At 37.2% G+C, this 144179-nt stretch overlaps 2 protein-coding genes across 2 annotated transcripts; both read right to left on the bottom strand.

Moving 5' to 3' along the window:
• Positions 1–4486: 4486 nt before the first annotated feature.
• Positions 4487–30476, bottom strand: GFRAL (GDNF family receptor alpha like; the record flags this gene model as incomplete). The annotated part of the gene is made up of 10 exons (XM_084284462.1): positions 4487–4574; positions 5549–5630; positions 12105–12203; positions 14624–14883; positions 18067–18394; positions 19171–19227; positions 19956–20378; positions 20857–21015; positions 27161–27295; positions 30455–30476. The coding sequence occupies 10 exons, from the start codon at positions 30474–30476 to the stop codon at positions 4487–4489; spliced, it is 1653 nt and encodes a 550-aa protein (XP_084140588.1).
• Positions 30477–34959: 4483 nt separating this feature from the next.
• On the bottom strand, positions 34960–75940 carry HCRTR2 (hypocretin receptor 2; the record flags this gene model as incomplete). Its single annotated transcript, XM_084284370.1, has 8 exons — positions 34960–35153; positions 37859–38059; positions 39152–39273; positions 40699–40919; positions 51318–51433; positions 58924–59167; positions 60849–61027; positions 75712–75940. 8 exons carry the CDS (start codon positions 75938–75940, stop codon positions 34960–34962), a joined length of 1506 nt encoding a protein of 501 aa, XP_084140496.1.
• Between the last annotated feature and the right edge of the window lie 68239 nt (positions 75941–144179).

Consider the following 144179-nt stretch of genomic DNA (forward strand, 5'->3'; position numbering starts at 1 on the left):
TTTCATCTATAACCAGAGTTTATGGGAATAAGAAGTGAATATTCTGGTCTTGTGAATAAGTCCAGAGAAGCGTTGGCTAATTTTCCTTTCTTAATAGCATCATTTGGGTCCATAAAACTTTTATTATAGTAAAAAGGAGTCACAGAATGAAGAGTATGAGCCTGTGAGGTAAAATTCCTATGTTTAGGATCTGTGCTGTTGAAATGAAAAAAATGTTTGTCCAAAGGGTTAATGTGAATGTATAAGATCTGCCTATTTTTTCACAGAGGTATTTTTAAAGGGTAGAAATACTGTTCGGTTGCTATACTAAATATTTGAAAATTAGTATTCTGTGCCATAGATTTTTTGTATGATTTCTCAGACTGCCTTAAGTTCTTTTTAAAAATTAAAAAAAATAAAGTCCTGTTAATATGACAGGATACTGAAAAATTTCTTTAGATCTGAAATGTCTAGAGAACTGCATAAATGTAAAAATTAGTCTGGAGAACTGAATGAAAAACACATTTCCATTCCAGTTCTTCATGATAATTCTTTGGTTGGTTGGTTGGTTGGTTTGTTGTTGTTGATGATATTAAGCTATGGTTTGAGCATTATTTTTCTCTATGGTCCTGCTCTAACACAGTGTTGATCTTCAGCGCTACCATAAACAGCAGGCAGAAGGACCACAGCCAAAGTCAATTTAGTCCTTTGAAACTGATGTCAAAAAGATATGTTTGCTAAGGAATTGACATGTACCCTCCTCGTTAAATCTATTTGTGATTTTGCAATTTGTGATGTTGAAGATGAAACAAAATCTATCTCAGTGTTTATTGAAACTGATATGCTCATCTATTACACCAGATTCAGTGGCTCTGACTAACCAGCTCTCACATACGGCATTAGTAAATATAAGGTGTCACTCTGACATGTACGCCTGTGTTGACTTTGTTACCTCGTAATCTGTTTGGAGTGCGTTTTCTTAGAATTACCTTTCTATCATTTGTTCCCATGTGCTTTTATAGTTGACAAATCTCTTCTAAGTAACTAGGAAAACATTTCTTCCCTCCATTAACTAAACATTAAAAGCTACAGCCAGTAATGGAGGTAGGAGTTGAAAAATTCAATGAGGCATCATCTAGCTTTAGATATTCAAAGTAGAAATCTGTGCCCTGTACATGATGTCAAGAACCCCTGCACAGTTCATGGGAGACTGAACAGCTCTGTTTCAGCTGTGGTCTGAAATGTCAGTGTGTCAGCTGGAGAACTTTCTTGGAAAAGTCAGCAGTAATAATCCTACTGAGCTGCAGACAGTTGCCTTCACCTGCTTGAATAAAATGGTTAAAGTTTTCCCTCATGGAAAGACACCCAAGAACTCGATATTCACTCTTTTAAGGCAATATCTTGTGGATAGTGATGGTCCTGCCTTCCATCCATCTACTGTGTTACTAGCTTGATCTGACACCTAGCCCAGAGTACAGATCATAATTCCCACAACAACCTGAGAAAGCTGTCTGTCCAAGAAGCACATTCTCTCACCTCACAAAAAGGTGACGTGGCTAAGGAATATCTTCCTTTTGAAGAATTCAAGACTCACTCTGGCAAGACAAGGGAAGTATACATGTAGGCTTGAATTTAAAGCTTTGCATCTTCAGTGCTGCGTAAGGAAGAGATAGTCCTGTGTATGTCTCAAAAACTACACATTTAATTTGAAACAATCTTTAGATAAACTGCATAAACAATATTAAAAGCAAACACTGCAATCCGGTATTTCTTGTTTCAAATGAGAATGTTATAAGACTAAAATTTATGCTTCCTCCCTCTAGCACAATTGTTCTTTTTTTTTTTTTTTTTTCCCGAACAAAAGGAGGACAAATCATGTCCTTACCCAAAATGACCAGGGAATCCCAAGTCATCAGTGAGACATCAGTGTTTCTCAGCCGGGAATTAGGTGCAGATGCCTCACTTCAGAGGAAAAGATTTTAGTTGTGAGTCTGTTACAAAAGATTCTTCATCTGTCATGAAATCGTTTTGCAGGATGTATGATATTGTTGGGTCTTAAGCATGCCTAGGACTGAAATTGCAAAACAGGGGGATACTGCTCTTTGTTAAAATGCTACTGACTGATTTTTTTCTGTGTCCATGTAGTTGGAATATGGCACTCCTTATTCTTTGTTTCAGAAATAGAGTCTAATCATGATCACCTGAATACAGATCATCACAGCAGAGATTCCTTTATTTAATAATTAATGACTGGATACAATTGACAGAATACAGTGACACTATGAAATATAAATCAAAAGAATTGTGATACAGGTACATTTTACATATGTAATGGAGGAACTTTACTTTTCCATTGAGCACTAAAGTTAGCCCTAATGAAAAGAGCCTGTAAAGTTGCACAAGTAATACAATTTCAGCTAAATATTTTGCTGTCTTTAAAATAACTCACACACATAACCCCAGTTTCAAATACATCTTTTGTGTGTCTAAATGGGTGTTTTTAAGCACACATATGAAGAGAGTTCCTAACATCCAGATACAAGCTAATTAGAAAATGAAAGGTTTATAAGACAGAAAGTTACAGGAGACGTTTTTGTGACTGAAAGTTACAGGAGACGTTTTTGTGACTGTTTTTGTGACGTTTTTGTTAAACCTGAATATAAATGGATTTCTTCAAATTTTGAGACACAGATGGTTGAGCAGTGCATCATTGGTTTTTAAAATAAGACTGAACAACACAGGGTTCACTTCATGTTTCCTGTATAAAGAAATTATTTTATCCAACACTGATAAATGGATTCTCATTGCTAATCTCAGAAATTTGAACTTTTTCCTCTTAACAGTTTGAAGATTAAGAATATTAATACACTACTCTCAAAATACCTACATAGATATACTAAACTCTTCAAATTGCTCTACTGATACAGGAGATCCTTCTGATCAGCGAACTACCCAAATTTCCACTTTTTGTTTCTGTTGTATTTTGTCCAAGGGCTGATTTAGTAATGAAATAGCATTTAATTGCAAAATAAGAAGGATTTATTTTTATTTTTATTTTTATTTTTATTTTTGTTTTTGTTTTTGTTTTTATTTTTATTTTGGCTTTGTGCAAATCCTAAAGAAAGAGAAAATGTCTAGTGTAATAATTGCTTAAAATCTCTAAAACTCTATCCAATATAACTGCACACCAAAAATTCTTGCTCTTCTGATCATGTCAGAAATTTGAATTTCTAAATTTTGTGCCTTTGTTCTCAATCAATCGTGGTCAAAACTGGAACTGAGTTCAGTGTAACCAGTATTTCATTCCTGATACTATTTGTAATGTGAGTTACATTTAGCAGGAAGTCAGAAAAAAATCAAACTAATCAAATTCAAAATCAAATTAATTAATCAGGTGCTATCATAACTGGTTAATACATACGCTGCTTATGGTAATAGTAGTACAACAAATACCAGTCCATTACTTTGTGCTGACCAGAACCTGATCATTACAAAGATTGAACAAAGACAACCAATCACTAATAAATAGAAGCTTAAATCTAGAAAAGCAACTCAGCTATAGGGAGAAATCCAGAACTCATTGCCACAAAGTGGGATCCAGAGTGGTGGGTTAGCGCCCGTGACTCCCAGTACAGTGCATGGGGAGAATAGGGCACTTCAGGTATTGCCTAGAGACAATGAATAGGAAACAGAGATGATGAGAGGGGTTGTATGTTCTCTCTTGAGAACTTTGCTTCAGCCCCAAACAAGTTTTTTTTTTTCTCCACTGGGCATTCATACCACAGAACATTGTCTAAAATGGTGGTTTTCACATTGACAAGGCTCACTCGTTTCTTTCAGAAGCATCTCAGAGGAGAAAGAATAACCAGTTTCAACAACAACATACTGGTCAAGACAAAAGCCTGGGTAGTCAGAGTTTAATTCCCCTACATACTGAGAGTGGCTGTAATCATGAACTCTCCCTCTACCCCACAAAGTGCTCTGACATCAAACTACAGGCAGCCTACCTGTACATACTACCTCACAAATACCCCATTAGGTACTTGTAGAGCAACCTTGTGTACAAAACTCCCACATATGTGCTTTCTTTCATCACAACTCTCTGAATGTATCCAAGTGGATTCCTTTTTTTCCTTTCTGTCAGATGAATCCAGATCCCCAGGATGGCTTTCAAAGTTTGCCACTGCTAGGCATGTTGAAAGGCCAGATTCATGCCAATACAGCATTTATACCCGTCATGTGAGTCTACAGATATAGTAAATGTGCAGCTCAGGACAGATCTGTGAATCTACACAAATGAAAGAGAGTAGAGAGTACTTTTTTTTTTTTTTTTTTTTAATGCTTGTGAAAGTTTTAATATGTGTTAATAAATATAAAAATCTTTTGTATGCTCAACTACAAAATTCCATAATTTATTGTAGGTTTTCTGATATATATTTTATTATCGCATATGTACAACAGGCTGGCTTTCAAGAATAGCCTTAAAAAGCATGAGCAATGGAGTAGTTCATCTGTGACTTTTATAATGGACCATAAATGTTTCAGAAGAATGGTCTGGCGAGGGACTTCTTGACTCATGTTTTGTTCTGCAGGGTCTGAAAATAAAGAATGTGCATGTATTTAACAATAAACTATACAGCTTTGTTTTGAACTTTGGTTTAATTGAAATCAGTGGCAAAATTCCCCTCCTTTTATGATGAACACTGTGGTATAAAGTAATTCCCTTCACCATTATTAATGTGCTGTTCTTTCTTCCATCCCCTGTATTCTTTAAATCTGAGTTTTATTTATATGCTGATATTCCTGTAACTGCAAGCCTAAAGAGAAATCCTCTGTGCCCATATATCCTTGACTTGCCTTTTGCATTTTTCTGCATGATTCGTCTTTGATCTGCCTCTAAATTTAATAATGAAATTCGACTCAATATCCCTCCCACTATATATGGCTCCTGCTACATCATGTTCTGTTACCTATCATCTGACAGTGTAATTCTTGAATTCTGGCCATTTAATTTGGTCCAAGAAAATGTATCATTTAAGAAAAGGCCACGTTCATTTGACTAAGTGAATGCACATTTCTGTTTTCTTACTGAGCACTGGCATATGGGCAGTTTTTTATACTGTGTGTGGGAATGTTTACAGAATCCTATCAGCAAAAATGGTATTTGGCAAGAATATTAACTTCAATAGCAGCATTCACTGTTTGGTTTTTAAATATGTTATAATACTGAATATTCTCATTTCCTTTCTGCATTACCTCTGCCTGCTACAGAGCTAGAAAGGTAGCCTTGCAGAATTTTTGAATTCAGATTTCACCTTCTCCTGCCTTGGGACAGGAAATGAAACCTCCTAAAGCCTGGGATCTCTGTATGAATGGAGGGCATTGTAGATATGCATCATATTTCACTTCTTCCTGCTGACACCCACAATGTCAGTTCTTTCCATCACTGGGACATGCTGAACTGTTTTTAAAGACAATCACAGTGCCAACCTTTCAACTAAATCAAAACATTTTATTTTCTGCTTTTCCAGTTTCCTAGAACCAAAGATTAATACTCCTATCAAATTACCTGATCTTTAGGAGAGTCAACAGGACTATTCCTAGGATGAGAACTATGCAGGAGGAATAGGCAATAATGTAGACTGTTTCACCTATAAGCCAAAACCAGAAAGCAGACAAGAAACATTTACTTCTGTGACAAGAATCAGGTTTGAGATCTGAATTGGAATACATACATGTACATATGCACACTAAATTAGCAATCAATTCTGATGCCAATAATTAAAAGGAGGAAAAAAGCCTAGGTGGTATGCCGAAGGTAAGAATTACTCTTCCTTCATCAGCTGGTGCAAAATCATTTTCAGACTCCTCTTAGTAAATACCAGCTCCATGTGTAGTGATACACTTCATATGTGTACCACTACCTTTTACTGTACCCCAGGGAAACTGCAACAGCTTGTTACTCTGATTTATGTTTTGGAGTATTTTCCCTGTTGATTTTGAGGTGTTAATTTTATTCGATGTATTGAAAGAAATCTGGCTCTTACATATCTGCTAGGTTTCTTTTTCTTTTCCACATATTACCATAATTGCAGTGTGAAGCAATAGTCAATCTAGAATCAAATTAATGTGAAATGGGATCTAGCATTGTGTTTCTGGGCCTCGTGCCCATGGAGTTTCCTCTTTCTCTTAGGCTGCTCACCAAGAAGTCACTTAGGCAGTTTACATGCTAAAAATTCCAGCTGTTGAACAACTGGGAATTGTTTCAACTTTTGTTTCCCAAATGAGGGAAAACTTGTTTTTGCTGGTGGAAGAAATGTAGGAGTTTTGATCAAATATTCTGAAGAAAAAAAAATGGTCTTGGTACAAAACATCAGCCCAGAACTTGGCATCAAAGGGTACAGAAATTAGACGAAAAGAGGACTCAAAATCAGAGCCACAAGAATAAAGAATGAAAATTTTTACTTACTTACTTTTACTTTACTTACTAAGTAAGGTTTTCCACCTTACTTAGTCAGGGAAACACCCACCAAGGAAGAGGCAGAGTCTCAGCCCCATCACTTACCTGAGGTGGGAGAAGGTCAAATTCTGGTCTCTGAATCAATTGTGATTATTATGTAGTACGTGTGTGTTTGTGCATACACACACACAAGCTATTGAAAAATGCTTAATGTGGTGAATATTTGATGGAAGAGGGTGTATTTTGGTCCCAGTGCAGGACTGCTAATACCATATGTTCAAAGATGGTGTCCCTCCTCTCAAGTTATGACAGCTCTTTAAAGTGATAACTTTTAGGAAAAGAATAATTTTTAGTATTTCTTTGCAATTTTTGATCTTCATTGTGCACTGAAGTCAATTTTTAAAACTTCCTATAACTGCAGGGGCTGTTATATATATATATATATATATATATATATATATATGCATGTATATATATATATATATATATATATATATGCATGTATATATATATACATGCATATATATATATATTTAAGTGGAAAGACACTTCAGACAAATAGAAGTTTTCACAGTACCTCCCTTACCATGAGGATTGATAAATTATTCTGAAGAACAGTCATGGATGGTAAAAATGGAATAATCAAATTTTACCAAAATATTTTTTAAGAATTTTGAAAAAATATTGCATTCTGATTAAATAAAACAATCTAAAATGATCAAATGAAATCCAAATGTTCTTTTTTGTGTGTAATTTTTACAAAAAAGATATATTTTTGGTGAACTACTTTCTTGTAAAAGAGATGTTGATTATATTTTCAGTTCTGTGGGGAACACGTGAAAGTTGTTAATAATGAGATCATGCTAGAAGCCATATATTTTCTCCTGCCTTCTGAGAAATTAGAGAATTTGCAAGGCTGTGAGAGGGCACAGTTTGGTGACTGAAGGGCTAATTCTTCATTTCATATTTTCATTTTATATATTCTTTGTGGCTAAAGTACTTGAATGTGCCTATTTACGTTTCCTTAAAAAGTTGGGGTGTCTGTTTCTTGATCATAGAATCATAGAATCATAGAATCATAGAATCATAGAATCATAGAATGGCCTGGATTGAAAGATCATCTAGTTTCAACTCCCCTACTCCGGGCAGGGTTGCCAACCACTAGAACAGGCTGCCCAGAGCCGCATCCAGAAAGAAGAGCTCATCCTGACCTTTTTTAAAAATTCGAGAAACAGTTATATTAATTTTCACTATTAATCTATATCCATCCAGTTGTTGAAATGTGAAATACTGATAGTGATGTTAATAAATATAAATACAAAATTTTGTCTCTGTTCATCCCAAGTCCCAACCATGAAAACCAGAATACACATGTAAATTCTTATATGACATAACAGTCTCTTATGTCTGACCCCATTTTGATCACTGTATACAAGTTATTGATCAGCTGAGTATGATCTAAAAAAGAATGTTTTAAGGCTTAAAAAGCAGTACCTTAAACAAGCAATAAAAACTGAAATTAAGCACATTTGTAGTTATGGGTTTGTAAACAACTTAAGCTCTCATACTGTGCTCCCATTCACATTTAGCAGGCATCACAATGATTGAATACATGATTAAAAATTAGAATATTTTCCCACTCTTAGCAGAACTGGTTTAAAAAAAAAAAAAAAAAAAAAAAGCATACCTAGGTACTTATATCATTACTCTTGAGAAGCAGCCGTCTCTGTTTTTTGGTTCTTCTCTTCTGCACTGAGGTGCCAATGAGCAAACCTCTTTTGGGTTCTCTGACCAGGTGGAGAAAAGGATACAAATATCTGTGTGCCTTGTGAGGAGTGAAAGGCACAAATAATGTGTAAAGACTTCCAGTAGAACCAGATAAAATGCGAGATGTTTCTATCTCCGTATACCAAAGAGTGAATTGACACCAGTGGAGAGCAGACATTTCCATTGCAAAGGTGCAAGGCTGTACTGGGCTGTACTGTCCTGTGGAGGTGTTTCATGCTCATGAGAAGCTAGGGGACCAACCTAGGGACAAGTCTATGGCAAAGCCAACATGACTGTGTGACAAATGTCTAACCCTTTCTTGGATAGGCTGTGAACCTCAGGGACACAACCAATGGAGCAGTAGGTACCAGTGAAACACTAGATGAAGCAGTGTATATAGACATACAAACATTTCCAATGACAAAGTTTTGATAAAGGATAGCTGTGCGCCCAGCAACTGGAACAATTAGTGGTATCAGTCTTGTGGAAATCTACCTGTATATGTAGTGAGATGGCTGTGAATATTGATCAGATAGATGAATTTTGGATTGTGCTCAAAAGTTTCTTGGCTACCTGCAGCTTCTCACAGGCTTTTTCTACATTTATAAAACAATGAGATCGACAATGTTTCATACTTTACAAATTAAAGTTGCTGGAGCTGAACTAATCTCAGTTCCCACAGAAGCTGGTATAATTATAGATAAACCTTGCCAATTACTTGTTTATCTAGATTCTCAGCACAGCAAAACTGCTCAGTAGAAAATATATGATAACTCTATAATTTAAGAGGAAAATAACATGAATTCCAAGAGTTTTGGGTCAAGCCCAATTTTATTGTATCTCACAAGAACCAGATAAGAGTGCTGTATACCTAACTTCTTCCAGCCAAAAAATACTTTAGCTCCAAAGCTCTACACTGATGAAAGTAAGTGCTTATCTTCACACATGATTCATTTTTCAAATTAAAGTGTAAGAAGCAATCTTTTCAATTATATGAATCTGTAAAATCATAGCAATGATTTGCATAGAATGAAGTCAAAACTAGGCTGGAAGTGCATAACTAGGTAGGCAATAAAAATATTTTCTGAAATTTGGAGAACATTTTTAGTTTATCACATTATTATTATTATTATTATTATTTATTATATTTTATAAAATGACAAAAAATTCTGGCCCCATCTGAACTTCCAGAAAAAGTCTCATTAACTTTTGTATGATCAGGATTCTGCCCACATCACACCTTGTTAACCAGGCCATATCAATTGACAGACATCTATGTTGTGTTGTTATGTACCCTCCTGGGTATGTGAACAAGAATAAATCCAGTTAAGACTGTTAATCAGCCCTCTTTTTATATTGCAAGCCAAAGGCCAAGGGCAGAGGACTTTATCTTTTACATCTTCTTTTCAGGATAGCCTGTGGTTCAATATTACTGGCATGAACCAGTTACTTGTGTGGTTGATTTCACTGAGTCAAATGGAGCCCCTTTACAATGGTAAAGCAGAAATGATACCTCTCCTCTCTCCATGTGCCAGCTGCGCCAATGCTTCCCAAAGCAATTAAGTGCTTTTGTTACCTAATCTTGTATTTGAACATCACAAATGTATTTAGGAGGCTAAGGTCTTTGAGATACATCATGCCATGATGTAAAAAGTTAGCAGGCATCAGATGCTCTGCAGCAACACTTTATGCATACTCAATGAGTCCACAACAAGTGGTTATCTCTTGTGTACAGAGTTGGGCATTTGAACTACTTTTGACCCAAGGTATTTGGCTACTACATTCACATCAAAATGTCTGTGTTTACACCAGAAGCTGGAATAATATTTCCCTGCTGAAAAGGATTATATTTATTAGCATATATATTTGAATATGTTTATATTTATTATTTATTATGAAACACTCCTTTTATAAAAACAATCCTATTCAGTGATTTGCAGTACTTTCTTCAAAGTTTTTGAACTTTTTAGGAACCCTGTTTTTTGAATTAAAAAATTTAGAGACTGATGACTCATCTGTAGATGGTCATTAATATGAATTTGTGAAAAAAACTTTTATTTTAGGCAAACTAAGCAAAGGATTCTTCTGAGATTTTAAGGTAGGGACAGCACATCAGCAAATGTTATCTCCAGCTTTCCAAGTTCAGCAAATATCCTTAAACATCTCTAGACACACAAAAGGCCATATTTGACAACTTAACCATTTTGCCTCTGCACCACGGGATTCTTCTTGGGATTTGATTTCAGTAAAAATAAATATTTTGTGAAGATGATAACTCCCTTTGCAGCCAGAGTAATGCACATTTGCTAGCATATGAATCCAGGATTCTGGGTTAGATTTTTGGCAGTGGTATTTATGAAACAATTTGCAATATGGTTTTTATCATCAGGTAAATATCCTGAATCAGATTCTTCTCCTTGACCTGACTTCCTATGAGACATTAATGGGTTAGAGAGTTCCCAGCTAGAGTACATGACAGGTCCAATAGGATGAATATTTTATTGTATGGTTTAGGCTGGTCAGCATTCTTTGTGTTTTTCTAAGACCATCCAAAATTCTGTTAGAGTTCAAGGATGGGTTCTTGGAAAGCATTCAGATTTCAGTGGGAGCAGAATTAACTGGGTGCAGACTGCTTTTTGCAAGCATTTATCCAAATATTTGAGAGAAATGCATACTGCATTTTACCTAATGAAAGGTTCTGCAGTTAGAACTAGTCACTGAGGTGAAATAGCTCCCATTTTACTTTTTCCCACTTAGAGCAGAATTTCTTCCATTATAACTTGTATTATTTAACCACTAAAGTCTAGTTCCAACTACAAATTCAGGCTTCCCTTTAGTTGGCAAAGAGACTCCAACACTTCTAGCATACAGCAAAGATGCTAAAATTAATGCTAAAATTACATTTGAATGCTCAATTATTCATGATATACGTCTCAGGAATCCTATTCCTACCAATCTATATTTATATGTCCTATGTTGCCTACTTCAGCAATAGCTGAAGGATGGTGACAGAATATCCTTCTTTTTGTACTGCATGCAGAACTTGAATTACTTTTTAACTGTTGAAGGTGTTCAGTATTAACATTACTGAGAACTACAGAACTATTTTGTGGTAATATCTGAAGTATCGGTGCTCTGCCCTGTACAATGTAGAGAACGTCACTCTCATTAGAGTCAATATTTGTGCATTAAGCTTTTTAGTGTTCTCGCTCTGTAATGAGGTCCTTCAAAAGAAAATATAAAACTCATATTCTTTCAACCATGAGACAATTTGTATATTAATTCAATATCCTTCAACTTTATGTCACTTACTTGCTCACTGTAAATGCATGCAAATAAAACCAGATGCAGCTCTTCAACCCTTGGGATATCACAATCCACAATTGCATGCCCTTCTGTTGCATGAGAAAGTAATATCTGATGGAGTGTAACACAAGATGCTTCTCAGATCACTTACTGTGTCTCCCTAATTTTGTTGTTTTAACTAGTATGGCACATATAGGCAAGAGAATCACGAGAGAAGTAGGTGTGACATCAAAGATAATCATTTATACTACACATTATGACTACTACTCTCTAATGACTGTATGGAGAATCAGACGCTGGCGGGCTTAATAGCTTAATTTTCCACAATTATAATATAGTGATTGTGAGCCATCTATTTCAAAACCACTTATCATAGAAATTGGTTCAGTCTCATTATCTTTATTTTGTGGTTACATAAGCTAAGGCAAGCAACTAGAGGTTTTTCCACATTATGCTGAATGGGGGAACAACAGGTAAGGCTCACTTTCCTGAACCCACCCAAGAGACCCAACCTTTTGTCTTCTCTATCACACACGTGGGAAATTTCAAGAGTACTTTTATTAAAATCATGAAGTGATTTGCCCAGACTCACCATTCATTGAAGAAGAATGTAGCTGTGCTCTGGAAAGCTTTTCTCCTGGTACTTCTGTATTCACCCAATGAAAACCTTTCTTCTTAATTGAAATTTGACCTGTATATTGGCAAAACATCCATTTTAAATATTATTTTAAAAAAATAATTTATGTGAATATTATTGCTTGACATTTTGATAAGAATTTATAAAGGCAGCTATGTAAAAAATTTACTTATTGATACTCAGTAAACCAGGTGAATGAATGAACGTTAATTCTTCCTTTTTAATCTCAAGTATATTTCCCCTGTAGTTTATTTTATGGGGGAAAAGTGCACTTCAAAGAAACATATTCTTTGCCTCAAACCAACTTAAATTATCTTTCACAGAAACAAATTTAGAAATTTCTCACCAGTTCTAGATCCCTATTGCTAGTTCTCGGTATTTGCCCATTCAAATTTCAGTGTTAAAAATCCTTATCACCAGAACAGTAAAAAGTATCTAAAGTTCATTTCCAGGCCAAACAAATAGGTTTGTAGAAGGGGTTGGATGAGGTCTGGAATAGACTCAATATCTCATAGCTACCATAAAGACAACCAAATTTAACACAGCAAATTACAATCAAAACCGTAATCATATCTCTCTTCAGTTTAGTTGCATTACTACTATGCATCTAAAAAAGAAAAAAAGGACCAAAACAAGCAAGTTTCAAATCACTGTGCAACTGTTCTGTATAGTAGATGCCAATCTTTTATTTAGCCAAAGGCTCTGGATCCCCAGTCTGTTTTTGATTGACTAGCAGGAACTTCATTGCACCACAGGAGCAAACAAGCTTCTGTTCTTCAATCCCAATTAGGTTAGGGAAGTTTCCATCACAAAAAACCCTTTTATCCTGAGACTGCTTCAGGGAATGGCAAAAGCTGATGAGCAATTATTTGATTATTATAATGTGAGGGTCATCTTTTTGCTTTATAGGTAAAGAATAACTAACAGAGTGATGTGATCAGTCATTTGGACTATTAGATACAGCTGTAAAGCAAACAAACAAATAAATAACATTCATCAGCAAACTCACTGCCAGTACAGTCTCAAATCTAACAGTGTTATGGTATTGCTTTGTCAGGGAAGCTAGTACTTAATTTTAATTTTTTTCTCAGGCTGAATTTTAGTACTGATTATCTAACCTTAAGGGCAATGTTTCTGCAACATGATTTTAATTTCTGGGTAGACTTTGAGTGACAAGAAAAAATTATACCATTATCAGTGGCAATTTTTTGACCACTAAAACTCAAGAATTAGCTAATTCATTCAATGAAATGCGTGCATGCAATTAATATGTTTTTAAAAGACATCCCATCAGACAGAACTATGAAATAATTAATCCTTTTCATTGAAATCTTTGGGAATAATTACTTCTCCCTAGGTAGCTTGCAAATATATAATTACAAGAAGATGACTGGCATAGGGTGCACTGTTCAATTGAGTTAATCCTAGTGTTTTTACTTAAGGCTAGATCCTGAAGCCTCCATTCACAGTCTTAGCAGCTTTGAGAGTCCAAGTCTTGGTTGTGGATGTGGCCTCACAGTTCTTTCCCAGATAGCTAGTTTGCAATTATTTCCGTGGTGCCGGGAATACAGCTAGAGATAGTATATACATGTACATGTATTTAAATTCAAGGTGAATGAAATTAAAAGATTCCAACAGTATTTTGGATATAAGAAGTTTAAACTGTTTCCTCTTAACTGTGTAGGTCTACATGATCCTCTACCAACATATACAAAGAAAAACAAATGAATTCCTCTCCTGGAAAATGGAAATTAATGCATTGCCTTCCATGGCTTGTTTTCTAACACAAGCAAGACCTGTGCTCAGAAGTAAAAGCTAGAAAACTCTTGGTTCAATTTTTTATTCTTTCTCATTACTGTTAAGAAACTGTGAAAATAGAAGACTACTAATTTCAATGATTTTTATGATTTTTCACAACACAGCTAACCTGTGCCTAAAATGCCAATCATTTTTAAGGTTAGCATTTATTAGATAGCTTCCTAAATATATGTCAGCCAGCTTACAGTTTAAGAAATACTAATATTTATACTCCAAGGAAGAAAAGAAAGAGAAGAAAAGGAAGAGAAAATAACATAATATATATCATATGTACCAATATGTACCATGTTATTGATACAGACACTACACAAAGGTACAACATTAAGCAAATGGCAGAAAGGCCTTGAAACTTTTCTGATCTGCATAATATTATACACCCCATAAATTATTCTTTTATTGTTATTCCAGCCAGAAAATTAATGTAGTCAGATATGTAGCCAATTTATTGATTTACTGCTAGTATAAAGTATCTCTCAAAATCAGTGAAAAAACTGCACATGCAATTTGTGTTTCCGTTTGGATTAAAACCCCACAGATATCAATCTTGGTGATATCAATGGACTTATAGTAAATATATGCTAAAGATTTGCTGCAAACCAGCAATTTAATTTAAACTTTTAAACTGATTATACTTCAATGTGTCATGTGTTACTCACGTAGCTCACTGAAGCAGGTTGTGCTGTGAAGCATATGATGGAAGAGCTTGCACAGTGGCTGTTCTGCTGGAGGTGAATTCTGGCAGGTGCACTCCACATGCAGCATTGTGCCCCAGTTGCTAATGTAGGCTGCTTTGCACTCAGCATTTGCAGAACAGGGCATGTCATCCTTAATTAAAGTTTCAAGACAAGCTTCATCATCATAGCATTTTTTGGTCACATGTCTCCAACATTTTGACTGAAAAGTTTTATATTTTTTCCTGGCAGAAGAAAAGGAAGTATACAAACAAAAAAAGATTTCACAAAAAGGCAGTTAAAAATGATCATAAAAAGACAGTTTATTCTCAAGGTATCATTTCAGTCTTAAAAATCACAATATTTGGTAATAGCTGGCATAATTTGGCTCTGATTTGCACCTAATCAGTTTCAGTGAAACTGCAAATTTGTAATTTGAGAAAACAGTTGGCTTTAGTCAAAAAGTTTTTGAGAAAAAACAACTGTACCCCAAATCAGCACCTGTATACACTTCCCCAGGGTCCAGCAAAAATTATTGTGAATACCAACAGTCTCAGATTGTCAGAGAAGAGATGTGGACAGAGGAATAAGTCCAGTCATCATCATGAAAAAAAAAGAGGCACCTTTCTAGTGGGTAAGCTTGTTGGATAGCATGGTAGGAAGAGTGGATATTCAATGTAATTAAAATAAAAAAATCCACATCCGGTGCTAAAAAACAACTTACCAGCCAAACAAAAACCCCAGACAGAATGCTAACAAAATATGGCCAATGATGTAGAAGAATTTCATTGCATATATTAAACTTTAAAAATTAATTTACAATAGAGATAAGTTATGTGAAGAATTAATTTGTTTCCCAGCTCAATAATCTTAAATGATTTCAGTTTGTTTGCTATTAGGTGGAATAAAATTAGCCTTTAATGTACTAGGTATGACAATAGAAAGGATCTATTAAAGGCTAACTAAAAAATCTGTAGATATTGATTGGAAACCAGTTTATCACTTGCATTAAAGATTAGCGGACAAGAGTAGTAAATTGTTGTTGCATATTGTACAGTAATATATTAAGATAATTTTTCTTAATCATAGGTTATCATTAGGCTGCTAATCAATTGTTCATATTGTATAGTTCTTACAAGCAAGTGACATGGAAAAATGTGGAGTGTTACAATGCCAGATAGGACCTTATTGTAAATATTTTCATTATACAAAGAAAGGCTTCAAAGCAGATGCCACCTCTGTACTAATGGAATTATTTTTGTTCACCTCCTGATTTATAGATATGTCTAGCCATAATTCACAGAATAATTTTGCTAATTATGTTCACTTATTGTCAATGCCAGGAAACATTAATGCTCTGAAAATAATGGGTAATTCAGCAAGTTTCCATTATGATATTACATGTGTACACATGCACATGCACAGACTTACATTTGTAGCCCAATTCTTCTTGACATAAAAGGGGCAATTCCCACTGACGTCAATCTGAATAGCCTGCACAGAACTGAAAGCATCTCTTGGTCTCCTGCTTTGTTTACTGAAAGTTAATTTGAGCACAGCTTTGAGGTAAAAATCAGGTCTAAACCACAAGGGAACCAGGGACTACACTGAAAATCAAAGTGAGCCAATTGACTATCCCCAAATGGTGGCAATTAAGAAGTGTGAGCATAGGCTAATCCTTTCGTATATTTTCTAAAACAAAATTAAATCTGAAACTGTGTTACTCTTCATTACTTTGGTAGTCTGTGAATGTTTCATGGCAGCTTTTTTCACATTTCAGCATGTCTGAGAAGAAAAGAATAAGATGAAAGTTTTGTGAAGGGGCAAGTGGCACAGTGCTTTAATACAAAGGGTCAGAAGGTGGAAGAGGTAATTACTTTAACCAAACAAACTTCTCCCAGCCTGCTGCATAATTTGTGTAAACAGCTAGAGGGCAAATGTGCAGACTGGCAGGTGTTATCTGAAGAAAGTGCTAATGAAAATACCTCACAGCACAGTTTGTCCAGTTGAAATGGACAAATGAAATGTTAAGAGTCATGGAACTGGCAGAAGAAAAGGCTGCACTAGGTCCCAGACCTATCAGAAAATGAATGTTTTAGTTTACTTGTGGAATTAATGAATTTGACGCACCAGACATCTATGATAGATAGCCAGGTGGAACCTTGTAGTCACTTTTCAGACCGGATTTCAAAGAATTGCTGTCTGCATCATAACCTAACTTTCTGCCTGGGAAAATTGGGTAAAATGACCTAATAAAACCTAATAATGTGTTATATAAACCTAGTAATATGTTCTCTACCCACATTTGGTTCATCTACATATTTTAAATATTCTGTGTGGTTTTTGTATGTGGTTGTTTGCCCAGAGAGGTTGTAGGTGTCCCATCCCAGGGGGTGTTCAAGACCAGATTAGGTCTTGATGAGGCCCTGAGCAGACTGATCTAGTGGGTGGCATCCCTGCCCAGGGCAGGGGGGTTGGAACTAGATGATCTTTGAGGTCCCTTCCAACCTAAGCCATTCTTTGATTATATCTCTTTCATGAGATGTTTTAAAGGCCCCTTTTGGGTGAGTTCGTGTGAAGAGGTTCTCTAGATACCCATGTGTTTGAATGGAAAAATGGTTATGATGCAAGAGTAAGCCATAGGGAGAAAAAGCACTTGCTGAAAAGGTGGAGTATGAAGGTTTTCTAAGTGCTGATAAGCTCTAGAGAGCTGTTCAACTTGCAAGAATCAGCAGTGCATGCTGGCAAAGAGTCTCTGCTATACTACCCAAAGACTGGCTTATAAGTCAGTGCAATATTACTTTTATAAGCCTACAGCTGAAGTTGGCCATGAGCATACAGTTGAAGTTGCACTAACCACTATGAGGGAAGGTGTGAGTGTGTGAACAAACTCTGTGAGGGAACAAACGAATGTGTGGTGTAAATGCCTTCTGCTGTTGATAACATTTGGAGTTAATCAAAAATAACAGCATAAAGAACAGAAGATGTTCTAAGAAGTACTGACTGTGACCTCTGTCCTCTTAATTTTATCCCATATCAAAGAAAAGGGACTTTGCAACAAACCCTTATCTTAGAACATTCCTTTTGCACCTGAATAGTTTGGAGTAGTGCTATAAGGTGATTATCAGATCTTGTGCAAAAAAATAAATAAAAAAATGACCACACCAAAAATTGTGTTCTAAAACTGACATCTAACTAACATGTCATGATCAAAGATTAAAGATGGTAAACTTTCTGCTGTTTCTATCCATGAAATATGGCTTTTTTAAATGTTAAACACAAAAGATGATATAGAATGGATACAGTGCAGAAAATAATTTTGCTATAGATGAGAAATATGGCACATGTAAAAAAATATTTGATCAAAAAATTATTCTCAGTCGTATGGCTAGGCAAAACTTAGGAAAAGTAACATTTTTTCTACTTACCAGCAGAATTCATTTTCCTCACACATGTGAATTACATTTAGGCATGATGGGTGAGGAACTGCAGTAACTGCACAGAGCTTGCCATGAAGAAGTTCTTTGGCTCTGTGGCAGGATTCATCAGGCTGGATACAATCACAAAATATCATCATTTGGGCAACTTCCAAAGGCATGTTGTGATAGAAGAACCTGATGGCTGCTTGACATTCTTCCGTGTTGCACTTCTTACTTACTGAGCAGACCTTAAGGTACAGGGACAACTGTTTGTTACATACTTCATCTTCAACACAGTCCTTGTTCACATCCAAACAGGTTCTGTTTGCTGTGTGTGCTAAAAAGAATAATGATTTTTAAAATGAAATCACAAGAAAACTTTCCTCAAGTGACAACTGGTGATCAAGTGAATTGATTATCCTGCCTGTTATATTCCCATTAAAAACAAGTTTGACTCCCAAAAGCTCTGAGACAGCTCTTCCAGCACTGCCTCTTTTAAGTCCATTCTTTAGCCTTCATATTCCTCCCTTCTACTGCTTGGCCCTCATAGGTAACCCCCCTGCAAGTTTCTGCCCTTGCCAGATGGTGAGGAAGAAGAAAGTGAGAAATGGAGAAATGGAAATTTCTTCATAGAAAGTAAGGTTTCTGGGAGCTAGTGGTTAGTGGATACTTGAACTACTTGAAAATGCTGACATCTCCCACTGGGCTACAAAACAACCAGTGGAAAAGAGAATACTCTGTTTTTTAAAGCTAGTTCAGTGTTTTTTTATTTTTTTTTTTTTGTGTGTGTGATTTTTTTTTTGTGATTTTTTTTTTTTTTTTCTCCCAGCCTATGCTATACACCTTCCAAAAAGATCTAGATATTTCTGACCTTATAATGTGGTTACCTTTTGGAGTAAGTTTTCCCTCTATATCAGAAATGGTATTTTTACCTATCATTTTTGGATTTTTTTCTATAGAGTAGTTTAACTAAGAATACATAGGGTTCTATTGTTTCCCTTCTGTTCAGTAGCTTAAATGAAACTATTCATTTTAATCTGGAGATACAGTGTACATTATGTGAACAGAGAACTGAAACTAGTTACTAGGATATATAAATAAATTCAGAATTACCTTTTTTGGAGAGAGCAGATAAACTCCACTGTAATTTTGTTTCCATACTAATATTTTCTAGAACAAAAAATATGTGGATATAAGCATGTGCAATGATAAATCATGTCTCAGCTTAGTTCTCAACTTTAAATTATTGACTGTGTTGCTGGCCTAGTGCTGGTAGTAAAAATAAACAAGATAAAACAAATCTGCTTGATCAAATAGGAACTGTCAGCTTGTTAAACTCTAAAAGCACTGTTAAATATATTCACAGATTTTGGGGTGAAAACGCAGTTTCTCAATTGCTGTTGATAACATTCTCTACATAATTATACATCCTTTGAACAGAAGAAGAGTTTTAGAGCTGCTCAGCACAGAGTAAAATCAGGGTTACTGTAAATAAATAAAGGCCAGAGGCCTTAACATGTTCATCAGTACGTACAGTTTTTAAAACTCAAAAGGTTTGTCAAGTGTTAAAGTAAATGCAGGCAGAGAATTCTTATTATTAGAAAACTGTTCTTTTTTATTATTATTTTTGTTTTTAGTTATAGTGAAGTACTGAAAGGGACTGATTAAGATCAGGTTTTGAAAGATTAACACATTGAAGGAAAATAGAATTTGCACTTAGGCTATTGTTTTGCTATCAGATTATTCATTTGCATCTAAATAACCTCTTAAAACTATCTTGTTTCTAAGGTTAAACTGCAAACAATTAAGAGATTTATTTATTTATTTATTTATTTTTCACAGATGTGCTCATAATAATGCACATATGAAAGGACTCAGATTCTTGGAATAGCACTAACCTGTGTCAGTGTCCTGACTTTTATCATCATCATCATCTTCAACATCATTTTCATTAACTGCTGAAACTTGGTTCTCTTGAGAGTATTGTAAACAAGGGTTGTTAAATATTCCCTTCCATATTTTAAGGCATCTTATTTGAAGTGGCTCTGAGCACTTGCACTCTCCTAGCACTGTTTTCTTCAGTTCTTTCCATGCCGACAAGCATTCCTGGCCACCTGTTGGGAGCCTGCATTCTTCTGCCTCTGCCTGGCATGCTCGCTGGAAACTCTTATACACTAAAAAACAGTATGGGTCTTCTTGACAGCGTTGTTTTGCAATGCTGCAGTCATTCCCTATTTCATCTGTGTATCTTTGGTTTTGGTGGTTTCTGTCTTGCCTAAAATTCAGCTCAGCATCAGATTTTGAGGAAGTTTTCAAATACTCTGTCCAAATAGGTAAAAAAAAAAAGAAAAAAGAAAAAAAAAAAAGAAAAAAAAAAAGAGAGAGACAGGTATCATAAGGAAGTTGGAAATTCATCGCTGGTCAGCTCATAAAAACCTGCAGGAAAATGAGTTAAATGTCCCTAGTCATGACATAACTAAATTCAGCTGTATGTATATATACACAATTTTAGCCACCAAGATTGGACATAAAATGGATTATCATTTCAATTCACTGCATAATCTCTGAGGAGAGAATAGCAGTTCCAGAGCATGGTTCATTCATTGCCTAAACTAGTTATTCAAGACAGGAAGTATTACTCCTGAAAGGATCTACCAACACCATGAGCTGTCCTTTGTATGTAAAACCCATACTACTGTAACTCCATTCAAGCTTTTTGCTATACCAGTAAGAAATGTAACCTCATTTAATGGAAAATTTTTCTTTTTCATAATTAAAACTTTATGTTTAATTAGTTACCTTTGTCAGTACTGCATTGTTTCCCAAGCAAAGCTGTGACGCTACAGGAATCATCTGTAGTGCAGACACAGTTCTTAAATTCTGGGTATTCGTCAGCCAGGACCTGGATGATTCTATTACAGCCACTAGTGTCTTCTGCCTTGCATCTATTACCTAGAACTCACATTTAAAATTATAATGTTGTTAATGTTTATGAACGCTTAAGGGATGTGGTTACATAAAACAATTCAATTGAAGCACAAAAATAATGTGTTTTGCCAAGAGAAGATGGTTCGAGCCTAGTTTTGTTTGAAAACCAATCATAATTTACAAATTTTAAATAATATTCTGGGTGATGTAATAAAGTTGTGGGTACAATATTCCCTTGTATTCAGTCTGAACTATTACCAGAATATCTGTTCATGTTCATGTTTCCAAAGCACATAAAATGTTAAAATGATTACTTCTGTCAGGAATTAAACAGAATTAGTGTACTTTTGGCTTATAGGAGAGTTCATTTAAGGGACCATATTCACCGGAGTCCACAGAGAGGTAAGCCAGGAGACACCATTGTGCTGGATTGCAATGACAGCAATACCTGCAAGGAAGGGGAATAGAGGAGCAGAATAGTTGGGATCTGAGACCACTTCTACAGAGCATGTGAGACAAAATATATCAATCACCCCTCTGCTTATGGACTAAATGGTTTTCATTATTGTTTAAGATTGTTACACATTTCTTAAGAAAGTTACATAAGAAGCAGTTTATTACCATTTAAGTAAGTTTTATAATGTGAAAGTCATGGTCTACTTTGTCAAAGTAGGTACACAGTTCCCCAGACCAACACATTTTCCTCTCATGAATATTAATCATCTCACAACATGGAAGATAAGAAATATGTGGCTCACAAGAGGCACGTACGTATTCAGGCAAGTCATGGGGTGGCACAAGGATTTGTTTTAATCTATTAAATGCATATGCTACTGTCTCTGCCCTGTCAACAGTGATGCCTTGGTTCCTGCCTTGCTGCTTCCCAGGTGGGCAGTGTGGAGTACCAGCGCTCCAGGAAAACTGCAACACTCACAGCCATGTGTCACCACTGCCACTGACAAGTTTTAATGGGATTACAGCTTTAATGTCATTTATATATCGTTGACAGGAATATCAGTGGAAGGCAGTCAAGATGAAGGCCTGCAAGAGGAAAGAGTGCACTTTGCCTGTGCCTGAAGGAATGAGGATAAACTACGCCATAGTGCACATCCCCATCCTACTACTCCCAAATCCTTTTACAAACAGTGCCTCTGTTGCCCTTTTTCCAGTTGGTGTTGCTGACTAAGGAGACTTTGGGTTTGAAAATATGCACTGCTCCAGGGGCATGTCACAGTTCAGCAAGGAATCACAACTCCCAGTCTCTGCTCCAACTTCACCTCCTGCTTCAGTAAGGGAGGAAGTCATAGTGCCTGGGATTGCTTGTATATGTCCATCCCATCTCATTGTTTCTTCTGAATTTTTAGGAATATGACCCTCACCTTTACTCTCACATTTCCTTCTCTTCCTAGTAGCCAAGAAGCTCAGAAGGTCTAATAAGAGCTATTGAAGGTCATGGACATAGGATACTCCCTGACAGTAAAGATAGGATGGAAAATATGTAGTGACATGGAGACTATGGATGCCCATGAATGTAGGTGGAGGAATATTCTACTGTGTATTTTATCCAATGACTAAAGAATAATAAGAGAATTTCAGGAAACAATTTCAGGAGGAAAAGTTTCAGGGGTAGGAAAAACAGTGATGATGAGGAGGGGCTTGTGTAAAAATTAGCTAATTTACAAAATTTATGACTGTCTTCTTCATGGTCTTAGGGACACTTCAAGGTTAGAGGTGGGCAGAGATGAGAAAATAAGAAACATAAATCCCAGTATATTTTATGCAGGTACCCCAGTCTTACTTAGCTTATCTACCTTTATGGTACCAACCACACTACCAGTGTATTGTCCTATGAACATACTGATCAGTTACAGCAGCTGACAACCAGGGGGTGGGATGTAGGTAGTGGGACTATGAATTTACGAAGGGCATAGACAGAATCAGGAAGCTCATCAGATATATAGGGTTCCCTTGCCTGGCCTCTTGAAAGCTGTGTAGAAATAACCTATTATCAGTATTGGTCTGTTTGTACACTGTGTTGATTCAGCTGTGATGAAGAGTAGAAAATATTTTATTGCTGGTTTTCAATTATTTTGCTTTATTATTCATTAGTTCTAGGTAATATATTTTAGCTTATACATATGCTACCAAGGTATTTACAAAAAATGTTCTCTGACCTAATGCTTAGCAGCCATTCTTCATTATTTGATTTATTTATATGTACACAATTTAGGTACATGTGACCACATAGAGAAGCGTACACAGAGTAGAAGCTGACACATCCACAGTGATAATGTCTCTTCTTGCACAGTCAGCTCTGAAGTCATCTCAGTAGGAACTGCATCTGAAGAATGCAAAGGAAAATACAGTGTTTTCCCTTCTAGCACTGGTGAGACTGCATCTGGAGTGCTGTGTGGAATACTGAACTCCTGAGTACCAGACAGACATGGGCATACTGGAGCGGGCCCTACGAAGTGCCACAAATATGATGAAGAGACTGGAACACCTGCCTTATGCACAGAGACTGAGAGAGCTGGGATTATTCATCCTGAAGGAAAGAAAATGATACACATATTCATGTGTATAAATACCTGATGGGAGGGTAATAAAGAAGGAAGGACCAGACTCCTTAGTGGTGTCCTCTGACAGAACAAGAGGTACAAACACAAGTACATAAAAGCTGCCCAGAAAGATAGTGGAGCAACATCTTTGGAAATATTCAAAATCCGTCTGGAAACAGTCCTGTAAGATCTCCTGTAGTTGACCCTGCTTGAGTAGGGGGGATAGGACTAGATCTCCAGTGGTCCCTTCCAACCTCTGTAATTCTGTTACTCTAAGAAAAGTAAACCAGTAAACCTACTTCCAAATCTAATTCAAAATGTGGTACCTTACTTGATTTTTTTCTTTTGAACCCAGATGTTTCCAATTCTGAAACATTAACTACTGGTTAAATCAGGGCTCAAAAGTTTATATTTTTTTTCAGTGAAATAAAAGAATAAAAACCACAAACACGACAAACTCCAAACCTTAAAAATCTTCATTCTGCTATGCTGAAATATTTTTGACATTTTCAAAGCAAAAAATATTGATTCCATAAAAATTAAATATTTTAACCTTTTTCAATCTGACATGTCAACTGACTTGTAGACATTTTGAACTTTTTTTTTTTTTTTCTTCACTGTATATCATGGCATAGAAAAGGAAATGGCAGAAGGGCAGATCTCAGAAGGCCATAAACTGAGATTCTGAAAAGGCTGCTGTAGTAGAGGAGCAGTGATGGACAGTTTGACTGAGAAAGGAGTCACTTAGGCAATTGTCTAGAGTGTCCCCTGTCCTGTTCTGAAGAGCAAAAGATGTAGACCATGATAATGCACACATTTAACTTGGAGTTTACTGCCTGAGAGTCTGAACTATTGAACTTGTACCACAGAGCAGGAGCATTATTATCATTTGTAGTTAGATTTTGATAAAGAAACTAGCAAAAAAGAACTTTTATCTTGTCACCTCCAAATACTACGTTTATGCTCAACTCTAAAGGGGCCTTTTCCACACACATAACTCACTCCATGAAATTTTTTATTTTGCATATGTAGAGTACATTTGACTGATAACATAATGTTGTTCTTAGTAATAATGCTGCTGGTAGGTTTTCTATTATTGTTCCAGTGAACTTTCATAGAGGTACCATCAGCTGTCTGACTGTGGGTCCACACCCTTTGGTACATAATAACCACATTTAGAAAAATTTGCCCTAGACATAACAGGCTATTTGAGTGCTCTGCAATGCTGGAGAGTCTTTGCTAAATGCTATTGTCATAACAAAATATACAGATGCAAAACCAAACAAAGAATCACAGGAGAGTTTATTTTCAGAAGGTTTCCGTGATCCAGTTATATGTCATTAGTATTAGTGAATAAGAAATGTGCTTTAGTGAGAGAAATAGCATACTATGGGACAATGCAACAAATCTAAAGGGGAATCCACAGAACTTATTATACTGGCTCACTTCACCAGGGTATGATGAAGGCTACAGTAGAAATCCTGAACTTTATGTCAAGTAGTCTTTGCACTAATGCTTTTGTGCATGATGTGAGAGATAAAAATTCAGCTTCTAATTTGTGGAGAGGTTTGGGGCTAGACAGTTTATCTTTAGCTCACTGTGTTGAGCCTGGAAGTACTGCATATTCCAATATTTTTCTTCAAATACCAATTTTTGAAACTGCTCCACTTCATATAAAATATTTAAAAACTCAATAGAGCATGAGCTGAAACCCAGTTCCTTTGGGAACTGTTGTAACCATTAGGATATCATGTATTTTTCATTTACTCTGTCTGTTCTTAAAAGTATTAAGCCATTCTATGCAAAGCAGATACGTATCTGGAACAGGACACACTAAGAAGGAACCTCAGATAATTTTCTGCTCTAATTATTTTAAATATTGCCTTGTGACCTGGGACACCTGGGTTCAAATCTCTGCAACAAATCAGATAGCCAGAGCCATTCAGGCAGCTCCTACTGCAGGTGAATATTCCAGCAATGGGCTGTTGAGTGTGAAGCCAGGCAGTGCTTTCTGCTGCCTGGCTTCACACACAGACCAAATGTGAGACTGTGCTCTTAACTCCTGACAGGGTGACATTCACTTCACGAATCCTGCTGAAATTCAGAACAGAGTATGGTGTCAGGACATGGCTGGTTTTGTTCAAGCAATGTCAATATAAGGAGAAGGAGGGTTTTCATGGAGATTTAAATACCTCAGTAATTCCCAGTGACTGAGAATGTGCCTTACAGAATTAAGTTGATAGAAATAGCAGTTACGTACCTAAATCTCTTTGGTTGCATTTATGAATAGGGCCAAGGCACTGACTAGGCTAATGGCAAGTGACTGTGTATAGATTGCTGCACTTTAGTGTGGTAAAGTCCAGTCTGTGAAGATAGCATGGGCCTGGAATTGCTACCAAGGGGCAGTTTTGTGCAGCCAACCTAGGGGTAAGAAAATTAGCTGTATGTGCACATGCTGTCACATGGCAGTTGGAATTAAGGCCAGAAAATAGTCCCTGACCCATTTTATTTACTTATACTGATGTAACCTTGGCAGATCTAGGCCCTTGACATTTATAAGTTAACAGAGGAGTCATCCTAGTGACATTACCATGTTGTACTGCCACTCTTTTTCTCTCTTCCATATTTACATTATATAACAAATGAATACTTAACATTTAATTGCACGGTCTTTGGAACTTTATATTTAAATCTAAATTTAAAGAAGGGAAGACGTTGTGACTGATACCCAATGACTTTTATGTGGTTTGTTCAAGAAGACTCTAGGCCTTTGGAGAAATGAACATTTTCATCTGAAGTACAACAAAGATTAAGATGAGTTTCAGGTCAAACATAATACCTGGTCTTCCCCAACTTAGAACATAATTATACTTTACTTGGAAATGATGCACCAGTCATTGGAAGTACAACAAACAGAGACAGAGACTATTTTTCTGCTTCGTTTTCTTTTTAAGGATCTGTTTAACAATTCAAGGAGGATTAGTCACATTCATAACCTGCAGTTTATTGTATCATCACTCCTTGGAAATGACTCTGATATGTAGGTACTATTCACTGAAAAAATGCAGTATGCCCCCCTACAACACAACTTTCTTTGACGAATGCTTTATTTGATCTGTTTCTTATCATAATATAGCATTAAAAGAAATTATTCTAAGTAAATACTATTTTTCTTTTTTTTTTTCTTTTTTCTTTTTTTCTTTTTTTTTTTGGGCTATTGTATTAAATGAACTCCGAATTACAGAAAGCAAGATTGGAACCTTTTTCCAGTTAAATTCTGGAAAATGATTAACATAAACCCACAAGAACATAATTTCTGCTGAATTCAGGCTTGCTGAATTGGTTCAAACTCTGACCTTGCTTATAGTCCAGAAATTTCATTTACCACCTTATTTAAGGGACAGTGTCACTGTTACTGAGAATAGAAATGGCCACAGTCAAGGATTTCAGACATTTGTTTCTAATACTGTCCTTTGTTTTTTGAAATCTCACTGACTTCATTCAGTTACCACTGTAATATTATGACATAACACGAACGTGCAACAATTCAGCAGTTCAAATAAAATATATATTAAAAAAAAAAAAACAAAAACACGGTGTACACCAAAAAGAATTACCTGAAATATTGCAGACATCTTCAACAATACTCCAGACACTCTCACATCCATTTGCAATATTTATACATTGCTTACTGAAGTGCAGACAGTCAGTAGTTTGGGCAGTAGCTGTATTTATGAAGTACATTAATAACACTGTAAAAATGGAATACAATGACTATTTAACACAACAGATACCTTTAAAATTTACATTTAGACAATAACAATATAATTTAGCGTAGTTTAGTATAGTTTTTTAGATTAAAACTATATAGCCACTCACTTTTTGATAGAATAAAACTTTTCCTGTTTTACACCTGAAAACATAAACTTTTAAGTTTTTAAAGTTTCAGTGTGGCAAATTTTATATTGTTTTTACTCCAGAGTTGTGATATCAGCCATAGCTACATATACCATCCATTCATAGATACAGAATAGAATAGAAATAGAATAGAAATGACTGTAGTTCTGAGATCCCCAATAAATTATAGAGGGAAGACTGAGTATACAATTCAGAGGAAACATGATTTTATTTGGATTGCAATTTCATGAAGCTAGAGGCTACACAGGAGTTCCTATGAATAGAAGACATGAAAGAAATTTGAAAGCTATACAGCTGTTAGATAATAAATAGAATTTTATTTCATAATGCAGTACTATTCACCCTCTTTATTTTTATTTTGCATTTCTTGAAAGCGATCTTCACATTTATGTCTCTGTCTTCCCTGCATGCACTGAACCTAAGGGCCATGTTAATTGCATAAAAAAAAAAAAAAAGGTTCTAAACCTGAAGATTGATGCAGAGTTTTCAAGATAAAGAACTTTTAATCAGCACCACCTCTGGCTTAGGTGTAGAAAATTAGATTGCTTTGCTAAGGAAAGACAAATCAGTTGGGGTTTAGCTTTTTCATCAACATTCCCCCGGTAACACAACCTCTAATTTGTAACCATGTAACCATGTATTTTAATTTGCTGTAAAATCAAGCTTCAGACACAGATTTAAGGCTTTATCAAACTAGCTGCTGAACACCTGCTGGGAGCATTTTCTTTGGATATTGAATGACACTACATCTCCCTACCAATGCTCATTTTTTATGATATTCAGGCAACTTCATTCAAAATTTGAAGAGTTTCCATCTCTATTTAATTCCTTAAATATGATCTCTGAATACAAGGCGTGAAATATTGTCTCAGTACTTGTCCAGACCCTATCCAGAGGAATGATACATTTGAGAAACAAGAAATGAAATACCAAATATGTCTCTTAATGATCTCAAAGAACTGCTACTATTTAGAGTAGATACCATCCCTTCTGGAAATGATGCTTAACATGATGTAATAATGCTGCTGTAGGGAACTCTTTCTGGAGACACATTGATAAGGATGCAGTAACATTTAATACTTTATAACTGATAGGTGCAATAGCATTTAGTGTGCTTCTGAGACATATAAGAGGCCACGTGTGCTTATCATAAGAGGGTGAAGTTGCTGCTAATCCTTTCTCATTTGTGCATATCTCTTCTATTTCTCAGATCTATGCGGGGTAAATTGTGAAAGCAATCATCTTGAGCCTGTGACACTCTTTTAGTCTGCTTCTGCCAGTCCGTCTGGAAGACTGATTGATAGACATGACTCCTGCCAGTCAACAGTGAGGAATATCCAGCTGGCCCATCCAAAGGAATAATTTTGGCTCATTATCATAAAATGTTATTCCTGGGACTGCCTGTAAAAGTTCTAACTGCAAAGTTACTTACTATTTACTTAAATTACAGAGAAAAAATTGCTTATACCTTACAGGTGAGAATGACCTGTATACATGAGGCAGTACAATATTACATATCCAGAAACTTTTAAAGTTTATACTTTTTAAAGTATATTTTGCTGGATGGCCATTTCAATATGCTTTAGGTACTAATGCAGTGGAAGACGTATACCTCCAATTGGGATCCATAGCACAAAGACTCTGTTAAGAGTCCCTGCTGTTAAGAAAGCTTTTCATTACCTTTGGCTGAAAATGAATAGTCAAACTAGGGACTAATTAAAAACCCAATTAGCAGCTCCTTTGTTAGGATTATTTCAGACTGTGTGCATTTTAAACCTGACTGGAAACTGTGCCACAAAAAGAAAGAAATGCTTTTGCAAAATGAAGAGGTAAGTAGCATAATCTGTGATTGAAGCTAATTCAGTCATAAGAAAGGGCTTCTCCAGATCTAATGATGTATTATGGATAGGTCTTTTGTTTCCTCAGTAGTACACTGGTCATACTCTGGCAAGCCTACACAAAGCAGTTTGGCCTATATGATTTTAGAATGAAATGCAATCTAGTTATCTAGCAATCACTTGCTTAAATTGACAACCATTATTTTAGTCATTCACTTTAGTTATTTTGGAGTGTTTGGAATACTCAGAGGCTTGTTTGCACTTAGGAAAGTTCAGGGCATCTAAAAGTTACTTTGCAACTAAAACTTTTAGAGGGATCTAGTTTGATGTGAGGACACGTACATTTAGATTCCAGATGTCTATTTTTGTACAGATGTCAATTCATTTTTTGGAAGAATTTGGTATCTAAATGATGAGGGGGTAAAAAGGACATTGTAACACCTTCATTTTGCAGATTGGGAATTGAGACACAGAGGAATTACAGTGTCTCACCTAAGAATAAAAAATTATCTGGCAGATAATAAAGAATAATAGGAAACTCTGATTTCTCAAGCTGTGGTTTCCTGTGCAACAAGAGCAGCAAGATAGCTAGCTCCAAAGGAGAAAAGCAAACAGTAGTTGATATCAGGGGTTACAATTGTGATAAAAGACAGCTTTATTCTAAGAAAACCTGGAGCAGAACTACCTACAGAATATTTTTAACAGTGGAGTAGAAGTTTAGAATAGTGGGATGGTAAAGAGAGAAGCAGCACATATATAAAATGTAGAGAGGGGAAAAAGAGGAGAGAAGAAATAAAGAATGGGTTGTTTCATGCTCACTTCTACTAATTATTTCTGTACCAGCTTTGTTGTCTTCCACTCCCTCCCTCCCCAACTTTTATTTTTTTTCCCCCTCGATTCAAACAGAAGGGGAAATGTCAATAACCCTCCGTGCAGCACTGAACGCTTTCCACTTAGCAAACATGTGGCTGTTTATTCAGACAAGGCATCCCATCTGCATGTCTCCTCTCCTGCTCAACTTCTTATCCGTTCTGGTTCCGCCGGCTGTGCTACCCATGTTCAGACACACCACCCGGGCCGAGCCTGGATGAAAAAGGGTCAGAGGGACCGGTGGGGAGGAAGCGAGGGGTCCCGGCGAGGATGAGCAGCACTTACCGCGGCGGAGGAGCGCGGCCATGGCTGCAGCTCGGCGCCGGGGCTCGGAGCCGCCCGTTCAGCACCTGCGGAGCGGACAGCGCCCGGACGGCCCCGAGCGGGCACCCTCCCGGTGCCAGCGCCGGGCTTCTTCCACCTCCTTCGGCAGGAGCAGGTGGAATGACCCCCCGCCCGCCCCTCCCTCGATCCCTCCGCCCACAGAGCTTCCTTTGATGCTGTTGTTATACCCTGTGCTTACGTTCTCTCTCTCTCTCTTTTTTTTTTTTTTCTTTTTTTTCTTTTTTTTTCTTTTTTTTTTTTATTTTTCCAACTGCACTGCATCTAGAAGAGAAGTGGTTCTTGGGTTCATTTTTCATGCAATTTGGCACTCCCTCCTTATTCAGCTGCCACTTGATTTCAGGAAGAACTAACAGAGTAAGGCTTTGGCTGATGCTTATAATGTCTCCGGAAAATGTGCTTTCAAGCACTCAGTCTTGTTTAACTGTTGCTGTGTGTGATCGCTTTTTTGTAATGTTTTAGAAGTGAGTTTGATTGTTTTCATCTCAGATGTGGGGCAGGCTCATGGTCTATTAAGTAGAAACAATAGCTGTGGAGCATGTTGGACAGCAGACCAGATGAACAGTCTTACACTTTTCCATAATACTTAGTGTATAGACTTGAGGAACAGTCAGACAGAGGAACAGTCTTGCAAGTTCCATAGTACTTACTTAGGCATCTAACTTCAGGCATTTCATTAAGATACATCAAAAAACAAACAAGCAAACAAACAAAAAAAACACCACCATCAACAAAAAACAAACAATTTGCCATACTAGAGTCAGAAACTGGCCAACCCTAAATTGTACAATCAGTGACATGTCAGCTGAATTTGTTTCTCTGTAGATAGATGCAGGAAATTATTAAAAAAAAAAAAAGTGTTTTCCCTTTTCCAATTTATTTCTGCAAGGAATAAGCCAAGAGAAACAGATGTATACATAGATGCATAATTTGCTTGAACAACCCTCAGACAACCTGAGAGCTCAGAATATGAGTAAAGCCATGTACTTAAAAACCCAGATACAGCTGAAGCAAGAGTAGATAGCATGGACTATAACACTAGCCATGCTGTAAGAGTTCAGATGGGCTTTCCATCTGAACTCTTGTTCACCTAGCTACCTGTCCACCTACTAGACAAAATGAAAAAAGCATGACTACAACCAGTATAAGGTGGCTGAATACTCAAACAACAGTCATTTGTCAGTAAAGAACTTTTTCAGCTGGAGGACCATTCCACTCCCTTTGCTCCTGTAAACAACTCCTGTAGCTCATGCAATGAGCTCATGCAAAAATTTAGCATACACACTAAGTGGTATCACCTTCTAGCTTGACTGTATGCTCTTTGATTCTTGCACTGGAAGGAGGAGCAGCAGCAGATCTTTATTGATCTCATCATTCCACTCATGAGACTTGTTTTTGCAAGTTGCTTATACCATAGAGAACATTTTTAATTGCATTTGGTCTTTGAAAGATTTAAACAAAAAGGAACCATAAAACATCCAGCATAAAAAGCAGATATATATGGTAGGTGAAATTCTATCTCTATTGGCAGAACCAGAGCTTGAGAGGAGTCTGGATTTTACTTTTTCTCTGTTTAGCTGAGGAAAATACAATCTTGCATGTAATTTTTTTTTTATTATTATTTTTTTTATAACTGATTTTAACATAGTAAATTTATTATTTTTAAAGTGCATTCAATAAAATAAAATACTTTTTCTTCAACATATCCAACAGCAAGAAAAAAAAAAAAAAAGAGGACTTATTTTCAAGTGAAAGGAATAGACTGACAGCTATTTAGCTGTGAGACAAATTTTAGTTTGCTAAACTTGCTTTGGCTGATTGCATCAGTAGGTTGTGATGCATCTTACAGTGAGAGCTGAGTTAAGGTAAAGTTTAATGTGGGCTCCTTCCCATGATGCACTCTCCAGTTTAATGACATGCATCAATTTTGCTCATATCCTACAACGACATTGTGCCCTCTATGCACTCCAGAAGAAAAGGGAGGGAAAAATTACCTTTTTGGAGGAGGAGGGAGAAATAAATTATTTTGCAGTCATTGCGACTGCAGGCCATCAGCTTAGCAGTACAGTGACAACAAAAAGCAGCAGAAGGTCAGGATATCAGTTCTCCAAGACTGTGAAATATGTTGAGAAACAATGTACCAGAAAGATGGTGTCACAAACACCAATTATATACACGGGAACAAATATGTTGTGATTCAAACTCCATGTCTAATGATGCTATGACTAAATAGGAACAATGGCACTAGAACACTAGAACTCGATTTCTATTCTCCTAAATTGCTAGTGAAAATATTGGAAAACCAAAGCAGCTAGAGGTAACAAAACCCAATTTAAGCTTGGCTTTCAGATCTTTTTCAATATTTAAAGGCTAGAGAAGAAATGCTCTTTCCTCAAGTGATCTTTCTGATGGATAAGATGGAGTAGAGCTGTTTTGCCATCCTATTCTTACTGAAGACAGGAACAGCTATACATCAAAATAGCCGTGTTGGTAAAGTTTTGTAGATATGACAGTCAGCCAACCACTCTTCTAACTCACCCCAAACTTAATTTTAAGTATTACTTCATATGTCAAAAGAAGCCCAGAAGTCACACACAAAAGACATAAAATTCTGTATTGCTCTTAAAATCTTTCCCTGTCTTCTTGCAGTTGTTTCTATCTTTATTTATATCTGCTCTCCTCTCCTCTCCTCTCCTGTATGTTCCAGCTTCACTATTGGGTTTATCTTTACAGATAACTTTCAGAAGATAATGTCTCAGGTTTTCTCAAATTTTGTAAAATAAAAGGAATGAATAACATAAATAAATAAATAAATAAGAATATTTGTATTAAAACATTTATTTTAGAAAACCCAATTTTATTTTTCATAAAAATAACTAAATCTTTACGTGGATAACCATATTTGATGCTCAGGCAAGAATTAATTAACACTTTGTACCCATCCTTATAATTAAAAACTTAGATAAGCGCTAATCGTATCATTTGTGTCTGGAAGATTTGCTATTTGCTCTGGCCAGGAAATAAATAAATAAATAAATAAATGTTTAAGTGGCTATGTCTCATCTTTTACTTATATTCTAAAAAAAAAAAAAAAAAAAGGTATTGTTACATTTAAGTTGTGACTAACAAAAATCCCTAGTAATGTTGTAATATTTTAAATTGGGAGATCTGAATGAAAAGAGAACTAAGAAAACAATAGAGAAAAAATTATCTCACTAAAGGGAAAATTAAGGTCAGAAACTCCATATCCAGCATGTTAAAAGAGAGTTGCAGGAGTCAAAAACTGACAGTGAACTTTAACCCCCGTAAACTAAGTCACCAGGGATGCATTATCTTCATTCATAAAGGGAAAAAAAAAAAAATATATATATATCTATATATATATATATATATAATGTGTGGTAGGAAGCCCCACGCCAGGGAGCTTCTCCCATAAATAGAAAATGGATGTGTGAATACTTTATCTACCAGACCAATGACATATCTCCTCTAAATTTCCAGAGAGAAATACTTTATTTTAGTTTTTCAAAACTTGACATTTTCTTGGCACATAAATCTGTTGTTTGCATCATTAGTATTAAATGGCAGTTGAGAGAAAACAATTGTGAAAACAAGCAAGATAACCAATGTTTTCTATTTTAAGTATCTTCAGAGATCTTCTGGAGTAACACTTGCAGACATTATGGACTAAAATGAGCTACCAAAGTTAAAATGTCCAGTTCTTCAGGGGTGCTGACAGTTGTTATTCCTATTGGCCTGAGTAGGAATTTTGAGCTTATAGCACCTTTGAGCACCAAGTAAGTTTTATTTAAGTAGTTGCTTTCTAGGCACTCATCTGAAGGAAAAAAAAAAAAAAAGAAAAAAAAAAAAAAAGAAAAAAAAGACTGACTATTTAGTGTAATTTTATGAAAATGAGTGTGACTTGCACTTTGCATTCACATCTTAGAAGCATGTCTGTGCTTAGAAAAGCACCCTGGAATCTCCCAAAATCAATCTGAAGTGAAAATTCCTTAATGAACATAGAATTTACTACAAGGGGTGTCCTAAAAGTGCAAAGTAATTCCAGAATACCACCAGTGCATAAGTAAGCATTCCTTGTAAATAAGTAATTCATTAATAGAAAGAGGATATAAATAAATGATGTTTGAGACTTCTTTCAAATACTTAGAGTTCTTTATATGATACATTTTGGAACATTCCACAGCATCTAAAATATATAAAAATAAATATCTACAGTATTTACAAAGTATGATACAATCCAATCTTTAAAAAGACTTCTAAAGACATGTTCTTTTAGCTCATACTGAGGTAAGTAGGTTTCCATAAGACTGAGAAGAAATAGAAGAGGCAGTCGTTTTGCAGGAATCCCTTTGTCCAGTTGTTCTAGTCTGTAACACAGCTAAAAAACTGTGGCATTCTCAGGTGATAGTACATGTATTAAGCCAAAGTCATCCTTGCTGTAATTCCATCGAGGTAAATTTAGTTATGCTAGGGACAAATTTATCCCACTCTGCATTCTCTGTGTTGCCAGTGCATTCTGCAGAAATTCTCACTGCTTCGTCTAAATTTGAAGTCATGTTCATCCCTGGTATGTGGAGATGCAGTTCCACTGACTTCAGCGGGCTGAGTGTAGATGTGATACCTGTAAGATAAAGATTTTAAGATGAACTTACTGCTTGTAGCTGGTTCACCAGCTGACTGGCTCACCCTGTGATTGGTACTTTCTCTGAACAGTATAGAGAGATGGTGATCTATTAACAAAACGGCCTGCCAAAAAAATCATTCAAATTGCACTTCAAATTTTAAGCAAATACTTCTTGACTGAAGCTTAAGGGCATTTCTGATGCATAAACTTTATTTTTTTTAAAACTTTTAAACATTTTAAATGTGTTCTACTACTTATTTAACATGTGCTACTTGGTAAATTGCCCTGTCTTCCTTATCCAGGTGCTATTGTGATCAGTGGAGTACTACAGGTTCAGTTGTCAATACAGGACAGGAAGGAAAAGGAGAATTAGTGTATAGATCACTGCAATCCTATTGTTGGTTAGTCTTTGCTAGATTTAGAAGAGCTTTACTGCACATACAGACTGTGACTTTGCAAGACTAATACTTGTATAGCTGAAACACAGCTCAAGGGTGAAGAAGATGTATACCTCTTCCTAACACTCTGCCAGAAGTTCCATGCCTAGAACCCTTTTCCTTGCCAGCCTTGTCTCCTTTATTTGAAATTTATTCTTAAATATGCAACTTTATTTCTCAGTCTGGGAAAGGCATCTTTTAATCAAAGCAATCACAGAGTCTTAGGATAGTTGGAGCATTTCATAAGGACTTCAGTTAAGAACAGGTTTATAGGAAAGCTCCACTGGTTACAGGAGTGTCTTCACTGATCAGGAGCAGACGACAATCTGTACCTGATTCCAAAACAAGACTTCTTTTTTTTTTTTTTTTGTAATCTGTTTTTCAAAGGACTGGGTCTCTCCACTACCCAGTGGAGAGTATATGATCACCAGAAAAAGAGGAATACCATGCTTGCCATTAAGACTGCACATAAGATTCAGTTCAAGATTAAGAAACCTGATTTTAGGCATCAACACATAAGACAATTTAGGTGTCTAAATTTGTGCTCAGTGGAAAGCTGGCCAACATGGTTACAACGTGGAGAGTAGACAGTGGTTAATGGCCAGGTACCTACTCTGGAGTGTGTCAAAAGGCTTTTTTACCATTGTTGACTGTGTTTATAGGGGCTCAGTACAGCTAGCAAAGCATTAGTGTCCTTTTTAAACACTTGGGCATAGGAGTGTGCCCATCTGCCCATTAGAGATGGCAAGTGTAACAGAGGATCTATGTGCTCCTGGACCAGCAACTGTAGGACAAAAAGAGTACCATAAACCTGTAGGGTAAAAAGAGTACCATAAGGAGTCTCAGATACCTGTGTTTATGTAACCTAATCAATACTATATCTCTTTTGGGTGCTTATACACATAGAGCACCTATTTGTACCTACATTTATGTATTTTCATCTTGAATTTAAATCCCACTCTGAAGTCCTAAAGGAAAAAGCTCCTCTTCTTAATACAGAAGAAATTTGTATCTGGGTTTGGTTTCCAACATGTTAGTATCTATTGCTTTAGACATTGTGGAGTGTCCAATCCAGACTTCAGTTTTTACTCTAGAAAGGTACCTACTAGAATCCTCTGTTTGGGCAAGTAACCTTAACAGTTTGAAACAGAAGTGTCTAAGTGAGTCACCCTGTGAATATTCTACAGTAAGTGGAGGGAACATATGTCTTCAGAGTTAATTTATTTCTTCCTTTTTAGATATTACTTTCAGGAATAGACTGGCTGTCCTTGGACATACCAATTTCTTTTCTCTGGTATATATATAGCTATATAGTCCTAGCCTGAGATAATTTCTAGACAGCTAACGTTCACACCCTTAGGAGAAGAAGGATGAATCCCATTCCTTGTAAAGTCCAACTGAGATATAATGTATAATGTACTGAGAAATATCAAATAATAAATTATATGTCATTTTCCATTTTTTTTTTTCACAAAGCTACGGAATTGCACAATAATTTCAATGTCTACCTGGAATTGTGAAAACTTGAAGAATGTCTGCCTTTCATTTTAGACTATAATCATCTGTTTATCAATCTGTATTAGAGAAAAATCAAGACTGGTCTCCCAGCTGATCCTCAATACATACAATATCTAAACAACAGGAAAAGGATTAAAAAATAAAAATAAAAATATGAGAACAAAAATTCGTGTGACTTTCTTATTGGATCAGCCCAATCCACATCAGAATGTCTGGTGAGCAGATATTTGCCTGGTGAAAAAGTAAAGGATATTCAGGTAGTACAGTCTGCACATCCAATTTTGGCTAAAAGAGGTATCTGCTATAAAATATTCCACAACTTCAGAGAATTAGCTCTGAGTAGAATATACCTCTTCATAAACACATTGCAACTCTGTGGAAAATTATTTTCACTCTTTTAGGTACCTGTTCTTTATATACTTAGGAGACTAGAGAATGCAAAGATACAAAGAAAATATTTAAATAAAATACTTTTACCCTACTCTCTCCCCAACTGCAACTCAATTTTTTAAAGAAATTATATGAGAATTTGATTCACAATATAATCAATAATATAAGTTGTAGCATACTCTGTAAAATATACTTTATAAGTTACTTTTCTTACTGTCAGTTCTTAATTGTGAACACCTTTCTCTCATCGTGTTCTGCTTAGATTCAAAGATTGTTCTATGGACAATTACATTTTAATTTCACGGCATCAAAAAACATAGGGACAAGTATACTACCAGTGGGTAATAGGTGCAGTACCGTTTGCTGGAATTGTGTTTATGTTGGTCAATACAACGTGTTCTGAAAGTTTTGAAACATTATCAAAATTGCTGATCTGGGTGGTCAAGGATTTCCGACTCTCTGTACTGGCACGACCTCTGGTAAGCCGTTCATCTTGGTGACTGTGAATGCCAAAGATGCAACAAGAAAATGCTGCTTTAAATTCTTCTCTAAATTTCCCTGTTACACACAAAAGAAAGATTCATGAAAATTTTTACTGTAAACCATTTTTCAACCAACTTTATAGATTAGAAAGAAACAGCTATCTAATGCAAATTTAATCTAGAACATTCAGATGTTTTTCTAATGCCACTAAAGTAGGAAATTACAACTTCGACAACTTAGAGAATGACAGAAAAAATATAACCTTTGTAAGAAGATATGTTAGGTGTGGTATGAAGCCTAAATTATTCTTGGCTAGACAGGACGGACAAAGTAGAATGACTTATGAAATTATGGTGTTGATAGTTTGTTGATTCACAACCCATTTAACAAAAACAACCAATTGAGCAATAGTAGGCTTAAATAACTGGATCATTGCTTGACATGTGAAATGAGAAGCATAGTTAATCCATATTTAAACTTCAATACATTTTAAAAGAAAATTCAGTGTTCAACAGCCCATTAGTCTGCTTTCAGAGCTCAGGGTAAATTGTTCAAATCATCCTCACATTACACACCACAAAAAACACAGAGGGCAAACGTGTAGTGAGGATTAAAAAACTTTTGCCTCCCTGCATTTGGCTCTAATACTACCAGTTTAGGTCCTGCTTCTGCCATTCATAGCCAAATAAGGCAAATACAAACTAAGATAGTCTATTCAGTGAGTAATATCCTGATTGGTTCTTTGGCCTTGAATCTAGTTGGTACAGTCTGGCCATGCAGGTGTTACTAAACACTCACAGCTTCCAAAATCTGATAGCTGCATATAAAATGCCAACTGGGGACAGCTCTTGGCCTGTGATAACTCTCAGAGAGTATCCAGAGATTTAGGGAAACAGTAATTGTTTCAGATCAAAGTAATGTCAGTGACTTCTCTAAAAAATTAATGGCATGGGCAGTCAAATTCAAGCACTTGGACTCAGGCCCTGACACTAGGTTAGTTATAGGTAGATAGTCTGAAGGTAATGGGATACATTAGGCAACTTGTTCCAAGAAGAGGATCTAGCTCCCACTGGAGGAGCTCTACTGATGTTACACAGTCATTAATTTTATTTGCTATGGCTCATTACATATAAACTACACATTAAACTTGAGTTCTAGGTAACTTACCACTGAGGAAGTTATAAATAATAGGATTGGCTGCACTGTTTGCGTATACAAGCCAGTGTGAGAATGTGAACCAGGCATATACAGTTTCTCTGTCATCAGCATGATTAAACATCCCAAAAACCCTAAAGAAAAAGAAAAGCAAATCTGAAAGATGCCAAATCATATAAAAAGAGGTCATCACAAGTTCTAGCCTAATATTCTCTCTGATTACTTATTTGTCACAGAAAAGCTGATTCAACACTTCTTGTTCTCTTGAGAGAACAAATTTTTCTCCCTATACCTCAAAATTTTTTCTTGGTGTTTTTGCACAATAGAGAGACTATAGACACATAAGTACGTTACTTTGCAACAGTGCAGATATAGGACTTGTCTGATAAGTAGACAAAGTTAGTGGCTGTTAGATAAAACAAAAAAACATGGGAAAAGTTGCTTTTGACCAGTTAATGTCATTGACGTTTCCAGCTCTAGGCCCATTCTCCAACAAACAGGGTCTCTGGAATTAGAAAAGCACTGAACTGGTCCAGAACTGAGGTATTGAGGCTACAATAACAGCTTCTGTCCTAGAGAAATCTGCTTTACACAGGTTCCTTACACCTAATTTAGCTATTTAAACAGAAATCTAACTTTAGGCCTTCTCTGCTACTGTAGTTGAAACTGTCTTTGTAGTTACTCTGTGTAACTACATAGAGTTCAGATCAGAGGTAGCCTGAGCTGCTGTATGGAAATAATTATTTCTCTCTGCATTATCTACCAAGGGACCCAAGGATGAAAAGTACTTAAATTAGACCTCAGGAAAGTGCCAGAATTGAGTGGGATGTATTGTAGCTTTTGTATACAACTTGAAACTACTCCTTAAAAAATTAAATATTCCTCAAGCACCAACAGAAGTGTTTCTTTTTTTAGGATGCTTTGCCTCTTGAAATCAGCTAATGGCTTCCAGATAAAATCTGCTATATGTCATTACTTATTGGCATGCTAGAGGTCTCAAGAGATGTAACTATATCAAAACCTGTCAAGAACTGTACAAAAAGAAGAGTGTAAACAATTACATCTTAAATGAGCTGGAGAGAAAAGGGTAAAAAAGTGAAAAGGAGATTCCTGGAGAACTAAAGAATTAGCCTAAAATTAGGCTGAGAATTGGATCTCAAAACTGTGTATGATGAAGCTTGGGTACAGTCCCTGGGGCCAAACCACAACGCTATTCTTTCTTGATAACCTTCAGCTTCTGCTTTAGGGAAATGAACTTCCAGGGTTCATTTACAGCAAACATGCTGTAATCCCATCTAAATGACAGGTTTTAATGAGGAGGTAGGTTAGATAATTTTCATGAGGAAGAGCTTATTAATAAGGCTTGTACTGTCTGGCCTACAGTTTCAATACTGCAGATAAGTTAGATACATCTTTTTCTTGCAACTGTATGCTTATTTTCAGTTTCATTATCATGAAATAGGTAGGTTTCTTCAAAAGTATCTGTCAGAACAAGTGGAATCTCATAACATTGGGTTGTATTTAGACAGGAAGTGTTTACATTTTGGGATAAACTTTACCTTTTCAAGACATTCAGGATGCTAATTGGTAGATAGCAAAGTGCAAAAACCAGGAGGACAACCATTAACATACGTGCTGTTTTCCTTCTTGCACGAATCTGTTTTATTTCAGCTGCCACAGCACTGATCTTTGACTTTGTTGACTGTCCCAGCCCTCGCTGCTGTGCTGAGGGCTGCAGAGACTTCCATTTTTTCTGAACTACTGAAGAAGTTCCTGGGATCTAAAAAAGACAAAACAAGGGACATCCTCAAAATCAGCACTTTGAAAAAATAGCACTGTGGTATCTATAACAAAGAAAATAGACATGTATATATAGACATGTATATATAGACATGTATATACGGACATGTATAAGATTGACATATGTTGACATATACAAGGTAAGCTTGTATGGAAAAGTTTTTTTTTTGTTTGTTTGTTGTTTTTGTTTTTTGATAAACAAATTAACTGATGTAGATGGAAGAATCAAAACAGATTTCAGACACACTTGAAGGAGTGCACAAAAAATTGTTTTGTCCAAATATACGAACTGCTGCATTAAAAATATCCTCACTTCCCACTTAATTTGCCTTGCTTATATCTTCAGACTATCATACCTACGAACATCTTTTGACTACATACTTACTACTACTATAGTTATGTTGCTGTGAAAGTCCATCTATCTATGTTTGCTGTATGACAATGGATTATCCTATTACTTTGTTGCTACTTTAAGATATTAAACAACTTCTCAACATTGAAAAGCTAGGATTGAATGCCCACATAAGTTTAAGAGCTATAAAAATATCAAATATACAACCTGAAAGACAATGCAACAGCTAAAGAGGCCACAGCTAAAATGTGGATCTCCATGCAATGCTCTTCAAAACTGAATGAATACATAGTGAGGTATGGGAGCATCACAAAAGAGTTCCAAGACAGGAAGAGTTAAGTTAGCCAAAGACACCATGCAATGGGTAGGTGTAGCACCAAGCTATTAAAAAAAATAAATACCGTAGTCTTTGCTTTGTGTGCACTCATACAAGACAGGCCAAATAAAGAATTTTGCTTCATTATATCAAAATTATTTCCTGCCTTCAGACTCATTCTTAAGACTACAAATGGCAAGGACTTTCTCAGAGAAATCAATGACATTTATAATGTTTTCAACATTGCACATTGTGAAAACCTTTTGGGTAGAAATTTCATTTTATTCATAAGTAGTGCAATTGTCTGCAGGGTGACAAGTCCCATGAGTGCAAAAATGTTCATATTTAAAATTATCTGCAAAATTCACATCCTCTATTGTAGAATTTCAAAAAGTAGGGCTAATCCTCAAGAAGTGCCCAGAACAGAATGAGATTTTTGATATATTTTTTATTTTTTCAGAAACAAACAAACAAACAAAAACGAGTTAAAGTGTTTTTAAACACTTTTTAAACACATTTATTCTAACCACATTGTTTTTAAACACATTTATTCTAAAATTAAAGTATGCACATGCAGAATTGTTCTATAATAGCTATTATGCATTTTTTCATGAATAGTTTCCTTGCACAGACAAGCCCTTAATTTAGCATTTATGTGCACCATCAGATCTGATTTACAACTATTGGAATCCTTTGGCAAAGTTGTTTTATAATGAACAGTAAATCAATGAAGCAGAACAGGAAGATATATTAACTTTATTATAATTATTATTATTATTTATTTAATTTTAACTTTTTAATTTTAATTTTTTAGAAAATAAAAAAAAACAAAACCAAAACAAACAAAATAAAACAAACAAACAAAAAGTGCATGTTTTCTGAGGATTCGCACTCATTCAGCTAAATAAGTAAGACAGTTTTATACCTGGACATGTTTTGTCCTATTCCAAGGGATTTAACATACTTTGCTGTAGCACTGCAATGTGTCTTTGCCATGCTCTACAGGGATCATAAGCTAAGATTCTGATTCTGTCTTATCAGTGGTGTTTTATTTTCCTGTTCTAACTTAGAAATGGAAACTTTTTACTCCTCTTCACTCATACCTCAAGTACTCTGTTCAGTTTTGGGCCCCTTGCTACAGGAAGGACATTTAGGTGCTTGAAAGAGCATAGAGAAGGGCGACCAGGCTGGTGAGGGGTCTGGAGAATAAGTCTTACGAGGAGCGGCTGAGGGACCTGGGTTTGTTCAGCCTCAAGAAAAGGAGGCTCAGGGGCGACCTTATCACTCTATAAGTACATTAAAGGAGGCTGTAGCGAGGTGGGGGTTGGTCTGTTCTCCCATGTGCCTGGTGACAAGATGAGGGGGAATCGGCTAAAGTTGAGCCAGGGGTGTTTTAGGTTGGATATTAGGAAGAACTTCTTTACCGAAAGGGTTGTTAGACATTGGAACAGGCTGCCCAGGGAAGTGGTGGAGTCACCATCCCTGGAGTTCTTTAAAAGATGTTTGGATGTTGAACTTAGTGATATGGTTTAGTGGAGGACTTTAGAGGCTGGACTCGATCTCGAGGTCTTTTCCAACCTAGACAATTCTGTGATTCTGTGATACCAGATTACCATTTATCTGAATTACCATTCAGATAATGGAAACGGAAGCAGAGAAACTCAGCCAAATCTCTCCTGACCTATCCCTCCTGATTATGCCAAAGATTCACTAGAAGAATACTGTGACCAGCTTAGTAGCTAGATGCAACTTCAGTGAAGTTTCTCAAAACAGCTATTTCTACAGAAATGTTAGACATGACAGTGTACATGTCTTCTACATGTCTGTGTAGGTAGAAGAGTCTTTTCTGCTATTTCAGCAGTATTCTATAGCTTATCAATCGGGTGATCAAAGGTAGGGACTCTGAGAAACTTTCTACTGAACATTTTTTCCTTTGCCTTTACCTGGCAAATAACTGGGCTTTGCTACTGGTAGTACACTAACCAATAATACAGTAAGAATTTTATCAGGAAAAAAAAAAAAGTGCTATATACTCACAGATGCATAGCTGAATGAGTACCTTCTAAGGGACATAACATTTTGTAAGTGTTTGTGTACAGAGAGACATTTACGAATAGGCATTTATGTAAACCAACAAACACGCATTATGCATGTACAAGTATACAAATGCAATACATAGTACATAATCATGTAATATGTAATAAATATGTAATAATACATAATGAATGTATTTGTTTTGGTTGTTGAATCAGTTATAGAGATAGTTATGTAGAATTTGTATAATCCCACAATTTCAGTAAGAGGCCTCTAGCTGTGTTGAAGCAAATACTAAGATTTGCAGAGTTACTTTCTGAGGCACCTTTCCTCTACCTCCTCAAATTATTATCAATTATTATTATAAATTATTATTATCAATTATTATAAGCAGACAAAATCTTTCCAAATGCAAAAACTGTTTGCAAAGATTAGAAGGGAATATTTCAGCTGCCAAAATAAAAATGGGCAGGGATCCTAGTTATTAATATAAATAGACTTTAGTGTCAATGCATTTGGACATCAATAAAAATGGGTATACAAGACTTGATAATATGAATTATGTATCAACACTTTTACCATAAGTCCATTCAGTCCTATTTATTTGTTCAGATGGCGTTTTTAATCCACTCAAAAACCACAAGAGAACACTGTCTTCTAAGTCACTATTTCCTTTCTAATAATTAAAATAAATTACTCAAAATCTTAATGTTTGTGGCATGATTGTGTTTGCCTTTGCACAGATGAATCACTAAATCAAAGATTGCAAATCTTGTATGTAAAGATGTGCTTGAAGACATAATCAGTAATATTAAGAGCTCTTGCACAAAGTATCATGTGGATACCTTGTAAATTTTTCTTTAGTCATCTGAAACTTAGCAAGCACAGCACACTCCATTAAAAAAAAAGAAAAAAAAGAAAAAAAAAGAGAATTCTTAGAAAACTGTAACACAGAAAACATTTAGTTTTTGAGCTTTTTTTTGGTCACATACACCTGGAAGGCTCTTTGCACCTTGCAATAGGATCACTACATTTAACTGAAGTTCTCATAAACAACATGGTTTCTTAATTGAAGGCATTATCAAATAATATACTTACAGCACTGTGTTCATTTGCTCTACATGACTGATTATGGCACACCTGCTGCACTTAGACAAATGCCTGATGTCTGCAGCCAAGTCAGAGTTGTTAATAGCTCTGTTCTGCAGTGGAGCGGGAGATCGGACAGGCAGGGTTAATTTTTCCATCACCAAGCCCACTCGCGGGAGCTAGGGCAGCCCTCACGAGGGAGGTGAACGAGGCGAGAACGAGGTGTAGGTGGAGCCAGCAGCGCCTCCTCCCCGGCCGTTCAAAAGCTGCCCCTAGGGAGTGCAGTGACCAGGACGGGCAAACAGGGTGTGGCACGTCAGGAGGGAGTGGCGCGGCAGTTTGCGCAGGCAGGGCGAGCAGGAAGGGCAGAGCGTTCCCCCCCCCCCCCGCCCATACAAACACCTCCTCTAACAGCGTTTGTTGGGTCTCCTCTTGGAGGAGAGGGGGAGTGAGAGAGCAGTTGTGGTGGAGCTCGGCAGCCCACCTGAGTAAAAACACCACACAGCAGTCTACCACTAGCTCAGCTGCAATGGTGTACACCAGGCACGGTGTGCTCTCCAGAAAGTCTGTACACACCCAGACCGACTGCCCACTCAAAACTGCAGCAGTTCAGATCTCCAGGTGCAGGGAGTGCCTGAGCCTGTTGCTACAACCTGCGGGTGGCAGAGAGACTGTGTGCGTGAGGTGCGAGCAGGTGGATGACCTGGTCCACCTTGGGGCAGAACTCAAGGAGGAGGTCAAGAAGTTGAGGGATATCAGGGAGTATGAGCGGGAGATAGACTTGTGGAACAACTCCCTGTGGCTTCTGAAGGACAGGTACCGGGGTGAGACACCCCAGATGGGAGTGGACCCCCTGCCCTGTTGCTGTGGGGCAGAGGGAGGGGACCTAGGAGTTGAGGAGGAATGGAGACAGGTCCCTGCTCAACATTGCAAGTGATGCCCCCACCTTCCAGCCCCACTTTCCCAGATGCCCTTACGCAACAGGTTTGAGGCCCTGGAGCTTGAGAGATCGGTAGCTGAGGAAGAGGTAGAAAGTCTACCCAGGATGATGCCTAGGGCAAGGAAGTTGACTCCTCACCTCAGGACTGCCTCCACCAGGACAGAAAGAAGGGTGATTGTTGTGGGCAACTCCCTTCTCAGGGGAACAGAGGGACCTATTTGTCAGCCTGACCCTACCCATAGGGAAGTCTGCTGCCTCCCTGGGGCCAGGGCCAGGGACATTGCCAGAAAGCTTCCCAACCTGGTTCGCCCCTCTGACTATTATCCCCTTTTAATAGTCCAGGTGGGCAGTGATGACGTTGAAGAGAGAAAGCTGAAGACCATCAAACGGGACTTTAGGGGACTGGGACAGTTAGTGGATGGAGCGGGAGTACAGGTGGTGTTTTTGTCCATGCCTACAGTGGCAGGGAGGGGTACAGAGAGGACACGGAAAGCCCACCTGATAAACACATGGCTCAGAGGCTGGTGCCAACACAGATTTTTTTTTTTTTTTTTTTTTTTTTTTTACCATGGGGCTCTTTACTTGGCACCCGGCCTGATGGCCGCAAACGGGTCCCTATCTCTAAGGGGAAAATGGATCCTAGGCCAGGAGCTGGCGGGGCTCATTGAGAGGGCTTTAAACTAGGTAAGAAGGGGGATGGGGCTGAAATAAGGCTTGTTAGAGCTGTGCCGGGGAAACAATGGCAAGGCTGGGAGAGAAGGCAGTGTCCCAACTGAAGTGCATCTACACTAATGCATGCAGCATGGGTAACAAACAGGAGGAGCTGGAAGCCATCGTGCGGCAGGCAGGCTACAGCTTGATTGCTATCACAGAAACGTGGTGGGACCACTCTCATGACTGGAGTGCTGCAATGTCTGGCTATAGGATCTTCATAAGGGACAGGCAGCATGGAAGGGGTGGTGGTGTGGCTCTCTATATCAGAGAGAGTTTTGATGTCATGGAACTTGAGGCTGGGAAAGATAAGGTTGAGACCCTATGGGTTAGGATCAGCAGGAAGGCCAACAAGGGAAGCACCCTGGTGGGGGTCTGTTATAGAATGCTGAACCAGGATGAGGAGATGGATGAGGAGATGTTCTACAGGCAGCTGACAAAAGTTGCGAAATCGTCAGCGCTTGTTCTTGTGGGGTACTTCAACTTCCCAGATATATCCTGGAAGCACAACACAGCCCAGAAAAAGCAGTCTAGGAGGTTTCTGGAGAGCATGGAAAATAGCTTCCTGTCACAGCTGGTTAGTGAGCCTACCAGGGGAGGTGCCACGCTAGACCTTCTCTTCACAAACAGAGAAGGACTGGTGGGAGATGTGGTGGTCGGAAGCTGTCTTGGGCAGAGTGACCATGAAATGGTAGAGTTCTCCATTCTTGGAGAAGCCAGGAAAGGGACCAGTAAAACCTCTGTATTGGACTTCTGGAGGGCCAACTTTGAACTGTTCAGGACACTGGTTGGTAGAGTCCCTTGGGAGGCAGTTCTGAAGGGCAGAGGAGTCCAGGAAGGCTGGGCACTCTTCAAGAAGGAAATCTTAATGGCGCAGGAGCAGTCTGTCCCCACACGCCCAAAGGCGAGCCAGAGTGAAAGAAGACCAGCCTGGATGAACAGAGAGTTGTGGCTTGAGCTTAGCAGGAGAAAGAGGGTTTACACTCTTTGGAAAAGAGGGCGGGCCACTCGGGAGGACTATAAGGATGTTGTGAGGCAGTGCAGGGACAAAATTAGAAAGGCCAAAGCTCATCTGGAGCTCAATCTGGCGACTGCCATCAAAGACAACAAAAAATGTTTTTACAAATACATCAATGCAAAACGGAGGACTAAGGAGAATTTCCAGCCTTTACTGGATGCGGGAGGGGAACTTAGTTACAAAAGATGAGGAAAAGGTGGAGGTGCTTAATGCCTTCTTTGCCTCAGTCTTTAGCAGCAAAATCAGTTGCTCTCTGGATACCCAGTACCCTGAACTGGTGGAAGGAGATGGAGAGCAGAATGTGGCCCTCACTATCCATGAGGAAATGCTTGGCGACCTGCTATGGCACTTGGATGTATGCAAGTCAATGGGGCCGGATGGGATCCACCCAAGGGTACTGAGAGAACTGGCAGTGGAGCTGGCCAAGCCTCTTACCATCATTTATCAACAGTCCTGGCTATTGGGGGAGGTCCCAGTCAACTGGCAAATGTGACGCCCATCTACAAGGAGGGCTGGGGGGCAGACCTGGGAAACTATACGCCTGTCAGTTTGACCTCAGTGCCAGGGAAACTCATGGAGCAGATTATCTTGAGTGTCATCACATGGCACTTTCAGGGCAGCCAGGTGATCAGGCCCAGTCAGCATGGGTTTATGAAAGGCAGGTCCTGCTTGATGAACCTGATCTCCTACTATGACAAAGTGACGCGCTGGGTGGATGAGGGAAAGGCTGTGGATGTGGTCTACCTTGACTTCAGCAAGGCTTTGGACACCATTTCCCACAACATTCTCCTCAAGAAACTGTCTGCTCGTGGCTTGGACTGGCATACGCTTTGTTGGGTTAAAAACTGGCTGGATAGCCAGGCCCAAAGAGTTGTGGTGAATGGAATCAAATCCAGTTGGAGGCTGGTCACTAGTGGCGTTCACCAGGGCTTGGTACTGGGGCTGGTCCTCTTTAATATCTTTATCGATGATCTGAATGAGGGGATTGAGCGCACCCTCAGTAAGTTCGCAGATGACACCAAGTTAGGTGCATATGTTGATCTGCTCGAGGGTAGGAAGGCTGTGCAGGAGGATCTGGATAGGCTGCACCGATGGGCTGAGGTCAACTGCATGAAGTTCAACAAGGCCAAGTGCTGGGTCCTGCACCTGGGGCGCAATAACCCCAAGCAGAGCTACAGGCTGGGAGATGAGTGGTTGGAAAGCTGCCAGGCGGAGAAGGACCTGGGAATGATGGTGGATAGTCGGCTGAATATGAGCCAGCAGTGTGCTCAGGTGGCCAAGAAGGCCAGCAGCATCCTGGCTCATATAAGAAACAGTGTGGCCAGCAGGTCTAGGGAAGTGATTCTCCCCCTGTACTCTCTCTCCCCCTGTACTTGGCTCTCATGAGGCTGCACCTTGAGTACTGTGTTCAGTTTTGGGCTCCTCGCTACAAGAAGGACATTGAGGTGCTCGAAAGAGCACAGAGAAGGGCGACAAAACTGGTGAGGGGTCTGGAGAACAAGTCCTACGAGGAGCAACTGAGAGACCTGGGTTTGTTCAGCCTCAAGAAAAGGAGGCTCAGGGGCGACCTTATTGCTCTTTATAAATACATTATAGGAGGCTGTAGAGAGGTTGGGGTTGGTCTGTTCTCCCACGTGCCTGGTGACAGGATGAGGGGGAACAGGCTAAAGTTACACCAGGGGTGTTTTAGGTTGGATATTAGGAAGAACTTCTTTACTGAGAGGGTTGTGAGGCATTGGAACAGGCTGCCCAGGGAAGTGGTGGAGTCACCATCCCTGGAGTTCTTTAAAAGATGTTTGGATGTTGAACTTAGTGATATGGTTTAGTGGAGGACTTGTTAGTGTTAGGTCAGATGTTGGACTCGATAATCTCAAGGTCTTTTCCAACCTAGACAATTCTGTGATTCTGTAATAGATGTGGTTTTAATTTCACTTACTACAGCCCCTTATACAGAGTGCTATCATCTAAGCTAGGAAACAAGACATCTGTATTTTTATATCACTGACAGCACTAAGAAGTATTTGTCTTTTTTTCCATAAAAAATAAAAATAAAAATAAAAATAAATTACCCTGAACTTGTTAGTGTACAACATATATAAGGAAAAGAAATATAGTGAAGATGAAACAGAAAACACAACTGAAAACAAACACTCAGACTCAAAACTGTTTAATTTTTAGCCACTCAACTTCTGCTTTGAACCTTAGCAAGCATTTTCAAGCTACATAAAGGTTAAGAACAATTACCCACATTAAATAAATTAATGGGCAATTTGAGATAACTGGAGGATTGTAAAGAAAGTAAAAAACAGAAAGTTAAGGAATACAGTGATAAGAGCATTGGCCACTACAGGACAGAGTCACAGATAATTATTCAGCAACACACAGGATCTTAGAGCTATGTTAGACTGAACTTAATTTCAAAAGAAACTCAGCAAAGCCTTTTTTTTTTTTTTTTTTTTTTTTTTCCTCATGATGAGTCCCCTCAAATTGTAAAGGTTAAATTTTGTCTTGAAACTGTCTTCTTATTTTGTCTTATAAATGTAAGAAGATAAAAGCAAAAATGATAATTTGAAGTTTAAATGATAGATTTTTACTTTAGAAGTGAGAATAATTGCTACTCTGAAGATCAAATATCAAAATATCATAAAGTCATTTTTCCACATGTTTTAATTATTCATGAGATATTTTTTGTCAATATAAGGTTTGATTTTTATTATTTAACATAGTTGGGACTTCCACAGTGGTTTAATTTGAACCATGTAGAACATGTTCCTGATGTGGCAGATAATATACACTGGCCAGGACAGCCTCAAATTCAGATGATATGAGACATAATGGCAGAAGAAAAATGATTCATGCCCATATCCTGAAAGAAATGTCAGCCACTGTTAGAGCCATTTGAGAGGAATAAAATTTGAGATGACAAGGAATATGTTGCATAATCTCTTCAACAGGATGAGTTTATTGTCCTTTATAGAATGACAGGACAGGATGGTGGAGGCCTACAGCTATAGATAAAACCCAGACAAAGTGGAAGACATCGGAGAGGACCATAGACATAGACATAGATTCACAGTAGATTATGGCACTGCTAACACCCCGAATATGATTCTCAAACAAGCTGACACCAGTTCATATGTTGGAGGGGTAAAACATTCATAAAAAATTTCAAATCATTTTTGCCACTTCAGTTCTCATGTTGTGTGTTTGCTCGATTGTCTATTGTTTACTATTTTCATTTTCTTTCATATATTGTTAATGTCAAACTTGAACAACTAGATGTTCGTGTTATAAATTACAGAATCACAGAATGGTTGATGTTGGAAGGGATCTCATTACTGAAAAGAGCCAGGTTCACATGGTTCCCATCAGACAATTCCAATCTTTCAGTTCTGATAGTTGGACTTTCTATTCCAACTTTTGTTCAGACTGGACCTGTTATGAAACAGAGACTTTACAGAATGAAAAATAAATTTAAAAAATCAATTGTACAAACTACTAACAAAATGAGAAAGACAATCTTAACTTTTGATTGCTGCAGAAGACTTGAGCAGTACACAGTCACCAAATATGATCACCTAAGGTCTTTCAGTAAGCATTTCAGACGTAATGTCTTTCCTCTCTCTACAATCAATTTTTCTGTTGCCTTTTCCTCTCCTTCTCTCCCTGTTAGGAGCCTTTCATAGATATGAGCAAGGAGTTTTACATTGAGCTTGGCTGCCTTCATTTCTGAATGCATCTCCCTTCCCATCCAAGGTGATGGTAAGTCATCAGTGTCACTAGACCTGTTGACATGGCTGAACGTAAAAATTCATGTAAATCCAATCTTAAGTGACCACATAGAGCATATAGGTAAAGGTGCATATGGGAATCAACACCTAGCCAGAACAACAAAGAGAGCTAGTATAAGTGACTTACCTGGCGACACCACAACTTTCGAAATATTTGTAAATAAGCCAACACCATAAGACACAGTGGTGCCATGTATGTCACCAGGAAAAAACACGTGTGGTACATTTTGGGGTAAACCTCAGCTGGAAAGAGAATTAAAAAAAAAAAAAAAAAGTATTTAAATATACATACATTTCAAAATCACTTTAAGCCATTATTCATATAGATATGCATGAGTATTTCAAACATAAGTAATAATGGAAGATGCATCCAGTAACCTCATGTCCAGGACTGATTTTTTAATCACCTCCATACACATTTTGTTCCTATTATAAACATGTTCTTATCTCATGCATCTTTTATCTCTTTTATTACATTATTGCTTTCATACAACATTTTTGCTTTAAGGTATTAAGTCTTAAGAAGTCTTAAGAAGTTTTGTTTTTATTAAATCAGTGAAAGATGGAACACTGCATTACCTAACAGTAGCTAACCAGTTAATTAAACTACCTCATCTTTGACACATTTAAGAGGTTGTAGAAAAGTCTTTAGTTTTAATTCTGCAAAGACAGAATTGTATGCCTGTGTAACTTGTACAGTCTCTCATCTATAAACATAGAATAGATATAGAATAAGCATAGAAATATAGACTACATATTAGAAATACTCTACACTCTTCTCCCATGCGCACAGGGCAGGATCTCTTTTAATCACTTTTTGGTGGCAGAAGAAAAGTATCTTCTAGCTATACTCAATTTATTACTGTGATCGCATGAACAAAACCAGAATTAATTCAGTCAAATGTGCTAAACAGGATATTCACAAGTTATTTTGACACAGCTTTAACAATATTGAGTTTGCTACTACTGTGCTCTAATGCCCTATGTATCTCTTTACAAAAGACAATTTATGAATGTTAGAGACTAATATAAGTGTTGTGAATGTGCTGTGTTTTTAAGAATATTGTATCACAAGCTTCATCGTTAGATTATGGACAAATGTGCAGTTGGTGCTTGGAAAACTTAGTTTCGCTTTGTAACAACAAATGTAGTTTGGTATTATCAGATGTTGATATTAATTACAACTTAACATTCATGGACAGCCTCAGAAAAGGAATTAACATTATGTAGAGTGACAAAATGTAGCAGAAAAGAAACTGCACTACATGAGCAGTTAGACTACATGGTAAATCTAAACATTGCATTTTGGGCTACAGTAAAGAGGAAATATTTACATTAATTTCTGAAATTTCTCAGTGTTTCAGGATGGTGAGATCTACAACTGAAACACTGTGCTGACTGTACTTTTAATAAAAAGAAAGGAAGAAAAACGGAGTTACATGAAATGAGGTCTTTGGTGAATAAAATGTATTTTCTGCCTCTTAAAGTGAGTAAGACTTTTCACCATATCAAACAAGAAGTCCAATTGCATGTCAGGAGAATCCCTAAGAGGTTGAACAATCAAGGAGATACGCAGACCTGGCCCATAACTCTCATAGTAGAGAGGACTGTACCATCATGTTAACTCAAGGCTCACCCTCAAACACTGACTCCTATAATGTCACACCATGTTGATCCTGAAAGAGCTGGTCAGAAAACTTCAGTATCGGGAAAACAGACACTTGCTATACAGATGTTACCAAGTACATCACATATACATACAATAGGCAACATCTAGCCCGTGTTCACTGCTGGCAAAGGCAATAGAAACACTGATTTCACAGCTTTGATGGATAAGAGTTCAAACAATTTAGATGAGCAGCATTGAGCCCTAAGATTCTGTAGCAAATCAGGTTATCAACTCTTAACTGAACAACCATAGCCAGTGGCTCATGTGAATATCCCTGGGAGAGGCAGGCTATTTAGGCCTTTTTTTTTTTTTTTTTTTTTTTTAATAACTGGCAATGATTTGGGTTTGTATGGTTACTGATGATCTGAAAATTGGTTTTACACTTCAAAAATGCAGCATCACAACAGTCCAGTAAGACAGGGAAACAGTGGCATTCAGGCTTCATACGTGGCGTAATGTTAACTTACTGGGATCATGGGAGGTCAGAGCTGAAAGTACATTCCTTCTATTCAGAAGGAGGTGCCACCTGCCTCATCAACGCTCTGCAGGCAGCCAGGCCCCTTTCAGGTGGAAGGACAGTACATGTTTAAAAGGCCATCTGGAGTTTATGGCTTCCAATTTATCATTCCAAGTAAAGTGAAACATTAAATGAGTCTAGCTATCTACAAAGAACTGATGAACCAGGTTGGAGAAAAATCCTAAGACTTGCCTTTGAAGTTTAGCCACCTGGAAAGTGCCAGCTGCTAAACATCAAAGGAAACCTGTCCCTCCTCCACCCAGGGTAAAGCCTTTCGTAGAACTTTTCTCTAAGAAGCATGACTCTGTTTAGCTTCTCAAGGCAGAGAAAAGATTTAAAGCTGTTTGGCAATCACAACAATGAGGAGTAGAAAGGGCTGTTTGGGATACTGTTCATTTATCAAGCAGGCAAGTTGCAGGCTCCTTGAATGAGAGCATCAGTCAGTCTATAGGACTTGGTGATATATCAATTCTATGACTGGGACCAATGATCCTCTTACTCTCCAGCAGAAGAGGTGAAAACTGTACTTTCCATCAGTGGGTGACTTAATGGGCTGTGGGATGGGGAAGATCATTTTTAGATTTTCTCACAACACTGGCTACTGTTTTGCTGAAAAGAGGGGAGGTGAGTAAAGAAAACAAGCGGGCACAAGGATTGGAGTGGGGTGGGATTGATGTTCCAACTCAGTACCAGCCATATGGTAAGATTACTCCACCCGATAAATTATCAGTATGCTAACATAAACCTTCTTTTGTCTGCTGTAAAGTTTCCTTCTCAGCACTGTGTTGCAGTCCCAGACTGTCGTTCAGTGAAACAAGGAGGCAGAAGTTTGAAATTACAGCTTCTGGATTTTGCCAGAATTTTTCTATATATGTTTATATACACATATATACAAACTGAAAACAACCCAGACTCTGAAGTTTTTGATAAGTCTAGCAAACAAGATATCCCCTTAAGCACAATGAAACTGGTACTCCTGACAGCTTCTATAAGAATAGGGAAAAATAAACAGACTATCAAGTTTTTTAGCATGGAGAGTTCCCAGGTTCCCTAGTCTCAGGAAGATGCTTATGAGGTTTTGGACTTATTGATATGCAGAAGCAAAACAGCTTAAAAAATATATTTTAGAATAAACCTTAATAGGTAGGGATGTTAGATAGTGCATGCCCATAGCAGAGAAAATTATTTTACACAAGACAGTCCCTTCCAAAATATTTTCCTATGTCAGAGTACTTACAACTAGTTAAATAGTAGAATAACATTTTTCAGACATGATATATCATGCTTTGTGCTATCAATTCATAATAAAGTGTGATTTTAGTATTAACAATATTTTAACTTCCTTCTGTATTAAAGTGTCCAACACATTTTGCCTTAACTTCTGAATTTTAAATCACAATATAGTTCAAATATTTTCATTCCTTGCATTTATTTTGGACATAAGAATATATATATATATATGTTTCTATTACTAAGATTGGCCTGTTCCAGGTCATGTCTGAACACATGTAGCTTCTAACACTATGCAGTACAGTTGTGTCTGTTCAATAGCTGTACAGTACTCTTATAGCATGGATCAACATTTAGAGTCTGTTGTTTTCTACACTCCAGGTAGCAATTAACATTATGGAATTGAGTGCTGAACACTCCGATAAAAGGGATGTATAAACCTTCATGTAACAATGCAAATTCCAGCTATGTTATTTTCCAGAATTAAGACAATATGTTTTTGTACTATTTTATGAGTAATCTAGGAGGAAATGGAACACAAAGTCTTCCTGTTGTTTCCATTCAGCCATGTAGTATGGGGAAAGGATTAACTCCATATTCTTTTTTATCATATGCAAACGGGTTGGCTAATGCACTTTGGCTAACACCCTTTTCATGAACAGCTCTAAGAGAATGTATTTAGCTGGCTTGAACACATAGTGAACTCATTTTAATATATGTTTCTTTTATTTTGGCACTTTATCATCAAATTCAGCACATAGCAATTACAGACTATTATAGAACTGTGGCCAACACTGGCTCCTTCAGTGAGTCTGCATAGGTCACATGCTGGATCCTTCTGCATTCCCAAATAAAATATTGTTATTAGACAGTACTCAAAATGAAAAACCCTCAGCCTAGAATTGGCAATGAATTTTATATTCTGTAATGCCAGAAGCAATTAAAAAGAAATTGAGTCTTGTTTTAGGCTGAACTATTGCTCCATTTGCAGTCCCTGGCAGTTCTCCAACCACATGCTTGAAATCTTATTATTAGTCAGGGTGGCCACTATTTGTTCACCATTTAGGATCCCAAGTGTCACAGTGTTGATCAGACCTTCCTTCCAGACGCTCACCAGACTTGTATGGATTTCAGCAGCTGGACCTAAGTCTGGGTAGGGTACAGTTCTCTCTCCTGCTTTGGCATCCCTGACATTTTCCCAAACTGTTCCAGACATCTTCCTGTCTGTTAGTACTCCATAGCACCTCACTTTTCGATGGCTCTGAGTTCCCAGAATTAGTACAGACTTCTGAAATACTTTGGAAAATATCAGTAAGCACCCCCTCTTAAAGTTCCAAACTTGACAATTCTCACTTTAACATCCTTGGGACATAAGGTGCATGTGATACTCTGCAAAGATTTCATTAGACAATATAAAATATATGCAGTTCTAAATAAAGCAGTAAACACTCAAATATAATCCCTTTACTCTTCAGACAAATTGACACTCCTATAGGATTTGCTCAGCGTCTCTTGAACGTGTACAGTATCTAACATCTCCACTATCTTTGCAAATGTATTTTTTTTCCTCAGGAAAACAAATTTCTTTCTCCTTCAAAATCCTCCTAGTTGGTTTTCTTTGACCAGATATTACAATAGCTAAACAAGGAGAAAAACAAACAAACAAACAAAAAACCTCGAAAATATTAGCTCTTTAGTCCTTCATCTGGCTTTAAAGCTCATCAGTCTTTTAAAACTGTTGTCTGCACTCTTTTGTTTTTCTGTTTGGGAGCCTCTGTGATTTTAAACCCAGGTTCTCAGTAGAAAAACTGCATCTTCTATACTTTAGCCCAACTCATTGTCCTTAGACAATTCTAATTGAAACAAAATGATTTCTGGCTAATGACACTCCACTCTCCATGGCCTGAGAGGGATATGTTTTATTTTGTCCTCATGGATAATGTATGGTTAGCTCTACACTTACTAAGACATCCAAAAATTTGAGCAACCTATTAACCTATGTTAATGCACAGAAAGGTTCCTCTCTTGAGTTACTTTGATAGGCTATTATTACAAAGCAATGAGAGGATTATTTTTAATTGACAGATGGAACATACTAGCAGAATAACTAACAATGATAGTGCATTACCATTAGAAGAATAATTTATTTAAAAGATAGCAAGATAAAAAAAAAGATTGTTATCTTTAATTAGAATGAAAAGCTTTCCCATTTCAGGAATCTTTCATAGACATTTAATGTAAAATTATTTTCATTTTATGTTCAATATCAATTAAAAATAGAGAAATAGAAAAAAAAAAAAACAAAAGCAGATATATCATTTTGGAGTGTTGGTGTTCCATTTCTGGAAAAAACAACAACAACAACAAAAAACAAACACAAAAATAACTTAATTTTATGCGCAAGTACTTGCCTTTATTATGCCCCTTTCTGCCTCTCCAAACATCTGAATAAAGGCTCACAGAAAAACCTGTAGATCAATAGACTTCATTTTGGATAAATACACTCTATGTGAGTCTTGCAAACAATCTGGGAGCTTCTCTTCTTTTATACAATGGGTGCTTCAGCTCAGGCATATCTGTGGGCTGGAACTATTCTAGTCCAGTATCGAATGAGCTGGTCTTTAAAATAGTTCTGCAGCTATTACAGACTCTAGTCTGAAAGTGACATTTTCCTGTTCAAGATCAAGATGACCAATGGAGATCTGGAAGTTTTGAGATTGTGTTCCCTGATGAAATACTCTCCTGACCCCCTAATTAATTAACTGCAGTGTTTTGCATCATTTTCATTTCCTAGGTTGATTAAAACAATCTTTGCTTCAGATCTAACCTTGAAGTGATGAAGGCGTGGATAATTAACTCTGCAGTCAAAGTGAATGGACACAAATTGTACTCGGAGTGAGTGCTGTGAAAGAAAATAGTCACATAAATACTGCAGCATCCAGCAGCAGAATGGGATACAAAATTGTTCACAGATGAAAAGAGAACACTAGAAGTAAAGAACAGATGTGTCCTCTCCAACAAAACAGCAACTACAATACTTCCAGCTTAATGGGGGTTCCTGAAACCTACAAATTTTCAGCACATCTTTGTCTGGAATCAGTGCCAGCCAGCTAATGGACATCTCTGCCCCCATTCATTGCCTTGTCCCAGGGGACTAAGCAGGATGAGGGAATATGATAGCCAACATCTTCTCATTAATCCCTCAGTGGCCCTGCAGAGGGAGGAACTTCCAGAACAGCACATGGAAGAACCCTCAGCAGTTCAAGCTGCTTGAACTAATTTATCATAATAATTAAGTACAGGTGATCCAATTGTATTTTATCTTAATTGTTCACAGCACTAGAATCTTCTACAGACACAGAACTGATGGAGAATCTGATTGTATTTTAGAATGACTTGAGGCTATTAAACAACCACCTTTTCGTTATATGTTTTGGCAAACTTGGCTTTATTTTTCTGTGTTTGAATAATGGTATTACTGATGGTCATTATATCCAGTGTCAGAGTCACAGCATGTAACTCATATGCTCTATTAGCACTGGAGTTATGCCAAGGCCCACCAGAGTTGAATCTTAACCATTCACGTGAGTGGCTAACATGACTTGCTGTGTGAACTCAGTCAAAATAGAAACAGTTACTCATGGCAACCCTTATGACTTCTTACAGTGGAATTCAAATACAGAAAAAGTTAGATTCAGAGTTAATCTGGAAAGGCAGAATTATACTTCTTGGATAGAATCATTTGTAACCAATTACAATTTTAAAGTTATCTAAATGATCTCGTCCATGACAAATTTCAAATTGTAGACTAACTTGCTACCCTGTATCCATGACACCTCTGTAAATTCTGTAATGACATGCAAATTGCACTGAAGTCCCAGGAGATACAAATAAGGACCTAATCAAATACCACCAATTAGCAAAATCAGTGTAGCAGGTAAATAGAAGTTCTGTTCCTGTGTAGTTATTTCTGAAGACTAAATACTGTAAACCTGCAATATCCATCAATCACTGAGAATTATATAACCATAAGCATTTAAGGATGGGAACATTTTCATCCTCTGGGAAACATTAACATGACTAAGACATAAGTCAGGCTCATTCTTTTAAACTTGGTTTTAAATGCACTTTTAGTCTTAGCTGTATAAAAGAAAATATAAATTCGTAGTGTTTGAAAAACAGTAGTTCTATGAAAGGTTATGTAATTAAGAACATTCTTGATATGTTTATACACTTGACTGCATATTAAAATGTCCTGATATTTTTATTACATAACAGCAGGAAAAATTCAGTCTTTATGATCAATGACACACTCACCTCCCCAGTGCTCATCACACACTGTGAACAAGGTGGTTTTATTGGCTAATCCTGGGAACACACTGCTGCACTCCATAACAATAGCCTGAGGAATCATTATGATGCAGGACACAATCCAGATAATTATAATGCTGTTCCTTGCTCTCTTGGCTGTGCTTTTAAACATCAAAGGGTGACAAATTGCATACCATCGATCCAAAGCAATGCAGCTAAGTGTTAGTACAGACACAGAGACTGAAACTGTCTAAAGAGAAGGAAATATTATGTCAATGTAAATGTAATTTTTCTGTTTCAAAAGTGATTTCTTGTAATTTTTGAGATTTAAAAATTCTTTATATTTTCAGCATAGTTTATTATTTGAAATTATGAAATAGAAATTATTTTCAGAAAAAGTCTCAGTTTTAATTGCTTCCTATGGAATTACAACAGATATCATCTGCTGTAGAATTGAATGAAATAATAGAATAAAATAGTTCAGTTGGAAGGGACCTACAAAGATCATCAGGTCTAACTTGCTGACCACTTCAGGTAACTTTGCTAACCAAAATTCAAAGTATATAATTATTATTCAAGTATCTCTTGAACATTGACAGGCATGGGGCGACAATAACCTCTATAGAAAGCTTGTTCCAGTGTTTGACCACCCTCATGGTGAAGATTTTTTTTCCTTATATCTAGTCTGAACCAATTCACAGACTAGGGTGCTACTGAATGTGAGTAGGAGTAACAGAATCAGATTCTTAATGAACAAACTTATGCATCTTAGAATTTGCATAACTTTATCTGAAAGGTTACTTCTAAAACAGTCAACAAATCAGATTTTTTTTTCTTTGTAGAGCAAGTTAAAAAAAAAAAAGTTTTTCTCTACTATATTTGGATATCAGCACCAACATTTTGCCTTTTCAGTTTTCAAAGGAACAACAGAAAATCAGAATCTCATGGAAAAAAAAAAAAAAAAAAGCAATCAATTTAAATTAGACTATGTCATTTTAATGTCTTATTCATTGTAGGAAATAGCATCACTTTTGTTTTATTGTTCGGTTATCATTTCAATTTCTCTTCAGAATTTCTAGCACTAGAATGGAGGCTTTGAAACAAGTTTTGTGATTTTGATACTATCCAACCGAAGACATGTGCTGAAGGACTGTTGCTCTTGACAATGTAGCTTTTCAGCCTGAATGCATAGATCTCTGCTGAAAATACGGGTTGTGCTGGGTGCACAAAGATGGTCACCTGCATACTTTCAGAGTTTTCCACTTAATTCTTTTGATTTATAATGACTGAAAGACCAAGCAAATTGTCATGATAGCATGCCCAGTGAGTTCAAGTGAACTGCTATACCTACAAAAGGTATCTGTAAAATGTTTTTTATGCAAATGATCTCATAACTAATTAAGTCCACTGGTAAGGAGTGGTGGCAATTATAATAAGGCAGAAAATCTGATCAGCTCCCATTATACCAGGACAAGATGACTATTTTTAAAGAGTGCAAAATAAGTCACTAAACACATATGAAGGCATGGACTCCACTCAGAGTTCTTCAAAAGTTCAGATTCTCCATCCTGGACATCTGAGTAGCTGTTTAGGTACACATACAGAGAGAATACTTCTGTATGTAATTCTATGTCCAGACATATTTCTTGTTTTGTGTATCTTCTGAATTATTAAAAAAGATCACACAACGTGAACGGCATAAGACAAATTTTTCTTATAAAGTGCAACAAGTCTAACAAGAACAACATTTCTTAAGCACAAGCATATTCATAAGTGGAACAGTCCTTCAATCCTCTATAGGTAACCTGAGGTATCTACATAAGTATAGCAGTGATGAATTTTTGTCACATAATCACCATTAGGAAGATGATATTGCTCTTTCTGTTTTTCATAACATGGATAGTGTATACACAAACACAATAAAATAATACCTGTAAGTATGGAATCACTTTGCAGAGGGGCTGCCCAAAGAACCAAGTTTCTGTGATGTCCACTACTAAGGTTGCTGGAAGACAAGTAATTGTGACCAGAATGTCAGCCAGAGATAGATTCACTATGAAATAGTTGGTGACTGTCCGCATGTGATGATTCTTCCACACTGCAATGCAAACTGAATTTGGAAAGAAAAATTAGTGAGCTGGAAATGACTTAGGGGATGCTTCAACACAAAACCACTTCTCTTTGCAGAAATAAGGAAATGTTTGCATCCTTTGTTTAATAAAGAGTATTTGAATATGCAGTTTATTGTAGAGACCATGTGTTTTCTTTTAGAGTGGAAACAAAATGGTACATATAGAAAGATTCTCAGTAAACAAAGAGTAGTTTTCCGCAGACCACAACATAGGAAATAATCTGACATATTATGCAGTTTACAGTACTTCAAGTACTATCTTCACTAACTATTCACACATCTTTCTGCTATTTTAACCCATTGGCTCTGTTCTATGGAAATACACATCTACATTTGTGAAAGCTTTATTTATTTATTTATTTATTTATTTATTTATTTATTTATTTATTATGACAGTGTGATGCTTAATTCAAATTACTACCATGTGGAGTCTTGTAAACTGTGTCAAAAAAACAACCATTTTATAAAATATGTTGCTGGGAATGCTATATCTATTGCATCTGCAGAGAATGTGTAACATTTGCCTGGGAAAGAGGTATCTGTGATTTGAGGGAAGCAAATGAATGTAATTTTTGCAGTATTAAGCTCAACCTATTTTAAATGTAGTGTATTTTTGACCATGATTGTTGTGACCAAAACCAGTATGTAGCAGGCACTCTAAAGGATGCACCTTAAAGCTTTTATATATTTTCTTTCCCCCTCTTTATTTATTTATTTATTATTTGACAGGCTTTTACAAATGAAGTAAATCATAGAATCATAGAATGGCTTGGGTTGAAAGGGACCTCTAAGAGCTCCTAGAGTTGGAACCTCTTGTTCCAACCCTCCTGCCATGGACAAATTACTTCTTTAACATGGATGCAATAAATTCATAAGTTAAAAATGCAAAAATTGAGTCTGAGAAACTAGACTAAAAACATTTTTTTAAAGAACTTTGGAAGTAAAACCCAGAGAGATTGTAGCAATCAATTGCCTTTCACCAAAAACTCTAAAAAATCATGCTCAATACTTTCCTGAAATAGCACAGTAATTCCTGTAAGAAAACACTACAATTCATTTTACACCAAAGATTCTTTTGCTGTAAAAAATATTTCATTCGTCATACCAATCTGGATGAAGATTCAAAGTCTCCTTACTGTGCCAAAATATAGCACTATGCTTAGTTTAGATATATTAAATAGATCACAAAATGCTGCAGAAAAGAATTAGAAAGGACCTCAAGAGTTTGTCCAAATCTAAAAAGGAATTGCCTAGAGTTAAGCCATTCTCTTATTAAACTAACATTTCTGGCACATAAGTTTTTGAGATCAGATGTTTTTTCAGATCCTAAGAAGGATGGTGTGCTTGAAAGTTTGTGTCCATCTCCCAGCTACATTTGTTAAAGAATATTACTTCATAAATTTTGTCTTGCTTGTCTTTATACCAACCCAGTTACAGAAAAACTATAAGTAAGTCATTGTTTACATTTTAAAATCTGTTAAAGGTGAAAACATCATGCTTCTCTTAAATATACCACAGTGTTGAATAATCTTGGAAGGGAAGGGATAGGAAGGGAAGGGAGTTTGAATGTCTGATCTACTTCCATTTTGCTATTTTCTCTCTCTTTTTAAATTTTATTTATTTATTTACTTATTTATTTATTTATTTTTTCCTGGAACACAGGCAACAATGAAGAACAGGCTTTCCCAGTGGAAATACTTCAAATATGTAAAGATTGTTATTACATCTCTACTCTGTTTTCTTTTCAGACTGTAGAACTTCACAGGTTGGTATCTTTTGCTGTCATTTTTAGAACTTCTGTAAGCACCCTTCTTTCTGTTCTCTGGATGCTCTTCAGAATGGATCACACCTTTGTTGTCAGACTGTAGTGATCCAAATTAACACAATACCCACTCATGACTTTCCTAAAGCTTTAGTAGGAACTAAGTTTGGATCATGACGGCTTCATGAGGGCTAGGTTTAGACATCTGGGGGCAATTTAGGGCAAAGGGAGAGGGAAGAGTGAGGTGGCCTTCAATTCCTCTAAGAGAAGGTGATTTTATCAACAAACTTGTTTCGGATATGGGCTTACAAATTTATTCTAAAACACATGCTGTACCAACATAGATGTTCTTCTAATGTATGCAGACACAAATGTAAATACTATAGCTTGTAGAAATTTAATCTTTTATATATATATATATATACATATAAACCTCTCTCTATATATGTAGATATCTATCAGGAGCTTGTAAATGCAAGTTAAATTCCCCCTGCAAAGCTCTTTGCTGCCCTTGGAGAACATCTCCCATGGTATTCATTTCTTTTATTTTCACCCTGAATACAGAATTTCATGTTTTCTTAGCTGTGAACTTAGATATCTGAAAGGCAAGGCTTGTAAATCAAAAGCTTAAAGGAAACATATTATTTATATTTACAGTCCGTTTGGGTGATAAAACTTACATGCTCAAGTAATTATTTATCTAGCACTGCAAGATAATAACTGTCCAGATCTTTATCATTTCAAATTTCTGCATGGGATTACTACAGTTGTAACTAAAATTACAACAATGTGAGGCAGGACAAAACAGGGGAGATACTACATTGCTGCCCCACTGGAATGCTGTTTGCTGCTGGAAATGCAATGCTGGGAAGAAAAGTTGCAAACATCACTTCATTCACAGTAATGTTAACACTTTGGGCTGCTGTGGCCTGTTCTTTGTCTTCAGTATAATTCATATTTAATTGAAGTGGCAATGTTTTTCTGTACTGTTTACTTCTTTGATGAACAGATTTAAAAAAAAAAAAAAAAAGTTGTTTTGAAAATTCAGATTTCAACTACTTCATTCTCGTGTTGTGGTTCATCAGTCCTACATTCTATCTGATTCAGGCAAATGCGTCTTTTTCATCAAAGGATGTCAGTGCCCAAAGGTGCCAGATTTAAGCAGACATGTCAAAGAGCACATGCTCTTTGATGAGGTCTCTTGTGCTGACAAGTTTGGGAAAAACACCTGAATGCGAACATTATTTCTTGTAAAACAAATCCACAAAGTTATAAAATATGAGTTCAATCTCATTGGCAACAGAGAGTGCCAGAAATCAATTCACAGCGTTTTGCATTTTGTGTTCAAAGGCTTCTATAAGTATCAGCAAATGAAACCTCACAATACCTCAGAGAGCTAAGAAAATATCATTTTCATCTCTGAAACAAGGGAAGTGAAGCACAGAACAGAAGTTGCCAAACGCCACACAGTAAATCAGACTCAGAATAAGAAGCATGGACTCCTAATTCCCAGCTCTGTACTAAGCCTTCCAGATCACACTGGCTTAACAAGGATGGAATTTAGATGAACTTTGATACTTGCTGTTCCTCAGAGAAATAAAAAAGACTGTGCCCCTTGCTACTCAGGGAATGACAAATGCAAAAGGCAAAGCCAATGTACAGAGAGTAGTTCTAAATTCCTCTGAATTCTAATCTAAAGGAGCAAGAGGCACCTGAAAGGTAGAAAAATGATTATTTGCAAGCATAGAAATAAAAGATAATTTGTTACTTTAGATTTCTTTATGCTTGTGTGGTTCCCCTTTTGATCTCATGCATTCTTTGAAGCATAGACCATTTTCCATTTTTTGTATGACACATAGCACAAAAGCATCTTAATTAACATATTTACATACTAACTTAATAATTAATGTCTCCCAGAAATTTATTCTCTGACTATATACAAAAAAGTGAGTATGTATAAGAAAGACTGTTGCAAAAGCCTCTGAAAAGAAATTATTTTAAAAATGAGTCAGTTTCCACTCCCCCTCTCCTCCCCCCATTGCCCTCTGCTGGTTGAAGTATTGCATTCAACACACGCATTTACAATTTATTTCAGTGCAAGGATAAACAGAGCTGTGAAGCTTTGCTGCAAGTTATTTAAGCAGGGTAGAATGGTATAAATGACAGAAAGTTACTTCAATATATTCCATGTAGACCAGATGTCTTTCTGAGTCTACTGCCTACTGCTTAGAACAAGCTTGTTCAGTAGTCCTGGGTATCAGCTTTGTTGACACACCAGTGATCTAGCAGATCAGTGAGAAAAGCTCTCCTTATGGTGTTCAAACACTATTTTGTGGGAGTGCAAAGCAATCTGACTATGCCACTGACTACTTTAGAACTAACAAAATAATTTTGCATACTCTCCACTCTCACCCTTTTCAACATGCATTTTCATTTGAGGCAGCTCTATAAAGAACTGGAGGCATGCAGATCACATGTAAACTCTCCAGAAACATGTGTAAGGGAGGAAGCTCCCTGGACTGCAAAATGCTGTCTGCCTACCCAAAAGGAAAAGACAGACAGCAGCAGCTTTCTGCTCACCCTGGAGAAGAGAAGCAATGATGCAAACAGTAGTAGAGATTCTCAACTGGAAGTACTCTGAAATCATGAAACAGGAGATAAGGCCAGCAGCAGTCTTCCTGTATATATATATATATATATAGATAGATAGATAGATATAAAGGGAGACACCACAGACTAAGAGGATGTCTGTTTGGTTATGGAACCTTGTGGTGGCCCAAACTGAGCTCTTCGGCTCTTCGGACCTCAGAAGATCTATGAACTAGTATGAACTAGTAAAGAGTTCTGAGCAAAACCAAATATTTTATGCAACCTCTGCTGAACATGAGTGACGAAGAAAGTGGGAGAAATTGTATTAGCACAGGCAGTGAAGATAGGATCACCAGTTCAAGAAAAAATGTGTGTATAACCTTCCCAAACTGTGAGAACTCTGTACTGGAACCAAAATACCTGCCAATTTTTTTTATTATTATTTTTTTTTTTACTATGTTCTGTATTACAGAATTTATTTTATAAAAACCCTCATGATTCCAGTTAATAACTTCTGCAAACAAAAACATGCAGGCCAGTTTACACAAAGAACAGCTATTTGTAGTGGTTATGATTTAATCAGACTAATCTAATTCCTTCATCATACTGAAGTTTCTCACTGCCGATGCTTCTGTTTCCTTCCACCACAATCAAAAGGAGAACTTTAACGAAAACTGTTGCTATTCTTAACTCTGCCACACAGTGTCAGTGAAAGCTTGAAAACTAGCTTGAGTTGTCAGACCGACAGTGTTTGGGAAAACTTGTGGAGGCTTTTCTCAAAGACAGTTCTGCTATGATGAAACTCGCCCACCTTCCAAATACCAAAACAAACAAACAAACAAACAAAAAATCAAGCCAAACCAACACAAAAAAGCTCACCGGACTAAAAAGAACAATTTCAAATCAGAATTCAAGTTTAAGATACTGTTTGAACTCCATCAAGAAAACTTCATATATCTCATTGCAGTCCTGAAGAAAGCAACCCTCTTAAATACAACAGTACAGTGAGGGGTTTAGATTGGTATTTTTCATGTACAAATCTAATCCCTGTTGGTTTAGTGTTCTGGGGCATTTTAATTAGAGGCTGTAATGCCATCTATTCAATTAGCATAGCTCATTGTACCTAAAGATGAATATGAAAACAATACAAAGGCTCCAGCTGGTATAAATGCAGCTGCTTGCCTCCTGGAAGATTTATGCTGTCTTGAGCATACTAAACATTGTGCTGGAATCCTTCCGTTGGTGAACAGTTGGTTCAGCTGTCAATTTGTTTCCTACATCAGTCCTAAATTATTTCCCTAACACTCCAGAAATCTTGCCAACCTCTCATTTAATGGGTTATCTTCCAACTAGACTTCTTGGCCAAAATAAAAACGTAATTTCCATAACAAGCAATACATGACATTTCCTTAAATAAATTAATTACTCTATGTCTTACCTCATTTTTTGGTAATAAATCCCAAATAAGTACAAAGTATTATATTTTTTTCTCCATTATGCTATGCTTCAATACCTTTATTTTGCTTTAGTAATTCATTACCAAAATTGTATGACTAAAATACGACCACACAAATTGTATGGAAGTAATGCTGTGAATATAAGCACTACTTATCAACATCTTCAAATGCATAAGGCAGGAGGCTTCTAAAGAGCTTTCCTCCTTCACAGTGTTTTACAGTGATAAAAAAAAAAGGTGTTTAATAGACTTGAGTTACACATTATTGCCCATCCACTCACCCTCAAATGTAAAAAAAAATTTAAAAAAATGTTTCCAGCTGGCAAAGATTTGGTCCTTTATATGGCAATCTCCCCGTTGTTCTTTTTTGACATTGCCTACTGTGAATGAAAGCCTCAGTGGTGGGGAGTCTATCAACATTGTCATGCTGAAAGGAAGTCTGAATAGATAAAATACCAAATGGGATTCTGCTAGGTCTCCTGTTGAAACATTGAAGCAATGCATACTGTTAGACGGAAAAATGCTATCACTGAAATTATTTTATGTTCTATTCCTGATTAAGAATTCTGCTTTAACATAGCAATCTAAAAATTAGGTGTTTAAGCCTGGGCTTATTTTATTTATTTTAGGAAGGCTTTCTATGAGTTTTCAGTAACTTTATTGATGATCTTGATCACTTTAACTAAATTGTAGAGGATATTTAATTTAATTTAATTTAATTTAATTTTTAAGCTATCAGTGAGAACAAAAGATCTAAAACAGAGAGATCTCTTCTGTGAATAAAAAGATGATATCTGCTTCCTAGGCTGTCCATCTGAGCTCTACCACTTTACCCACTACTGAGCTCTAAACTCAAACATTACTTCATTTTTTACATCATTACTCTTAACTAAAAAAAAAAAAAGAAACTAACAGTTGATCAAGTTTACATTGAAAAAGCAATAGAAAGACTGACACAAAGAACAGACACTTTTGACACAATGTTTATTGCAATGAAAATATTGAAAAAATCCTACATCTGGTAATAATGCCCAGCAGATAAGAGCTGTCCTTGAATATATAAAGTAACAGCTGAAGAGATGGATTATGTTCTGGGCTGCACATACAAAGGAATTACATAGCTTGGAAGTGAAGTGCCACCTCCTCCTCCCAAGACACACTAAACACACGTCAACAAAAATCATGGAAGCATGACAAAAGGAATGGGACATTAGTTCGTGCTCCCTGTGTATAACACATAGACACATCTGCATGGTGCAGGTTCCATCAAAATTTTTTTTCTTTCATCAGCCTGAAATGTACTATGGAACTGTTTCCGACAGAAGACAATGAGAGCCTACATAAATAAAACATACATATAACATCTAGTTTGCTTGCAGCCATATAATTTCTGAGGAGCTTTATAGCTACCAAGTGTTATCTTATGATGCTAGAGAAGAACATAAGAAGTAAATTCTGCTTTCTGAAAGCTTATCTCTACAAAGTACAATTGGGAGTAATAGCACAATCATCTAGTTGGCACAGGATTCATTTTCTAATTCAGTCACATTACATAATCTTAGGCAATTAACAACCTAATGGGAATGGGAGTTATTACTAAAAGATTGGCTATGGTATACAGCCTACCAAAAATGCCAGTTTTGGTCAGTTCTGGATGAAGTGAAAGATATCATCACATATTTTTCTGAGCTTTCTATACTGATTAACACAGACTGGGCAGTTTTAAATTATTCCACTACATACACAGAGTTGCATATACTTATTTGTCTATCCATCGTAACAATAAAAAACCTACAAAATCCTTACGCACATTTCATGTTAGAGATGGAAGGACGCTTAATGTAGCTGTCATACTGCACATGACACTACAATAAAAAGATTTCACACTTCATTGTGACTCAAATTCAAACCTGTGTGACTCATTAAAACCAAGGTGAGCTTCATAGCTGAAATGCTGGGCAAATCTGAAACCATATGCTTCAAAATGCATATCAGCATAAAATAGAATTGCATTAGGAAAAACCCATCTATTTCCACGTCCATTTCTAATGAAGATGTATGAATGCTTTTGCTTTAGACTATAGGAAAAAAATAAGCTCTGACGTGGCACAGCTGTGTAAGCAGAGAGCAGGCTGCTGAGTAAAGACCTCTGAGCTGATATACCTCTTCTTGGGGTCTCTGCTTTGCTTGGGAGCTGCATTCAAGCCCAGGCTCTCACATTTAGCTCAGGCAAGACAAATGTTCTAAGTGTGCATGTGCTTGGCCATGTGTCTGTCCAATATTGATTGTGGCCCTGACCTATAGACTTGACTTCCTGGCCTAACCTCGGACAAGCTTCATCCCTATGAATTTTTTTGGTAACTGCTGGGTTTTCTGGTAACTGTCTGACCATCACCAGACCTGTCCAGCTCCCCTTGCTTGGGCACAGTGGAACTGGGCTGCTGGTCTTGCTGCTGCCCTCAGCTCCTGTCTTCTTCCACTGGGGACCAGTGTGTTCTAGCTCTTCTCTGACAAATTTCAGCTGGAAGATATACTGTACTGAAAGCATAAATCAGATGGTAGCTAATACCCACCCCACATAAAAAAAAAAAAAAAAAAAAAAAAAAAAAAAAGTTTTACCAGATACTTAGCACAGAAAGTAAGCAATAAAAAATGTTTCAAAAAAAAAGAAGCATTCCAAAACTTTTTTTTTTTTTTTTTTTTTTGAAAGATGATGAGCTAAGGTAGAAAGTGGCAACAGCTTTTATAATGCCCCAAAGGCACATCAGTCTGAAGAATACTTCACTGACTTAAGGGAAAGGCATGTTAGTCCCTGTTCAGCTCCGGGTAGACTGGTCTTTACTGTTTTCAGTGGTCTTGCTAGACTTGGGCAGTGGCTGAAGAGTCAGGATGAGTTATTTTCCTTCTCCCATACAAAGATGGTTCTTTCAAAACATCACTTATAATACAAAATCAAATCAGTCCTCACCAAACTACCACACCCAAGGCTGCACCTGTTTTGGGAGTAAATAGCCGAGCTAGTCTTCAGAACTATCATTCCAACAGCTTCGAGAATGTACAAAATTAAATCGGATAAGTATTTAAAAAGAGTTTCACTTGTTTCTTAAGAAGGCTTCATAAAAGTTTGTTCTTCTGTAAGAACTGCTGAATAGCTAGCACTTAAGTCATGGTTTATGATACATCAGATAAGAGATATCTCATCAATAGTGCTGCGGAGAACAGAAAGGAAGAAAACTGGATGGAAGATCAGTCCTAAATTTTCTGTTTCCAAAACGTGCGTGGAGTTCCAGAAGTAAGAACAATAACATTATGAAAAACAGCTATGAATTAAACACGGCATGGGAGTCCATATGATAATGTATGATAAAGGAATATGCTTGTTTCTCTTTCAGTACCTTATAATGGTTTTTGACCCTTGAGATTGGGCATTTTTGCACTTGTTCAGATTCCAGCCCTCCTCCTTTGTCACCAAATCAGTTTAAAGCAAGACTGTTGTCTTTTGGAATGAGGTTGGAATACAAGTAGCCAAACTGCTTATTCTTTCATTCTGACTGAAAAAAAAAAAAAAACACAAAACAAAACACTAAAAAAGGACAGTCCTTTGTATCCAAATATAAAGGCATCTTCCAGACAGATGCAACTGTTAGCAGAACTCAAATGAAAGTCAACAAAATTTGTATTAACATTCAAGGCATTAGGTATCTCTTGCAGCTTGTCTTCCTTCAGTCCTGGGCATTGCCCTTTTTCAGAGCTCAACTGCACTATTCATAGGAGACAGACTTGCCTTTTGACATGAAAAATGCTAAAAGGAAAGAGAGTTGTCTGCCCTCTGGACTTTGATCAGAAAGCATATGCAGTAGAACAAGTTATGCTTCTGGATGTAACAGCCTATAAAGAAGAAGACATAATAACAATTCAGCTTCATCTTTCAATGTATTTCTACTGTTTGGGTATCTCACAAGGGTGTGCATGTCTCATTCTTGCCAGTGATCACTATATTATGCAAATGCCAATGTATTGCAGCTGATACCCTAACCCTTCTATAAAACTGAGCTCATATATTATCTACCTTAGGTAGATGAAATGTATAAATATTACATCACATCCTGCATTGTATCTTTTCAAAAAATGATTAAGCAACTCTTGTTAATATCAATCCAAGATATAAAGGTGACTTACATGTAGCTGGTGCTACAAACATAAAGTGCTTGATTCTGTGACCAAGGTGCTGGAGCAGGTCCAAAGATAGATAATGAAGCTGGTGAAGGGTCTAGAGCACAAGTCGTATGAAGAGTGGCTGAGGGAGCTGGGGATGTTTAGCCTGGAGAAAAGGAAGCTCAGCAGACACCTTATCATGCTCTACAATTACCTTAAAGGAGGCTATAGTGAAGTGGGGATTGGTCTCTTCTCCCACACACCAAGTGATAAGACAAGAAGACCTTAAATTGTGCAAGGAGAGGTTTAGGCTGGATATTATGAAAAAAATCTTAACTGGGTTGAAATTCTTCAAGGGTTGAAATGTATTGAAACAGATTGTTCAGGCAAGTAGTTGAGTCACCATCCCTGTAGGTCTTCAAAAAACATGTAGATTTAGAGCTTAGTGACATGGTTTAATGGTGGACTTGTCAGTGCTAGGTTAAAGGTTGGACTAGAAAATCTTAGAGGTTGTTTCCAACCTAGATGATTCTATGATTCTATATTCAGTGCCAGAGTCCCCAGATAATCTGGACAAAATAAAATGCATTACCTTAAAATAGAGGTAGGTGAAATATGCCTCATCTAAGGCAATCAGAAGGATTTGTGTAGATTAGAGAAGAGACCCATATAAGAGAATACATGACCTTCATGTAGATTCCAACTCTGTGTTTATATTAACCTGCGGATAACAATCCAATTCTACCAACATATGCATGCATGCATAGACCTCAATATTCACCGGTTGCTTTTAAAATGATGGCATAGATATATTTGAGACATTACAGTTGCCTATTGATCATCATTGACTAGAGCTCTGGTGTTAGAATTATACCCAAAACTTTCATTGTACACCCATAAAGAAAGAAGCCCTAAAAATCAAGCTATAGGAAGCAAAAATCAGATGAATGCTGTTGAGTTGTATGAGTGAGACTGTGAACTCCTTGAAGAAAGGACTACAGATGGGTGCTGTACAGATCTCAGCATAACATGGTGCTAACAGAATTACAGAATAGGTGGGCTTGGAAGGGACCTCTGAAGATCATCCAGTCCAACCCACCTGCTGAGTAGGAACCCTTACAGCATGTTGAGCAGGATGGCATCCAGGTGGGTTTTGAATATCTCCAGAGGAGACTGCACAACTTCTCTGGGCCACCTGTTCCAGTGCTCTGCCACCCTCACAGCAAAGAAGTGCCCCCTCACATTGAGCCAGAACTTTCTATGCTTCAGATTGTGCCCATCGCCTCACATCCTGGGTCACCATAAAATAGATAGCAAATAATAGAATTATCCAGAGAAGACTAATTCTCTGTCAATTAGGCTTGATTTCATTCTAAGCTGGAAAGAGAAACATCACCAAATTCTGTGAGTAAAAAAAGTCTCTGAGATCTCTTGCAGACATTCTGCATGGTTTCCAAACCATGGCATCCAGCATGAGCTTCAAGCTGGGCACTGGCAGGATCAGTGTGCTCCTTCTCCCAGCTCCTGCCAGCTCTTTGGAGTGCTGCCAGAGTCCCAGCATCTTGGCTAATGGGACACCAGAAGGCTGCTTGCTCTGTGGTCAGTCTTTGACCCTATCAAGGTCTTCCCTGTACCATTTGATTTTCAAGACTGCATGTTTTCTGAGGGAAAACATTTCAATAGGAAAGTTCTGACCCCTTCGAATGAATAACTTAAACAAGAACCATCCCCATTCTGAAGTGTTAACTGTGTGGAATTGTTAATCCCTTATGGTTTTATCCTTATCTTAGGGTTTAACCTTAATTTAGGGTTTAACAGCTGAAACTGATTAGTGTGGAATCATTGTGTCAGTAACTAGAGGACTCCATGCATCCTAAATGTATCTTTACTTCTTTTATTTTTCTTCATTTCTATTTCAGGCACTTTTTAAATAAAGAAAAAACAGATAATTAGTCCAAAGTCAAAGTACATACCCTGTTAAGAAGTTTTGCTCTAGTTTCACGAAGTTGAAGGGGCTCTACTTCTGTGCAGTGGTAATGGAATGATTTGGTCTTGTGTGAAAAACAGAAAGTCCTTACCCTCAGTATCTATTCTGCCTCTAGCGATAAATAGTGACTAAATGAAAGAGAAAATAGGACAAAATATACTGATGATATCACCCTAATTTCAGATTCTCTAAATGTTCATGTAACTATGTCTTAAAACCTTCTTAAGACCTGCTTCTTCTCAGTGAAGAAGCAATGAAACCTCTGGTGAGCAGCTAGTGTGGGCACACACGAGAATCGTTGCTATGAAGAACCTGAATGCAATAATCAAACCTGCATTCAGATGCAGAGGCTTGCAAATGTTTTCATTGTAGCTGGTTTGTGCAGCGGTTTGGACAGGGTATGTCAACCCTCCTAATTGAACTAAAAGCTAAATAGCAATGCAGACCTTGTTATACACTACTATTAGCAGGACAATTCCTGCAGTGCAGATCAGCCAAAAGCCCAGTAGATGTCAATCAAAGTTCAAGCTTTCTACCCTTGGCTGTTAATTAACTGTCAGAATGCTTTAATCTCGTTTATTACTAATATGTGAGGGATGTGCTGTGCCCTCCACTTGCACAGATGTTATTATGGGAACACAGTGAGTTGCCTCATTCCATGTGAATGCATAATTGAAAATAGACAGAAATTAGTTTTTTTTTTTTTTGAGACAACATAGGGAAGGGAAAGGTATTTCATGGTTTCTTAAGTGCTAACTTAATAAGACATGGAAAAAGCAGAACTAGAGCATTGACTTCCCACACTAGTCCAGCAGCACTGCTCAAACGTAAGCAGAGGAACACACTGCATCATTAAGGGTGAAACTATAAAGCGCTGTGAGCCACTAAAACTCTCTTTAGAACCGCTTCTGCTTTGCTTTGAGAAGGTACAAGACTAAATTGCAGATTGACTGTGAGTAAGGGTTTTTACAGATTGACTGTGAGCAGGAAACTTAACTTTCTGGGGATTTCAAAATGTACACTCTTATGTATCAGATTTTCACTGCCAGCCAAATAAACAAGGTTTCACAAAAGATGTCTTTGGAAAGACCACATCAATCTCTCCCCTCAAAATCACTTGAGCCTGCAATCAGTGCAGTGTGAGCTTTCTTGCATAAAGATGAGACAGTGTTCAGCTAACGAGCACCTGCACCTGCCGATCCCACAAACAACTTGCCCATCAACAGGAGCAGCAGTTTGGGTGGGTGAGGTCTGTACAACGCACAAAGGCAGTTTAAAAAAGCAAAAGGCTCGGGCAGAAGCAGCCCAGTAAAAGGACAGGTGGGCGGATAGCTAAATGCCAGCCTCCATCCCAAGATACGGTACAGGCACATCAGGGAGGAGCAGCTGCGCATCAGCACTGATATCGTCTCTGTCTTCGAGTGCAAAGCCAGGAAACCTTTTCATCTGGTGGCTTCAGGGAGGGAAAAAAAGAAAAAGGAAAAAAAAAAAAAAAAAGTGTAAGCAGGGTGAGAGCTGCTGTAACCGAAGGTTTGACCTTGAATCTTTAAAGGTGAGAGGACAGCCTGCTTACAAAACGGGTGGAGGTGAATAGGCAAACACAGACAGTTCTCCTGAAGCTGTCTTCTCTCAGGATCAGAAGAAAAGACACTTTTCGTCGTGGTTTAAAGCACAGGCTCTTTGGGAAGGCTACTATCTTTACCCTGAGAAGCTGGCTGCCGAGCCATGGACCGAGCAAGCACACCCGCGCTTGTGAATAGCCCTCTCGTAGCCTCTTTGGCTGAAGGCTCACTGGTTTCGCCAACGTGCGTACTCGGTGTTTACCGGCAGCTTGCGTGCCATTCCAGACAAAAACAGCATCATCAGTCCGTCGAAAGAAAAAAAAAAAAAAAAAAGCCTCGCAAAACGTTGCCTGTAGCTGCAGTCGTATTTGCAACGCGTCTAGGGAAGCCTTGAGCGCTCGCCGATGGCAGCGCTGGTGTGCATAAATCCTGCAGAAAATCATGAATGGAAGCCCCGTATGGCTGGGCTGGGCGCTAGTGAGCCGCTCCGTTCATGAAAATGTCAGTGCTGTAAATACGGGACGCAAATGGCCGGGGCTTCGGGGGAGAGGCTGCTCCACGGCGGCGTGCGCGGGGGAGAGATGGGGAAAGGCGGCGAGGCGGAGATAATGGGGAGAGGGGGAGATGGAGAGATTGGAAGATGAGGAGACGGGGAGATGATGGGGCGAGAGGGAAAAGGGGAGATGGGGAGACGGGGAAAGGGGGCAAGAGGGAGATGGGGAGATGACGGGGAGATGAGGCGAGGGGGCGAAGAGAGGTGGGCGCCCTCACGGCCGGGGCGAGGTCACCCCTGTCCCCCTCGCCCCGTCCCCCTCTCCTCGTCCCCCGTTATCTCTGCCAGCCCGATAAGACGCCCGTTTTGGGGTTCCCAGCTCAGCGGGGCGCAGGAGGGAGCAGCATCCCTCCGGGCGGGCGGAGAGGCGGGGCCGCTGCCCGTGGAGGGCAGGGCGGGCGGTTTCGGCACCTGTGCCCGGTGGATGGGGACGGGAGCCTGGCTCGGCTGTCCCCGAACCCCCGGTGTCCGGCGGTCCCTTCCCTTCCCGTAGCCCGGCTACTGGGGATGCAGCGTGTCCAGCCGGGGGGAGAGGCGAAACCCACCCGCGGGTCAAAAAAAAAAGGGGCTGGGAAGCAACTTCGGGGCGCCACACTCACCCAGGACGTTCCCGACGAGCGCCACGATGAAGACGACGATGTAGCCGGCGATCAGCGCCCATTCGTACTCCTTGGGGTGCAAATACTCCTTCCAGAGGTAGCGCAGGAACTCGTCGTCGTCGTAGTCGGCGGACGGGCTTAAAAAAGGCTCCCGGGTCTCGTTCAGCTCCGGGGAGGATGTCCAGTTCCTGCGCGGATGAGAAGCATCCTCGGGCTGCGTCCCGGACATCCCTGGCGGTGGTCCGGGGGCTGGCTGAACCCTCTCAGCGCTCCAGCACTCTCTCACGCCCCTCCATTGAGACTTGCGATCGCCGGTGCCGAGCTGGGTGTGGGGAGAAAATGACGCGGAAACTTCGGGAGCCAATGCGGGACCGGGCTGGGGCTTCGAGCCGGCCCCAGCCGCCCGGCAGCCTTCCCCCGACCCTTTTTCCTCTCCGCGGGAGCGGAGGATGCACGCCCTGCCCTGCCCGGTGTGTGTGTGGGGACATCTGTCGGGGGAATCGATGGTTGAAGGATGGGGGTTCGACGGATGGCTCTTGCGGAGGAGGCAGAGGATGAAGGGAGTAATTAAAACTGAGCGGTCGATGTGTCTTCCGGGGGCCCCTTTGAAAAGTTCGGCTGTGTGTTATTGGTGTGTGGCTCTACCTCCAACGCACGGGCTTAATACACAGCCAAATATTCATAAACAGTGTGGTGCTTAGCTCTAGACAGCGCTGGCTAAAACAGAACAAACCTCAGAACAAATCTATAAGCACAGTGAACAGACAAGCGAGTGGTTTCATCACATTTTAGGACCATGAAGGCTCACTGTAGGCTTGAGTGTAGTTACAAACCTCCAGTTTGGGATCTCAGCTGCCCCTTGGCTACTCTGGATTGAGCTGAGCTGGCAGAAAGCAATTCAAGAAAGCCCAGAAGTGCTAGTTAAACAGCGTGATAGGATTCCCAGATTCTAGTCATTGCTTCCTGAATTGTTTTCATACTCTGCCCAATGTTCAGTTCCTGAGAGAGAAGGGACAGGGCTGGACTTGTCCTTCCCTGACTGAAAAAAAGTCCCGTTTTTCAGGTAATCTCTTCATTTACTTGCTGAATAACTTAATGAGTTTAATGAGAATTATAAGCACCACTTCCATTGTGAAAGGGTACACCTTGCTCATTTAAGCAGTTATGTGCAGGGTCTACACCACCACAGAGTGGAGAAACTATTATGTGACTCTACTTCCAACACATAACTTTAGCAGAGAGGCAGATACTCATGAACACTGTAGTGCTTAGCTTCCTGAATTGTTCTTCATAAGCATGGAGCATTCCCTCATGCCTTCAAAGTCCGGTCCAGCATCTCCACCTAACCACCCAACCTGGTGTTGCCTTTAGGCACCTGTTTTTATAGACCTGCTCTCTTTGTTTTAGTTTTGTTTCTGTAAAATAAAAATAAATAAATAAAATTAATAATAATAATAATAAAAAACATTCATATTCTACTGGAAAGTTGAATAGACCTTTCAGGATAAAGACATCAAAGAGTGAGATATACTTGGATATACAGGTAAGATCAGCACCTTACATAAATTAGAAAGGTAGACGTCACAAACCTCATAAATAAAGATTAGATACTCCTCAACTAAGGAAAACAGCTAAGATTCTGTTAGTAAAGGTATGAGTTTGGGGAAGTGATTTAAGCTCTCCTGAGGACCTTAGAATACTGATGTACTTAGTACACAAAAAGAGATGTGTTTAAGGAGTTTGTCATGGTCCTCACTAGTGTAGATGTAGAGCATGACCATTTGGTGGTCAGTATCAGACAACGATCATTCTCCAGTTTGTTTCATATGTTAAAATGTTGATCCATAAATGCCACATCTGCTTCCAAGTTGCCATAAAATCTGAAACAGGTAACACTTTTTTTTGACATAGAATACTCCTTTCTTCCTCCCTCCCCAGTAGTAAGGAATTGAATTAAAAAGACATACATGTAAGTATTAAGAAACGATGTGGTTTTATGAAAAATAGATCTTAGAGCTCTTTTTTTTTTTTTTTTTTTTTTTTTCTTTCAACCAGATAATAAATTTGATTGATAAAGGCATAAATGATTGATCATGCAGATTGATAAAATGCATGATTTTTCTATTCCTAGAGTGCTGTAATACATTTGCTTTTATTGGTACAGCACATTCTTATTAGGTAGACTGTATAGTAGAAAATCAATGTGGCACACATTATAATGATTAGAAATTGTCTAACTAACAGATCTCAGAATAAAATGGTAAAAAAACAAACAAACAAAAAAAGACTTGTCACTGAGCTCATGTCTTTCTACTGTCAGATCTTGGTTCTGTTGCACTCATCATTCAATGACCTTGAAGAAGCTGGCAGGTGATCCAAAAATCAGAGATAATCAGCTACACACTAACTCCCATCATGAATCTGTAGCCAGAGAGCTTCATGTGATAATTGCCAGTACAAATAAGTATACCTGTGAAAACACATTAAGTATGAGAAACTTGACTGAGCTAAAATAGTCATCATGCATAAATATCTGCTATTGAGGAAATACTTTTCAAATAGAGTCATTTTAGCTGTATATTTTAAAATCAAGATCAGATGCTTTCTTAAAAGATAAGTGCTATCTGTAATGGGAATTAATTCAGAAAAGTCATCTGACCTGTAGCATGCAAGAGGTCAAACTAGATAATTACAGGAGCCCCTTCTGCTTTCTAATTTGTGAAAGCATGTTAGAAAAATAGATTAATTTGATGAATTTTACTGCTGATTTATGTCTTAATTATACAATTTACATCAAGACTAGTGCAAGAGTCTAAATGTGTTCTTCCATATGCAAGTGAACAGTAAATGCTCAAATGTATGTAATTCTCATTTTATTAACCTTCCTCCCCTCTCTCCCCCCCCCCCCCCCCTTTTTTTTATTTTTCAATTTAAAACCTGTTTAACATGTGGTTTTAGAAACTCCTACAAAGAATACACTGGCTACACAACACTTAAAAGGAGGATAAATTCAGGCTTATATCTATTAACATTTTCATCTCACAAGAATACCACCTAGTACTTTATTTAGCTAAAGAGTTCACATACATTGATATCTTTCTAATTCGCAACTTTCTATCACTAATCCCAAAATACTGAAATTAAATTTCAGTCATAAAAAATATGCCTTGTGGCTTTCAGTGTCACTTAATTTATGATATTAAACCATGTGAATATAAATCAAACACAAATTTATGCTTTATTGCATCTGATAGCTCAAAGGAACTGACATTCATAGGGAACAAACCAACCCTACTTCAGCATCCAAGTTTATTGCTTTGTCAAGCACATTTTCCCCCTCCATAATAATCGTTCTATTGCAGACTGGAATTAGATGATCTTTAAGGTCCCTTCCAACCCAAACCATTCTTTGATTCAGACTCACATTTTTATAAATCACACAAATAGACAGCAGTTTTTCATGTTAGAGTCTAGCACTTTAATTTTAAAAACTATTTGATTCAGAGGATTAGGTCTATACATGTCTAATAGTATATTAAATTCAGAACCTTTTATCAAAGCAGAATGAATTATAAAGTTTTTGCAAACTTGGGGTAAGAGGTAGCTGAGCCTTAGGGTTTCTGTTCAGCCTTGGCTGAACATTTGACACGTGCTTTCATTCTTGGGAAGCAAACTGCATAAATACGGCTTTTAAAGAGAAATAGATTGTTGTATTGGCAGTAGAAATGAATTGTTTGAATATGTCCTTCCTTCCCATTTTCCTTTCACTGTTTTGATTTAACAGCTTTTCTCTGTTCCCTTTCTCTGTTATGAAATATGTCACATGATGGTTCAATAGAAAAACAGCATTACTGCTTATTTGCTTGAGCAATCCTGCTCAGTCATGTACCAGCTTTTGTCTGCGAAGCCCCTCTGGTATCTTTCCTCCTATAATGGTATTTCAAGGTGGAACCGCTGCTTCCCTGGCAGCAGCACTAAGTAGTTTCTGAGGAGCACTTGGGCTATCATCAGCTAAATAGATTGTGAAGAAGGGAGGACGTTAAATGTGTAAGTAGAGAGAAGCTGAGAGCAAGAGAGAAAGACTGATCGAGAAGACAAGATTTGGATATCTCTACAGCCATAAAATTTAGTTGGATTATAAAGATAATATCTACGAAGTGGTGAGGTGCAAAGAGCCACAAAAGGAAAATGAACACTGTATTGTTTGTGAAAAGAATGAATTAATCAGCAAACCTTATAAATGAATGTAATGATGCTCCATCACACAAAACTTCTGCAGCACCACATTTTCTTTAGGCCCCCCCTCTTGTCTTAGAATTAATTCACTCATAAACTGTAGGCTGAAAAAGCAAAACTAGTTTTAACATAACAGATATTGCTGATAACATAACAGATATTGCCTTCTGCTGATTTTTTGGAACCACTGGTGATATAAGAAGCCTCCAGCAATTAACCTTTTTTAGCTAACCTCAGGCATTTTTATCTTTATTCTAAAGCAGAATAGGATCCTGTTTTAAGCAATACAACAGTGAGCAAAGGTACTGTTACCTTTACTAACTATAGTACCTAAATGTACTATAGTTAGACTATCAGCTAAACTCCATTGATTAATTAGCTCACTAACACCATTACAATGAAGCAAAGCCAGGGTGATTTGCTCTATTTATAGCAACAATCAGATAAGAAAGTTCAGCAGTTGGTTAAATCATGCCATCATCATTATTAATATTCACCAATGTAGAACATTTGAAGTGAAAAGGTCTTATTTTAGTTTTCCAACTTGGTGCAATTCATATAAAAAAAAATAAATCAGTGCAAGCACACTATTCCTCCGTGCTTTTCTTGGGCTTCTTTCTTACAGCTAAGCACTAAGAAGAGTTCACAAAAACATTTATTTTGATTAGGAAAATGAACGTGTTCCATCTGCAATATTCACTTCTTCATGATGTCTACAAATATCTAAAAACAAACACATTTAATGATGAGGGCACAGATCCAACCTTGACAGAGCAAATTACAATACACCTTTCCTAAATAGGTCTCTGAACTGTATTCAGAAGCTGGAAGAGGGATGACTATTTAACCTTTTTCATAAGACATGCCCAATTATAATTTCAGTCAGCAACTTTAAATAAGCAAAAAAGAAAAAGCTCTTTTTCACTTCATGTTTATGTAAACGCTGAAACTCATTGCAGAGGCCAAGGCAAAGTTGCTTCAAGTCCATCAGAAGCTGTTACATGAAGCAGTTTGGATGTAACATTGCACTTGAGAGCTCTGAAACCAAAAAAAAAAAAAAAAAACCAACAACAAAAAAACACAAAACAAAACAAAACTCTAAATTTAAACTGTTTCTTAAAATTCATTTCCCTAACATCTACTCCTATCCCACTTGAATACAGCACAGTGTCTTCAGTGTGATCTGAGAAAAGATGGACATATTCATACTGAGTGTTTTGAGGAATTAGAAGGTAGAGGCTCAAAGCTGTTTTGAGATAAAGCGTTTGGTGATTTTGGTGATTTTAAAGGAAATAACTTTTCAAATGAATCTACCATTTATTTATAAAATTACTTATAGTAAAGGTTTTAATGACAGTTAGAACCCTGGATCTACCCTTTACAAAATGCAGGAAGGGACAATATTCTTCAGAATGAAAATTTTAAGTAGACATTGTAGATTAACAGCAGGAATCAAACCAGTGACAAAAGAATTTTTTAAGTGATGTATCACTTACAGTCATATGAAGACTAATTGACAGTAGCATTATAGGCTATGACCTGTATTTTCTGTACTCGGGTTCAATGGGCTACTAGCCCACAGTGACATAACATCAGACCAAAAGTACTACATTGTCCTTATCCTTTTATGAGCATTATTAGGCTTTTTTCTTTGATCTCTGATCCCTCAGAAAAACAGATCATATTCCAGGGGGTCAAAGATCCCTCTAATCAGTGTCATATCTCTGACAATGGCCAGGTAACAGGTGTTTAAAGGAGAAAACAAGGATAAGGCAAGTTTGTAATGATACTTTCCAGCATTACTACTTCCCATCTTTGAGCGATCTGCATATTAGCAGATTCCCGAGGTAAACCATTAGCAGTCTGGTTAATAGGTCTTCACATGTTTTTATTCTGATAATTTTGCTTAATTCTCTTCTGAAGCCATCTAAACCTCTGGCTTCCACAGTAGCTAGAAGCAATGCTTCCCACAGTTTTTTTTTTGCAGTGTTCTTTCTTTGCTACCTTTAAAACTATTGTTGGATAATTCTATTTGGGTTGTTCATATAAAAGAGTATATTTCCCTTTCCACTTTTTTCCCTACCACTTGCAATATTATTTTCCTCAGTAAAATCTTAAGGAGTTCTAATATGTTTAGTCACTCCTTGAATGGATCTCACTTTCAGCAATCATTTTATTTTTGTTACTCAACTTAGTATTACCAGAAAATTTTATTACCTTCTATATTCATGTCCTTGCCTGAATACTGCATGACCATGGTGATCGGTACAGGTCCAGTGTAGGTCCATGGATCTAGTATCAAATTTCTATAGGCAAATTTTCCCATTTTCATAAATAGTTCTTTGTTTCTACTGTTGACTTTTTTTTTTTTTTTTTCTCCTCCAGTCTTGAGCACATCAAGAGAACAAAGGAACCAATCAGATGGTAATGGAGCTTCATGAAGGTCATTTAAAAGATCCCCAAAGTAGATTTTTGAAAAAAACAACACAAGTATACTTCATGAAATTCATGAGTGATGACTTTTTAAGGGAAATGTAAGATATGTAATGTATACTTTCCCTCTTCAAAAAGCATGATGATTCTTTCCTATCATGTATATTCATGACTACTACTTCTATAACATGAAACTGCAGAATATAGAAATCAGACTCACCAATCCAGTGTTTCAGAATCCTTGGCAGTCCTTGTAAAAGTCTGGTTACATACATGTATCTGGCTCCTATATTGTTTTCAACTAGACATTACTTATTATAGTTCCCAGGCTAAAAATCTAATGCTTGAATTCCTTTAGTACTCATTCTGATTGTCATCGGATCATAAGAAGTGAAAAAATCTTTCAGGACCGTTTGTTTTTTCTAAGACGACAGATACTGGAATAGTCATTCCTATATCATATTTACTTAGGAACTACTGTCTATGGGACAGGCTAGGTATGACCTGGCTTATGTCTCTGGTTTTAACCTTTTTCCTTCTTTCCCCCAGAACATCACAATCATGTTGGTTGGTCATGTTGGATCTGGAGTGATCTCCAGCTTCTGCTAGCTCCAAATTGCTCCAGTGAACTACCTGAGCTAGTGTTGAATCCTGTGTCAGTGTCACATATAATGTAGACATTTTTGCACCCTACTGAATATTCTCCTTCCTTTTGAATGTTTGTCTGTTCATAACTTCATTTAAAACACCTATTTCAGGTTATCTAGCTTATATTTTAGTTTTCCAGCCTTTGCACTGTTTCATGCATGTGATCTTGTTCTTTTTCTTCTTCCTTTTTCATTTTATTTTATTATTTTCATTTTTTTTTTTTCATGTTTTTCTTGGTGACCTGTTAAAATGAAAATACACATTTACTCTTTATTTGTTGTCACTTATTTGAATTTTGTTGACTTTTTCCATCTGCTTCATCTGAGTACAGTGTTCTGTAACTTCACTACCAGATGAATCATCTCAAACTGTGTACTTTTTAGTACATTGGTTTTCAGATCATTAGTTTAAACACTTCCCCATAATTATTTCTGTTTCAAGTCTCATCAATAGATTCCACTGGCCTTGGGTGGACTACCTCCATCATGTGTACATTCCATTATTATTATTTATTTACTTATTTATTTTTATTTCACCAGTTCCTCATTGATTGACTGCTCTTCTTTAGGCCACTTCTCAGTCATAAATTGACATTGCACTTTGTCTATCCCTGTTCATGGTACTGAGAACATTTCTCAGTACATCTTTTCCCGAACTGTGTATATCATCTGCTGCTAATATACTCTAATATGACCTCTTGAGATTTCCAGTTGTCCAATAAGTCATCAGAAAACAAGACAGAAGTATTTGGGCATTAGAATAGTACATGAAGCATCACAACCATGTGTATCCATATCTTTGTTCTTGCTATTTTGCTTCCTAAGAAGTGATTATATAAAATAAAATAAAATTAAATTAAATATTTCAGGTATGTAACGAAACTTATTTTCCTTCTGTTTTTAATGAAACACTGCATTAATATTTTTCTTAATCATTCAACAAAATACTAACAAGAGTTTTAAGTGGCTATATACTACATAGCACAGAAACATGCAGAACTTTGCACTAATTTCTGTAATTGATTGTCCTGGTTTCAGTTAGAACAGAGTTAATTTTCTTCCTAGTAGCTGGTAGAATGCTATGTTTTGGCTTAGGATGAGAAGAGTGCTGATAACACCCCAATGTTTAATTGTTGCAGAGCAGTGCTTACATCAAGCCAAGAACGTCTCAGCTTCTTGCTCTGTCCTGCAACGGGCAGGCTGGGGGTGCAGCAAGAGCTGGGAGGGGACAGACCCAGGACAGGTTCCCAAACTAGCCAAAGGGGTATTCCATACCATCTGATGTCATGCTAAACAATATATAGGGGTGGCTAGCCGGGGGAGCGGGGACGGACTGCTTGGGGTTAGGCTGGGCATTGGTCAGCGGGTGGTGAGCAATTGCATTGTGCATCACTTGTTTGTGCACATTATCAGTAGTAGTACTATTATCATCATTGTTATTATTATTATTATTGTTGTTGTTGTTGTTGTTATTGTTATTGTTATTATTATTTTTCCTGTCGTATCAAACTGTCTTTATCTCAACTTACGGGCCTCACTTTCCGTTTCTCTCCCAGAGAGGGAGGGGGGAGGGTGAGCGAACGGCTGTGTGGTGTTTAGCTGCCGGCCAGGTTAAACCACGACATTGATCTAAGGCTTTTGTGATTTAAGAGAGTGTTTTCTGCATTAACAATTGAAGATGTAATTAAGTACAAGTCATACAAAAAAAAAAAAATTAAAAATAGAATTTGTTACAGGTTTTGATATGACCTCTCTTGGACAGGATGCTAACATGTCAATGTATGGCGTGAAAGGTGAAAGTACACTGTGGGGCCAGTAGGAGTTGTTTTCCTTCCTTCCTTCCTTCCTTCCTTCCTTCCTTCCTTCCTTCCTTCCTTCCTTCCTTCCTTCCTTCCTTCCTTCCTTCCTTCCTTCCTTCCTTCCTTCCTTCCTTCCTTCCTTCCTTCCTTCCTTCCTTCCTTCCTTCCTTCCTTCCATTTCTTTCTCCTCTCCTCTCCTCTCCTCTCCTCTCCTCTCCTCTCCTCTCCTCTCCTCTCCTCTCCTCTCCTCTCCTCTCCTCTCCTCTCCTCTCCTCTCCTCTCCTCTCCTCTCCTCTCCTCTCCTCTCCTCTCCTCTCCTCTCCTCTCCTCTCCTCTCCTCTCCTCTCCTCTCCTCTCCTCTCCGCCCTGGGTGATGCTGGGCCAAAAAGAAAAGAGGGACTCAAAAAAACCACAACCCCACCCAAAAAAAAACAACACAAAACAAAACAAAAAAACCTCAACCCTTCTTCTGTTATAGAATCATCAAAACTAGAGACTTTAGTGGTATTCTTCAGCTCCCCAAGTATTGAATTGATGAACAAGATGAATACATTCTGTATTCATCTGTTACTGTTGGTTACATGTTTCACTAAGTTTTACCTTGCCTGGCTGTGCATCAAAGAATACTGTCATTATTATTCATTATCCAATTTCCTATCAGACAGCTGCTGGCTCAGATATTTATTATGCTAAATACAGAGTAACTAAGAAGTTACTCTGCAAAAACAAGAAAGCATAAACAAAATAAAAAAGAGAAAAAAACACACACCTATGCCAGGTTGATGAAAAGAAGTCCAAATGTTAAAAAGCCTAAATACAGATTAATCTTGTACTACAGAATTTAGCCCAGCTTGAATATCAGATGTGTCTTTTAGTGAATTAAACCCATATTTTTCTATTAGTCAAGTCACCTTGCATTTTATGAGTCAAATCTAGCTTCAGTTCTCATGCCTGAATACCAGACCTTATGATTAGTGACAGATTTTTCTCTTTCCCCTTTACCACTTGACAGCTTTTGAGCCTCAGATAATTATATTTCTCTCTATTATTAAAATCTTTTTGTATCTATGATTTAAAGGAAAGATATGTATGTACTTTGCAGAATGAGCCTATTAGAGAGTGGAGGAGGAGGATGTCATTTAAGGACTGTCTCTGCAACCAGCAAAGGAAATTGCGAAAGGATCAGTCCTGTGACCTGGCTTATGCAAATTTACCCACCTACTGTGCAGTGCCCCAGTGGGGCTGGCAGGAACCTGAGTGGGCTCAACTATGTGCAAATACAGACATGACTGCTGATTTGGACCAAGGGACTGGAAACTCTTCAGCATAGGAACCTTGCCTTTTCCTGTATTTATAAGTAAGCTGCAAGCTGTCAGAGTAATCTGTGTAGAAAAAATATTATAATGTCTCACATCATTGTTACATTTTTGGGCACCAATACTGAAGAGGACAAACATATTTTTTGTGAAGTTGAAACTGAGATGCATCACTTAGCATGCATTGAGTGATCAGTACAAAACTGGAGCAGACTTAAAACCTTAAGAGTGTTCCAGGAACACTTTTGGGGAAATATCCAGATCTGTACAATACTTCCAGTGATTCTTGAAGACAAATAATCCACTTTATTATTATTATTATTATTATTATTATTATTATTATTATTATTATTATTATTATTAGGATCTTTGGCTCCTGGCTAGAAAACACTTTCACTTCATGGTAGTTTTAATTCTTTCCTCTTCTAAAGAAAACAGACTAGGGTTTTCAAAAGTAATTGAAGATACATATATAGTCTTATAAAAATGACCTCTAGATTGCTTTGTTATATTGGGAACTAAAACAACACACTATCAATAAACATGTTGGTTGTGTATAATTGTCCTTTGAATTATTTTCACATTTAGGACCTATAAGCATTTCATTTAAGATAATTAAAGGAGCAATTAGATATTGCTTGTTTGTGGCATTCATTTCTTGTATGCATAATTTCATGTTCACAGGCAACCTTTCTTCTAATCTGTGCACGAAGCATAGTCTTTATAGATTATTACCTGGTATCTAAATGTACATTGATACATATAGGGCCCTGAAGAACATATTGCAAGCATACCTGTTTCCAAAAGCTTGGTATGTTTAGGTATTTCTCTCTAGTTGCTTTTAAAGGGTGGTAAAATTAGCCATACAAAGAAGCATAAATACTAGGGAGTCGAAGAGCCACATAACAAAGACAATAGTGATACCAATGTTTTTATAAAATCAAGGTCATGTTTCTTGTAAATAAACCAAATTTTAGACAAAATACCGAGAGTTACTCAGATGCATTTCAGTGTTAGCAATGTAAACATTTAATTTACTAAGCATTTTGCTTTGAAGAATGTAATTATGTTGGCTGCTTATTTTTCATTTGCTGTTACAGAACAGCTTGCAAACAAGGCATCCATGTCTCAGTTTAAGATCAGTTGGATCATGAGTAGCCAAGATCTACAATGAAAGATCTAAAGAACTCATGGTGGAACATGAGCAGAGCTTGGGAAAGTATTATTTAAGAAAGCATTATTCACTTCAGTTTTCTGGTTTTAAAATTATTCACCCTTGTCCGATGTTCCTCAGAATTCTTTCAGTGGCTTTTTCTTCTGGATTTCATAACTCTGTGCGCTCTAGGTGTAAAAGATATTTATTGGGATATGCAGCTGAGCTCCTCACATTTTCACTGCAAACAAGATATTTACATATATTTATATATTTAATTAATTTCATGAGGATTCTGTATGTTTATATAAGTCATAGTAAGTTGGTTCCAACCACTTATAGAAAACTGTCATCACCTAACCCCCGTTCTTCATCTGGAAATTGAGTTCACAGAACTTCCTTACCATGAATGTCTCTGAAAATATAAAAACAAAGTGCTGTATGTGAAGGAGGTGAAGGATGGCAAGCTGAACACCTAAATTTGCATGAGTTGCAGAACTCCTGGCACTAGTGCACTGACTGAAGTTCAGACTAAGTCCACTAAATCCAAACTAAATTCTGTGATTTTAAAAGACTGTTTCTTCCTTTAAGATTTTTTTTCTTCTGTAAGTTGTTTAAATAATTAATTTTGCATCAAAATAATCACAAATGAGTCTGGCTTCAGAATATCTACAAATACATAAATGGAATTGGTTCATAACCTTTGTAAGGATATATGTATTCTGTTACAGGACATATAAATTGCTTTTTTATTTCCATTCCCCTTGACAGATAATAAGAGTGAGCTGGATCATAAGATGGAGAATCTACACTGAATAAAGAGCTCTTATGTATGTGCCCCAAATTATTAGTAGCATTGTTACAGTTCACTGAAGGTCTTTAATTAGTATGCATCCACAGTGAGAAAGGACAGTGTAGAGCATTTTACAAGAATACGATATCATTAAATAAACCAGTGGTGTTGTCTCATCAGTAATACTGTTGGATATGCTAGTAAATCTACCATTCAAATAGCACACTGCAGATTTTGAAGATCTTTGTAAAAGGGTAGTGAGAGTGATAAAGACAATGAGAATGTCTTTGAAAATATGTTGATTAATGGGGCTGCTTTACCACAGGACAAAAAAAATCAGAAAGGATATCAGTGAATGCATGAGAAATAATGAAGAGCAAGAGGAAAGCAGACTGTGTATTTTTGTCCTTTTTAAGTCATGGCAGAAGAAGGAAAAACTGAATTAAATTAGTAGTAGAAAATACAGCATAGATCCAACACCTTTCCTTTCAATAAGGTAATACCATAGAACTCATTAAGGCTAAAAATGTTGCTACCATATAGAATCATAGAAACATTCAGGTTGGAAAAGACCTCTAAAATCGTATAATCCAACCTTTAATCTAGTACTAAAGTCCACCATTAAACCATGTTATTAAGTTTTACATTTACGTGTTTCTTGAAGACTTCCAGGGATGGTGACTCAACCACTTCCCTGGGCAGACTATTCCAATGCTCCACAACCCTGATAAATGCTAAATGCTGCTAAACAAGTAAAGAAATTTCTCTTAATATCCAACCTAAACCTCCACTGGCACAACTTGAGGCCATTTCCCCTTGTCTTATCACTTGGTACTTGAGAGACAACCACCTTGCTACAACTTCTTTAAGGCAATTGTAAAGTGTGATAAGGCCTCCCCTGAGCTTTCTTTTCCCTAGACTAAAAAACCCCATCTCCTTCAGGTGCTCCTCATAAGACTTATTTTCTAGACCCTTCACCAACTTCATTGCCCTTCTTGGATATGTTCCAGTACCTCAATGGCCTTCTTGTATTGAGAGTCCCAAAATATATATAGTATATATATTTTATTCATATATAAAACTATATATATGTACATATATATACATAAGAAAAGCTTTGACTTAGCCCTAATCTTTAGCTTTTCAGACATTCTTGTGTTAGAAATTAGGTGAAGTTTCTGAAGATTCCCATTGACAATTAAGATACCTGGGATCCTCTTTCTCATGGGTTAATGCACTGTGAAATCTATTCAATAGATGTGCTGAGCTGCATCTTAAAACCAGCTAAATTTCTCATCTCCACAAAACCTACTTACTGTGAGTGCACAAAACAGCCACAGATAAATTATATGCCTACTGTTGTCACAAAGTAACAGGAAAGATAGATGATTGTTGCTGAACCAAATATGTTTTCCAAATTACATTCAGTCCAAAATAAAATTATTTAAAGGAAAAAAATTCAAGAATATTATGTCACTTCTTGAATATAGCACTGTAACATTCTTCTTGGATAATTAAGAAAAGAATTAGGTTTCACCCTCTGTTGAGGTATCAGTGCAAAAGCTGCAGAGGTGTACACCTCAGAACATAGAAATTATAGCTCAGGTATGCAGATCAAGCCACAAAAAGTTGTACCTGTGTGATGTGTGTAGGCAAGATCTAGTAACACAGTTGTTCATAAATGCTTTGCTTGTTCCTCGCTGCTATAGAGAAAATAAGAGGTTAGCATAAATAACCAGGAAACTGTCTAAATTACTCTTGAGTAATTCAAGACATTTACACACATACAGGTTTCATACTCCCAAATCCATTAACAGAACTTAATACAGTAGATTGAGAGCACACTGGATAGCAAGCAATGCTCCAGAGTAGAGGACTGATGCTGCCTCCTGTGCATCAATCTGTCTCCTAGGCAACTAGTATTTAATTAATTATCCAAATATGATGCCCTCCCTCTACTAGAGACAACTTAGATCATGTTTTTGCACTTAGGTGGAATACAGTTAAGAGGGAATGCACTGTATCTTGCATCTGAATCCTACCTTTAGCTATCGATACTTTTCCAAGTAATATTATAGCACAGTGTCAATTATACCCTGGACTGTGTTGTAGTGTTTTGCTGCAATACTGTACTGTATTATCTGGTCATTTTCAAAACTTTTCTTTTGTTGTATCCTGTAGTGGAAGATGGGTATATCCTACATAAATACTTTGCTGCTCACTCACTTTCTTCAAACCTTGTCATCCCATGTACCCAAAGAAACACAGCTTCTTTGTTGCGCTGTAGCATTTCCTATTATTATATACCATATTATTATTTTAACACCCTCCTAGTTTTAAACCTAGGCTTTAGATTTGCTCTATGAATATTTTTTTTTTCTGTGCTTTCATTCATAGGCAATTAAAAGAAGAAAGAAAATTAAATTATTTTCATTTAAGTAACAATGTTGAAATTGAATGCTGAGAAACTTTCACTTTGTATCAGAATTTATAATATTGTTTCAAAATAACAGTTATCTCTATTGACTTCTGTGTGTATTTTTACTGTAAGACAAAAATATAGATATAACCTTAGTAAATAAAATAAATGATAAATAAATAAATAAAAAAGCACGAATCACTGAGGATTAACAAAGTACTCAAAACTGCAATACTCCCCACATCATTTTGTTTCTTGCATAAATTTCTGTCTGAACAGATATCTGGAAAAAGTATCACACATTTAAAGATGCTACCAGAAAGCAATGAGTAGCACCCTTTCAGTTGCTCACTTCTGCTCTACCACATGTTCTGCTAACATTGACCAGTTTCAGAAAAGATCTACTATTTAGAGAGGAAGTGAACTTCAGATGAGCAAAGTATTCACTTGTCTACTTGCTTGTCACTTGAGGTGCTTGTGCATGTGTTTAACTGATATTTGGTGTAGTGTATACATCTAAAGATGTATGGCATGGTCTCTGGTCCTGAGTCAACATGCCACTGGCTAGCTACAACTACATTACTTTGCGCTTGGCTTTGAGCCTCTTTGACTACAACTCTGCTGCTACTGGCTACTTCTATGCAGTACACTAAACAAAGCCTAAGCAATATTTGAGTATGATTTGGAGGTTAAAATAGGGCAGGAAGCACTTCCAACACACAGGTCTCAGAATGTCACCCATTTCCTAACAAAAGAGTTTATCTGTGCTGACATGAGACATTCCATGACAACTAGTGTCATCAGAAGAAGTATCCTGGCTTGTTTTAGGGTACCCTGGGTCCTCCTTCTTTCCCTTCATGAAGATGGATGCGACATTTTTGTTTTTGCAGTCAGCAGAAATCTTATCATGACATTTTACAGAAACCCTATCATGACATTTTAAAGATGACAGAGAAAGGCCTCTCAAAGAAATTATCCAGCTCCTGCATCAATGGATTCATCCCATCCCACTTGATTCCATAGTCTTGTGTATGTTGAATTTGCTTAAGAGTTCCTTAACCTCGTCTTCCTCTACTATGAACAGTGTTCATTATCACACCCTCTGTTACTAGATCCAAGAGGCATGAGATCAAATCTTACTGGTAAAGGTGGAGAGGAAAATACTACCAAATAATTTTGTCTTTCCTGCGACCGTTGTCACTAGCTAAGTGGGCAATGAACCCACATTTTCCTCAGTTTCACTTCTTTTGCTGACATCCATTAAGAAACTTTCGTTAATGTTCATGTATGTTGGTAATTGCAGCCCCAACTAAACTCTGGCTCCCCTAACTCCGCCCCTACATGCTTAGGCAATGTCTCTACATTCCCCAAGTAGCCCATCCTCATCAACACCTTCTCTGTTCACCTTTTCATTTGACTCAACACAATGGTAAGTCTACTTTTAGGACTGGACAAAATAAAAGTGGTCATAGTCACCTGATGTGAAATGCTTAACCACTACAAACTGCTGGTACAAATGTGTTCATAATTTTTTGAAGAGTCAGGAGTCATCGATTCTGCACAGATAGCATAAATCTTTAATAAACAACACATAAATCCTCTCTGAAGCATCAGAACTATATTAATGCCCTTAGTTTTCATCTGGTTGCAGCAGGTATTGCCAGGTGACCCAGTAGTGCCCAGAATTTGGGTTGATTGTGGTTGAAGCATTGTGTATGTCTGGCTGATGGAGCTGAACATAGGAACAGTTGGTTACCTCTCCCAGAGAATCCAGCTACAGATCCTGTAATCCATGGCATAGGCTGCTTTTAGATATTTTTTTTCTATTTGAAACACACTTTATTTACTTAGTTAAGATGGATTTTCCTAGGAAGAGAAGTGTCTTTGATGTTTTCTATGACAAGCGCGATATGCATTATGTTTGGGCTGAGTTTTTAGTTAAATGAAATCAGGCAGTACAAGTAATAAATCATAGCAGCTATAAATCAATAAAACCCTGTGAAAGTTAGGACAAACTGCCTTGTTCTTATTCTAAAAGTCTGAATTTAAGAGAAAATGACAATAGTCTAGAAAAAATAAGAATACAGATTAAAAAAAAAAAAAAAAAAGGCTGTCCTTGAAGACTTATTGTGGGAGCAGAAAAGAAAGAAAAATATAGGAGGGCAAACAGAAGAAAAAAAAAAAAAAGAAAAAAAGAAAAAAAAAATAGATGTGCAGAACTTTCTAAGAACACAAAGAAAATCATTCACACATCTGGAAATAAAACTCATGGCTCCTGATTCTAAATCTTGCATCTTATACAACACACATTTGCACCTCAGAACTATGGGACTGTGACCAATGTGGCCTGTTAAAACATGAAGCATCCACAAGTCTGAGTGCTTTAATATATTCCTTATATCTGAAGTTAGTCTTCTCTCGAAGCAGTGGATAACAGCAGAGCTGTGACTGTGTGTCCTGTTGTTTCAGCTGTTAATCAAAGCCTGCATCCCCTGTACTGGTTACCTATTGAGGGTAATGCACGTGGGAGGTTGCTGAAAAAGCTTGTAAAAACACTGCTTTTAATCAGCACCTATTAAGGCTTCTCCCAAACTCACTTTGCCTCCCTGGAACATGGGGGAGTCACTTAACCATGCCCAGGTCGTGTTCTTGCAGGGGTGATGTTTAAATGTAACACATCATAAGCACTGGTACAGAAAACCACTGTGCTTCAAGGCAGGCAGCCAACTACCATTGCCAACAGCTCACAGCCCCCCTTAGGAGCTTCCATCTGGGTAAATAAGTGGTATTTATCATGAAAGTGAGGCTATGTCTATATTAATAAATTAGTATTCAAGACACAGTTCTGTAGCGATTGCATCCATACTATTTAACTCTTTTACTCTTCTAATCAGGGCTCCCATGTCCACACTGTATTGCAGTTCACTAGTGTTAAGCATAGGCATAATCTGAATGAGTGCAGCTCCTGTCAGTGTTCCTACAAGACTGATGTCATTCTCAATGAATCCCAAATAATTAGATACATTTACTGTCACACTTCAGCATAAGTATTTCAAGTTTATTGATCATATTCTTCACTAATTATTTGTGTTTGACTGAAGTAAGGCATGTGACACAGCATCATATGAATATTTCCTTGCATGCATGAGCATGATTAGACAGATCAGCTACTGTCATTACAGAATTTCTATTTTGGAGCAGCCCAGTAATGTTCTTGGAGAAAGAGATGGATCAGTGCAATTCTAAATTATTCCACTTGTTCACATCCTCAAGGCCTATTCAAAGCCAGAAGCTAGAATTGCAGAAGTATGCCAGTGGGTCTAGTTAAGTTCAAGGAATTGCCTTATTTCCCAGTAGTGCCCATAAAATGCTTCTTAAAAGAAAAAAAAAAAATAAAAAAAATCAGGAAGCCTTTTAAATGTCTTGACTTAAAAACACTTGGTTTTGGATCCTGTCCAAGCATTCCAGAAAATTTTCTTAGGTGACAGAATAGATGACATATGAAGTTTCTAGGGAGCCACTTGAGAAAATTAGTTTGGCAGTAGTTTCAATTATAAGGAAGGAGTACTGTAATCTGTGTTATAATCCATTTATTTCTTATATTTAAATTGCTCACATGAAAGAAAGGACTGTTATTAAATTAGTTGAAGGATTCTAGTTTATGTCTTATGAAGATGTGGGCTAAGAAACCCAGTCATGGGAGGTCTCACCTTATTAAGCACTGGCATAGTTGGAGATGGTGCTGGTTCCAGTCATGTTCTTCTGGGCTATAAAACTATAGATGATAAAATTGCTAGGGAAAATCTTAAGGGAAAAAATAAATTGAAAGAAAGGAAGGAAGGAAGGAAGGAAGGAAGGAAGGAAGGAAGGAAGGAAGGAAGGAAGGAAGGAAGGAAGGGAGGGAGGGAGGGAGGGAGGGAGAGAGGGAGGAAACAACACCAGCAAAAAGAAAAAAAAGAAAAAAAAAGCTCAATTTTAGTACTATTTATACTTTTTTTTTTTTTTTTTTTTTTGATTCTTCATTAAGATTGCTCTATATCTTATTTTCCAAAAGACAACAAAGGTGAAGTTCTGTTAACAGACACATTTTCAACCTAAAACAGACGGCTCCAGGCACTGGAAGGTATACATACTATATTTAGCACATTTTGAGTTATTCTACCTCACCTCACCTCACTCTCAAGCAACATTCTACAGAACCTGAAAAACAAGTGTGCTTGCACGGGTGCAAGTGGCAGGCTTATAGTACCTGAACTAAATAAGAAAATAAAACCTCTATCCTTCTTGTTATTTTCTGAATGATTATTTATAAAAGTGAACAAAGGATTAAAAAAAAAAAAAAAGGAACCCAAGGGAACTATATTTTAGGTGGGTGGACAGCAAAAAATTAGAACCCATGGGATTTCAACTGCTCTCTCACTCCCCCTCCTTAAAGGGAAAGGGGGAGAAAATATGATGAAAAGGGATCAAGGGTTGGGGTAAAGACAAGATCACTCAACTATTATTGTTGCAGACAAAGCAGACTCAGCATAGAGAGATTAATGTAATTTATTACCTATTACTAACAAGCTACAGAAGTGAGAAACTAAAACAAACAAACAAAAAAACAAAACTCAAAACACCTTCCCCCCATCCACCCTCTTCCCCTTACCAGTGCAGAGGAACAGAAATGAGGGTGGTAGTCAGTCCCTACTACTTCGTCTCCACTGCTCCTTCACGGTCACTCTCTGCCCCTGCTCCATGTGGGGTCTCTCCCACGGGATGCCGTCCTTCCTGAACTGAACCTGTCCTTCCTGAACTGCCCACAGGCAGCAGCTCTTCAAGAACTGCTCCCACACAGTTCCGTCCCACGGGATCCATCCCCCAGGAGCAAACTGCTCCAGCACGGATCCCCCACGGGTGGGCGGCAGCTCTCCCCAGACACCCCGCTCCTGCGTGGGCTCCTCTCCACAGGCTACAGCCCTGGCTCTGGGCCTGCTCCTGTGGGGGCTCTCCATGGGCTGCAGCCTCCTCCAGGCCACATCCACCTGCTCCACTGGGGGCTCCTCTCTGTAAGCTGCAGCAGCGTGGAGATCTGCTCCATGTGGAACCCATGGGCTGCAGGGGGACAGCCTGCTTCACCAGGGGCCTCTCCACAGGCCACAGGGGAGCTTCTGCTGTGTGCATGGAGCACCTCCTGCCCTCCTTCTGCACAGACACTGGGGGCTACAGGGCTGCTTCTCACTCCTTGCTTTCCCAGCTGCATTTGCACAGCAGTTTTTTCCCTTCCTTAAGTCTCCTCTTACAGAGGTGCAAACAACATTGCGTATTGTCTTGGCCAGTGTTGGGTCCCTTTGGAGCCATCCAAAACTGGCACTTATCTAACATGGGGCATCTTCTGGACTCTTCTAACAGAGGCCACCCCTGCAGCCCCCTGCTACCTAACCTTTGCCACATAAACCAAATACAGGCCACTGGATTGTCAGGCATGTGTTGTCCTTGGTGAAGCCATGTTGGCTGTCTCAGATCACCTCCTTGTCTTGCATGAGACTTGACATTGCTTCCAGGGGGATCTGCTCCATGATCTTCTCAGTCACAGAGGTGAAGCTCACTGGTCAGTTCCATCAGCCAGTTCCTTCAGGACGCCAGGATGCATGTCATCAGGCCCCATAGATTTGTACTTATTCAGTTTCATCAAGTGGTCTCGAACTTGCTCTTCGCTTACAGTAGGAGGGCCTTAGGTCCCCCACCCCTCATTTAGAGGTTTAGGGAAACAAGAGACATGGGAAGTAAGACTGGTAGTGAAGATTGAGGCAAAGAGGTTATTGAGACCTCCATGTCTGTTGTTACCAGTTCTCCATTCTTGTTTATCAGAGGGTGTATATTCTCCTTGGCCTTTCTTTTCTGGCCAATGTGACCAGAAAATTGGCCACTCCCTTGCTATTTTTTTGCATCCCTTGCCAAGCTCATTTCTCTGTACATCTGGACAGCATCCCTGCACTATTCCCAGGCCACATGTCCCTGCTTCTGCTGCCTCTGAATTCCCCTCTTGTGCCACAATTTGATCAGCAGGTCCTTGCTCAGCCATCTCAGTTTCCTGCTCTCCCTGCTTGCCTTCTTGGTCCAGGCACTGGAACTTGCATGTCCACAATACAAAGTTGATAAAATTGTTCTTGACCTGGTTTTCAACCATACTAAATAATTCCTCTGCCAAACAGTTCCTGGGAATAGTTCAGGTGGTAGCACAGACAAGGGAATATTCCCAATAGAGTAAGAGAATAATGAATCCTCCTGTCTTGGAGGCAGTTTAGGACTGGAAAATGAACCTGGACATTGTTACTTTACTAACATAGATGTAACTTGACAACATTTAGAACATGTCATGAATGTAGATTTATTTTTAAGTATCCTGTCTAAAAACAGCCTTATCTCCCATTTGTACTGGCATAGAGAAAGATTAGCTTTCTGATTCCCTTTGAATATGCAAGCAGTATCTGAGAATAATAGCCAAGACAGTTGATAGCTAAGATGCTAGCGCTGGCGGAAAAAAGATTGCCTGATCTCAGGGGATCTAACTTCATCATTAAACTAATGTCATTTAAGTCTGATAAAAAACAACCCTTGTAATTCTCCCACCTGCAGCAGAATTATATTTCAGAAAGAAGAATCAAGCAGTAGCATGTATGCTATGTCTGCTAAACCATTTCCTTTATCCACCAACTGACAATCACATATTTTTATAGAACTGATTTTCTAGACAAGCAAGTGAGAGTTCTTTGTCTTCCATTATTCATTCTCTTTTGAGCTGTTAGTCCATAGATGGGAACTCCCATCACTGTCTCCATTTTGAGAAGGAATGAATTATAAAAATTAGATTCTTTTAAATCCTACACACAAAATACAATTTCCCTGAGCAGAGGAGGAACAGGACAGGTTTTTAGTTTCCTTCAGTCATCCTCTCAGTCATTTTTTTTTAGCCATAGGGTTCCCTTCTTGGGACGAGGTGCATGACTGCTTTTCATCCTGTCTTTTCTCCTTGTATATATACACTCTTTTCAGACAGTCTCCTCATTCACAACCAGTCAAAGGGAGACCTCTCACACAGTACAGCTCATCTCCACCCTGGCTCTGGTATTTGGCTACATTCTCTAGGAGCTGGCATCTTAATTTTTATAGCTTGATGTCATTATATGAAAGAGTTTTAGTTGTTGCATCTCTTTAAGGTAGAAGAAGGCTGAACTAGACATTGTTCTGTTTAAACTGGGCTTGTTGCTTGATCAAAGACCCTTTCACAGGAATGACTAATACCTTCCAGGACATGAAATATCCATGTGCCTCTCATTATTTTCTATCCTTAGCTGTGATGCAAGAAAGCTGTTGCAAGTTTGAGGCTAGCTAAATTCAATCAAAATTTCACTGTCTGACCATTCGAAATTCTTCTGTAGAACACTGTTTTCCTGGTGGATCAGCCAATTAACACTTTGAAAAGACCTGATGGTGATTATTGACAGCTTGGATTGCATCCTCAGTAACTTGAGGATTTCACTTGTGGATATCAACTGAAAAATCATGTTCTGAATTGTACTTCTGTCTCAGAGCCTAAGCCAGGAGGAAAATACTAACTGTACCATTCACATGGTAGCCACACTAACTACAAACCAGCTTCACAAGGTGTCAGCACACAAACCATAGTAAACCTCTTTGTCCTTGAAGGCCACTTAGGCACATGTCAGTGGGATAATAAGAATAAGAATGATTTATGGAGCATGCTAGGTGTCTAGTAAGACTTTACTCTCCTCATTTGTGTATTTGTGTCTATCTCAAAAGTTAATAATACCAACATCCCCGGTAATCAAGAATTTAATGCAACACAAACCCTGTCTCATTGCTTAGGTGGTACCAGCTTTGTAAGGATTAGTAAAAGACCTTTGGACAAGTGAGTCAGCAAGTCCTTCAGCTCCACACTGAGAGCAGGATACCTGCAGAATGGCCTTGGATGTGTAGTAGAATTGTTTATCCTATGTACCTCTAAAGATAGAATAGTGATGCTAGATCATATTTAGTAGATGCCCCCTCTTAAGCATGTGTTTTATTATCTATGGCATAATGCTCACTTTTATCTACAATACCTTAGATGCTGAACTGAGACATCCAATACAGGATGATCATCTTCCTAGGGTCGGAAGTGAGAGAGAACACATCAGAAAAGTTTCCAGAGAACCAAAAACTTAGACAGGCTTGCCTGGAAGCCTTTCCTTACCACTGAATTAACTTACAGGACCTGTGCTTTGAACTCAAGTGTATTTATTTATTGCTTTAAGATGTACAGAGAAAAGGTTTTACCCTAGCATGAGGCATGAATGGGTGCCTGATAAATGCAAAGGTTTATTAAGTTCCTGATATATTTAACTTTGTGAACTGTAGTCACTAGATCCCAACCTGGATTGGACACATGTAACTCAGGTCCTTCTCAAAAATAAGGGTAGAATTTATTACTGTTACCAAGCGAGTTCTTTGTTTAGGAAATTCTGTTCAGATAGTAATTTTCTAACTACAGCAGAGAAGAGAATGGAACTCAGAATTCAGTTTAGAAATTTCTGCTTTTCATTGTATGCATGAAAGCTGTATTCTTTTCAGATTAATCCAGAGACAGCAATGTGAGATATTTTTTTTCTTTTGTTAATTCTTTACACTTAGGTTTAAAAGATTTACTATTTATATAACTCTATTTTTGCATCTTGTAAAATATAAATCTTTAAGTCAGAGCTACAAACTGCACTTCATATGTAACTGAACACAAATTTCATCTTTGATATTAAATATATTTTTTTCTATATTTTAAACTAAGATTCTAAAGTACGTCTGGTACGTGTCTTTCCCTCCGAACTTTTTTTTTAGGAAGAAAAAAAATGTAATTTTTACTAATTATTAAAATATATATATTAATTATTACTAATTACATTTTGAAATTGGCCACTTGCAGTTGATAATGTGACATTAGGCATACTTATTCATTGTAAGCATATTCTGTTTTTTAAAAGTGGGTGAAGTCTACTACTTCAGACAATTTTAATTGGCATATAAGACAAATTACTATCATGATAAATGTATGGCTTATTACTCATAAACTGATTCCAAATACCATGATTATTTAAAATAGATTAATTCTTTAGAATGCAAAATAATCTGTACAGAATATTCCTAGCTGGTAATTTATTCCTCAACTAAGGATGCTAAAAGATGTTTTGATAGATAAATGCATTTTCTTACTTCTTGGTCGTTTTACTGATATTTCTAATATCACGAAATGATTAGCAATCTCCTTTTCTCAATATTTGCCCCAGATTTTTTTTAGGAAATATTCTTGACAATTAATTAATTTCTTAGGAAAAAATATGACAGCTGAGTGAAATAAGTGCAGATACACCCAGAATAAGAACAGAAGAACAGAACTGCAGTCATGTCTGGGAGGTTTCCATTATTCTTTTTGACTGCTGCACTCAACTTGTTCTACTCTGGAGTTATAGGATCATCTCAATCTAAACAGGTGGAGAAAATATTCAGTAATTTGGATGTTTTGCATAAATTTAAACATATCCATGATTGATAATGCATTTGAAAGAACCTATCATCTGTTAGTTCCCTGAAGGTAAAACACTGAAAAAAATCTTTCTTAATAAAAATGAAGGGCAGGGAATTAAAAATAAAATAGTAACAAAATAAAACGTGGGGAAAATATTAGAAATACTTCCAATATGCCTGCATAACTTTGATTATTTTTATTCATTAGCATAGCAGGATTCCTTCTTGGCTTATCGTTAGAGGCAATGCTCTGTGCTTAGCCATACACATTTTCATATCAAGAAAGAGCTGCTGTTCAGACGAAGTACAGGGGGACAAATAATCCACTCTGTGTTGACCACAGTGTTTGCTTCTGAGTGTGCTTCCCAAAAGTGTGTCATCAGCACAGTGAGTTAAAGATGACATTGAGAGGTAGCTTGTATGGAATCATGTTAAAAATAAATAAATGAATAAAAGCAACATCAATTATACATACATATATATATGCATACATTTGCATCCTTTAATAAATAAAGGATTAGTTACTTTCTAGTGCCTTATGTAGGCTGGAGAAACCATTGACAAGGGTTTGTCAATGAATGAATAATCTGAGAGATTATAGGAGTTTCTGATAAATTTAAATTTTTAACAAAGATACAGAAATGTATGCAACCTCTGAAGACATTGATATTACTTATTATTTTACATATTTTAATATTTTTGTTAGTTTTAAGATTTGCTACAAATCCTGACCAGCTCACAGTGAGCATTTGATGCTTGCTATTTTAAAAACAGACTATACGTAAAATGCTACTAATGACATTTGACATCCTTGGATGACATTTTGTATCCTTGCTGGGTAACTTAAGTGCAGAAAGTAGAAATTTATCTCCAGAAAACCAATCTAGAAATCTTGAAATCCAGAACTTCCTAGCTAGGCACATTCCTGGTCAGTCGAAGATTTTCCTACAGGATTCAATCAGGCATCGTGCACACTCAGAAGTGTGGAGAGCTAGCTATTCATTCCATTTTTAACCTAGCATAATTCTGTGATGTAGCGGAAGAGTGTTAACAAAAGGACCTTAGTAGATACAGAAACCTCTCATGAATGATAAAATACCAAAAAAAAAAAAACAGGCAGGAAAAAAAGATGCATCTCAGAATGCTTTAAGAAGCTGTTCTTTTAATTTCTAATGAAAACAATGTAATGGACTCTAAACCATTGTCCTGGAGGACACTAATCATAGTCAACACGTTTTTATAAGTTCTGAAATATTTTTCATGTCCCTTTAAAATATTATTCTTTCCTTCTCTGACTATTCCTAATATTATTTCTATCTTCATTGTGGTAACACTGTCTTCTTTCTCTACTGAACAGTTTTTAGTGAGAGAGCATTTAATCTTATTGATCTTATTCACGTTTCTTAATTAGACGCCCTAGTCCTAGTTGCTCCCTTCCTCTGAAATCATTGTTGAGGTCAATTTCAATCAAAGATGGGTTGTGTCATAAAATTCTGATTAGGCTTTTGATTAGGTTAGTCTTGGGCAGTCTGTGCTCAGGTTTCTGGTTCAGACACATGCTTATCTCTAACCATATCCACTGAAGCCTGTCTTTCCTTTATAACTTGTAAATATTTGACATTAGACTGATGGGCATTATACTGCCTTATGGAGCATAGATCCAAAACTGATAGATTTATGAAAATTGTAACTGCTGGACTACAAACTTTACTTGCTACTTCTTTCAGGGTTCAGAGATTAAAGAGATTAAATATAGATTTGGATCCAAACGTATTCAACTTTTTACATTTTATCATTTCTATTCCTTTACAGTATATCACATTACTAATGTTTTACATTACATTTTTTGCTTTTATTTCCATTCTTCCCAAATGGTACTTCAGAACATATTTCATCAGTGTTGCACAGGGTGACTTTTACCTGTCTATGTTCCTTAAGTTCAGTATTTCTATTTCAGTAGCCTTATTCCTGGTAACAGGAATTACTGTTGTAATGGTTACAAGTTTCACTGAAAATTAAGACAAAATATTGTCTTGATTTGTCAAAAAATTATTTGGGCATTATGCCTAGATAATTTTCTTCCTCATTGCAGCACTGATTCTACTTCTTTCCAATTTTTGTTTATTTTATGGTTTTTGAATTTCCATTTTGCGATTCTTTGCAGTTTGCAAGATACTACTCATCTTACTTCATCTTACTTCATTAACCTGTATTTTCTCCTTAATTCTTTTAGGGTCTTTTTTTTTTTTTTTTTTTTTTTTTTTTTTTTTTCTAATATTGTGCATGAAGTGCCTTTTCATTTATGGAGAAGTAGAACCTTAATGTCTTTTCCTTTTCATATGGTCTACAAGAATCATGATGTTTTATATTCAACTTGAAAGAAATTCTATATGTTATGGCTAAGTCTCTGAGGAATTTGACCCCAGCTGACTTCAGTGAGTCTTCTAACAACAACAAACTGACTTTATTTATTTATTTATTTTTCCTAATCATGTCATTTTACAGATCAAATTTAGAAAAAAGTAAATTACCAGCTTATGAGGCACAAGGAATGGCATCTCCAACTTCTATGAAAAGGTGAAGAGAGGAGGGATAGGAATCTGTGATTGCTAGTAGACAAAGGAAGGATTGGTCTTAAAGTAAATCTCCAGTATTTAAAGCTTTATAACATGAACACAAAACCTTAGCTAGTTTCCTGCTTATAAAAACAAACAAACAGAAAAAAAAAATCAAACCAAAACAGAAAAAAAAAAAAAAAAACACAAACACTTTAGATTTACCTTACTGTTTTTCAGTGTTTATTTATTTTCCATTCAGTTGAACCAGCTTGTGATTATTCAATTTGTTAGTGTCCATCAAGTCGTCACTAAAGCTCTCACTGCTTTCTAGAACAAAGTATGAAAGAGGACCTTTTCTCTTGAGTACCTCATCTTATCATGAAGATCTGATGCTCTCCATATTGTCCAGATTAGAAAATCCCATAAAGAATACAAATACTACAGGAACTTTGTCTACAAAAAAAAAAAAAGTAGATTTTTTTTTCACTTGTAACTGATCACTGGACTCCAAACGTTTCTCCATAAACTGTGCTTTTCATCTCCAGATTGATTTGGATCTAAACAGATTCTACATTTTTAATTTTAATATTTTTATTCCTTTAAAGCTTATCACATTACTAATGTTTACACTATCTTCTTTATTTTTTGATGAGTTTCTAAGAAGACCTGAAAATGATATTTCCTTGTAAAAGTTAATAAACAATATTTTGTGGTTTAGACTTTGTTTGCTTCTTTCAACCAGTATTATCTATCAGAGTTTTAAAATGAGTCTGATCTCAAAATTTAGTTTAACTGCATAATATTTGTCTTCTTTCCTTTAATAATTGTACCTTTTCATACATCACTTCAAATAGCTTAATGGTATGATGTTTTTGAAATTTATGTTCTAAGTAACCTCTATAATTATGGTGTTTGAATAGTAATTTTTTCATCCATTGCTGTGGGCTGATGCTCTGGGTCTTTTGCTTTCATCATGGAGCTATTTTTAACTCTTACCCTTATGGGCTAATAATTTAGACAGTAGCTGTTACATACTAGCAAATCAGTTATCCACAATTTTTCCTAAAAATAAATAAATAAATAAATAAATAAATAAATTGTTTATGTACATGTTGAAGGAGAATTGCATTAATATGTAGAAATTCTATCAGCAACATATAGTGTTTTTTTTTCTTTTCAAATTTTTAATGTAAATTAGGGAACTGTCACCTCATACTATAATACTAAGCAATCAAAGAACACATTTGCCATTTAAAATATTTTATTATTCAGATTTTTCAAATTACTAGGTAGATTAATTAATTCAGAGGCTAAAGCTCAGACCTCAGTTTAATGCATATGGAGTTGCATAAATACAAGTAACATCAAAATTTTGCTTGGTAGAAAACAACCACCACATGCTTATATATTAACAAACAGTACCTAATGATAAAAGTAAAAAGAAAAAGAAAAGGAAAAATAAAAATAAAAATAATAAGAAAAAGAAAAAGAAAAACAAAAAGAAAGAGAAAAAGAAAAAGAAAGAAAAAGAAAAATAAAGAAAAAGAAAAAGAAAAAGAAAAAGAAAAAGAAAAAGAAAAAGAAAAAGAAAAAGAAAAAGAAAAAGAAAAAGAAAAAGGAAAAGAAAAATATGTACTTTCACAATACATATAATGAAAAAGGAAAAAAAATCAATATCACAAATGACAAATCTCATGAAAATGTAAAAATATGTTTATATTTTTCAAATTTTAAATAAGAAGTCAGAAATGTTGGTTAATAGAGGCTTCAGGTATTTTTACTGAAAGAAACCACATTGAAGTTTCTAAGAGCTGAAGTTACAGCTACTACTTGCAGGTAGAGTTTGCAACATCAGCAAGAATGTTATTAGTAGTGGCTTAAGGGAGGATGTAATAGAGTACTCAGAAACATCCACTTCTAAATTTTGCAAGTTTACTTCCAGCCCATGTCTGGCTCCTTTTTTTTTTTTTTTCAATACTTGAACAAGAGAAATGTGTTCCATTACAGCTACCAAACCTTGTAAACTGTTGGTTAAATCTTTCTTTTCAGATATTGTTTTTACAAAAAATCCAGCATAATTCTAAAGATCTACATAAGTTAAGAAAGTTACAGTCTTAATGAGATTGGACCTTGTGTCTGAAGTGGTAAAATAGCTTTAAATTCCAGTTGCTTGGAGATTGAATAAGTGCTTGTACAGTATGTGCAGATGATGCACAAACATATTTATTTTATACATATTTATTCACACACATGCACACACATACTAGGAATAGATTTCCCAGATAGAAATTTATAATTAAAATACAGAAGGAACATATAAAAAATATTGAAAGAATTTACTTCATTGAAACAGCACTTCTTAGGGCACAATTCCTATTTTCTTAAGGTTCACTAATCCAACTAGCAGACAGGAGAGGAAAGCAGTCATTTTATTTGTGTGAGTTTTATAGAACAGATATATGCAATTAGAACAGAATACAATCTCCTTGTTTAAAAAGTAACATCTAAATTTTGACTCAAAACTGGTCTATTACTAAGGAATGTAAATTGACATAGTGTTTCACCCCTCCCCCCCTTGTTTTTTTCCCTGTAAACAATATAAATAGAAATCTATGTCAAATTTAAAATATTTGGGAATTAGACTTACTGAAATCATCCTGCATTCACAAAATGTGCTTGGGAAAATAAATCAAATGGGCATTTTTATCACTGCTTTTGGTTTGATAGCAAAATAAATACAAGGGAGAAACAACACATCTGGTAGCAAATGATGGACAAAAATGTAACAAGCCAGCAGCTGGATGAATCATTGCAGAGGCTCTGACAAAAATACACCGACCTCACTCTGACATTTAATTAAAACATCAATCTTTAGTTGTTTGTATGAACATAAATAAGGTAATTAAAACAAACAAACAAGCAAACAAATAAAATTGGTACGTTGCATTTCATATGGGGTTGTTAACATTTCTGGTCAATGGATTTCTCATCTTATCTATTCACATATTTACTCACAGGTTATGATATATACAAGTTTTTGTACACAGGCATTGTATTCAGAATTTATTTAGAATAACATTTAAGTGAGTCCTCCAGTGCTAATGAGTTCAACCAAGGGAAAACAAACAAACAAACAAACAAACAAAATAAATAATGAAAATAATAACAATAATAAAAAAGCCAAAATCCTTAGCTGTTAAACAAATGAAGAAATACATTCTAAAGAGTTATGAACAGAGGTCTTGAGCCTATTATTTGGCCAAGACAAAACTGCCAACTTAAGTCTGTACAAGTTAAGCCCATCACATAATTACTGAAATTCAACATTTCTTCTCTACCCCAATACCTCAAAAGAGCTAATCAAAAGCTGCATTCAAATTGAGAAGATGCTTAAAGCTACCTGAGAAGGAAATCATCAAAGTGAAATGGTCTTAAAATCTGTACATTCTGGAATTTTGACAACTAAGCCAGAAATTACTGTGGATCTGTTAGCAAGTAGGGCAGTCCAGTAAGAGCCAATGCATCAAGCAAAACAATGCTCAGGATTGGACATCCACGCTATAAATGTTTCAGAGGGCTTTTCTGGCCAAGAGGCCAACTTGGTCCCTGTGGCTGAATGCTTACTAGTGCCTGAATTGTATCAGTAGCAGACCTTCTAGTTCACACAAAATGAATTGAGTCTGTGTGTTCCTGATATGAATCAAAATATAGTGAGGAAGATTCATGGATCATTTTGTAAAATACATCCTCAATACAAGCTCAAACACCAATGTAGTTTCCCATTTTCCAAACTCTTCTTTTCAGATGAGAAGTCTATAATAATTCTTAAAAAGAAAATTCTAACAAGCATTCTTAAAAGTACAAGTGGTGCTGATTGTGCCTGCTATCAGATTAGAGGGCACAGTTTTCATTTCTTAGGTGACCTGAAGCAGTAGGCTACATCATCATTCTCCTCTGCTCATCTTAACTGCCCATCTGATCATCTGTTCTCTGATACACTCCAGTACAAGTTATTTTGCTGCACTAGCCCAGGTTTACCTGGGGAGAGGAAAATCCTTCCAATATCCTGCCAAATAGGAGCTTAATGTTAAAATTCTCATGCTGAAGAAGGCAGTATGTCCCCATTCCTTGGTGCCTAACATTTCTTCTCTCCCAATGTAAGAGAAAATTACAAGAAATGTATTCATCAAGGAGCCAGATTCTATGGACATGTGCTAAAAGAGCATTTTTCATTTGCCTGCCATATAGGTTCCCTTGTTGGATTTAAGCTTTCATGTACTGGATTTCTGGATGGATCCTCATGGAAAGATGGCACTGAGTTTCTGAGATCGAGAAAAATTGCAGCATGCCCCTAACCAAAATGAATGCACACTGAAAAATTCATAGCCAAAGTAAGAAAGGCTCCTAGTTAGTTCAAGCACTATCAGGTTTTGCTACTCCAAGCAAGCAATGTTTTGGACTGAAAAAGACATACATTTAAATGCTTCTTCTAAAAGAGGTGTTCAGTTTAAATGTTTATGGGTTATACCTTGTGAGAATGAATGACTAGTATTAGAATTGGAATTAGAATTGAATTAGAATTGGTATTAGAACTTTTATTCCGAAATATAGCAGGGAGGTGCAACTTTTTTTTTTTTTTTTTTCTTTTTTTTTTCTTAGTAGGATTTCTTAGCAGAAAACAGAAGTAGTCAAGTATAACTTCTGTAGCTCAACCAGCAGGTCACCTTAACCTGTAGTCTAATCCAAGAAATTTCATCAGAGGTGTGAATTATTTCAAAACCCCAGGACTAACTGAGAGCAAATACTTCAGAATTATCATCATGTTGAATCTGAACACATAATCACAATAACAGGACCCGCTTAAAAAGGTGGCAAATAGAAAGCCTTTCTTAATTACACAATGAAGGGTAACTTTCACACTGACCATGGGTTAGGAAACTACATTAGTAGATTAGTCACATTAATTTCCCACCTAGTGGAGGGAGGTTTCTTCTGAGATTGAGTCAGGGTATGAGTGAATGGGGAAGCCTGAGACTACTTCCAAATTGTCTCTGCTGAACAGAATTGAAACATGCACCAGTGTGCTCTAATCTTGCCTCCCTCAGGAGAGAAACCATGCCATACAGATGGACAGACATGGTGTCTCTTCTGATGAAGGCTCCAACTAGATCTAAGTGATGATAAACACAAGATCAGTGTACAAAGACACTTCCAGAACCAGGGTTAGGTCCCTGCTACTGTTTAGTTCTCTCTTTTGGTAAGAGAGAAAGGAAAAAACCCTCTAAGAAAAAAGAGAGAAAGGTATACTTTCTCATTTCCCTTTTATCTCTTCCCACAATTTTTATCTTTTTCACCTGCTTTGCAGTGCTTATTTTGCCCCTTCATATCCAGACTCAAAGACCTCTGCACTGGCAAATGTGGTATGACATACAAATGGAGAGCATGGAGAAAAAGAAAAAGGGTATTTCTTTTTGCCAAAGTTGACTGACATTGATCTGGTATTGGGTAGTAGCCTAACAGGATTAGTTTAGAAGATTCCTTCTCCAGCAAGAGGGAGATGTTCCTCTAGGGGAGTTAAGAGTAAATCTGAACAGCCTCCTGGCAGTACTTTATTCATAGAGGAAAGAACATCCCTAGAAAGATTAACCCCACTTTAGTGAAGTAAGACTTTATTCTAATTACTTTTTATTTAAATATAGTAAGATCTTCAAGCCAGGGACTTCCTTTCATGTATGTAAGCACCTAAAATACTTGGCACTATTAAATTACATACTTAGCTTTAATAATTAATATCATTCCTTGTGGTAGAGTTAAACTCCATCTCACTGTTCTGGACTCTTTCCCTTTGAAGTTTACAAGGAATAAAGATGTTGTCCAGCCAACCCATTGCAATAACTTTCCATCTGTGTGGAAGGAGAGAGCCTCTGCTCCTCTAAGAGTGTTCGGTCAAGGACCTTTTCAGTGCAAAAAGTGGATAATAAGAGAAGAGGGAGGCTGTAAACAAGAACAGAGGCACAAATCTGACAGACAAACATAGCACAGACACAGATAAGAAACAAACCTCATCAGACACCATAATTGGCAGGCTATCAAGGAGCTGCAAGCAAATCTGGGCTTTGCAAACCTGAGGGTTGAGGGTGATGAAGGAGGTTGGTAGAAATATGCAAGCTGATGAGGAAATATGAAGGGGAAGGGAGAGTAAGGAGGAGGGAATGGAGAGAAAGGGGTATAAAAAGGGGCAGTTATGTGTAAAATGGAGCAGATCAGTACACTTCTCTGACTGAGTCCTACATCTGATCATCACAGTCTGTTTTTTTTTTTTTTTTTTTTTTTTTTTTTTTTTGTGAAACCTTTCCTTAACTATTTCACTCTCTGTCTTTTGTGTTTGGGTCTGTGTTTGGTCAGGGGTGCCAGGTGGGTGGAGTGTCCACACTGGTATCTGGGGGACCTGTGGACATGGGGTGCCTGAGAGAGGAGTGTGTGTTTGTGTGTCTGCAGTAAGCACCAAACTGGACCATCTGGCAAGGAGGAGACCTGTGCGGTGAGTAAGAGGCTCTGGGGTCTGACTGGGGCTATTGGACAGACAGAGGGGCCATGCCAGTACTCAAGGGATCCGTGAAGATGCATGTGTGCTTGTGAACCTAGAGAGTATTGAGTGTACCCCTGCACCAATGACATTTTGCTTTTGTCAGCCCTAGAGGAGAAGGGCTTATGAATTCTGTCAATCCTATATGTAAGTGCTGTTGCTGCTAGTGCCCTGTCTGTGTGACCATCTGTGTCCATGTCCTGTGGGTGTTCTGGATGTCTTTGGTAGCTGTTCAGCTTCACTAACAGACGAACCTGAACCTGCAAAAAAGGAAGCTGCAGCTGCTGTTGTGGCTGAGCAGGAGGAGTCCTGTGCTGGGGCTGCTGGAGGAAGCCTAACATCCCTTCACTGTAACCACAGTCAATTTGGTAAGACAAATTTTTGATTATTAAATACTCTGTAAATGTATGAGAAATAATTGCCCTTCCTTTTGGAAGTTGTTTGAGAAATGAGTATTAAGGTACTCTATAAATTGTGTGTTTTCAGAATTGCTTGTGGAATAAAGTCCTTAACCTTTCCAAGAAACATTAGTCCACATAGCTTTTATTTTTAGAAATAATTATAGAGTATCATATATGTAAGTAAAAAGGAAAAAGTAATTATTTTTACAATAGATCTAATTCATAAAAAAGGTTTTATAGAAACTGGAAATGTCAACCTTTAATTAAGATTATGTTGGACTAAAATTAAAAAATGCCTGTTTAATAAAAAGTAAATATTCCTTCAATTCAGTGTATATTGGGGAGTTATAGTACAAGTTACCAGCTAAACAGACTAGGAAAAGGAACAATTCTACACTTTAAGATTCATTCACTATTGTTTCTGGTTTTATTAATATTTTGCTGCAATAAGTTATTACATAAATTATTTGATTACTTGGACACAGGCTTTATTCTCTTCAGTGTTTGATTCTAATTTGCTTTAAGATAACTAGTTTACAGTTGTCCAGATCAGCACAACAGTCAGGGAAAAAATATCATCCAGACGTTGGGATGGTTACTATTCTTAGTGTCCTAGAGTACCTGATGTTACTGTGTTTAAAACAAACAAACAAACAAACAATAATTTTTTTTTTTAAAAAAAGGAAGTCCCATGATCATACTACCAAACACCGAACACAGTATTTATGAACACATTCTAGATTTTCTCTATCGATATCTAATCTTCAAATACAACCCACATGACAGGAGGTGTACAGAATATGGCAAGTACCTCGAGACCGCATTCAGCCTACTGTCTTGAAAAAGGCCTGTAAGACTTATCTTGAAATAAATACATTAATCCTCTCTGTCTTTCATTGCTTTTTCTTTTTAAAATGAAATTCAATAATGTATCATTAATTATAGATGTACAGGTGTACAGAATACACCTTTTTGATACGCAAGGGCTGTTCCATGCAAAATAGAGAGGATGTGTGTGCGTGTAAAGATGTTCTCTGATGGCTGGTGTTTTGTCAGAAGAGCTCTTTAGCACTTCAGGATGGGTGGGTTGCAAAGCACCAGAATACTGGAAGCATTTGAGATATTTTTTAATTGAGAATGATAGACAGGAATACCAAAACTTGCAGGAAGCGTTATTGAATGCTGGCTGCCTACCTGCTGAATTAGAGAACATACAAGTATTTAAAATTTGGTTTAAAGCTTGTGAAGCTGCCAGATCTTAGCGCTCTAAAAAATCAAGCTGGAAGCTTATGAAACTGGCTTACTGAATCTAAATGGGGCTAGTGAACGTGTCTGTCTCTATTGGCAAGACTAGCCATCAAGAATTCCAAGCCCCTAAGACCAGTTTGGAAATCTGGAGAAGACTTACCCTTGGAAGAGAAAGGCCATGTTAGCGAATATTTAAACAAACAAATCATACACAAGTCTACAGCACCTGATGTGATGCAGGCATGAGTACTTGGAAGCTGGCCAATGTCACTGCAAGACCACTGTTGATTATCTTTGAAAGGTCACAGCCATTAGGAGAATATTCTGAAACCTGGAAGAAAGCAAGTATCAGTCCTATCTTCAAGGAGGACAAGAAAGAGGATCTAGTGAACTACAGTCACAATGGTTTGCCCCATCTTGACTCCATGAGAAAGTGATTGGAGCAAGTGTTTTCAAACATATAAAGGACAAGAAGCTGATTGGATCTAGTCAGCATGGATTTGCTAAGGGCAGATCATGCCTGACAAATGTGATAGCCTTCAGTGAAATGGCTAGCTCAGAATATGAGGAAATAGCAATGGGTTTTATTTATTTTGGTTTTAAGAAGATTCTTGATGCTGCCTCCCATGCTATTCTTCCTGACAAACTGATGCAGTTTGGACTACATAAGTGAGGTGAACTGCTGGGCTCAGAGGGTTGTGATCCAGCAACACTATGTCCAGTCACTACTGGAATCCCCCAGGGTACCAATACTGTTCGATGCTGTCATTAAGGATCTGGATGATGAGACAGAATGTGCCCTCAGCAAGTTTGCAGATATTACAAAACTGGGAGAAACAGCTGATACATTGGAGAGTAGTGCTGCCATTCAGAGGGACCTGGTCAGGCTGCAGAAATAGGCTGACAAGAAGTTTAGGAAATTCAACATGACTAAAGGCAGAGTCCTGCCCTTGGGGAGTGTACTGAGCATAACTGGCAGGTAGTGTGTGGGAACTTCAGGAGTGACCTGTGTAGGAAGAAGTCAAGGACCGTCCTGTGCTAGTCACAGCTGGTTCCAGTTGGCTTAAGAACAGATAAAGTAGACCCATTGTGTGCCAAAAATCAAACAAATCAGATAATTTTATTGTGCCTCTGCAAAAACATATTTAAGAAAAGGCAGTGACCACTGGGAGATACAAAACAGATGCCAGAGAAAGAGGCTTGCTACAGAAGGAGAGATACCAGATTTACAGTGCAGCCATCTGGAAAGCACCTTTGTAGAGAAGGTGCTGGGTGTCCTGGTGGACAACAAATTGACCACAAGCCAGCAATGATCTTTTGAGACAAAGACCAATAGCATTCTGGGATACATTATAAGAAGTGTTGACAGCAGGTTATGGGAAGTGATCCTTCCCCTGTGGTCAGTTCTGGTGAGATCTGGAGTGTCAGCCACTGGGCTTTCCAGAACAAGATAGACATGGGCATACTGGAACAGGCCAGTTCCATAGTGGAATGAAGATTTTTAAGGGACTTGGCATATGAAGAAGGGCTGAGAGAAATGGTTCTGTTTAGCTTGAAGAAGAGAAGGTTGAGAAGAATCTTATCAATGCATATAAATACCTGATGAGAGAATGTAAAGAAGAGAGAGACAGGTTCACAGTGATATTTAATGAAAGGACAAGAAGCAACAAACACAAATTGAAGAACAGGAAATTCCACTTAAATATAGAAGAGAACTTTTTCACTGTCTGTGGTGAAACACTAAAACATGTTGCTCAGAGAGTTACCATGCTTGGAGATTCCAAAAACTTGACTGGACATGGTCCTGGGTGACCTACTCTAATTGACTCTGCTTTGAGCAAGGATGTTGGACAAGATGATCTTCAGAGGTCTTTTCCCAGCTCAGTGATTCTGTAATTTGGTGATTGTCTAAGTCATCAAAAAGGTTGTTTCTGTCATTCTGAGAGCATTTGGAAAGTTTGGTTGATTGTGCTATATGTGTTTTTTTTTTTTTTTTTTTTTTCTAGACATGGAAAAACTCATCAGAGGATGAGGTAGCAAGGGCTTTTTAATGCAACAGCTCAGTGTTTGGAACATTCTTCTGTGAGGAGGGAGGCCTCTGTTCAGTATCCACCTCTGCGTAGGTCTTGTTTGAGCCTACCATAACAAACCTACCAAAATGTTCCCATGAAAATGTCCTCATATCTTAAGCTTGATTCTGAGATGTATTGCTCTGACATTCTATTGCTGGAACTCTTTCATTTTCAGGTTGTGCTTAAACTTATAAACAATATTGAAATGACTTTGTCATTAGGATAGTCATAAGAAAAGTGGAGTTCTGTAACCGAGTTCCTTTTCCCATTCTGGAAAGTTTTTTTTTCACAAGTAAGTATCCACAAGGGATGATTGAGGATAACCTACTGAATACTTATCCTGGTAGATTATTCTGATGGGAGCTCAGAATCTGAGTTCAGCTCACCATCATTGTGAAGATGGAATGAAATACAGATGTCACACATACTGGACTAGTCCTATAACAACTACTTGGCTGTTCAAAGGAAGACTGCTTGTATTATCACCATCACCATGGATTTAACTTTATTTTTCTTTGCTTTTCTGGAAAATGTCTGCAGGGGATTGGACCACTGAAAGTGGGTCAGGGGCTGAACTTCTTTTATCGGTCTTCACAAGGCGGGAAGTATTGTTTTGGTAAGAAAAGATGAAAATAATTTTGATGACCTTATGTGAAACATTTTTATAAAATTGTGTGCTGAGTCAAAGAGCCCATTGTGAAGGTAACTATAACTGAGGCTTTTTCTCTATAAATTGGGATGAATTCACAGAGAATGGGAAAATGAAATAAAAACAAAACACACACATACAACAAAACACACTACAAACACAAATGTGTGATTTTCATTCAAGGTTTGTTGAGTGCCATGGTCAACTGTAATATTTTATGAACAACATTAAGGTATGTGACTGCCATAGCACTTAAAATTATGTTGGCCTTGTGTGGAAGTACTGATGGCAATTCCACTTCCACTGACTATAAATTAATTTGTGCAGAACTTGCTGTTCTTCTTTCACCAAACTAATTTGCAGAGGTACTAACAACAGAACATTATACTTTTTGAAATTCATTTTCTCTGTCTATCTAATGACATTCGCTCACACACACAAACAAAAAAACCACACACCTCTAAATCCAGAAGAACAGACTTTCTATAGCTCCTGTTAAATATAACAGTTATGAAGCTAAGATAAACATTAGAAGCTGGAAAAAACCTTCAAGTCCAACCATTAACTTGACCTACTGAGTCCCATTAGTAAACCATGTCTCTTGGTGCTACATCCACATCTCTTAAATACCTCCAGGGCCAGCAACTTTACCACTTCCCTGGGCAGCATGTTTACTAACCTTGAAGAAGCTTGACAACCTTCTTCCATGAAGAAATTCTTCCTAATATCCAATTTAAACCTCACCTGGTGCATCTTGAGAACATTAGCTCAGATCATGCTTGAAGTTGTGATATTTCTTAAGTATGTCACACAACTTGAATAATCACATTTAATTTACAAACTAATTTACAAATTAATTTACAAATATTTAATTTACAATACAAGTTTTTTTTTTTTATTTTACAAATTTATTTTTCAAAATAAAACTCACTTGTAAACTAGCAAACTGAACAGTTTTGTCAAAGGCCAACAAAGAATGATAATATGCATATTATTTATTAAAACTCTCACACCTCTGAAGAGGGCCATTGCATTCGACTGTCTTTCAGGAACTTTCCCTGGACTGGACTAAATTCTGAATTGTGCTCCGGAATTGGCTGGGACAGTGCTAGCTGGTCAAGACTGCCAGGTGCTGTTGTAACAATTAAGTAGTTTAGACAGTTGAGTTACCAAGTCTACTCCTTTTACTGTGCTACTTTATTTTCTAATATAGAATATGCAGAGTCTGAGAAGGTCCAGTAAAGTAAACAAATCCCAGCAGGCAACACAGCAAAAGAGAAGTTTAAAATGTAGGATAAATAAAAAATCTGTAGCCCAGAGCTACATCAGAAATGCAAAATAATTCACACTTATATGTTGATTTTTATTTTCATTTTTTAAATCTATTTGTGTTTTACAAATAGCAAAAGAGATCTGTCAGAGAAGCAGTTTCGGGTCATAACATCATGTGACACACACAAATTACAACTAATGGTTTTATAGAAAGTAGCCAAGAGAGCTCAATGGATCATCATATAGTCTAATGAATGATAAATTAGGAATTAATCTTTGAAAATGGCAAGAAATCCAGAAGACAGCTGCTCACATATTTCACATAGTTATTACAGTTATCATATCTAACATTTAGATATGGTAAAAAAGGGTGAATCAGAGCATCACTTCTAAGCAACATAATAGCTAATTCAGGGCTAGCAACAAGGAATTAGCACATTATCTGACCAGCACAGAGTGAAGCGTGATACAATCACACTTCAACCCTTGCAAGAAGCTCAAAGGAGAATCTTAAAAGAGGACAGATTCAAGAAAAAAAAATAAAGAGAAAAAAAAGAGATCTGTGATGTGGTGATTGAAAAACACACTCTATCCATCTAGTCAGAAAGAAACTATGGAGGTCACTTGCCACAGATAGCAGGTACTCAAACAGAGTGGAAAATAGAGAAGTTTTTCAATCCAACAGACAGGAGCATGTTGCTAGAAGTTGAAGCCAGGCCACTTCCCTGAGGATGAAAATTAAACATTAGAACAGTTCATCAAAGGAGATGGGGGAATGCTAAGCTCTCACAAAGATATTGAATTTCATTTTAGAAGCCAGTCATTGATCCATCTCCTGGGTGCAATTCTGTAGCTAGCATACAAAGTGAGCCTGAGCAGAACATCATGTCATCCCATGGCAATACTTGAGCTCATCTGTGCTGAGCTTCCCCAGTACAATGACAGGGCACTTTAGCCTGGGTCAGTGTCCTCAGAATGTGTCCTGTCATGTCCTTTGCCCAGATCTTGCCCAAGAGCCTAATACCAGCCAGTCTCTCTGGAGCCACCACAGCAAGACAAGTCCCATCCTTGGAGCTACACACACTGCTAGTGAACATAAAGGGGGCTAATTCTAGCTTGTGTTAAACATTCTTGATTTTGGGGCACTGTAGGATTCTTTTACATTTCATCCTGTCACTGCCATCCACATCAGTCTTTGGACAAGAGGACTTTTCAGCTTGAGAAGTTCCAATTTATGTCCCACTGTGTACATGGCCAAAATATAACTGCTCAGGTTACACATTGAAAACAAACAATCCCTTCTTGCCAACACTAACTAAATACTTCAGTTAGAAATGGCTGACTGTTGGCTGGCAACTGAAAATAGACCTATTGTGGCTGTGAAAATGAGAAAATTTCATCATAGAATTAACACATTAGTGATTGCTAAGAGGTGACATCATTAAAAACAGTTGTATTAGTTCTTTTATTTTGTATTTAGTTTTTTTTTTTTTTTTTTTTTTTTTTTTTTTTTTTTTTTTTTTAGTTTAAGGAGCAACCTGTTGTAAAAAAATATAGTTCCAAAATCCTCTCTTCTCTTATGAACTAGTAAATGTTTTCTAGTTGTCTAAACCTAAGCTTTCCACTAGCCCCCAGTATGCTGTGGCTGTGCTAGGGAATTGCTAACACCATTAGCAGTCTGTTAGTTAAGGATCCTAATGAAGGGGTTTTGGCAAATGCTGCAGTTTTTCCTATCATAGTAAATAATGTGGATGGATTGACTGACATTGCATCATCCGAAGGCCAGCTGGGACACCACTGCTGATACATACAGCTCAGTTCTTTTCTCCATAAAACCAGGAGGTGTGCACATCCAAACTATGCTGGGAGTGGTCTCCATATAGCACATGTTAACTCCTAAGCTGGGACACTGCTATTATACCCAGCCCTGCCAGGGTCAGTGCAAAGAAAATAAAGATGAGGATAATAGCACAATAACAGCTTGGTGTTTGGGCCCATGCACCAGCCCTTTCAAAGATCTGAATACACACAAAGAAGAGGAAGGCAGAGCATTTCAGCAGCACACTAGCAGCATTAACAGAGCTCTACTATATTACAGTGCTGTAATAAAATCCATTGTGTTTTTGGACATGTCTGTTTGAAGGGAGTGGGCCCAAACTTAAAGTGCTACTCTGGAGAGCAGGTTTACTGGGAGGGGAATATGTGGTGTGGCCTTGGGGATTTTAGATGTATGGCTGGGAACAAAGCTAGCCAAGCATCTGACCCAGTCTGATCCCGAGGTTATCAAAGGAAATGATGACTACATCATATCCATTTATTATTTGACAATCTGCACTAATTAAAGAAATCACCAAAGGTGTCAAATTCAAATGTACTGTGCTTCAACACTATTTTTAATTTCTACAAAAGAAACCTTTCTTAAATGCAGAGTGGTTTTAGTGGGAGGGATTTGACAACTGTAACTAGCCTAAACTCTCAGTAGAGAAAGAGTGAACCTCATTGTATGACTCCAGAACATAGTGAAAGTATACAGAAATTTCACAGAATCACAGAATCACAGAATTTCTAGGTTGGAAGAGACCTCAAGATCATTGAGTCCAACCTCTGACCTAACACTAACAGTCCCCACTAAACCATATCCCTAAGCTCTACATCTTTCCTGTTAAGCTTGCATAGCAGCAAAAGAATTAAAACATAAATGAATGTAAATACATTTTCTCATACAAATAAATATATATATTTTTTTCAGAATCCTCCAACTCCCAGCCTTTTAAATTCCCTTTTAATCTTTCTAAACTCGTTACAGGAAACAAATTTATTGTGGATCAGAAATCACAAAATAAAACCAGAACATATTAACACTTCTCTGCCACTATTATTATCTGCCTTCCTAAAGACTAGTCAGCCTTTTAACACTACACATATTTATCCCAAATGAGGATACATTTCATTAGCTATACTAAAAGTGGGATTGAGTTTGAGATGAATTTTTGTATGCAGGGATTCAGTTTTAGATGAAGATAAATAAATTTATAGGTATCTATTGGCACCTAAAGTGTCCCATTTCCCATTAAGTCAATAGACTTATTGCTGTCATTGGCCCTGGGTAAGCAGTTCATCTCAGCCTTCATTAGAGACCTATGATGAAACTCAGTTGCCTAGACGTTGTTGTCAAGTACCATTGCAACTAATGTCTGGTGTTCAGTTGTCTTTCCAGAAGGATGCAAATCTCCCATAGATTCTGTCTCTCTCAGCAAGTGTCTTGCACATCCCAGTGTGTCTGGACCAGCACTAGGGGACTGCACAGAGGCAGATGAATCCTGCCCATAATGCTTGGTCAGGTAACTCACTCCATTAACAGTAATGGGAATTTCAAATCATATGGCATAACTAGATATCTAAATGAGAGTCTTGAATCTTGAAGTGAGAATCTTGCCCCCAAAAGACATTATGAAAACTCTGTAGCTGGTAAGAAGCACATGCTATACAGCAGACCATTTGCTGTTAAGAATAAGATGCAACTAAATATGTCTTAGTTGGGATTTATCTTATATTTTATTTTAGGTGACAGAAAGTTTCAGAAGCCTATAGAATGATTAGACAGAGTGGAACAGAATTGAATAACTCAGTCTGGAGAGTTCTCATGAGGTCTCTATTCCAATCCACTGCAGGGTTAGCTGTGAGATCTGACCATGTTGCTCAAGGACTTCTTCCAGTCAGGTCTTGAAAACCTCCCTAGACAGAGACTACATGACCTCTTTGGGAAACCTGTTCCAAATGTTTCATTTGGAACTCCAATTCTTCAGTTCAGTTCCAATTTCACTTGGAACTCTGAATTCTCTTCAAAACTCAAGCACTCACACTTGTGATGGTTTTCCAATAAATGTTTCTGAAATAGTGAAAAAATAAGAGATGATCAAACTCTGGATAGAAGATGTTTTTGCATCCTTTTAACAGCAAAACAGGCAAAAATTGTAACTAATCAATATATACATATATATTTAATATTAAAAAAAACACATGCCTAATAATAGCATAAACACAGAGATAGAGACACTTAGGAATGCAATAGTTTTTTCTCTAGACTTATGCTTGGAAAACTGTCCAAAACTTGCTGTGTTCAGTGTCACCCTTATCATACACTTTGCATGTAACTTTAACAACATCAATTAAGAGTTTAATTTTTAGAAAAATTTGGACATTGCTCCTAGTCTAGAAAAGTTTGAGTAGGAAGAAGGAAAAGATTTCATAAAGTATCTACACTTGTAGACAATAGCAAAACTGAGGAGATTTGCAATGTTTTATTCATAAGATTAGTTTGGATACTAAGTTCCTGTTTCAGGACAGGAGTTGAGACTTCACAACAGCTATGTATAGCAAGCAGTACATGAGGCCTGAATCCATTCTTGCCTCACAGTCAAGACTGTCATGTGTCCAGTCCCAGTTCAGAACCAAAGCAAACCAACCAACCTACCAAACAAAAACACACTAAATCAAACACAAACTAGGTCATGGACTAGAACTAATCTATTTAGCAAAGCCATAATGTAATTGGGTAACATATGTGGGCTTACAATAAAGTTGTCCATAATGGAAAACTATTATATGTCACCTTCTATTCTTAACTAAGGAAAACAGTCTAAAATTTGAGAAAGAAATACTACCAGAATTACATATTTCCATATTTTATTTGTTTACTAATACTTCCATGGTAACATTTAGTAATCTGCAGATGTGTTAGATCTTTTTTTGTTTATGCTAGACTTTATTAGAGATATTTGAGATGTGACTTCATCTCAAGGACAATGACATTTAACCAGTATTTAAGGTCTTTTGGTTAGAAGAACAGATATCCCCAAGTTCCTATCTCACCATATACATGTCATGTTTAATTTTTTTTTCATTTATAAGTTCAGAAAAATATATGGAAAAATGTACCTAGTACTGAGAAACTATGAGAAACTATAGCTAGATACTTCAGAGAAATCATTACAGTGTTTCCAGATATTGTATTTTGGAGAAGGGTTCATGACTGAATAACCAGGAACTTTAGAAATAATGCAGTCAGATTGAGAAACAAGTTGATTTTTGGCACAGTGCACTATTATATAATAGAAAAATTAATTAAAAATTATGAAATGTGACAAATCTTTGTATTTTCTGACCCTAATTTAGCTCGGGCTGTTATAAAACCTTTCTTTTATGGGGGCAGATTACACTCTGTCTGTGAAATATGGAAACTTTCGTTCCCACTTCAGCTGTAGACACAGAAGCACAGACACTGTCACCTTTGCTTCACTAATGGCTATGTGCCACATTTTAAATATAAACATTTTAAATATAAAAAAAAATACCTCTAGGCCATGTTCTTTGTTCTTGTACAACAGCACCTTAAAGATAAAGCATTTTTTCTTGAAAAGATGGGGAAACATTTGCATAAAGAGTGGAAAATAATCACATTCTTAAAAAATAGATTTCTTCTTAAATTCTTAAAATCACAGAATGGTTGAAGTTGGAGGGACCCCTGAAGTCCAGCCCCCCTGCTGAGCAGGATCACTAAGAGCACGTTGTGCAGGATGGCATGTGTGTTTTGAATGTCTCCAGAGAAGGAGACTCCACAGCCTCTCTGGGCAGTATGTTCCAGTGCTCTGTCACTTTCACAGCAAAGTGCCCCCTCATATTCAGGTGGAACATCCTGTGCTTTAGTTTGTGCCCATTTCAGTTCATTAGATCATTAGCACAAATTAGATTCATTAGCACAAATAACACATGGTATGATTTTTTGGGTAGTCCTTTGTGAACCCAGGAATTGGACTCGGTGATCCTTGTGGATCCCTACCAACTTGGGTTATTCTATGACTCTGTTATGCTATGATTCTAGGATGCTGCCACTTGCAAAGTGAGCCACAGTATGTTTGGATCATTGTGGAACTGGCAGCTATTAATTCTTAGAGTAGTAATTAACGTTCATACTAAAATTCCCTCCAGGCAGAATATTGTTGCTGTTTACCATTTGGGATCAGGAGATTTTAAGTTAATTTTTACATGAAGTTATACAGTACTTTGCTGCAGGTAGTACTGATTCAGTACACTGGAGATTCTTTAAAGCTGTCAATTTTCAGAGCAGAGAAAACATACAACTGAGATACAAGCAAGCATTGATTTTACAGATTAGTTCTTGACTAGATAGCTTTTTAGCTGAAATAAAAGAGGAAGAGTAAAGAGACAAAATGGAGATAAGAGCTAATGATACTAATAATGTCATAAATGGCATCTTTTAAAGTTGACTGTTATTATATTAAAAGAGTAACTGAAAAATACTATTAGCTAGCTATTATTAACTTATAATGAGTAAAAAATGGGAAAATGCACTTGCAAAAGGGGCAGCAACCCTTTTCTTATCATCTACTCTGAACTACCAGCTGGAACAGTGGTGTACTGCAGTTTACTTCCTTTCCCTTCAACTCTTTTGGCATTATAAAAGTTTGTGCACTCATACAACGCCAGTGATGTGTACCTCCTCTTCACTGCTTCCCTTGATTTGTCTTCAGACAGCTCTTTAACTCATCTTGATCAAGTCTTAACAGCCAACAGAAATGGAAGAAGCCAACTCATGTGAGAGCTTTAAAAAATATTCGCTGTGTCTTCCAACAAAAGAGCAAGGATTATCAAATAAAACTAAAGGGTGACTGGTTAAAAAATAATAATTAGAAAAAAAAAAGTAGTTCTTATCAATGCAGGTGTAAACTGAGAATGTCCCTGTGTGCACATGATTAAAAAATGTGAATGATAAATTTTATATAAATCAAAAATGGAAATGGATATCTGCAAGGAAGAAAGGTTCACTAGGATTTCACTAAGGATTTATTAAATATAAATCCAATTCTTGATAAAGAAACTCTTGAGCTTCAGAGCACTGAAATTTTGGAGAGCATCCCAAGGAAATATGCACTTGCACTTGTATACTGGGCCATAGGGGGACATGATGCAGAGCCAGATGGACTGGTGTGGCCACCCTTTCTCTTCTCCCTGTCTGTATTCCCTTCATGTTGAATATTGCTGTCAGGCTTCTGGCTCCTTCTTTTGTGCTCAGATTGATCCCTAGTAAGTAGCAGAAGTTGAAGAGTAAATAAAATTCTTTAAAAAAAAAAAAAAATCTACTATAACTACCACGGAGGAGAGAGAATATGGCTCAACATTTCTTCAGTAAGAAAATGGAAATGAAGAAATGAATACTTTGACCAGATAAATTCTCCTGGAAGCAGCCCTATTCAGTGCTTGCATGAATACCGCTGATCCCTGAAATTGGTTTCAGCTGCCTTTCCCTGTGAAAAGTATCCTGGGATCTTATATGATAGGGATAACAAAGACATCATGGATATCATAACTACACACAACTAAGTGAAAACAATTGCATTTGGGGAAATTTAAACATCTGCAAAGCACCCTCAAAATCTCTTTGCATGGAATCTGTTTCTTCAAATATTTTGCTGAGCATTTTCAATAAAGTTTGCAGTCATATGGTGGAGTAAGTTAAACACTGTGTGTTTACAAAACACTGAAAGTTTGACACACTGTGTCAAACAATGATTGAAATGTATTCTGCAAAGTCATTTAAATTTGACATATACAGAAAATCACAGATGGCAAAATATATATTTATGCAAATGTTCCAAAATTAAATGATTTCGCATAAATAGAACAGATATAACTATGGTTTTAAAATTACTGTAGTCCACTGAAGAATTCTTTATACTTGGTAATTCTGTTCTAGTAAACTGGATCATTTGGAGCATACAGAAAATCAGATGTGACCTTCTACTGCATAAATTTAAAGGTCATGACATCATTGGAAAAGTGATTTCCCTGCAATGAGTCCTGACTTTATTCTGATTTGTTCTTTCTTAACATTGCTGTTTATCAGTTTGGTTTTCTTGCTAGCTGCATCATGTATTTTTTTAGAGCAAACACTAAAAATCAAAAAATTATTCATTGGAAATGTAAATCTGAAAGTTTGAAAGATCATGTAGTTGACAGAAAAAAATATCTCTAAATGCTAATTAACTGTTCTCTGTCTTTTACTCTCTAATTGTGTCTGCCCATATCTAACTGTAGTCTTAATATGGCTATATAGGTATTAATATGGCTATTTCGTTTGACCATTTGTGACTCTGCCCTTCATAGAAAAGTATAAAAGATGTATTGATATATAGGCAGGTCTAATTGACTGAACAAACACATGAAATGGCAGTTTTGAAGAGGGAAAAAAAAAAAAGTAGATATTTACTCAAGATATAAAAGCATCTTAATCTCTTGTGTACCTGTATTTGTAAGGATACTGATACTTAAAGTGCAAAATATAACTTGTAAAAATGTCAACCTCTGTAGCATGTAAGACAAAACAACAACAACAACAACAAATGATATTTCTGTTGGTCTTGGAAAAAAAAGCGAATGGGATAGACAAGAAACTTATATTGTCACAGTTTTAATAACACGCCACTTTTATTCTCCAAATACTAGTGAGCTGAAAGTTTTAAAGAAAGGCCCCTACTTACTCTTCTTCATGAAGAAATCAAATATTTGCCGTGCAAAGCAAGGGAGTTAGTTAAAGCCTTCCTACGCATTTTATAATTGCATATTTTGTAATAAATAGTATACTAGAGAAGTACTTCCAACCTTTGCTACAAATTGCTGTGAAGAGGTTTTATTGTGCAAACAATGATGCAAACTTTAATGGTCACAGTGAGAAGACTGTGGTAAGCAGTATGAGGGTATATAGAGTTTGCATATTCGTGACTGAAAACAAAACTTAACCATAGATTTTAGCTGGGTGCGTTCATTCTGCAAAGAGGCAGGGTTCTTGTTAAAAATCAGTGATAATAAAATGTTATTTGTACATGTTTTAGAACGAAGAATTTAATCTGCAGGCATCCATCATATATAGATTAAATAAGTCTCATGCAGAGAGTTAGAACAGAGCTTTGATCTAAACCCTACAGGATCTTTTAACTTTCAAACTCCACATAAATGCAGCCATTAGAGTCCTCCGAAATGTTTCTAAACATGCTCACTTTGGCTGCTGCTAAGTATAGCACTGAGGCCTGAGGAATCCATTTACATTTTATTTAGGCAGTGTAGAGGCACTGTCAGCTATGTACTAGGTATATTGCTTTCACAGCAACCATAGTGTCTGGAATATAAATTTCTGTAACTGCACTCATTGTTCCCCAAATGCATATTATTTAATCTTATTTTATCTTCTGAATTTTATGTATAAGAATGTCATTAAAGCTCCATTATCCAATGTTCTTTTGCTCCCTGGGTGGTATTTATACTGTTATCTCATCTGTGTTGTAAAATTTGGAAGAGCTTCAAGAAAATCAGTACAGTTACTCCAGATTAGTGATCTTATTGCTTATATCCAAATGTTGCTTTTAGTCATGTATGACATTCAACTTTCTTACATGTTCTTATTTCTACACAGTGGTGAAAAGAAGCCATTATCAGAATGTGATAATGACAGGGAGGCTAGGAATGAAACAGAGATCAGAAATTGAGAGATAGTTCTGGTGACACTGATATCTTTACTAGTTATAAATGGTTCCATAAAATTTAGTAAAGTAATTGGTAGCAGAATGAAGCTACTGAGTAAGAATGCTCAGATGCAGTAGATAATGCTGTTGCATGATCTAAAAAAAAAGTGTTGCATGACATAAAACAAACAAACAAACAACAACAACAAAAAAATGACCAACCAACCAACCAACCAGAAAAGTTTCTTCAGGGCTTCCACAATATTGTGGCTTCAGGTCAATGAGATGCTTAGAGTATAATTGTAAGCATAAGAAAAGGAAAGGAAAAGCAAAAGTTCTTCAAATCATCAGGTCCTTAAAAACCCTCTTAATTTTGAAATTATATTTTGATGGTGCGTGTGTATACAGAAGGAATGGTACGAAAAAATGGTAAGCTTAACTGAACGACAAGAAAAGCAGTAGGTAGCAGGTGGTAACATTCTTATTTCTGCCTCTGTCTGAGTTTAAAGTCAGAAGTCATGTATTACAGTTTATTAAGACAGTGGAGAACTGAAGATACACTCCTGGGCTTGCAGAAAAACATTCTGTAATTTGGGTCGGTCCACTGATATATAAAGAGGTTGGAGATGTTCTACAGTCTCTTTTAAGGCTTAGAAAAAAAGGTACAAAATGAAGGCTTTCTTAAGCAGAGGAAAGGATGAAACATGAACAATTTGTTAGTTGTGTAAGGAATAGACAATCTCTAAAGAGGAAAATACATACAATGAAGCTAGCAGGAAAATCATAGAAGCAGATCAACCCGGATTTCATGATTCACTGACTAAATTGATAAACTGTCTTGACAAGAGTGAAAACAGGATACTGGTGCCTAGAAGATGTTTATGTTCCCAAATAACTGATACAACAGATGGGTAAAGCCCTACTACTCCCTTGCAAAATAGCAATTCAACATCAGTCTGGTACAAGTGTTGAAAGAGAAGTGTGCAAGGGCTTTGTGTGTGTGTGTTGGAATTCTGGCAGTTCAGAGCTAAAATCAAGAATGGAAAATCTCATCTCTTTGTAGGACAGAATTTGCTCTAGGTTTTTCTTCATCTCCGCCTTTGGCATGGCAGACTCCTATTGACTGGGAAGGAGTGGCTTGCCTGCTGGGTGAAGTGGTGGAAGTCCAGTGGGGAGTGGGAACTGACCCAATCTCTTTACCTTTGTGTGACCTCTTTAACTTTGTGTGACCTTGAATGAACCATTCAGGGCCAAATTTACTTCTTATTCTTTCTTATTTCTTCCATTAAGATGTGTCTTTCCCCTTCATGAATGTAATTAGAATTAATTTTCTGCTTTTCGGGCTTTTCAGTGGTGAATTCATTCCATCCAAATAATGTTTTATTTTCTGTTAGCTCTAAACTTAGCTGCTGCTATACTGGGCAAAATCAGGCCCTTTGCCTTGCAGAACTTCATCCACAGAAATTATGTTAGGAACGTCAATCTGACTCAGGGATATGCAGCAATACTAATTCAATAGAGCCTTTAAAATGCAGGTTACAAATGAGAACAACATCTGTGGAATCTGGTTTTAGGTAGATGCAGTAACAGTCTCTTTGCCTCCTAGATGGAGCTAAAGCACTTGTCTGCAGTACTTTGGCTTGTGGGATGGAGGAAAGCAAGTAATAGAACAAACACCATTACCTTTGCTTGCATTTCATGATTAGTATTACTTGCAATTTCATACATTCCTCGGAATGCATTCTAAAGAAAGAAAAAGAAAAGAAAAATGAGTCTCCATTCTGCATGGGACTGTCTTTCATGAGATGAAGCTTAAATCAGTGCAGAATTTAGAGAGCCTTTTTTTACTTCTCTGCAGCCAGGCAGTGCTGCTCAGTAGCTGTACGCTTCAGCAGGCACTGCCAGGTACCTGTTTGGATTCCTGGAACATTAATGTTCAATCTTCTTTCCCTTAGTCCTCATAAAGGATAGATAAAGAATTTCTGGCCTCAGGATAGAGACTGAACATATTGTCTAGATGAGATCTCTTAGGTATTTATAAAGGAAGGAATGTCACAGTCTAGAAAGTCATGATTCTGAAAAGAAACCAACAAGAGGACATCATATATTGAGTGTAGACACAAAATCAAGGCAAACCTTGCAGTTTTATTTACTTTTAAATAAACATAGACTAATAAATAAATAAACAAAAGAACAAATAAAAAAAATATGCACACATACACACACAAAAACAAACAAACAAAAAAACCACAAGAACAAATTCAACAGTACCATTCACATACATGTATATATTCTATTTCTGGGATACTCTAAAAATATTGGGAAAATCACACTCCTCTTTCAGAGCTCTGGTGAAATTTAAATTAAGTCACAAGCATGTATATAGGTCTGTACCTGTCTGCACAACTTACTACCAATCAGTATTCTAATTAATGCAATTTTCACAACCTCCTTTGTGGTATTCAGTGCCGTCTGCATGCCCACAGTTTAGGTGAATAGACCAAACAAATGGAGGAGACCTATCAAAAAGCCACAGGGTGAAAGTGGGAAAGGAAGAGGCAAAAGCTAAATTTATGCTGAACAGAAAGACAAAAGACTTAAAACAGATATTACCAGAGTCTAAGAACATAAAAACCATAATAATAGCACTATAAAAAATATGAAACATAATAACATAATAACATTATACTCAAAGTATTTTTTTTCACAGTCTAAGAATAAAAAGAGAATCAAGAGGTGACTAGTGGTCAGTGAACCAGCTGCACACCAATGCCAACTAGCACGTGGGATAAGATGATGGCTACCTGGAAGATAACCTCCTACGTGAAACAGCCACACCAAGTGTCATATTCACTGCAGAAGAGAAGGTCAGATCCTTTCCTCTGGTTTACTGTGCTTCTGTCTACGTTTTTGGACTCACGAAACAAACAGATTTTAACAGCTAAGAAGGCGCTGATGGATCTTTACGTCTGGCATCTGGCCTGTCTGCCTTGCTTGTGATTTTAATTAAATTAATTTATTATAATGTCTTACAATTATTTTTAATTATTTAATTTGCTCCTTAAAATTGTTTTTAATGATTTAGTTCACGTTTTTTCCCCATATGTTTTTGCATGCAGTAATCAATGGCACAGATCCTACAATGACTTCCTTATTGGACATTCTCTTTTCCACAGTGGATCTGTATATACATACATATATACATACAGTGTGGACTTTCCCCACTTCTTTGAATTAAGCAGTAATTATCTATAAAATGCTGCACTGAAATATATTTATATATATATATGTTTTAATCCTTATCCTTTAATCACTTAAATTCAAGGATATTTATTTTGCCCCATCCTTTTTCCTCTCTCTCTCTCTTTTTTTTTTTTTTTTTTTTTTTAGCTGTAACAGAAGCCATATGCAGGACAGGAAGTAGTAAGTCTTTTAAATTATGACTTGATAAAGAAAATCAGGTATTTATATTGCAACATTGATCATGTGTTATGGAAACTGAAGTATTTGGAAGTCAAGTTTCATCTTTAAAAATGGATAGACGTAATCATTCTTTTGCTATGTACATGCCTATACCAAGATTTCATAAGAGAAAATCTTCCAATCTTGGCTTGAAATTCTAAAATTCTGGGCTGCCTTGTATTTTTGTTCTGCATAACACTGAATTATAAATATGAAACCAGTGAAGAACATTATTTTAATGTGTTTTGAGCCCTAACTGTCTGTAGAATTTGGTCCATGCCTTTATATGGGTATTAAACTGAGATTTGTAGCTCAGAATAAAATTTTACTTTGAATTTCCTTGTGAGAAGTTGGAGTGACTATGTGACATTATGTTTTGTAATGGTAAAGCTTTTTCTACAGGTGTACATATCCTGACCTGCTCTTTTGGAGCAATGGTCACAAGTATATTTTATAAATTAATGTATCTGTTTTAAATCCAAACTAGGTAATTATCTGGAACTTGAGGCCACAAACGATTCCACAAACAATGAGTCCTCCCTCAAATCCAAAGCTTCTAGCTGAGTATGCCACAAAACAAGAGCAAGTAAAATTTAGGCTCCCTTTCACTATTTCAAAATATTTTCTCCTCCAAGCATACCAAGTACTGCAAATATACAATCCTGATTAACAGCCAAATTCTATAAAATATCTCTAGCATATACACTGGGCAATCCTCTTAAAAGTTACTAATCAAACATGAAAACACCCCATGCCCTATAAAATATGTTAGTGATCTTTAATTGTGTATTGTATGTTTTGGCATGAGGCAGAGTATAAAGCCTTTTGGAGCACCGTATACTGAAATAAGCAGCATTAAATTAGTCTTTAAAGAATATCTACACAGATCTTACCATCTTTGCTCTGGCAAAATCACTGCTGAAGTCTCGGACAGATTTTCAAATACAGCAACTGCAGTTCATACCATTTGATAGACCTGGTTACACACAGAAAAACACCTCTAAAACTGTACCCTAATGTCTGCACCAGCTACCCTTCAACATGTCTATGCTTATGCATGCCCAGATGTTTTCTTTGTTATTTTAATTTTAATTGAATTTAAATATGTTTTGAGAAAAACATGCACCTGAAGGATGCATGAATCACATCAATGCATTGCATTCATTGGAATTCAAGTATTTTAAATAAACAAAGAATTTGCCCCTGTGCCTTGGCAGTGCTGTCATGGAACCAGTCTGCTCTCTGAAGAGGGAGTGTCAGGGAAGGTGGAAGGCTTAGCTATGAAAACAAGCCCATCTATAGCTAAGCAAAGCTGAAATAAAACGTTAATTAAACTGCAATTACTTTACGACAAGATTTGCATGTCGGTTGATCATAGCAGGAAACAAACACTGAACTGATGTCTGGAATCACAGGACTATCCAGCCATAAAGCAAATTGCAGAGTTGGCCTATGGGTATAGAGCTGACCAGCTCTGGGACTCTGCATCTGTGAAGGTCATGACAAGTCCTAATGGAGGGAAAAGTAAGAAGGTGTTCAAAGTCTTTTTCTGCATGACTGTTACTTGAATTAAAGCTGTAGCAAATCATCATTTAAATGAAATACCAATTTTATAAAAAAAAAAAAAAATAAAATTAAATCCTGTGCTGTAAGCTAGCTGTTAGGCGCCACTCAGTTTTGTAAGAACTGCAAAGAAGAAAGGTGGTGTGATTCATGGGGAAAAAAACAAGTATGAGAAGCAGAGCAAATAGCCAGCATGCAGGGACTGAGACTGCTGGGAATGCTGGTATTGAAGATCAAAATGCTGCACAATTGTAAGAGCAAACACTGTCTTTGTAACACAGATATGCCCATGGAGGATAAAGATCAGACAATAAAGTTTTAAAAAAGTAAAGAATGGCTTTACTGTCTTAAGAAGGGTATGGAGAACACTGCAACAGTGTTAGAAATGTTTAATGAGAGAGACTACAAAGAGATAAATGTGTTGTTGTTTTGTCTTATCTTTTAAAACTGATGTGAAGAAGCAGGAAAGAATAGATAGGCTACAGAGTCTGGCATTCTGCTGTCCACATTGAAAATCAAGGACAAAAACTTGACAATGGGAAGCATGGTCATTTGTGAGGTAAATAAGTACCTCTAGGAGAGGCTGTTGACAGAAAGAGGACTATGCCTCCAAGTATCAAAGGGAACTGGCAGGGAAAGATCATAGCAATGGTTAAAACTACGATGCTGATACAATGCAGAAACAAAATCATAATGTCAAAAGTGAAAACAAAAATCAGGATTAGGAGAAAAAAATATGCTGTATACAACAGGGGAAAAATAAATGCTTCAAGTCAACCTGAAATATTTCCTGAATTTTTTGCCCCCAACCTTTCCCAACCTTTTTTTTTTTTTTTTTTTTTTTTTTAATTAAAGGATTTCCTAACTGTGACAGTCCCAGAGTGGAGTTATACTGACAGAAGAAGCATTCAGGTCTGTGGTTTTTGGAATGGGATATTTCGGCCAGTTCACAGAGAAGGCAGACAATCTTGTCACAAACTGCTAAAGAAGAAAAGAAGTCTCTGACAAACTTTGCTGATGACAATGAAGTTAATGTAGTGCCTATTTTTAAGGCTGCATTGCTACAATATCCATAATAAGGAAAGTTTTTATAAGCAGTATAAATTCTGAGCACGACAAAACATCGGGGCACTATGGGACACTAAGTCCCGTATGGGACACTAATATGCAAGACGTATTAATATACTGGATTGCATTTTCATCGCTGAGGAGCAGTTCCAGTCAACTCAGCAAAAATGGGTTACTCCAAACAGCAAAAAATTCAAAATCCAGCATTGGCCAGAACCCAAGATATGTATCTCACAGTTGCTTTTTTCTATTAGCAAATTGGTGCATTGTGGGTGGAAGAGGGAATCTTTAAGAGGATCCAGACAGTAGTATTAACAGAATTAAGAGCTGACAAGGTTTAATAGCTGCATATTTCACACCTAGAGAAAACACTATACCTGAAAAGAGAACAACCTTACATTTTGACATGGACACCTAGCTGAAAGCACACAGGGAAACTTGCAAGGTGTATGAAGGTGTGTGTCTTTGATCACCCACAGAAGGAAACTTTAGGCTTGAGAAATCACAGCCTAGTTTTTTTAGAAAACTTGTGGACAGGCTTCTATAGTTGTAAGGTCGAGAACAGCATGGTCACAGTTGTCTGCCTATGAAATCAGACTGAAAATTTTTAGCTAAAAAATGGCTAAATCATGCCAGCAAGAACTGTGATAAGGTATTGCTGGCAGATTTTACAAGGTATAGCATATTAAGTTTACTATGGCCATAGTACATGTCAGATTAATTCAAACTTGTTAGCACAAAACAAGATACAAAAATAAATTATGATTCCCATGGGAAGTTATAAAGCAATGGAAAAGTACAATTGGCATTAGTTCCATCCCAGAAGCTGATGGCAAATATCAAGAGACAGGAAAAGATGCTGACAGTGCTGAAACATTATAAAACATCATCCAGTGAAATAGATAATAGTCCACTGCAGAGACTAATGTACTAGATAACCCCCCTTGTGATGTAAAAGGCAATCTGCAGTATCCCATCAGAACAGGTATGGGTTTGATCTGATCTGAAAGTCTGTCAGAGAGAACACCGGGTGAAGCTCCAATGCAAAAGTGAAGGACCTGAGGTTTCCGCACACAGCAGTTTGGAAACAAAATCCTAGTAAGCACAAGTCAACGTGCAGGATGGTATTAGATTTATAACCACAGATGGATGATAGCAACAAAAGCAAAATTGAAGAAAACTGCAGAATACTAACAAACTGTTCAGATCAAGGCAGGAAGAAAACACAAAATGTGCAGGTCACAAGAGAGGCACAAATGAGCAAAACAGAAGGCCTAATCCTCCTGAGGCACTGTTAGTAATAGCTGCAGGAGCAGTCTCACTAGCAGCATCAGCAGCCCAAGCCATGCTCTAGAACAACATAATGAAAGGTGTATGAAACTTATCACCTACTCTCAGGTTCTTATGGTGTGACTAATTCTAGTAAACTTTGACCCCAGGAAGTAAGAAAATGATAGAGAGTGCAATCAAATAAAGGAAGGGAAGGATGTAGAAATACTGGATCCTGGTGGAATCGGATTGCAGGAAGGAAGAGGTTGGAGGTGCCACTCTGACACCAATTTATGTAGACAGAGCTGATGGGAACCTATCTGCAGCTGCACCACCTTACTTAATTTAGTTTTACAAGCACTGACTCCTCAAACATTATTCTCTATGTAGTACACAAAACAGGAACCACACCACCCACAAACAGACAGAGAAAAATGACAAGGAAGTCCAGATAGGATATATAGATCTGAGACCTGACCCTCATAGGTCACAGGTGCACACCCACTGGTTGCAGACAAAAGCTCATCTTCTTCACTGTGATGGAAGACAATGGTTTCAGAGGTACAGATATGAGATAAGCTGATGGCTGGCTACACAATATATAAAGTGGAGATCCGGATTGAATGTTATCACAAGTGCCTATAATGTTATCACAAGTGCCTAAATGCAATGGAGTGCTAGACAAAAATATCCCATATTACCTTTAACTGGTTGCTATGTCAATTATGTATGTAGGCCAGTGGGGACACGCCAAAACAGCTATAGTCACTTTTGCTCCACACTGCACCCAAGCTAATATTGTTTCAGTAAGGCTGGAGCATATTGACTTCATGCATCTATCATTCTTCTAGTTCTAGAGCTGGTTCAGTCATTGCTAACTTGAACACTACACTGTGCTGCACAAGCTGACTCCTAAATCATGTTCAGGACAAAATTTCCATGTTTAAAATAGTTGTATTTTTTTTCCATTGAGAATTGCCAGGACAGGATTTCTAATAACTATGTGACATAGGACACTGCAAAAATTATATACAAGTGACCTAGTAAATATATGTTTTTTTCACAAGAGAACGATATTCTGTTAACATGAATGTTGATGTCATTCTCCCATGTTGATCCCTATAAATTGCCCAATGTAGCAACCTATGTCTGAATGCTACATATTGCCCAATGTACCCAGTAGATTTTGGAACATATTTAATGGAAAATATAATAGTAGACTACAGTGATCACAATGGTTACAATCTCAGAAAAGGATTTGCAAGCCATCTCTAATCTCAAGACCACAAAACACCAACTTAACATGAGACTAATTGAGCAAAACCTTCAGGAATCAACAACAACAACAAAAGCCCTTCATTGCTAGGCAAATTGAAGGACAGGGCAATGTTACGCCATAGAAATGATACACATTCCAACAACAGACCCGAATGGCATATGTTGCAACATAACTCAGATTGTCAAGATGCTAAAAGAGAGATAAGTAGTCACAATCAAGATTGAACATCTTGATACTATTAAAGACAGATTATTTTGTATTCTGTCCTAAAATTTTCCTCTGGTATATCATAGGAATTCAAATAACTTTTGATGAATTTCACTGATGAGTATTGGCTTAAAGAGCTTTTCTCATTACTGCATTGACATTCAGAGAAAATAGGTAAGTAATTCATGTAAGAGACACTCACCACATTGGGATATGTCTTTTCTACATCAGCAAGCATCTGCCTTTGCAAAATGCAAATTTTCAGATTCTTCAGTTTTAGTGGAAACTGACAAATTCAAATTACTGGTTTGAACAGAATTGACATACATTTTCTTTTGTGGCAATGAAATTTTTCTAAGGAAGGCATGAAAACAATTGAAACCCATAAGTCTGTTAGATGTTTATGCATTGTCCTGGTTCTGAAAACTGATCCCTAGAGTAGAGCAGAAGACAACTTGTTACTTCAGTGTATCCTTTTTTTTTTTTTTTTTTTTTTTTTTGAGTTTCTGTTAACAATCAATGTTTCCTTTATTCCTACCCACTCTATAAATGCATATATATGAATATATCTTGATTTAACTTCAGACAACAGAAATTCAGAATAAAAACAACAACATGGCACCTCAGTTAATTTATTTTCATCTACCATAGAAAGTCATATATTATAATCTACAAAATTATATACAATTGGCACATGGCAGGAGCTTTTTCATAGGAAAATTATGGCAACAGTATAATAAAAAGAATTAAGATGAAGTCATTAATAGTTCATATCTGAACAGAGCTTCCTCTGCTGTTCTGTACAATTAATTGTTATTTTTAAAGACTTCTTTAGAAATTAAGATTCTTTAGAATAAGAGAATAACAGCTTAAGAACTTTTAAATACTGTTGCTATAAGCAAAGATTTGACTCCTGAGGATATTGACCTGGGACTCTAAACACTACCCTTATAATGCTGGAGCATTATAAACTTTATAGTGAGTATAAATATTACAGTGGTAAGATGCTTATTATATTTTAGTTTTTTATTTTTCTAAAAAAACCCTCTTCCTAAATCTTTCTTTAAAAAAAAAAATCCTCTCCTTCAGGAGGAGGAAAAGGGAAACATTTCTGATGTGTCTGAAAATACTGGTTGTACAAAACATGTGTTTAAGGGTACCATAGGACACAAACCCATAGAAGGGCAAGTGTTCGATACATGTTACCTATTACTCTGGCTCTAGCCTTTGTGAGAAAGGATCCTTCCAATGCTGCAGGAATTCTTTTTCCAAATTTACAGTGCCTTCTTAGTCCATATTAGCATGACTTTGCACTTAATTTATTCACTTGTTGTATTTTATGATCACATAAACATCCTTTTCACATCAGTCTTCACAGTTTACCATTTTGCTTATGATTTTGCTATGCAAAATGTGTACTTAATCTCCATTAAGAACTCTGGCCTGAAAATTAGATATCGATTTAAAGTATACTTCCCAGGACTAGCAATTTCTTTATTCTATCTGTAAAAGACTAAGCAATCTAATAAAAACAGTTATTAAAGTATCTCTTACTTTTACCTAGAACTTTCCTAAAGTTAATGGAATATTACATGAATATATCTGCTAATTTATTATTTTATAGTAAGTTGACCTTGTTTGAGGTGGTAATCAAATTAAACTCTAGCTATTTTCTTTTGAAAGGATATTTTGATTAATCTTCTAACTGTCTCTCTGGAAGAAAGGAAGCGTTCAAGAATAGATAAAAGAGGAGCTTCTCGAAGACAAATATAGTATAATAATCATAAAAAAATAAAGAACCCTAGGACTTCAGTCTGCTGTAAAAGACTCCAATTTTCTCTTTTGACTTTGTTACTATCGAGGGAGTCAAGCAGAGTTAGGCTGTAGACAAAGAGACACAGAGATGAAGGATATGACTAAACACACAGATAAACCAGGATTCAAACATTTTCTAATTAGCATTTCTTGATCTCCCACAGCTTTTTGCACACAAGCTTATAAGTGGATAGACAGATTGACTCAAATCCAGAGGTCTCTGGAAAGTGAGAAACTGTTAACATTTCCCACCCCAACACATACCTGATATAGAAAATACATGGATCAAGCACAGGCAAGGTCACCTGCACTTCAAAGTCAGCTTTTTGAATTTAGGAGTTTTTCATGTTAGCTTGCTCATTGTTTAAATTATCTAACACATGGCTTAACAAACAAGTTGTGTAATGGTGAATAGTCCTCATTAGTCTACAGCATTCACCATTTGAGACATTTTACTTTAAAAGTCGCATGTGATTCAGTTATCAGCGAGATAAATACTATGGCTGCTCTCTTTGTGTTGTTCTCATGACACACCTTTGCTTGACTTTCACTGAGTTGTAAGAGGGCTGCAACAATAAATAAAAATGGAGAACTGTTCCATGTTTAGCTATGTTGCTTCTATATGCTCTCTCTCTCTTCTCATTCAGAGCTTGAATCACATCATATAGGGCATACCTGTTTCAGATTTTGTTCACTACTTCAAATATAGCTTCCCTGAATAATACAGTTTGGAAATTGTTTCATGCTGATTAAGGATGATCTATGTATACACTTTTCTTCTGGAAGTAAAACTCAGGATGAACACACTCAAAAAACCTGTCTGTTAAGTTCAAAAACTCTAGTAGGAACTAACACTTTTAATATTCTTGAAAGAATTTAAGTGTTTTCCTGTGATGTCAGAATATAAACTCTCTTCTTTAGCAGAGCAGGCCTGCAGGTGGGAAGAGGTGCACATATGATCATGAATTACACTTCCTCCATCTATAGTAGTAACCATGCCTGAGAAGCATTGCAAAGAGATAACTAATGTCAACTTTCATGCCACATGACTTAATTGAAGGTCTGTTCTTCATTCCATCCTAATCTTACATTTATTTCCATGGTGATGCAGGTTTTGAACACATTCATCCCTGAATGACTTCCACTCCTTTGTTATTAGGCAGGTGTGCAGCATGAAACACAACCACCTCAGAGAAATTCTACACGTTCACATTGCTCCAATGAATACGAGCCTTTCTTGATGTTTTGTAAGCTGCACTTTCAGATGAGTCAACAGGGAGTAGCCTTAAATGGGTAGCCATGCTCATAAACAAGAGGCTTGACTTGTAGGCTTCATAGTCCATTTGGGGTGTGCCATCTGTGAAGGCAGTCTAAGAAATTTCAGGGTAGATTTTTTTTTTTTTTTTTAAAAAGTAACTCTATTGAAAGCCCTTTTTAATGATTCTTTTGTTCTGAAAGCTAAACCTCTGTAGTTATGCTGGTGTCATTAGTATGAACTTGTTCTTAATTTTTATCCCCATTAAATTGAAATATTTTGCAGTAAGGAGGTCTCCAGGTCACACTTTCTGACATGAATAAAGAAATATCCTATCATTCTGGTCATTTAAGGGTAGATTCACAGAAGAAATTTTAGAGAAGAATTTGTCAATTCTACTTTGATAGTTTTCCTTCTCTTAACTGTCTATATTGCAGATTAGCTATTTATTAGACTTTACTGACATTTGCATTTGAGATCTGAATGAGGCTATCTTAAGAGGAATACTGTGATTCAATATAAATCAGCACAGTGCTTTATGAGATAAGATCAAAGCCAAAACGTTAGCAGCTTTTACTGAATCTGGATTCAGAAACATGAAGGTGCACCTTATAGAGCTCAAAGGCAATGTGGTTCCCAAGCAAAAGTAAAATGAAGACTCCCAGCACAGTGAGTCATGTTTCTATAGGGCTGAGATATGCACAATTGAGAATAAAGCAAGAAAATAACTACATTAGCTGTGGCTAAAAGAGGAATTTATGAACTAAAAGTTAGGTCAGTGAAGCTCCAGTCTCTGCTCCCTCCTAAGACATCCATGCTGGAAGGTGCTCACATTGAAACAAAAGTGGGTACTGCTGTGAGTGAAAGGAATACTGAGGGAATCTTTGTCTGGCCATTTGTAGACACTTATCTGGGACAAAACAGATGTATCTGAAGCCTAAAATTTTCCCTTTGGCCATACAGGGTCCTTTGAGGTGCTGGTCAGACTCACCAGCTGTCAGATCGAAGGCTTCTCAGCTTTACACCTATAAAACCATCTCACTACTGCACATTTGACAGTTATACCTAGAAAATACTGAGTAAGATTTTAATTACAAATATGAAATGACTACACATCCAATTTCACACAAAGTAACATTAACAGCAATGAAAGGATCTGTACAGATTGTGACTTTGACTAACGATTTCAGTGCAGGTCCTCCCAACTTATCCAACAGTAAAACAAATCTTGTATATCAGACGAATACACAACTCTTCTGTGTGATCTCTGTGTGATAACACCTCAGTGAAAGAATATCTTCTTGAAATATTTGTTTAAATGTTAAACTAGTGGGACAAGAAGCAGATACCTCCTGATTCTGTGATCATCATTAATATGCAATATGCCTAGATTCTCAATGCCTTGCAAACTTTACACAATAGCTGTACATTTAAGTATAATAAAATACTTTTGTTCAGTATTTGTCTTCTTTCCCACATGCTCTTTATAAGGCTATGAAGAGTTACCGTTTTACAGTTAGAAGGCAAGGAGATGCAGGAAAAGTACCAGCTGTTGAATGAAGCATCAAGACGTGAGCAGGACCACTAGCTGAGGCAGTTTCTCTGCCTAAAACCATAGGAAACATTATCTACTGGACATTAATTTTTAACAACAGATCTCTGAAGTGACTTTGAAGATACCAGGTGATTAAAACATATTGAGGAAGCAAAGAGAGGCTGACCCTGTGGAATGGGAGAAGCTGGGAGAGATGGAAGGATGTTCTGGGGGTTGCAGACAGGAGCCTGGCCAGCCAATCTACTCTCCAGCTGATGCTGAGGGTCAGTACAACAGCCTTATTCAAGGACTCTGTTATCAAGTGTTTTCAGGTATTCAATCTGCGCTAATTTGTTTCATAGAGAACAATGTTCTTTACTGCTGATGGCCTTCACCCCATGAAAGCAGTATGCTCACACTTGACCTGCTGTGAGGCCATGGGGTGAAGGACAGGTTCTGAGGCTCTTGGGAGCAGCTGCAGAGTGAATCTAGCTTAGGAGAAATTGCCCATCTACAGGAACTGCATCTGGGACTCATTGTGGTATTGTCTTGAGGGGATATTGATAAAACTCCACCTGAGAGTGAAAATATTCTTGTGGATAAGTCCACAACATACCCTTCACATTCTCTTAAGCTTATTCAGACAACTTTCTACAGAATATTCTTAACACAGAGTGGAACACAAGCTATCATTTCCTCCTCTTTCAGAAAAGAGTTTACTGCATCTGCAGTATCGCAGTTGGTAATTACAGAAATATTACAGAGACAATTAAAAGAATATTGTGTAGGTTTTATCCATTATTTTACAAACTCATGAAAAATCTTTTTATTAGCATAGTTGGCATTAGCAAGCTATACTTCTGGAAATGTTAACTGCCCAAATTGGTACTCTGTTGATGTTAGAATATCAGTAAGGTGCAAAAACACTTCCAGAGCATCTAAACATAAATCTAAATACACTTTTTTTAACTCAAGTGTAAACTAACTTAACTAATTAAAATTTCTCCCGATCTACTATTTAGGGAGAAAAATAAAAGGCTACTTATGCAGTGCCAGTACAATGGTAATCATTTTCAAGCCAGAACAACAGTGCAAATTTTAAATAGTCGTTTGTTATTTGATTTCCATAGTTTACATTATTTTATGCTTGGCTGCATGAGAGGTTCTTCTTCTTTTTTTTTTTTTTGGCGGGGGGGAGTCCACAATCATTTTGTGGAAAGTGATGCTCTGTGAAGTAACAGCAGTTCACAGATCATGGGCTGAATAACATTAAACTAAATCAGGAAACATTAAAGCTGTCCAAATAAGAATGCAGTGCAAACCTAGTGCCCACAAAGATGCCTTGCATAGGCATATTCTGCAGAAGATAAAGTTATAAAATGCACAGTGTAACTTGCATATTAAACCCAAAGGTTAACATAAATAAATAGTCTACCTCCCTTGAGGATGTTTTCTCAGAGAAGGCAGATTGCCATATGAGAAGAATAGAGATGTCTCTGTGCTCAGCAGCAGGTACGGCTTCAGACTTCTTGCAGGAATGGGAGAACTAAGGGTTTCCCCTCTCAGGACTTTCTGCCTCCTGTGTCACATGCTGGAGACATGCCCAAAGCTGAGGGTGGCTATCGGGTGCAGGAATGGGACACACACCACACCAGGCTGCTGTCCAGAAGTGCAGCTCCTCAAGCTTCAGAAGGACTACATGGATGCTGGAGGGCCACACAGCAGCCATTTCTTTGCAAGTACCCAAAATTACAGTGGAAAAGCAGAGAGATGGGATCATGAGAAACAGGACCAAGTGCCGGCGAGAAAGTAGAAAAGCAACTCCTCCAACTTTCCAGATTAATTAGGACCACAGTATAATGCAGGCTGGAAGAGACCTCAAGATGTCCCCCATCCGACCTCTTACTGAAAGCTGAGCCAGCTGTGGTGTCAGGCCAGGTTGCTCCAGGCTTTATCTAATAGGGTCTTGGAAACCTCTGAGGACATAGATGGAACAACGTCTCTGGGCAACCTCCTCCACTTCTGGACTGCACTCATGAAGGAAAAGTTTCTTCTTGGGTTTAGTCTGAACATCTTTTCTTTCAGTTTATTCCCTTGTCCATCCTCCTCAGTTCACACCTTCCTATATATTAACTAGCAGTGACGTTGATCTCCTTTGCAAAGCAACATGAGGAAGGTTTTGTAGTAATGCTCACCCCAAATCTTCACTAATCTGAAAGGTTAGTAACTATGTGTGTTATGTGTGTTTAATCTGCCCCACAGATGAACAATAGAGAACAGAGTTCAAAATCAAAGATAAAAGTGAAATATTTATAGCAAAATAAGTTGCAGAATAATATTTAAAAAGAGTTTCTAGTGAATCATGTTTGACTGTTCATCCTTTCAATTTTGTATGCACACTCTTATTTGAAAGCCAGTGTTCATTCTGAACTGGATGGGCTGGAATTTCTGCTTCCACAATGACTGAATGAAGTGGTCAGCCTGTTCTGGAAAACTTTTATAAATCTTATCAAATTCACTGAAATAGCTTACCTTAGAGGGGCAAAATGAAAATGAGAATCAAAATGGAAGTGCCTTCATTTCAGAGCATTAGTATCTCCCTCCAAAAAGCTTTCAGCTAAAAATCCCTCACCAGCTACAGTCTGTGAAATTTATATTCAAAATTTATATTCAGTCTACTTATGCTCTTTCATTTTCTTTAAGGAGCGATTAGATTTTATTTTTATTATTTTTTTATTTTTTATTTTTTTAAATTACCAAGATACAAGTTTAAATGATCCTCTTATGCAATGATGTATTGCTAAAGATACTAGTTGCATGGGAGTAGGTTGCTGGCATAATAAATGATGAACATTGTCAAATAGGAAAATCTATAAGAACTCAAAAAACAGTTTGATTTTGAGTATTTCTGGTCCCATGTAGATGCTGTGTTCAAAGCACTTTTCAAAGAGTATTACTATCAGAGAGGTGATCAGTGCTTCATGAAAATCTCTCTCTTCCAAAGGATTTATTGCTGGTTTTCTTAAAATACTTACACAGACTTTTGTGGCTTCAGAGAATGTTGAGTCCAATATCCAGGTCTACAAACAAAAGGAAACTGAGAATGTAACAAGAAAATGAAGTTTCTGATTTTTGAAATAAGCTGCCAACTGATGGTGGGATTTATCTGTGCTAGCACAGTGCCCAGTAAGGGTGTGTAGCACATCGTTATGTAGTCAAACTTAGCCTCTGGCTTACAGCAGGTATTTCAGTAATTTCTTCAATTAGTGCAGCCACTCCCTCAGCAGGGCTTAACAAAAAGCTCCTTAAAGCATTTAAGGTTTGGGAACTGCTGGCAGAGTCTTGGTGGTTGATTTGATGTCTTTTGTGCAATGTCAGTGAGGAGATGAGCTGAGGCTTTCAATGGATGAGTGTTTCCACATGTGCCAAGGGGTCAACCCAAGGTCCTGGGAAGAGGTAACCAGCCCCAGACCCCATGCCATTTCCTCAGTGTGGGTTCTCCATCCAGGCACACCTCAGCCCTCCTTACTGCTCAGCTTTCAGCTTCCTCATGTTAACAAGGGCTCCTTAAATTTGGGCTCACCTTGGAGCCATTTCGTAGAGCCATCTGCTTCTGTATGTGGCCAGCAAAACAATACTTTTGACAAAGAGTAAAGTGAAACTTTTTTCCTGACTCTGCAGAAGGTGTGCATATCTTTATAAATTAAGTCTATCCCAGCTGAAACCCAGACAACCTCCATCATCCTGCTCACTAGCAGCTTGCCTCCTTCCTGCAGTGTTGTGTTTGCTTTACTCTCAGCCCCACAAGGAGAAGACACATTCATCCCTATTGTTCATCCATTTTCCCATCTTGGAAAAAAATCATGGGGAAAAAGTCAGATACCAAAGTGCATTTAATTCTACAAATGTTAAGCAATGTTTCTTGAAAAACAAACAGAATTAGCGTTTTATTGCCATGGTAGATTTCCTAAAGCAAATTCAAACAGTAATTTAAAAGCACCATTGAAACTAGTACAGTGCTTGAGGAATGAGTCATGTGCAAGCCTTCTTAGTTAAAATTTCAAAAGGACAAAGATATGCAGACTAGCTTCTGCTAGTATTGTAAATCATGGTGACTAATGTTAAAAGAGATTTACACAGCACAGTTGTTCCCATCTCTTTCTTGAACCTAAAAAGTTAGATCCAGCCTATACAAAGAAGCCTAGTTGTAAGTTATAGAAGTAATTTAGCAAAATGATGAAGCAGAGGGAACATATTCACCACTCTGTTTCAAAGGTTCTAATAGAATTATTAAGGTTGGAAAAGCCGTCTAAGATCATCTGGTCCAACCATCCCCCTACCACCAATGTCACCCACTAAACCATGTCTCTAAGCATCACATCCAACCTTTCCTTAAACACCCCCAGAGATGGTGACTCCACCACTTCCCTGATACATACAACTGAGAAAATTAAAGGTGTTAATTAAAATTAAAATTCCTAAACCAGGGGTGGTTTAGGAATTTTTACCATCTAGCAGTAGCTAGTTGCCATGGGTACAGGGAAAATATTGTAACTTGTTCCTGCCAAGATGAAGATAAGTAAATGGAAGACTTTTCTGTTTGTTTGTTTGTTTGTTTTTTAAAATTAATTAATTAATTAATTTTATTTCCTTGGGGTTACTATGTGCTGGAAAGAGCAAACATGGACCAAAAACTATATCAGCAAAAGAGCCACCTGCACAATACTCATTTTATTCACCTTGATACAAACTTTTCTGGATCACATTGATCTATTAGATTAGATCACTTCCCTGACTCCAGGTCATGGCACTGAGCCTGCAGGAGTTCAAGAAGCATTAGGACAACACTATCAGACATGTGGTCTGATTTTTGGGTGTTCGTGTGTAGAGCCAGCAGTTGGGCTCAATGATGCTTGTGGGTCCCTTCCAACTCTGGATATTTTTTTTTCAATTCTTTGATTTCAAGCCTCAAATTGCTTCCTAGTTCCAGCCTATCTGGAAAAACAATGGACACCAGTCAGTTGTCATTTTATTCTTTTAACCATTAAAATGTTCTTTAAGGCATACTTAGATCTTGCTGGCAGAGAGAAAATCATCATATCTCTTACATCTGTGCTTTTAAAGTTTCTCACCTAGGTTTTCCTCCATTTATTGTACTTGAAGTACCTGGTCAATGTACACATGGTCTGTGTGCATCCCTTGTTGATGCAGAAGGTTCACACCAAGCTGAGGGGGAACCAGGAGCTCCTCCGGAATTTTTCCCCTGTCGAGCATTACTACTGAATCTGAGCAATCAGGTAGCAAACCCAGATAAGAAAATGGTGCCTGTTGTCTTAAGGCATTCAGTCAGGGTTTTGCATCTAGCTCTGCCTCTTTATTTTAGCTGAGAGGCCAAATGAAAGATACAGAAATGTGGTTGCATGGTCTGTTTAGAAATCAAGTCCTAACTGGTTATGTAAGAAACCCGTGGAAGAACTGCTGAGCCTTAATCTCCCAAGCACTCGTCCAGTCCTTTATTTAAACATATTGCCCATCCTGAAAATCAGGACTTGGAACTGCTCTCTCTTGGGTGTAAATCAGCATGAAAATTGCCTCAGTGTTATTTAGATGTAGCAGCTGTACGCTCTAGTATTAGCTGGAAGTAATGAATACATTATTAACTGGTTTGTACAGCCAGCAGTATCCATTCATTCATGCTGCTTTCATTTTATGAATCATCTTTACTTTCTCATCTATACAGGGAATATGCATCATGTACATGAAAAAAAAAAAAAAAAAAGAACCCAACACAAAAAGATGTTTGAAAAAGTCTGTCATCAGGTTCTTCTTTTCTATACCCTTTCTTCTGATGATCATCCCTTTATGCTTACATCATCATCGTACTGAAAGAAAATTAATTACATGTTTCCTAACTATAATTTCATATAATTGATTACTAGCTAAAGCAAACCTCAAAGAAAGCTCTGTTCTTAATTTTGGAGGCCAGTGAGGTACCATCTGCAAAACCAGTCCTATTTATTAATGTGCCCTTTATTCTGAGGCATTTTGCTACTTTGCTAGGCCAAGTACATAAATATTAAATACGTATTTATTATCTATATGTTACAGAGGTTATATACATGTATATATATCAATCACTGTGTATAATCAGTTATCATATGAAGACTACTATGAAACCAACGCATTGGTACCAAACCTCACAAAACATGGATGGCTCGAACACAGTTTTAGTTGTTTTTTCTGTGATTGTGTCTATATTTTTGACAAAGCAAAAGAGGAGAGGTATCTGGGCAGGCTTTGACCCATGGCTCTTCACATACTTCAGCAATGTCATTAT

The sequence above is a fragment of the Netta rufina genome (genome assembly GCF_964035555.1).
Source record: "Netta rufina genome assembly, chromosome: 3".
Classification (NCBI taxonomy): domain Eukaryota; kingdom Metazoa; phylum Chordata; class Aves; order Anseriformes; family Anatidae; genus Netta; species Netta rufina.